Genomic DNA, 144,179 nt, shown 5'->3' on the forward strand with positions numbered 1-144,179 from the left:
TAGTGGAGTAAAGTCTGAAACTACACATTTTTCTATAGTCAGGCTTTATCTACCCAGTGCTGCAATGCATGCTGTGGGGGTGTGATTTCTAAAGTGCCTTAGCATGTTGCACATTAATTGGTCTGTGTAGACCCTGCTGGTGTGCCCTGCAAATTCCTACGCACTTTAACAAAGCAGTTTGAAACAGTACTACATTAAAGCACACTAGGGAATTTTTAGTGCAAACCAACAGGGTCTACACAGACCTCTTAATACACAACACATTAGCGTGGTTTAGAAACCACACTCCTGAAGTGCACATCACAGCACCATGTAGACATGCCCTCAGTTTCAAAGAAGAAAGGTAACTGGAGGGGGAAAAAATTCCCTTCTTCCTTTAAACCCAGCTTGATACCACATAACAATACTTGAGAAAATATATAATGTGTTAAATAGCCGAAAGAGGGCACTTGATACAGGGTACGTCTTCACTACCCGCCGTATCGGCGGGTAGCAATCGATTTATCCGGGATCGATATATCGCGTCTCGTTAAGACGCGATATATCGATCCCCGAACGCGCTCACCGTCGACTCCGGAACTCCACCAGAGTGAGCGGCGGTAGCACAGTCGACGGGGGAGCCGCGGCCGTCGATCCCGCGCCGTGTGGACCCCAGGTAATTCGATCTTAGATACTTCGACTGTTGCGTATCTTAGATCGATCCCCCCCCCAGTGTAGACCAGCCCACAGATAACTACTTTTGTGTCTTTTATTATAGTGGCTTGAGGGTGCCACTATAGTTGAGGTTGCATTATGACATCTGTTTAAAGGTTAACATTTAAGTCTTCTAAAATGGAGATGTTTATTTGGATTTCTTTGAAATTTGGTTTGCCTCAGGAGGGCACAGGATAGGGCTAGGGACCCAAATTTGGAGTCATTTGTGCCAGGAGTTCCAGAGAGAGAAGTCCTGAAATAATCGATTTTTTTTCAAGTTCCTAGGTGGTTTGTTTACTTGCCCAGAGATCATGCTATTGATGAGCTATGGATCAAAACGGTTTCAATCTGTTGAGTTTTTGCCAAGGTAGTGCACAGCACTCACTAAATTTTGGAGGACCCAAACTGAGAAAGGTATTCAAGAAAATGAACATTTTACATTGTGCATGAGCCAATACAGAAAAACGGCTAGTGGGTTTCCATTAGTCCCATTTTATATGCTTTAAAACTCAATTCTTGTAAGTGCTCTAAAATCTGAACAGTTATTTGGATTGCTTTGGAATTTGGTATACCTCATGGAAGTGCAGGGTAGCATTAATGAACCAAAGTTGGGAGGATTTGACCCAGGGGTTCCCAAGTACAAAAGCCCCCCCAAAACAGTTTCATTCTGCTGCCTTGTACTGTTAAACTGAGAGGTACTAATGACTGGATGAATCACAGACTTCTTGATGGCTGTGAACTCACCATTGAATTAACATATCTAAGGATAAATTAATCACAAGCCCCCACCTAAGACAAAAGGAGTTTTAGAATAAGTGGCTGGAAGTTGTTACAATTTGTGAGTCACTGATTGCAATTTTATTTTGGGGTAAATGTAATCAAAGTTTTTTTGGGGGAAAATTAGACTTGTAATTAGACTCTGCCAGTGCAACCCATCCATCCTGCACCCAACCCCCCTGTGATAGTCTGTACCCTTTTGTTTACCCTTTTTACAAGACTATGATAAGTTTTGCACAAAGTATGCCTTGTGAGGTATCATTTGAAAACTCAATATTTGCTAGTCATTGTCCTTGTAAAATATGAGTGGCAATATTGTATGTAAAATTATAAGATTCTACCATATGACTTTACTGAGACATGCTCCACATTTAGAAAAGCAGGCACTAGCCAGTTCCTCTGAGACAAAAGGCAAAGTGACGCTCAGCCAGGTGTCAACAAAATCAAATGAACCATCGCCTGGTTAAGCAGGCATTCTTTGGCAGGAAGAAGGGTGCGAGTCAGAAATTTACATTTTGGCAATGGAATACCTGCAAGTTCCCATGTAAACAGACTGGCTTTCACCTGAACCCCAGCTGGAGCTGATTCTCAAAGAGGAGGAAGAGATATAAAAATGAGGAACGGAGGCCTTAAATCACCTCTCCCCCATCATCTCCACTCATGGCATCAACAATGTTTGAAAGACAAAGGAAGCATCATTGAACTGTGGGAGGGTCCTGGCTGAAGGAATCCAGCCAGACTGCTATAAGCATGTGATGAGAGAAACCTTTTTGCTTTAAATTCACTTGCTTGTTAAGTTAGGTATTAGTTTGTGTTTTATATCTTTTATTTCTTGTAACCAATTCTGACTTATGCCAGATTACTTGTAATCACTTAAAATTCATCTTTCTATAGTTAATAAACTTGTTTTAGCTAAGCCAGTATGTTTGGATTGAAGTGTTTGGGAACCTCCATTTGAGATACTAGAAAATGATATGCAGAAATCTTGTTAATAACATGACAGCCTTTCTATAAACTTGAATTGTCCAGAAGGAAAGAGCTGGGCAGCAGGGCTGCCCAGAGGAGGGGGCAAGTGGGGCAATTTTCCCCAGGCCCCAGGCCCCGCAGGGGCCCCCACGAGAGTTTTTGGCGACAGGTCCTTCAGTGCCACCGAACACACCCGGAGCGTTTGAAGGACCCGCTGCCGAAGACCCGGAGCTTCTTCCGCTCTGGATCTTTGGCGGCAATTCGGCGGCGGGGGTCCTTCACATTCTCCAGGACCCGCCGCCGAACTGCCCCGAAGACCCGGAGCGGAAGGACCCCCACCGCCGAAGACCCCAGGCCCCCTGAATCCTCTGGGCAGCCCTGCTGGGCAGTACAAGATGCACTTTTCTGGAGACAAGTCTGGGACTGGGAATTTGATGGTGTCACTCTGCAATACAATTCAGGAGTGGCTGGCTAGAAACAACAATAATTCAGCTCGGAGTAATTTACATGCTAGAAGCAAGGTCAGGAGTGGTTGCTCTCAGAGCAAAGCAGTGTAAAGGCATCCCAGATTGGAGAATTGAGGGGATACAGCTGTTCAGCACTCCAGATTGTACCCTAGGTAATGCCACATGTTACCTGCTCTGCCAGTGGACCCCAACCCCTTTCTCCCCACAGCTCTGCCAGTGGGCCCCAACCACCCTGTTCCTCAACCCCCTGTACCTCCCAGTGCACCTCAGCCTCCCTAGTGCACCCAGCCCCCCACAGACTGCACCCCCAGTCCTGCCAGTGCACCCCAACTCTCCTGCACCCCCAGCATTGCCAGAGCACCCCAACCCCCCTGCACTTCAACCACCCTGCAGCCCCAATTCTGCAAGTTCACCCCAGAGCACTGACAGTGCATCCCAACTTTCTTATACCCCAAGCTCTTCCAGTGGCACCTCAACTTCCTGCACCCCACAATTCTGCTAGTGTACCTCGCCGCATGGGTGACCTTAATCCTGCATTTCCTGGTTTTCAAAAGTTTGAGTTTTGCTCAACTCAAGTTCTGCAAAGGGATGACATACCACCAAGCAACCTTAACTCTAGCTTAATGTATTTTTTGCCATTAAAGATCATTACAGGGAGGAAAATTATCTTTAAACATTCACTGCTACAAATGATACTTCTAACATAGAAGAAATAATATCAGCCCCTTAGAAAGGGTAAAAACAAAAATAATGAAAAAAAATCAATACTGGCTTCCCAAATATCCATCATTATGCTCTAAATGGGGATGTAATCCAGGTTCTCTCGCCTAAAAAAATGTCCTCAGGCCATGTCTCTAGGGCACCCCCTTGAGGTGCAGGTGGGTACCTCACTTGCCCCAGACATCCCACTATGGCTGTAGATGTTGCTGCAGTGCTAGTTTGGAGTGCTGGGTGAAGGCTCCCATCTGTACATCTTAAGGAGGTTCTCCCACCTACTGGGCATGAATGAAATCCAACACAAAGGAAAAGGCAAACAAAATAATCCTGCAGCCCACAAAACAGTCCAGGCTCATCCCACCATTCCTCACAAGGCAAAAGGTCATTTCTGTGAAGGGCTTGGTTCCTAATCCCGGAGTGTCTGAAGTTACACCTACACTGCAAAAAACACAAAACCCACAGCAATGAGTCTGGGTCAACGGACTAAAGTCTGTGTGACTCTGTAAGGGAACGGTACCCACTTCTCATGAGCACACACTTGTTTGGGCATGTGTCTGCACCTCTTTCAGTCTGGGGTAACCCCATCTGGCAGTTTCTAGTGACTCAGTCTTCCAGCCAAATCACACACAGTCTCTATGAAACATAACTCAAACCCCTTCCAGGGTACTAGTCCACCAAAATCTTTAAGCACACCTGGCCCTGGTAGGGGGCCATTCCCCCACGGCTTCCTCATGGGAGACTTTGTACCCACTTTTGTCTGTTCTGGCCCCAGCTGGGCCTCTTAACAGTTCTATGTTCAGGCCCAGCAGCTAGGCAGGAGCAATTTCTTGCTCCCTGCCAGAAATGAGCTGTTGATTCAGCCCTTCGGCCCACTAGACTCAGTGTTCACTCCTCAGGTTCCAAGCAGCAACTGATTTGGGGCTCCACTGCAGCTTTTTTTATACTAGCCTACAACCCTCTGATTGGCTAGCCCCTTGAAGCCTCCCCCTGATTGGCTGCTTCCCCCACAGCGTCTCTTGGCTGATTGGAGGACTCCTCTACTGCTCCTTTCCTGGGATGGGTGTGGCAGAACTTGAGGCCTTCAGCAGGGCCCTCTGTGCCTAGTCCATGCATCACAAGCTCACTCTACAAGGCTAAAAATAGAAGTGTAGATGTGCCTGCTTGGTCTGGGTCCCAGGCTCTGAGACCCTCCCATCTCACCAGGTTTCAAAGCCTAGGCCCCAACCCAAGCAGGAACATCTACACTGATACTTTTAACTCTGTAGCACAAGCCCCACAATCCCTTCTCAGTTGATCCAGGCTCTCAGACTAACTGATGCAGGGGTTTTGGTTTTTTTTGTGTGTGGGGGGGGGGGGTTGTTTTTGTTATGTAGATATAGCCTCAGAGGCCCAGGCTGAGTGTCCTTCTCTACTGAGAAGAAAAACAAAATAAAGACGGTCCCTCTACCTCTCCAGAGGGCCCAGGCTACAGAGCCTCTTCAAAAGCTTTTCTGGTAAGCAGCCCCTCCTCTCTGTTCTCTACCTCTACTTCCCTCTGAGTGCCACCCTGGACTGAACAAGAATCCTCCTTTTAAAGGGTTTGCCCAACTCCAGACTTGACATGCCTCACAGATGCCCCAGGCTGAGGCTAATTATGCCCGGAGAAGCTTTCCTGACTGGGGTGGGATCTTCCCCACCATAGGCCAGCAGAACTAATGTAGAGCCTGGCAACAATTTCAGGAGAGAAAAGAACCAACTTAATTAACCCCGTTAGGTCTGCCAAGTGGAGCCAGTAAGTGGCCAAACAACAGCCCCTATAACTGTGACTTTATTATGACACCCAGAAAATGATGGCAATATACTAGGTACATTTGCATCACAGTCATTAAGCAATTTTAGAAGAATAAACTAGTGATTAAAATTCAGGACTTGGAGTCTGGTTCTTCTACTGTGTGTGACTTTGGAAAAGTCACTGTTCCTTAGTTTCCCCATCTCTGAAATAAATTAATATGTAACCACCTATGCATAGTGCTTCCGATGAAAACTCCAGAGAAGTGCTATGTGTTATCATTATGACTGTGGGTCGAGTTTGAAATGTGCTATAGTATTTCAGATCACTGAAGAAATTATCTTATAGGTAAACTCCTCCCAAAAAACAAACAAAATATCTAAAAATAAACATTTAGGCCAAAATGTTCAACCTGGGTGCCTAAAGCTAAGCTACTACATCCATATTTATTCTCCTAAATAAAGTGGTCTGATTTTCAAGAGGTGGTGAGCTCCTACAGATCCCATGATCTGATGCTCCAGTCAAGTTCCACTGCAGAAGAAAACAAGAGCCTAAATTATTTATTTTTCACCTGCTCTGAAGTCTAGTAACTCACAAACAAAATATTATCAACCCTGATTATGATTCCAATTTTCTTCTTCCACAGAAAAAAAAATGTGAGAGGGGAAAAGTCCATAGAAGACCTTGGAGAGTTCCTGTTTCTTGTTCTCCTGTAAGGGAAGATGCCAGCAGATAGGCAACAAGCCCCTCAAATCATTAGGGACCCAAAGTGTGGTGGTTCCCTGCCATCTGGCAGCCTACTGCCTTCTCTCCTAATGCATGTGCAAAGCTACCCTAACCCTGAGGAGGTGCAGGTAAGAGAATAGGAGTTATTGCTGCTTGGAACAATGCTAACTTGGCCCAGGGCTACACACTTAGATCTGCAAAAAGAACAGGAGTACTTGTGGCACCTTAGCTTGGGCTTGAATAGAGACTGGCAGTGGTTAGGTCATTACACAAATTGAATCTATTTCCCCATGTTAAGTATCCTCACACCTTCTTGTCAACTGTCTGAAATGGGCCATTTTGATTATCACTACAAAAGTTTTTTCCCCCTGCTGATAATAGCTCATCTTGATTAATTAGCCTCTTAAAGTTGGTATGGCAACTTCCACCTTTTCATGTTCTCTGTATGTGTATATATATCTTCTTACTATATGTTCCATTCTATGCATCTGATGAAGTGGCTGTAGCCCACGAAAGCTTATGCTCAAATAAATTTGTTAGTCTCTAAGGTGCCACAAGTACTCCTGTTCTTTTTGCAGATACAGACTAACATGGCTGCTACTCTGAAACCTGACACTTAGATCTGTAGAAGTTCATGAGGTAAGCATGCTGAATAGGGCAGCTGCTCCCTTAGAACACACCATCAGAACACCTTCTCCTGGCTCCTCAAAGTATGGCTCGGGAACAGGGAGAAATGTGGAGTGGAGCTACTGCAATTCCACCACAACCCCATTCCAGTTCCACCTACTTCTGCTATCCACCAGCAGAGGAAATTGAGCACAGCATCAAGCTATATATGCCTGTCATGGAATCGCTTTGTTGTAAAGAGGCTTAATAAGATTACAAGGCTTCAATTTTCACCTAGTGACATTAATTTTTCTTAATGAAGCAGCATTACACTATTATCAGGCAACAGAGTAGATGAAAGTTAATGTCCACATTCTTGTCCAAGTGTACAAGGGCCACTATATCTACTTCAATAGCTCAGAATCAGATTAGACATTACACTGATCATAAACCAGGTGATGATTGTAGTTTTTCTGGAAAGTCTGGTTTATGGAGCTTGCCAAGCAGGATTTGGGGAAATGAAAAAATGATTGCAATCTCAGCTGCATAAATATGTTTCTCATACTGCCTTGTATATTTAGCACTTGAAGATGAATGGTGGTATGCGCCATGTCTAGGATGCTATGTACTTTTGTTATGTTTAGGCAGGGTCTGCAGTTGCTTCCTACTCTCTGTTTGCATTTTTGCTGCCAATTGCAACCACATGCTCCTCCACTGAACATCATTAAAGAATAAAATACAGATGATTGGTGAATCTAATGAATTATACAAAATATGATTTCTTACCAAATTTTCTTTTTCAAAAATGGACAAGATGTGCCATTGACTGAATTATTGGGTGTTAAGGACTAATAAAAACACCCAGTGTCCTGGCCGTGTGACAAAAGTACATACGTTCCTAGTAAATGATTACATTCATGTACTATAATATGTCACAATCTCACAACATACAGTAGGTAGATTGTATAAATCTGGGGAGGGGGAAATGCTCACAATTTTTTAAGTAATCCTATGACTGGAACTGGCCATGTGCCAGTCAGTTCTCCGGTTTGATTTTCAGGCACTGCCAAAGTGGGTTAGTGAGATTTATTAGATTTCTGTTCCATGGAATGAAGGAGTGCAGGTGAGGTGTTAAAAGTAGAAAAGAGTAGTAGTTTGGAAGCTTTCTTTAACCCCTTGCCTATGTCAAGTACAGCTTCAGAGAATAATCTTAATCTTTCTTTGGACACACACTGCAGCCAAATTTTCAAAATGGCCTCAACCTGCCCTCCAGCTTGTAATCATAATTCTTCTTAGGTACACTTTTGTGCACCCCAAAAACCCTTATAGCTGGGCATACAAATGGAATTTGCTCATGCAAATGTGAGTTTGGGGGTTGCCCAAAATTACTTATCCAAAAATGTTCTCTTAAATTTTTCAAAACTGAACAGTTTTGAAAAGTTGGTATTAGCTGTCCCTTTGATCTGTATTGTGTCAACGAAAATTACAAAACTAGAAAAAAGGCCCAATCCTGTACCCATTGTACAATCTAAGCAAACAGGCTCTGGAGTAAGGAAGTCCCAGTGGCTGGAGGCAAAGCATACATCCATTCAGACCAAAAACAGACAGTGGAGCTACTACATGCTGCTATTACAAGTCAAGATACTGCCCCACTGTAGTTATAGATCCATCAGGCTACCCCCAAATCTCTTTCCATATTGGGGCCTTGGGAATTCACATGGACCTGTGTTCTGCAGCATGCTACAAGGCTGCTGTCCTCTACTCCGTGCACTGGAATCAATTGTGTCTTCTGTGTTCAGGCTTTCTGCACCAACGGAAGGTACAGCAGGATTTGCCCCTAAATGAGAAGATACTGAGAAACCATAAAGTTGCAGACTTCTAAGGGTTAAAATCACCACCTTCCCATGTGGATTCTACTTTGTGCTCAGCATAGTACCCATGCTCCCCAGCACTGTAGAAGTCATAGTACAATAGAACCTCAGAGTTACAAACACCTCGGGAATGGAGGTTGTTCATAACTAACTCTGAAATGTTTGTAACTTTGAACAAAACGTATGGTTGTTCTTTCAAAGGTTAACAATTGAACATTGACTTAATACAGATTTTAAACTTTACTATGCAGTAGAAAAATGTTGCTTTTAATCATCTTAATTTAAATGAAACAAGCACAGAAACAGTTTCCTTACCTTGTCAAATATTTTTTTTAAAGTTCCCTTTATTTTTTTTTGTAGTTCAGATTTAACACCGTACTGTACTGTATTGGGGGAGAGATTTTTTTGTTTGTTGTTTGTTCGTTTTTTGGTCTCTGCTGCTGCCTGATTGTGTACTTCTAGTTGTAAAGGAAGTGTGTAATTGACAGGTCAGTTCGTAACTCTGAGGTACTACTGTACATGTCTCAGGCTGAATAACTAAAGATTTTCCACTGGGGTGGTGCTGCCCAACCCGTCACCAACCCTGTTACAGCTCTGTGTCTTAAAGAGCATTTAGGAATTCAAATAAATGTCAGTGAAGAATAGAATATTTGTAAAAACTAGCGTTATGTTTTACTACATTTACAGACATCTCTTTGTAGTAGCCTTAACTTTATTTTAAACCCAGTAAAGTTACTATTAATATAGCACCTTAAAAAGGAAGGTGACATCATGTACCTTTTTTTTTTAAATCTAATATAGCTGATTTTACTATCAGTACAGTCTGTGTTATAACAATATACTAAGGGTATGTCTACACTACAGGATTAATTCGAATTTATATAATTCGAATTTAGGAAACCGATTTTATAAATTCGAATGTATTCGGCCACACTAGGCACCATTAATTCGGTGGTTTGCGTCCAAGCTACCATAGTAGCATCGATTTCCAGAGCGTTGCATTGTGGGTAGCTTTTACATAGCTATCCCATAGTTCCCGCAGTCTCCACCCCCCTTGGAATTCTGGGTTGAGACCCCAGTGCATGATGGGGCAAAAAACATTGTCGCAGGTAGTTCTGGGTACAGCCTCCCCCTCCCTCCCTGAAAGCAACGGCAGACAACCATTTCGCGCCTTTTTTCCTGAGTGAACTCTGCAGACTCCATTCTGCATCAAGCATGGATCCCGTTGTGCTCCAGAACGCAGTCTTGAACATTATAAACACCTCGCGCTTTCTCGTGGAGTTTATGCTTACACAGGACCAGAAAAAAGAGGCGAGGAGGAGGAGGCGGCGATTGCAGCGCAGCGACCAGCGTGATGAGGACATGGACACGGACACAGAATTCTCTGAGACCGCGGGCCCCGGTGCTTTGGAGATTATGATGTTAATGGGCCAGGTTATAGGCTTGGAACGCCGATTCTGGGCCCGGGAAACAAGCACAGACTGGTGGGACCGCATAGTGTTGCAGGTGTGGGACGATTCCCAGTGGCTGAGAAACTTTCGCATGCGTAAGGGCACTTTCATGGAACTTTGTGACTTGCTTTCCCCTGCCCTGAAGCGCCAGAATACCAAGATGAGAGCAGCCCTCACAGTTGAGAAGCGAGTGGCGATAGCCCTGTGGAAGCTTGCAACGCCAGACAGCTACCGGTCAGTCGGGAATCAATTTGGAGTGGGCAAATCTACTGTGGGGGCTGCTGTGATGCAAGTAGCCAAAGCAATCACGGAGGTGCTGCTACGAAAGGTAGTGACTCTGGGAAATGTGCAGGTCATAGTGGATGGCTTTGCTGCAATGGGATTCCCTAACTGTGGTGGGGCGATAGATGGAACCCATATTCCTATCTTGGCACCGGAGCACCAGGGTACCCAGTACATAAACCGCAAGGGGTACTTCTCAATGGTGCTGCAAGCACTTGTGGATCACAAGGGACGTTTCACCAACATCCATGTGGGCTGGCCGGGAAGGGTTCATGACGCTCGCGTCTTCAGGAACACCAATCTGTTTAAACGGCTGCAGCAAGGGACTTACTTTCCGGACCAGAAAATAACCGTGGGGGATGTTGAAATGCCAATTGTTATTCTTGGGGACCCAGCCTACCCCTTAATGCCATGGCTCATGAAGCCATACACAGGCAGCCTGGACAGGAGTCAGGAGTTGTTCAACTACAGGCTGAGCAAGTGCAGAATGGTGGTAGAATGTGCATTTGGCTGTTTAAAAGGTCGCTGGCGATCCTTATTGACTCGCTCAGACCTCAGCCAAACCAATATCCCCATTGTTATTACTGCTTGCTGTGTGCTTCACAATCTCTGTGAGAGCAAGGGGGAGACCTTTATGGCAGGGTGGGAGGCTGAGGCAAATCGCCTGGCTGCTGATTACTCGCAGCCAGACACCAGGGCGATTAGAAGAGCACACGATGAAGCGCTGCGCATTAGGGAAGCTTTGAAAACCAGTTTCATGACTGGCCAGGCTACAGTGTGAAATTTATGTTTGTTTATCCTTCCTGAAAACCCGCCCCCTTTATTGACTCATTCTCTGTAAGGAACCCACCCTCCCCCTTCCCCCAGCTTGCTTTCAAAGGAAATAAAGTCACCATTGTTTAAAAATCATTTATTCTTTATTAATTGATTATAAAAAGAGGGAGAGAACCTGAGTGGGGTTTGGGAGGAGGATCAGCGGGAAGGAAAAGCCCAGTAAAAAAAGGTAAAGAAAATGGCAGCCTTTTGCTTGGGCTGTCCACTGGGGTGGAATGGGAGGGTGTACGGAGCCTCCCCCCCGTGTTCTTACACATCTGGGTGTGGAGGCTATGGAACATGGTGAGGAGGTAGGGGGGTTATACAGGGGCTGTAGCGGCACAGAACCTGAGTGGGGTTTGGGAGGAGGATCTGCGGGAAGGAAAAGCCCAGTAAAAAAAGGTTAAAAAAATGGCAGCCTTTTGCTTGGGCTGTCCACTGGGGTGGAATGGGAGGGTGTACGGAGCCTCCCCCCCCGTGTTCTTACACGTCTGGGTGTGGAGGCTATGGGACATGGTGAGGAGGTAGGGGGGTTATACAGGGGCTGTAGCGGCACTCTGTTCTCCAGCAGCCGTTCCTGAAGCTCCACCAGACGCCGGAGCATGTCTGTTTGCTCACGCAGCAGCCCCAGCATTGCTTCCCGACTCCTCTGATCTTCCTGCCGCCACCTCTCATCTCGAGCGTCTCTCCTCTCCTCACGTTGGTCCCTTCTGTCCTCACGTTGGTCCCTCATGTCCTCACGTTGGTCCCTCCTGTCCTCACGGTCACTGGCTTCTTTCCTATACTTGCAAACCGTCTCCTTCCACTCATTCAGATGAGCTCTTTCATTCCTGGTGGATTGCATGATTTCGGAAAACATCTCTTCTCTCGTCTTTTTTTTACGACGCCTTATCTGGGATAGCCTTCGGGAAGGAGGAGGGAGGCTTGAAACATTTGCACCTGCTGGAGGGAGTGAAAAAAGGAGAGAATTTTTTTAAAAGATACATTTTTCAGAACAATGCTTATACTCTTTCACGGTGTATACTATTCACATTACATAGCACATGTGATTTCTGTGCAAGGTCGCATTTTGCCTCTTAATATTGAGTGCCTGTGGCTTTGCTGCTAGAGATCACAGACGCAGGTCGGGGCAACAGAATTCACCTTGCATGCTGCCATGGTAAGCCACTGTCTTTAGGCTTCTGCGCCCTGCTTTCCCACATACCAAGCAAAGCCCGTTGTGCTGCAGTTTTCCTGTTAGCTTGTTTTCTGCTGCTGAAGGTTAACACCCCCCCCCCATCCAATTCTCTGGGATGAGTGCTTTCTCCCTCCCCCCACCGCGTGGCTGGTATCAGGGAAGATCCCTGCAGGAACCAAACTAACACCCCCCCCCCACCCGCCATGAATTCTCTGGGATGAGTGCTTTCTCCCTCCCCCCACCGCCTGGCTGGTATCAGGGAAGATCCCTGCAGGAACCAAACTAACAACACCCCCCCCAAACCCGCCATGAATTCTCTGGGATGAGTGCTTTCTCCCTCCCCCCACCGCCTGGCTGGTATCAGGGAAGATCCCTGCAGGAACCAAACTAACAACCCCCCCCCCACCCGCCATGAATTCTCTGGGATGAGTGCTTTCTCCCTCCCCCCACCGCGTGGCTGGTATCAGGGAAGATCCCTGCAGGAACCAAACTAACACCCCCCCCCCACCCGCCATGAATTCTCTGGGATGAGTGCTTTCTCCCTCCCCCCACCGCGTGGCTGGTATCAGGGAAGATCCCTGCAGGAACCAAACTAACACCCCCCCCCCCCCCACCCGCCATGAATTCTCTGGGATGAGTGCTTTCTCCCTCCCCCCACCGCGTGGCTGGTATCAGGGAAGATCCCTGCAGGAACCAAACTAACACCCCCCCCCCCCACCCGCCATGAATTCTCTGGGATGAGTGCTTTCTCCCTCCCCCCACCGCCTGGCTGGTATCAGGGAAGATCCCTGCTAGCAAAACGCGAAAAGCTCTGGGCCAATCCTCCCCCCCCCCTTTGCACTTGGCTAAATGCAGGGAAGGATTTCTTTTCAGCCACAGGCAAACAGCCCAGTAGGAACGGCCACCTCAGTCCCCTTAATTAAATTCCCTTATTTCAACCAGGTTACCCTAAGCGATATCACTCTCCTGAGGATTACACAGCAAGATAAAGAACGGATGTTGCTTGAATGCCAGCAAACACCGGGACCATACGCTGCCAGGCTCTGTCAGGCAATGATACCAGATTACTTGCTACTAGCATGGCGTGGTCAAGTGTCCTACCATGGAGGACGGAATAAGGCTGCACTGCCCAGAAACCTTGTGGCAAGGCTTTTGGAGTACCTCCAGGAGAGCTTCATGGAGATGTCCCTGGAGGATTTCCGCTCCATCCCCAGACATGTTAACAGACTTTTCCAGTAGCTGTACTGGCTGCGAATGCATCCCAAGTGCTCAGGGCAAATTAATCATTAAAAATGCTTGCTTTTAAACCATGTTTTCTATTTTAAAAGGTAAACTCACCTGAGGTCCCTTCCATGGGGTCATGGTCTTGGGTGCTGGCTTGGGAGGCTTGGGAGGGTACTTCAGTCAGGGTGAGAAACAGTTCCTGGCTGTTGGGGAGAACGGAGAGCTGGGTGCTCTCTGCCAGCTCGTCCTCCTCCTCCTCCTCTTCCCCTTCCACGGAATCATCAGGTGTACCTGATGAGATTATCCCCAGCTCGGAATCCACAGTCAGAGGTGGGGTAGTGGTGGCGGCCCCCCCTAGAAATGCATTTAGCTCAGCGTAGAAGCGGCATGTCCGCGGCTCTGACCCGGAGCGACCGTTTGCCTCCTTTGCTTTTTGATAGGCTTGTCTGAGCTCCTTGACTTTCACGCGGCACTGATCTGTGTCCCTATTGTGGCCTCTCTCCATCATGCCCTTGGAAATTTTTTCATAAGTTTTGGCATTTCGTCTTTTCGAACGCAGTTCAGCTAGCACTGAATCCTCTCCCCATATAGAGATCAAATCCAGTACCTCCTGTACGGTCCATGCTGGTGCTCTTTTTCGATTATCAGCCTGCATGGTTACCTGTGCTGATGAGCTCTCTGTGGTCACCTGTGCTCTCCACGCTGTGCAAACAGGAAATGAAATTCAAATGTTCCCGGGGCTTTTCCTGTCCACCTGGCCAGTGCATGCGAGTTCAGATTGCTGGCCAGAGCGGTCACAATGGTGCACTGTGGGATAGCTCCTGGAGGCCAATAACATCGAATTGCGGCCACACTAACGCTAATTCGAATTGACAAATTCGATTTTGGCGCTACTCCGCTCGTCGGGGTGGAGTACAGAAATCGAATTAAAGGGCCCTTTAATTCGAATTAAATGGCTTCGTTGTGTGGACGGGTCAAGCGTTAATTCGAATTAAGGCAGCTAAATCCGAATTAAAGTCGTAGTGTAGACCAGGCCTAAGAGCCAAAATAAGAGGCAAAGCATGAGACAAAAAATAGTGTATCATATCAACACAAAATAAAAACACTCAAACACTTATAGAAAGATGTCTTTTGGCATTTTTTAAAAGTTCTACTCCAATTTTTCATGTTGGTCATGATTAATAAAATTTTATTTTAAACTGCATATTCTCTACTCAAATGTGTTTTGATGAAAAGAAAAGAAAAGAAAAGAAAAGAAAAGAAAAGAAAAGAAAAGAAAAGACTGATTGTCTGCTAAATTTTCACTGTAAAAGTTGCCAGATTTTTTGCTACTGTATGAACACCACATAATGTGCCTGGAATTCTCATTCACATATATCATTAAGGCTTATTTGATTTATTGTATGAATCAACCATTGCAGGGCAGCTATTGGAACTCTTCAGCAACTCCTGCCAAAGAATATCCTAACCCAACCAATATTAATAAACTCCATGAAAATGAGTGGGGGAAATGTTTTGGTTCCAATCTACTTGATGCAAATGAACTGTATAGCCCTGTTTGCTGTGTATTACTTCATGGTGGTGGTATTTATTAATTAGATTCAAATTAACCTCATTTGAAAAACAGGACTTTCAGTTCCAATTTTCTCATCACTTTCTCTTAGTGGCACTGTTTTGATAAAAAAGAATCATCAGAGCAAAATGGTGCAACATTTAACCAATAAGGATTAATTCCCTTCATTAAAAACAAGCAGCATATGTGACTTGAAGCAAAACATTTAATGAGCATTTTGCTTCAGCTAAAAGTTATAAAGAGTATTGTCAGCCAAAACACAGATATTTTTGATGTTACATCTTCACCTACCTGTGGATCACGTCGATTGATTTTTATTTTTAACATTTCAAATGAAATTCTAACAATGAATCCAATAAGCTCTGATTTAGTAGGATTAGATTCAATATCTTTTTAGGCAGTCCTTGGGGGGAAAAAAGATATATAAGACACATAAAATAGAAGCTTTGGGTCATGTGCTTGCCGTCATGCTACAATCCTATAAATAAAGCCACTAGCTCTATTTGGAAGAGAAACAAATGACTTTAAAATGAAGTGACACTCCATCTTTGTAAGGAGGCAGTATGCATTCCTCATCTGATTTCTTTGATTTTATGTTGAGAAAATTCTACTGCCAGAAATCTGATTTTTTTTGTCTCAGATTATTATTGAAATGATAAATTATTCACTTGAGGTAAAACTTGAACATTTTTTAATTGGGTGTTAAGCTTTTGCTTTTCTTAACAATATTCTTGTAAAGCTACCCTTGCTCAACTCTATTAATAAAGGGTATTTTATAGGATATTTTATGGGCTACAGCTCATCAGCCACAAAGGCTAACAATAGGGTACAAGTATAAAATTTAGTTGCAAGACTTCAGTGTTTGTCTGTGTATAAATGCAATTTTCATAGTTCACAATAAATTGATAGAAATGCACTGAATATCCAGAAAAAAGCTTGGATTGTCACTTAAAGAAATTAAGGCCAATTTTCTCTCTCTTTTTTTCATTGTATTTATTTTTTTATTTTTTTATTTTGGGTGTTTAACTTAAGACATTTAGAGACTCTTAAATTGGGCACTCAAAAACTGAGACCCCCAAAACAATAGCCTATATTTGACTGTAGGCTTTTATGGCTTTGGACTATAATATACATTGGTTTTCAGGGTGACTTACAAAGAGAAGTTCATCTTCACACAAATGTAACCTAATCTGTAGTTCTTAAATTACCTTGAAGGCATGGTTCCCAAATTTAACTAGAATTTAGTGGTCTGAGAGGGTTTCGTCCCCAGACTAGCTACAGTGAAAAGGTCATCATTGGAATGAAGACCTTGGGGCGCACAGGTGAAAAAACACACCACTTTACATACTGTCTTTATACACTAACTTTATTTCCAAGTCAAACCAAAGTACACTCAATGCAATCTGGCAAAGGAGAGAGAAGTAATACAGAACATCCAGCATTTGCATTACTCACATAATCCTTTGCAAGGTCCCCCAAAGAAGGTGAGATTGGGTGGTCATCATCCTAGCATCTCCTGAGACACTTATGTCCGGAAACATTCATTATACTAATGCCCACTTTATCTCATGAATATTCATGGTGATTCCAACCCCCTTTCCTTCTCTGAACTGCCACCCCCACTTATTTTGGGGTCCCCAATTCTGATAGGAGAATTAATAATTTATTCCATAATCATTAGCATGTACATCAACTAGTTGCTATGGCATTACAGTGGTTAACACTTTTGACTTTCAGTTGTACATATTCCTTAAAATACCCTAAAATATCAGTAACCCATGTTTGTGGCTTCTCACTTCATACCAGTAAAAACTGACTTATTACACATTTATTACTATACATAATCTTATGTCTTAAAGTCACTAGCTTGTCACACTATAACCTAGGCCTTGATTAGTTATGCTAAGCTAGCTATCTTACAGCCGTGGATGTGATGGTCCTTTACTTGCATTATGGTATCAATCAATAGTTACACTTTTCCTATATAGGTTTCAGAGTAGCAGCCGTGTTAGTCTGTATCCGCAAAAAGAACAGGAGTACTTGTGGCACCTTAGAGACTAACAAATTTATTAGAGCATAAGCTTTCGTGGGCTACACGAAGAAGTGGGTTGTAGCCCACGAAAGCTTATGCTCTAATAAATTTGTTAGTCTCTAAGGTGCCACAAGTACTCCTGTTCTTTTTCCTATATAAGCCACACAAACATAAAATCACTCAGATTTGGCCAGATCTCACTGTAATGCAAAAAATGTGCTACATTTATTTGGAACTGCTTGTATTAAGTGGCAGAAAGGCTGAAGAAGCATACCCACCTCACAGGCTTTCAAAAGAGTTTGTTTCACCTCTTCAATACCTGTTTCATCCCTAAAATGCTAATGGAGTCTCTATTCTCTGTTTAGTCACTGGCTAGTTGCTTCCTGTGAGATCTGACCTTTCAGCAAGCCATGAAAGAGTCTGTTTGTTCTATGCAACTGCATTTGCCCCAAACTTTTGTGTGCCATGATCTTGCTTTAATCAAGCATTCACAGGAATACAGTCTAAATGATACAGTAAGATATTTTCCTTCTCTAACTTCTGTGACTTACAATGTGGGAGGTTATTCTCTCAGTGGAGGACAGCATAATAAGCCATACAGCCTGAAGCCCTAGAGGGTAGGAAACATTCTACTGTTGATGCACACAAACTCCATAGGGGAAGGAGCTCTCTGCCATCATCTGTTGGTGAACAGGGAAAATGTGGCTACGGAGAGTGTTTATTTGCATAAGCTTTCTACCCAGACAATTGGGGAGTCATCAGACCTGCATACAAACTCCAAATTGGTGGGGTAGTGGAACTGAACTGAAAGAAGGGGGAAAGGATTCCTATTTTGTGGCAAGGACTCAGCTGAACAATCCTATATGTCACTGCTTCCCCCCCGCCCCCCGCACTGAAGACTTTGCAAAGAGAACATGTAGAGATGACTTTGTGGTGAGAGGTGGTGCAAAGGCAGCAGCAAGGCAGATCTTCATAAAGTCACAGAGGGCAGCAACAGAGCTGAATGACCACTGATAAGGGCTCCCCCTAGTCAGCACCAATTAAGCTAAAATCACTATAGAGGTATGAAATGGTAATGGAGCCTCAGGTTTGAATCAGACAGGGACTGGAGACACTTTGGGACTATGCTAACTATGGATACCAAACCATGAGTGGGGTATAGTGGAGAGAGGGAGTGGGAAAGTGTTGTGTTAAAGGGACATTCATCCACCTATTGAACATTTACAATAGTTAAAAGACTACTGCCAAAGACACTGTGGGGATGAGTAACATAAGAATGGCCATACTGGGTCAGATCAATGGTCTATCCAGCTCAGTATCCTGTCTTCTGACTGTGGCTACTGTCAGATGCTTCAACAGGAATTAAACAGAACAGAGCAATGTATCGAGTGATCCATCTCATGTCATCCAGTCCCATCTTCTGGCAGTTGGAGGTGTAGGGACACCCAGAGCCTATCATTGCATCCCTAACTATCTTAGCTAACAACCACTGATGGACCTATCCTCCATGAACTAATCTAATTCTTTTTTGTTTTAAATCCAGTTATACTTTTGGCCTTCACAACATCCCCTGTCAACAAGTTCCATAGGTTGACTGTGTGTTGTGTGAAGAAGTACTGCCTTTTGTTTGTTTTTAAACCTGCTGACTATTAATTTAATTGGGTGACCCCTTCTTCTTGTGTTATGTGAAGAGGTACATACATTTCTTTATTCACTTTCTCCGCACCATTCATGATTTTATAGACCTCTATCAGATCTCCCTTTGCTAAATTGAACAATCCCAATCATTTTAATCTCTCCTCATATGGAAGTTGTTCCATACCCTTGATAATGTTGTTGCTCTTTTCCGTACTTTTTCCTATTCTATCTAATATATCATTTCTGAGATGGGGGGAACAGAACTGCACACCATATTCAAGGTGTGGGCACACCATGGATTTATATAGTAGCAATATGATATTTTCTGCCTTATTATCTGACCCTTTCCCAATGATTCCCAATATTGTTAGCTTTTTTGACTGCCACTGCACATTGAGTGTTTTCAGAGAACTATCCACAATAACTCCAAGATCTCTTTCTTAAGTGGTAACAGCTAATTTAGTCCCCATCATTTTGTATGTACAGTTGGGATTATGTTTTCCAGTGTACATTACTTTGCAACACTGAATTTCATCTGCTAATTTTTGTTGCCCAATCACCCAGTTTTGTGAGATGCCTTTGTAACTCTTTGCAGTCAACTTTGAACTTGAGTAACTTTGTACCATCTGCAAACTTTGCCTCCTCACCTTTTTCCAGATCATTTATTAAGATGTTGAACACCACTGGTCCCATTACAGATCCTTGTGGGGCTGAACTAGTTACTTCTCCCACTGTGAAAACAGACCATTTATTCCTACCCTTTATTTCCTATATTTTAACCAGTTAATGATCCATAAGACCACCTTCCCTCATATCTCGTGACTGCCTACTTTTCTTAAGAGCTTTTCGTGAGGGACCATGTCAAAGGCTTTCTGAAAATCCAAGTACACTGTATCAACTGGATCACCCTCTTCCACATGTTTGTTGACTCCTCCCCTTCAAAGAATTCTAATAGAGCAGTGAGGCATGATTTCCCTTTACAAAAGCTGTGTTGACTGTTCCCCAACACATCATGGCCATCTATCTGGCTGATAATTCTGTTCTTTACTATAGTTTCAACCAATTTGCCTGGTACTGAAGCTAGGCTTTCCAGCCTGTAATTCCCAGCATGGCTTCTAGAGCCTCTTTTAAAAATCTGCCTTACATTAGCTATCCACTAGTCATCTGGCACAGAGGCTGATTTAAATGATAGGTTACATACCAAGGTTAGTAGTTTTATAATTTCATATTTGAGTTTCTTCAGAATTCGTGGGTGAATATCATCTGATCCTGGTGACTTATTACTGTTTAATTTATCAGTTTGTTCCAAAACTTGCTCTACTGATACCTCAGTCAGGGATATTTGCTACCTAAAAATAATGGCTGAGGTGTGGGAATCCTCTGCAGTAAAGACCAATGCAAAGAATTGATTTAGCTGCTCCTTAATGGCCTTGTTTTCCTTGAGTGCTCCTTTAGTACCACAATCATCCAGTAGTCATACAGATTGTTTGGCAGGCGTCCTGCTTCTGATTAACTTAAAAAAAATTGCTGGTAGTGTTTGTGTCTTTTACTAGTTGCTCTTCACATTCTTTTTTGGTCTGCTTAATTATACTTTTACACTCGACTTGCTAGAAGAACAGTTTAATATTCCTTTTTATTTTCCTCAGTAAGACTTGACTTCCAATTTTTAAAAGATGTCTCTCTCTCTCTAACTGCATCTTTTACTGTTATTTAGATATGGAAGCTTTTTTTGGTCCTCTTACTGTTTTTTTTATGTGGGGCATACATATATAGTTTGAGCCTCTATTATGGTGTTTTTAAAAAGTTTCCCTTCAACTTGCAGGCATTTTACTCATGACTAAACCTTTTAATTTCCGTTTGTTTTACTTATTATACAATTGCTGTTTTTTGCCAAGTTGATGTTGTTTCCTTCTCCCCTACTAGTCTTTCCTTGTTTATATGCATATGCGGAGCTGCAATTGGGGAAGTATTGCCTGTTAAGGTAACCCAGAGAAGATATTTAGTTTTTCCCAGGTTTCTAGATGAGGGTTTGACCCTGTAGTGTTAGTTAACTTTAAGAGGACTCAACCATTTGAACCCAGCCCTTGTTGCTACTGACAGCTCCTGACAGAAGGGTTATACAAGTTGTATCTACTTAGAAGCATATTTGGATGTCTCTACAGTATTCTAGTTATCCTTATTCTGGATTCTCCCTCATGCCTTTTCTTATAGATATTATTCAGTCTTCCTTTTTCTTCTTTTTCTTCAAAATGGAAATCAAAATAAGAAAATTCTGTTTTAAGGCTGATTGCAAATAAATCAACTGGGGGAATTGATTACTATGAAATCCATCTTTCTCAACCTGGCAACCTTCCTATAGGAGGCAGCTTAAGAATTTACCCAAAATGTCAGGTTCTGTACATCAGCAAATGGTTCTTTTGGCCATTAAATGTTTCAGAATAATTTGCACAACCTTTCCACAGATTATCACAGTATGGGAGACAGCAGAATGTATTGGATAAGTAAGTCATTGTATTTCGATTTTAGTTTTCATGTGACAATTACTGGTTGTATGTGCTATTGGCTTTTGTATAAACCATTATTATCTCTACCATTTCTATGTTTGTGCTTTATAAGGGTTTTTTTCTCTTGAATGGAAATACATTGGTTTGGTGTTTAAGACAGGCAAAGAAAAAAATTGTGGAGTTAATATTTTTATGCAAAGCCTCTATCGAGATAAATCTACAAATTAATTTCTCCCTTAGAAATTGATCAAAAGTTTATTTCTTGGTTTGAAGTCATGAAAATCCTTTGAAACCATTCAGGAAACAACATACATTAAAACAGGAAAGAAACAGGAGAGTTTTAATATAAACCAATAAAAGGGAAAAAAATAATTACTAACTGGAAACTTACCTGATCTTGGCTGAGAAAAGAAGGGCTAGTGATATTGGGGTCTACTGCCCAAAGAATAGTATCCTACACAGAGTAAGATTTGGGGTGGAATTTTCAAAGGAGCGTAACTGGCTTTGACACACAAATCCCATTGAAATAATGATAATACCTACCTCTTATATAGAGCTTTTCTTCAGTAGATCTCAAAGCACTTTACAAAGACGGTCAGTATCATTATCTCCATTTTACAGATGGTGTAACTGAGGTACAAAGAGTTTAAGAGACATAACCATGGTCACCAGCAGGCCACTGGCAGAGTTAAGAATAGCACCCACATCTCCCAACTCCCAATCTAATACTCTGTCCACTAGACTATCTGTCTTCCATGCTGTTTTGAAAATCTAATCCTTCCTTTCTATAATGGAAAAGAGAGGACTATAAAACCCAAGGATTATATACATGCACTGGGTTATACAAATAGGAGAAACAGTTTTAGGCTGAAAGAACAAGAGAAAGTGGATTTATCTGCAAATGCAGGATTCATGTAACTTTTTAAAATTCCATTATTAAGTTTCTTGCCATTTTAGTGATGCTTTCCATAGTATACATGCAGGTGTGTTTAGTCTTTTAAACGACTGTATCTTTTAACTGACTGCTTTTTTCTATGTCTGTAAATTTGCTAATAAAAATATAATTGTTTAAAGCAAATGGAACTGGACAGTTATTAGGAGCAATTGCTAGTTCATGCATCCAAAAGGCAAAAGTCCTGTAGCTTAAAGAAGGACAGGGAAAAAAATAAGAATACCTGAGCATGGGGAGAACTAAACCACTTGAAGGCACTGTTATAGTTATGACCAGATCCCTCCTTCTTCCTGAATTTCTCTTCTATTCCTTTAATTTGCAAAAAAGAAAAAAAAGACTAATATAAACAATGTTAGCATTTCTAAAAAGCTCAGCAAGTAATGAATCACAAGCCTCCTTATACATTACTACATTTGTCTGCTCCTTAAACAATACTTAAATTGTACTATTATTTGTTCTTGCCTATAAAATTTGTCTTCTCAGAACATTACTGTGATAGAGGTCAATATCTAGACATCTGATTCTTAATATACTTTCTGTTCAAATAACATATGCTATTGTTTTTGCCAAGTACTTCTAAAACAGGAACAAGCTTAGACATATTCTAACAGATGAGGATGATTTCTAAAGTCTTATTTATCTACCCCGGTGACCATGGAGAGGTGATCAGAGTCAAATATCCTGCTCGCCCTATCCAAATTGAATCTTTCTTCTTTTTCTTAGGAGCAGCTAACACCATGGAAAGAGGCTGTATAAGCAATATTGCCAACTCTCTCAATTTCATTATAAGTCTTCTAATATTTGGTGGTTCTCTTTTGAGTGACCTTTGCATAGTCCCACTCATGGAATGCTCCGAACAGCGCAGCCTGAATGGTAGAATTCTGGCTACTAGTAGTCAATGGAGTACTCATACGCCTCCCCCACCTCTCCCGTCAGTGAACATTGAGCTTCCCTGGATGAAAGTATTAAAGGGGCATCATGCTCCAGCCACCTCAGTTCTGTCAACAGTGACCAGTGGGTCAGTTTAGAAAGTTGCTACAGGATTCTTCCAGATCTGTGTTAAGTAGTTAGTTAGGAGCATCAATTACAGAAGTTAATTAAGATAGCAGAACCAAAAAAATCTGGATTAAAGAGATGCATCTTATCTGGCATCATTCCCAGCATTGGATGCACATGCTAGATGCCTGGCATGTTTAGGAGAAGGGCACTCTCCCTCCAAAAGCTCTATTTGCTCAACTTTTATTATGTGACTGAAGAACGAAAGACAGAATAGACTCCAGACAATTTTACTGCATGAGGCCCTGTCAGTGACACCATCCAGAACAGAAAGATCATACAGCTTGGCCAGATCTGAGAGGCCTGTTTTAACTCCAAATGATTCAGCCAGGAAGAAGGACATATTCTCCTTGTTGCCCAGTACTACAGGATCCAAGAAAGTAAGGATGGGAAGAAGATGATCATGGCATCAGCCTCTGTTTCCAACCCAATTCATGCTCAGGACCCTAGCTGTATCCTTCTGAATGTCTGGTCATTGTCGATGTCGGCCTGGTTGCAAAGACTCAGTCCACAAGAGAAAGTCTCATCTAGATTGTTCCCTAGCAGCTCTATTTTTGGGGGAACCAGGGCACAGTACCCAGCCTGACTCATGAAAGATGCAGAGAAAACAGCAGTACTTTGTGTATCCAGTCTGCAGACCAAGCAAGAGAGCAACAACCTTCAAATCGCCACAAAGCTGCCACTGATGTTGGTCATAGTTTATGCACCTCAAAAGTTGTTTCATGTTGTCATAGGTTTCCTTCATATGGACTGCATGACCAACTGGAATTGATGGCAAAACGTTGCCATTATGCAGTAAAACAGCTTTAAGACTCATCTTCGATCAATCAATGAACAGTCTCCACTCATCTGGATCGTGAACGATGTTGAGGGCTGCCATCACACCATCGATGTTGTTGCAGGCTACAAGATCACCTTCCATGAAGAAGAATGGGACAAGATCCTTTTGACGGTCACGGAACATGGAAACCCTAACATCACCTGCCAGGAGATTCCACTGCTGTAGTCTGGAGCCCAACAGCTCTGCCTTACTCTTGGCTAGTTCCAAATCCCTGACAAGGTCATTCAGTTCACCTTGTGTTATGAGGTGTGGTTCAGAGGAGGAGGATGGGAGAAAATGTGGGTCCTGTGACATTGATGGTTCAGGACCAGAAGTTTCATCCTCTTCCTCTTCCTCATCTGACTGAAGTGAGAATGATTCTGGTGCATCAGGAACCGGCAGTCCTTCTCCGTGGGGTACTAGGCGTATAGCTGATGGAATGTTTGGATAATGCACAGTCCACTTTTTCTTCTTTGACACACCTTTCCCAACTGGAGGCACCATGCAGAAGTAACAATTGCTGGTATGATCTGTTGGCTCTCTCCAAATCATTGGCACTGCAAAAGGCATAGATTTCCTTTTCCTGTTCAACCACTGGCGAAGATTTGTTGCACAAGTGTTGCAGCATATGTGTGGGGCCCACCTCTTGTCCTGATCTCCAATTTTGCAGCCAAAATAAAGGTGATAGGCTTTCTTAACCATAGTGGTTAGACTGCGCTTTTGTGATGCAAAAGTCACTTCACCACAAACATAGCAGAAGTTATCTGCACTGTTCACACAAGTACGAGGCATCTCTGCTCACTTTGGCTAAACAGAAATGTGTCCCTTTGCAAAATCAAACACTGACAAATAAGAGAGCACGACACTGTATGATTTCTAGAGCTGATATAGGGCAATTTGTTCAGCAGAGTGATGTAAGCTTCGTTGTGATTGCATCATCCATGACTTCTAGGAATAACATGATGCAATTCATATCATCTATGACGCAATACCAGCTTCAGATTGCATCATTCATTGTTTTGCCTAAAAAGCAAGTACTGTCCAAACCCAGTCATAGATTTATTCATAGATCCAGTCAAAGATGTATTTTAGTCATTTCTGGTTTAAATTGAGATCCCTTCCCTTTATAACTCACTTATCCTCCGCCATTCCCAAGTCAAGGGTCGTATATACTGACCCAATCGCATATCTTGAAAACTAGAGCCAATCAACAATTTTAAGCATCATTTTCGTTCTCAGTGACCCAGAATTAGTAAAGTTTGACTACATTTATTTCAGAAGCATTTTGGCTGTAGAGCAGTGTAATTAAACAATCAATTTGCAAACATCTAGAAGATAATAAGGTGATAAGTAACAATAAGCATGGATTTGTCAAGAACAAATTGTGTCAAACCAACCTGATAGCTTTCTTTGACAGCTTTCTTCTGTAACAAGCCTTGTGGATGGTGGGAAGTGGTAGACGTGGTATACCTTGACTTTAGTAAAGCTTTTGATACCATCTCACATAACCTTCTCATAAACAAACTAGGGAAAAGCAAACTAGGTGGAGCTACTATAAGCTACTATAAGGATGGGTGCAAAACTAGATAATATTTTTTACTTCAAGGTCCCAGAGACACAGACAAGGTTTTCATCTCGAGGCCAAAAGACCAAAAACATCAAGACACTTGATCACGGCCTTGGATAGGCCAAGAGACTATTGACACTTGATCTTAGCTCATAGAGAGCCGAGAGGCTACTATACTATAAAGCTAAACTATACTATACTATGTATACTATATTATACTATAAGCTACTATAAACTAATATAAGCTACTATAAGGTGGATGCAAAACCATTCCCAGAGAGTAGTTATCAGTGGTTCACAGTCATGCTGGAAGGACATAACAAGTGGGGTCCCACAGGGATCAGTTCTGGGTCTGGTTCTGTTCAATACCTTCATCATGATTTAGATAATGGCATAGAGAGTACACTTATAAAGTTTGTGGACGATACCAAGCTGGGAGGAGAATAGGATTAAAATTCAAAATGATCTGGACAAACTGGAGAAATAATCTGAAGTAAATAGGATGAAATTCAATAAGGATAAATGCAAAGTACTCCATTTAGGAAGGAACAATCAGTTGCACACATACAAAATGGGAAATGACTGCCTAGGAAGGAGTACTGCGGAAAGGGATCTGTGGGTCACAGTGGACCACAAGCTAAATATGAGTCAACAGTGTAACGCTGTTGCAAAAAAAGTGAACATCATTCTGGGATGTTTTAGCAGGAGTGTTGTAAGCAAGACACTAGAGCGGAAGAATTACTTCTCCTCTGCACTGATTAGACCTCAACTGGAGTATTGTGTCCAGTTCTGGGCAACACATTTCAGAAAGGATGTGGACAAATTGGAGAGAGTCCAGAGAAGAGCAACAAAAATGATTAAAGGTCTAGACCAGTGCTTCTCAAAGCAGGTCCGCCGCTTGTTCAGGGAAAGCCCCTGGCGGTCCGAGCCAGTTTGTTTACCTGCCGCATCCGCAGGTTCGGCCGATCGTGGCTCCCACTGGCCGCGGTTCACCACTCCAGGCCAATGGGGGCTGCAGGAAGCGACGTGGGCCGAGGGATGTACTGGCCGCCCTTCCCACAGCCCCCATTGGCCTGGGACGGCCAGTGGGAGCCGCAATCGGACAAACCTGCGAACACGGCAGGTAAACAAACCGGCCTGGACCGCCAGGGGCTTTCCCTGAACAAGTGGTGGCCCAACTTTGAGAAACAATGGTCTAGACAACATGACCTATGAGGGAAGATTGAAAAAATTGGGTTTGTTTAGTCTGGAAAAGAGAAGACAGAGGGGACATGATAACAGTTTTCAAGTATGTAAAAGGTTGTTACAAGAAGAAGGGAGAAAAATTGTTTTTCTTAACCTCTGAGGATATGACAAGAAGCAATGGGCTTAAATTGCAGCAAGGAGGGTTTAGGTTGGACATTAGGAAAAACTTTGTAATTGTCGGGGTGGTTAAGCACTGGAATAAATTGCCTAGGGAGGTTGTGGAATCTCCATCATTGAGATTTTTAAGAGCAGGTTAGACAAACACCTGTCAGAAATGGTCTACATAATATTTAGTCCTGCCATGAATGCAGGAGACTGGACTAGATAACCTCTCTAAGGTCCCTTCCAGTCCTATGATTCTATGATCAGATCCAGAGAAAGAATATTATAGACAATCTCATACATACCTGCTGGATCCATATGCAAAAGTTATTTCCAACCAGATCCATCTATGGGCTTTTGGCCTCAAGGGCAAGTATCCCCTGGGTTAAATGACTCACTGGCCATTTCCTGCACCTGTACAGGAATAGACCTTCACCAATTTTCTGCCAAGAGGACATTTGATTGTTGGATCCAAAGGATGTGGATCCGTCAATGCAACTAATTCTGGATAAGTTACCTACAGAAGTAAGGGAGCTATTGTCTGAGGAAGAAGAATTATTGGAGTTCAAAAAGTCTGATCCAGGTTCTGCGGATATGTCTTCTCCAGATGAAAATGTGGGGGACACTTCAGCATCATCGCCTTCACAGGATGCTGTATATTCCCTCAGTTTTTTATAAGGAATTGTCCCATTCTCTTTTTGACATTTTTGTGGGCAGCCACATAGGCATAGAGTTACACTTCCTTTGTTGGAAGGGTTGTTTCAACCAACAAAAACAATCTGGAATACTCTGTCATCTGCTCAGTCTTTATCAAGAAAAGCAGACAAATTATATCAATTCTCTCAGGAAGGGCTTGCTATTTTTCATACTCATCCATCTCCTTATTCATGATTGGGGCGTCACTTCAAAGACTGAGAAGTACCCAAATCTATCTCCATCTGATAAAGAGGGGGAAAGATCAGATGTATTTGGCAGAAAAATAATTTCTTCAGCTACATTAGTCGTGGCTAGATACCAGTCTTATCTGTGGCGAAAAGTGTCTTAGTTTCTTAATGCCCTACCAGAGAAACATAAAAGGGTAGAAAATGCTATTTTGATGGAGACAGAGACTGTTGCTAAACAGCAGCTGAATGTGGCATTTGACTCTTCAGATGTTTCAGCTGGGGCAACAACACTGGCTATTTAGCAATCGGTTTATCGGGGATCGACTTACCGCGTCTAGTGAAGACGCGGTAAAATCGATCCCTGATCGCTCTGCCGTCGACTCCGGAAATCCACCTCGGCAGGAGGCGGCAGCGGAGTCGGCGGCAGCGCGGCAGCGGTCGACTTTCCCGCGTCCTCACCGCCAGGTAAGCCGACCTAAAATACGCAACTTCAGCTACGGTATTCACGTAGCTGAAGTTGCGTATCTTAGGTCGGACCCCCGCTGCAGTGTAGACCTAGCCTAAGACAGGGGTCTCAAACACGCAGCCCTCGGAGCTATTTCCTGTGGCCCGCATAGGCGCCAACTCCATGGGTGCTCTGGGGCTGGAGCACCCATGGGGAAAAATTAGTGGGTGCTCTGCACCCACCGGCAGCCAAGCTCACCGCCTCCACCCACCCCACCTCCTCCTCCCCCCCTGAGCACGCCACGTCCCTGCTCCTCTGCCTACCTCCCAGTGCTTCCTGCCCAGCCACTGCCAAACAGCTGTTTGCATGCTCCGGGAGGGGGTAGAGGGGGAGCGGGAACATGGCACGCTCAGGGAAGGAGGTGGGGAAGAGGTGGGGCCGGGGTGGGGATTTGGGGAAGGGGTTGGACTAGGGGCAGGGAGGGGGCGTTTTGTCGTTTGAGTTAGGTGGTTTGCCATTCTGCTTTGGCTGCTGTCTGACAAAGGTGGAAGGTTTGCAGCGCTGCGGGATAAGCGATTTGGGTGGGAAGTTCTCTTCAGGGTGGGGGTTGGATGGTTTTGTTTACTTGAATCAGATCAATGTGCCTCTATCCCCCATGCTCTCAGGACAGCACCTCCTGCCTCCTGTTACAAGACATGTACTCACACACTGCACATGCTCCCTGCCTACAAACTGCAGCTGGCTGCTGCCTGCCCCTTTAGCATTTTCATTCTTTTGTGTACATGAACTAGGAAGCTCTTCCCCCACAGTGTCCTCTTTGCCTTTAACCCCAGCCCAGGTGCTCAGAGCTGGGGGAGTCTCAAGGACTGCATCCTGCACATGTTGCCATACCTCTGGCCCCAGAGCCCTAGACTAGCTTTAAATCAACAGACAGGAGTCATAAAAGACTTGACCACCCGAGCCTAAGCTGAGACCAGCAAACTCATATCATGTAACATCAGTTTGGCTTTAAATCCTAGACTCAGGAGGTGAGAGCCAAGTGTCTTGCCCAGGCTCTCTATTTTCCCTTTCTGATCAAATCCCTCTTGGTACCTCCAAAGTAGCTGATGGGGCAGGCGAGCCATGATATGTTCAGCAGGGCCCCACAGGTCTCACTTAGCTGTAGTTGTTCATTTTTTTCATTTTTTACTATACTTTTGTATCGTTGTATGAAAAGGTTTCAGTGATGCAGCCCTCGGGCCAATGTACTAGTCCTCATGTGGCCCTCATGGTAATTTGAGTTTGAGATCCCTGTACTAAGATGACATGCATGGTTAAGATCAGTGGGACTTTCACATGAGACAAAGATGATGATAGATGATCTTCCTTTCGAAAGAGAGGGTCTGTTTAGTGAACTTATGAGGTGCAGGAGAAAATGAAAAATGTAAGATCTACAGCTAGATCTTTAGGTTTTTTAATACAGTAAAGAGATCGTATTCAGCTCCACTATTTAGATACCAAAGACAATACCCCACTTTCTTCTTCATCAATTCCTTATCGTTATCAAAAAAGGACCTATCATTACCAGCCTCAACATCATGCCCCCAATATCAACAACAGAGAAAGAGATCATTTAAACCTGGTAATAATAGAAGGAAAGCTTCCACTTCATTTTCTCCAATTCCTGCAAGATCTCAGATTTGACATGAGGACATAGAGCTACAAAACAGTGCAGTTGGACATTTTTACCCACAGTTTGGGGACTACTTGTTCTGTTTTTATAAGCAATGGGAGTTAATAACATCAAACAGGTGAATCCTGGAAGTTATTGCATGGAGGTACACGATTCAGTTCAGTATTCTTCCCTCTCTTCTCCCATCAACACCCACGCTCCCCGCCCCTCTTAAATCCCTGGTCATTGTTAAGGAAAGAGGTTCAATTTCTACTGCTGTCAGGAGCAATAGACATGGCGCTGCGAGCTCAGAGAGGGAGGCGTTTTACTCCTATTATTTTCTAATTTGAAAAAAAATGGTGGCCTTTGCCCTATTTTGGATTTAAGGAAATTAAACACAAATAAAGAAATTTTGTTTCTGCGTGTTATCTTTAACTTCTGTAATCCCTTCTCTTTCCCTTCAGGATTGCTTCTCTGTTTAAAAGATGCACATTTTAGATTTCAATAAGACCATGTCATTGGGAATAGCTACATTTCATATTAGGAGATGAGCATCTTCAGTACAAGGTTTTCTCTTTTGGGTTGTCCATAGCACCCAGGTTGTTTACAAAATGCCTGTCTATAGTGGCAGCGTACCTAAGAGGCAAGAGATGTATGTATACCTGCACCTAGATGACTGGTTAATAAAAGTATCATCCAGAGGAGACATCTTATTACATGTCAAATAAATATGTTCTTTATTTGCCAGTCTGGATTACAAATAAATTAGGAAAAGTCATTCCTAAACTCAACTCAGAGGATCCTGTTTATAGGGGCCATATTCAATTCAACTGCGGCCAGAGGTTTTCTCCCAATAAAAGCGTCTATATATCTCCTTCTTCAATCCCCACAACAACCAGTTCACTTTTTTCTCCTCCCACTGTGTCTTTTGGCATCAACCACATCAGTGACACCACATGCTTGTCTTCAGATGAAAGATCTTCAACACTGGTTAGCAATACATTACAAACCAGGTTTAGTCAGCATGCATCGCAAAATAGTAATTCCACAGCAAGTATTAACATCACTAACAAGGTGAACAAACACTCAGTGTAATGAGGGATACACTTTTCAATTCCCCTCTGCAATCAGTAATACTTTTCTCCTCTGCATCTACACAGAACAACAATTTGTTCGTCACAACTCATTGGTCACCAAAAGAAAAGAACCAACATATCAATACATTAGAGCCGAGAGCAATCAGACTGGCTCTAAAGTCATTTCTACCTCAGGTCAAACACAGAGCAGTTCACGTGGTAACAGACAATATGACAGCATTATATTATCAGAACAAGTAATGGGGGCTGATTCCCTGAAATTATGCATGGAGACAAAGAGCCTTTTGAACTGGTGTACAGACACAATATTCACCCAATAGTAATCTATGTAGCCAAGGAATAAAACACCCTTGCAGATCATCTGAAAAAATCAAAATATCAGATGCATGAGTAGTTTTTGAAGGACAAAGTAGTAACATACCTCTTCAGTTTATGGGGGAATCAAATAATAGATCTTTTTGCATCCATCAACAACAGTAAGTGTCACAAATTTTGCTTGAGAGAAGGCAGAAGCAGGGACTCAGTATCGGATACCTTTCTAATATTCTGGGGTCAGGGCTCAATGTATGTATTTCCCCCATTTCCCCCCATTCAGAGAGTGATAAACGAGGTAAGACAGGACAAAGCCAGGGTAATTTTAATAGTACCAGCATGGCCCAGACAACAATGCTATACGGACTTAATGCACCTGTCAAGAGAACTAATGGAGCCTCTGCCACCGGTACCAGACTTCTTGTTGCAAAAACACAGGATGGTTTATCATTCAGATCTTCAGTTTCTTCATTTAACAGCATGGGAAATAGGATTCCAGAACATCTAAAAAACAAAGTTGTTCGTTAGAGGTGCAGAATGTACTGTTACATTCCTGGAAAGAGTCCACAAGAAAATGTTATAGTCATATATGGAAAAGGTTTATATTGTGGATTTCTGTGTATGGTATAGATCCATATACAACATCAATTGCTTATACATTGGAATATTTATCGTATCTTGAGAAAGCAACCATATCAGCATACCATGTACCTATGGAGGGCAAATCAATTTTTACTAATGACGTAGTTTTGAGGGTTTTAAAAGGCATTAAATAACTTATACCCCCTCCCCCAATAAAATGCCCTATGCCATCTGAATTTAGTGTTATCACAATTGATGAAACCTCCTTTTGAATGTTTGGGGAATTGTTCATCTGTCTATAAAGATGTATTTTTATAATGATCACTTCTGCAAGGTGTATAAGCGAAATATATGCATTAATGGCAGATCCACCATTTACTGTTTTTCACAAAGACAAAGTTCTTTGTACACACCCTAAGTTTTTACCAAAATTAGTCTCCAATTTTCACATAAACCAGTCTATAATTTTGCTCCAAACCTCTTACTCAGGAGGGAGAGGCTAAATTACATACTGGATATTAGAAAAACTTTAGCCTTTTATTTAGACAAGACTAAGCAATTTAGACAGTCCCAAAAATTGTTCATTGCTTGTGAAAAGAAGAGAAAAGCTATTTATGTGTAAATGCTTTCAAGATGTATTAGATTATGTATTAATGAGACTTATACATTAAAAGGGTTGTCCCTTCCTCAAGGAATTAGAACATATTCTACTAGATAGAAGGTGGCTTCTATGGCTTTTTTTTAGGCACATTCCTCTAAGAGAGAGATGTTGAAGCAGCCATATGGATTTCTAATCACACTTTTAGTAAACACTATACCTTAGATTTAGAATCTAGATCTGGTTCAAGATTTGGCAGAGCTTTCCTCCAGTCCTTATTTAATTAGAGAGGAACTCCAGGGGTCCCACTATCCTGGATTAGAGTACTATTTATTAATCTATCCCATGAGTGGGAATATGCAGAGGATGCTTGAAGGAGAAATGATGGTTACTGACCTGTAACCAAAATTCTATGAGATGCATTCTGCATATACAAACTCCCTGCCCGCCTTTCCGCACTACCACAGGGCTTCAGGTTGCAGGGGAAGGAACTGAGATGGCTGGAGTATACCCTTCTATACCCTCCTCTGGAATGCTCAATGTTTACTGACGGGAAGGGCATGGGAGGAGCATACTACTTGCTAGAATTTTACCCATTCTGGCTGTACAGGCCAGAGCATCCCATGAGAGCATCTCAAAGAACCTCAGAGTCCATCTCAACAAACCTCAGTTATAGGTAAGTAACCTTAATTTTTCTTTAAGCCCCAGCACCTGGAGTCAAGTGACTTTGTAATAATCCAGACTTTTTTTTATTAAGTGTTCAGTCTTCATGGTGGTCGAGAAAAGCCTTAATATGTGAAGCAAGTATGGTATATCCTAAAAGCTTAAACGCCAGAACACACATTAAAAAGCCCCAACATTTATTTATAAAAGTCTTCGGATTATTAAGTCCATATTATGATTTTGTGGAGCCTGCTTTATGATTTTAGATTGTTTGGAGTTGGCAATACTGTACAAGAAACTTTTCAGAAGGGGAATCCTGATAATCTCCTTGATTACAGATCCAGTTTTCCTTCCCAGAAGTGCATGCACAATGCTGCTGATTATGGAGGTGGAGAAAGGGAGATGGACAGATTTTTTTTCCACAAAATGTCTGAAATAATCAGTGAGAGACACAACACAGAAGGAAGTATGAAAGGATTAGATCATTGCTATATAGCACAAGTTTTTAAAAACTATATGTTATTGAACGAGTCCCTTGTAGATTGTATGAGGAGCCCACTGTAGATGGTACATTCAGCACTGTCATGTTGGGACAGATGTTAAAATCACTCAGAGCCTTACATTTGTCTCAATCTTATATTAGTTACCAAATCAGGACTCCTCCTACAGCATCTGAACATTTTCCTAAATGATTGCTATGTCAATTCTCTCCGATTATTGTTGCTGTCTCTTTCTCTCCCTGGGCTGATTTCTTCAACAGCAATATAGGGTATGATCATGGATATTTTCACTGTTAACTATTAGAAATTTGCTTTTCACATTATAAATTCAAGGTAAACCTGATGTGTTCTTATTCTTTACCAATTCATTTCAAAGATAAATAAGCACCTATATTGAAGGATACAATTTTCAGTATGACCCATTAGCTTTGACCTAGGTTACAGATTATAAATCAACTTTAATTTACAGTAACCTGTTATCAGTTCTCTTTGATTTCATGAGTTAGCTTGGAGCCACAAGTCTTTACCTCACAACACTAAATCTTTCACAAATGCTGACAGGTATTCTTTAAAATATATATGTTTTCATATGACCTTTATGCCTTAATGTAGTTAGTAAATCATGCTTCTCAGTTGGTACTATGGTAGAAACCACAGCACCACCAGAGTTAATGTCTGTCAATGATTCCCTCTTTAACCTCTCTGTTTATGAGGTTATAAATAAAACAACACTATTCACTCTGAGCAGAATCTTTGCTTTCAGTGGATGCCCTTAAGAGCCTGCCAAGGTTACTTCAATATTTCCTACTTATTCCCTGTGGTGAATATAGTAACTTTATCTAGGTAAGTAAGACATGAGTGGCTAGTTTTAACCATCAAACAATAGCATAGATTAGATAGATAGCTCTGCAGCCTTTGGCCTTCTATAGATTTGTAGATTTTAAGGACCAAAAGAACCTTTTAGGATAACCTAGGTTGACCTCTTGGTCATATAACTTCACATAGCAATTCCTGTAACAATTACTTGTGGCTGAATTACAATATATCATTTAGATTTATGGACTCCAAGTGACAGAAAATGTAGCACATCTCATAGTAAGCTGTTCCAATGGTTAATTGCCCTCTGCGTTAATAATTTATTTTTTATTTCCAGTTTAATTGTTTTTAGGGTTAACATCCAACCATTGGATTTTATCTTCTTCTGCCAGATTAAAGAGCCCTTGAGTGTCCATACTTGTGTGGATTGTCTCCCTGTATAGGTACTTCTAGATCATGATTAAATCATATTTTAACCTTCTCTTTGATAAGCTAAACAGATTTGAGCTTCTTAGCTCTCTTCTTTAATATAAATCATTCCTGTAGATGGTTTTTGTTGTTGTTGTTGTTTTTAAACACTTTCCAATTTTGCAGCATCCTTTTTAATTGGTGGACACCATTACATTAATTGTCTCCCCAGAACAGTATGCAGAGTTAATATCACTTCCAACTCCTGCTCAACATGCCCGTTAATACATTCAAGGATTGTGTGCCAGTCTCTACTATTATGGTCACCACTTTTACAAAATTATGATAAATCTTGTGAAAAGTATGCCTTGTGAGGTATCGCTGGAAAAGTAATAATCTGTTGACCATTACAGTCCTGTAGAAATGTATCCAGGGCTTTGGAGCTGTGCTCCGGCTCCGCTCCAGCTCCAGGCAAAAACCTGCAGCTCCACTGCTCCGGAGCTGCTCAGCGCTCCAGCTCCGGGCTCCACTCCAAAGCCCTGAATGCATCATCATTGTATATGTAGTTATGAGATTTTGCTATATGTTTGTCACTGAAACATATTGTGAATCTAGGAAATGCCCACAGACTAGCCTTTCAGAGAGGACAAAGAAACTGTAAACACAGAGGCCTTACATGCCAAATCTCACGTAGACAAAACGCGCAAGAAACAATTTGCAATTCATATGAAGGATGGCTGGCTGGCTGGGCAGATAGGCAATGGAACTGCCTAACCCCATGACACAGCAAAGATTGTTCCAGCACCTGGAATAGAGTATAAAATAAGGGACAGTGACATCGTAAGTCCACCTCTTCTTCCCCACCTACACTGACGGCCACAAGATCACTTAGAAGACAAAGACAAAGAAACATTTGAACTGGGGGGAGTGATCCCAACTGGAAAAGCTTTTCAGTTAGCACAGACTGCTGTAGGTTTGGGGGTAAGATAAACCTTTTTACTTCACATTTGACTTAGCTTGATAAAGTTTAGGACTTGCACTGCAATTTTATCTTTTATTTCCTTTTTGTAACGAATTCTGATCTTCTATGCCAATACCACTTAATCTCTTTAAAATCTATCTTTCTGTAGTTGATAAATCTTTTTTATGTTTAATCTAAACTAGCGTATTTTTGGCTGAAGTGCTTGGGGAATCTATTCTGGTTAACAAGGGCTGGTGCATATCCATTTCTCTTTGATAGAATGGTGAACTAATTAATGAGCTTACTCTGATCAAGGCAGTCTTGAGCAGTATAAGACGCATATTTCTGGGGTGCAAGGCTGGGGGAATTTGCAGGTGTCTCCCTGTTTACAGTTCATGAATGGCTGTATTTAACTTTGCTGGGTGTGCCTCTACACAATGATGGCTGAGTGAACAGAGCCTGGAGGGGTTTGCTGTTCACTAGCATAGTCGTGTAAGAGACAGCCTGGACTTCAGAGTTAAAGGGGTCTCAGTGGTTCCACAGTCCAGATTGCTTTAGCTCTTTGAGCCACTGCATCACACAAGGAGCTCAAGTTTATGATCCCTAAGTCTTTTTTTCTGAGTAATTGCTTTCCAGATACAGTCCCCTATCCGCTAAATATGGGCTGTATTTTTCTTCCTAGACACATGATTGTCAGTCACTATTGGGTCTCAAACCCAAACTTGTTGGGCAGGTGCCTTACCCTTTGCACCAGCAAGCTTATTTGTGGCTCTTTATCTTTTTCAACTGATATGTGAAACTATGAAATCTGCCATGTGAAGTCTGCTATCCCTCTCTGTGATTTATAGGGGGGCTGATTAGTGCAACCCATAAATACAAATGAAATTCTATTCTGCACTTCAGACCTCAGTGAAAGTAAGAAAATTAAACATTTTATTTTGTGAGATTCAATCACTGTTTAAATACAGTAGATGCTCCTTAGTAGCAGCATATCGGTGCCCTTTTGCTATATTGCTCCTAAGCGGCTGTTGCTGTTATGGAGAGTGTTGTCTGACCAACACATTCAAAGAGTTAAGAGTGTTTCGGAAGGGGTGGGGAAGTCACATTGTGCAGGGGAAGCTGGGAGGGGACCCCAAGTTTGGGAGGTATGGGACTGGGGAACCCTGGGTTTGGCAGGGGAGCCCTCAGTCAGCAAAATGGCTGAGCAAGCCTGGCTGCCGGGGACAGGCTGAGGATGCTCCCACTGGCAGCTTCATGCTCCACTGTGGCGAGGGATGGATGGCTGGGGAGAGCACCACGCACAGCTTGCAATGGAAGGGTGGTTGGTTCCTAGCACAGAGACCAGAGACGGGGCGGGGGGGAAGGGGATGGGTCAGTGCCCTGGGGAGGGAGCTTCCTCAACCCACCCCCCATTGAAAAACAGCACACCCACACCCCACCGCCAGCAACCAAGATGGAGAGAACAGCTCAATGTGCGGTTTCCCCAATAGTCTACACTGCAAAATAGCAACCCTCCACCCCCTGCTGTCTGCAAGCCAGACGCTGAGGAACAGAGGAGGAAACCTTCCAGCCAAGCCTCTGCTGCTCCCCCAACCCCAGCCTCCCCCCCAAAAAAATCCCTTTCTTCCAGACCCTCCCCGCAAACTCCCCCCTACACATGCTCTCCACTCTGGCTCTGTCAGACAGGGCAAGTGGATGGAGTTGTATGCCCTGGAGCTGAAGGGCCAGGGTCAGGAGGGGAGTAGAAAGATTCAGTTTGGGGGGGGCAACACTCCTACATATCCCCCAATCTCCACCCCAGATGTGACGTCACACCGTCACAAATGTTGCTCTTATGTGGCGGTTATGTTGCTGTTACCGAGTGGACAATTCACAGTAGGGACAGTGTTCCTAGGGGAAATGTTGCTCATAAGGGGTGGTTGCTTTAATTAGGTGTTGCTGAAAACAAGCGCATACTGTACCACCACAAGCAAAATGGTTTACTTCCTACTATCTCTGTTTCACGATTGTTTCCTGGAAAGACTACAACAAAGAGTAACTTCTTATTAGCACATTTGAAATACATATAGTTCACTGCTGTACATGTTCCAAATTCAAATGGAGTTCATGTTCAGTTTGTCCAGTGGGACAAAGCAACTGAAATCAAGCAACCAAAAAGAAAGACCAATAAAAAACAAACAAAAAAACCAACTCTGAATAAAGCAATCTCTTAATTTCCTTAAAAGATCTAAGGGCTTTAGTTCTTGAAAAACAAGGACATAGTAAGAACAAGATGTCGTACATATCTATTTAATTAATGTGTCATTGCTCTGAGGGATTTAAAAAAAAATGAAGAAAAATCCCAACTGGCAAAGAACAAACAAACAAACAAACCGTGATCCATTTCTTTGTAAGAAAACAGTTATTTCCAATCACAGCAATACCTACAATAGTATTTGTCTTGTGACGGGAAAAAAGATCTCTCTGGGATTTAACTTTAGAAAAGCAATCAGATCCTGCTGGGTCGCTAAATGAGTCAACCTGTCTAACACTTTTTTTTTTTTTTTTTACTAGAAATATATCTGCATTCCAGCACCTTGAAACTATTGTAAAAACAACAAACACAAAAAGTAAAATTAATCCGCAGGGGACTGTAATGGTTGTTGTTAATAATACTCCTCCGAACTTAAGACCTCAAGTGTTGAATGTCTGTCAAATAAAGGAGAGAGACAGGCAGCAAGGAAAGGAAGCAGGCCAGGCACAAAACAAGGGGAGCATTTTCAGCTTCAACGGGTACAAATTGTAAATGAGAAATGGGTTGTTAGCAAAATAAATTATATCCTGCCCTCCTCTAATTTTTCACAATCTGTGTGGTACAGCCTTCACCATTGATATTGCTGACATAGTCTTTGCATCTGTATTCATTTACCAAGACCTAGTGGGTAAACCAATCCTGTTTTCCCTAATAATTTAATGCCAGAAGCACTCTATACAATGCAAAACACCTCCCACTTTCCCACATGTACCTCCAATTAGAGAGAAAAAGAAAAGCAGTCGGGGTAATGTTTTACTAAACAAGGTGGTTATGTGGTGAACAAACCTTTATGAAACTCTTTCTTGTTTCGAAACCTCTGGTTAACTTAACACCAAACCCAACTCGAAAGTAATCCTCTACAAATATTTTCAGGAAATGTAATTTCTCCTTAGCATTTCATAATTCCTTCAGTAAAATTATATTCAACAGTTAGTCCCTTCACTGCTGCAGCATTATACTGTTCTGGAAATATTGAGATATACAAAGTATAAACTGAATAAGCAACTTTCACACCAGACATGCTATTAGCCCTGATGACTGGATTCAAAATACACTGTTTCTATCACTAGCTGTAAGTTTTATATGGAATGGGACAGTGACACAGTGGGCGGAATCCCCAAAATGTCTTTCGGGATCCCTGACAAATATACGCAAGTAAGCAAGCCAGTCAAGGATTTGACCACACCCTTCATAGCTAGCTAGGACTGTGCATGAATGCACATGCAGTTATTGTCTGAACTACTGTGATGATGACAGAAAGCTACACATTAGTCAATGAAATGTACTTGGTATATTACATGGAATGGGAAACTGCTTGTTAACACAGCAGGGGAACGGGATTCTCAAAATCCTTCACCAGAGCCCTGGCACAGAGCCGATTAATTGAGCCAGAGAACGAAGCCTAACATCTCTTTTGCAAGAAGGGTCATGCATGTACCAGTAATTCAAGCCTCGGGAAAACAAAAAGCATAAGTCAGATCCCCAAAAAATCATGAATATTTTTTTAGATTATATTGGAGGGGGGGTTGGTGCTCTATTGATTTTTTAACTCTCTGTGCCGTGTGTGTGTGTGTGTGTGTGTGTGTGTGTGTGTGTGTGTGTGTGTGTGTGAGAGAGAGAGAGAGAGAGAGAGAGAGAGAGAGAGGGTTAGTATTCCCCATTCTCCCAAATTTACTGGGTATGGTGATTTTGGCCTTTGTTGCAGGATCTCTCACCCCACCTCTGCCCACCCCCTGCCAGCAATTTAATTCTGCCTTCCCTCCCCCATCTCCAAATCAATCCAGTCCCCTTGAGTCCCCAGTCAGTTCTGTCCATCCTCAACCTGCCACCAGCCTCTGCCTCATGTCAGTTCAGTTCTGCCATCAATTCTCCCAGCATCACCTTTGCGCTCCTTCTAAGGTTATTCACACACACTCCTTCAAGGCCTGCATGAGGGCTCCCTCTCCTCCTTTCCCAGACCAATTGCTGTACGGAGGGAGAGGTGAGAGAGATGAGCAAAGGAGTCGTCCCTATTGATCACAGGTGTGGGGAGGAAGAAGCGGAGTTGCCCTGGGCCTGCTCCCTCCCCTCCTGGTACCAGTCGCTGACGGGAGAGGGAGAGAGAGCTCTTCCTGCAGGAGGTGGACAAGTGGAGCAGGCAGCCAGTTAGAGGGTGTTTTCCCCTAGGCAGGGATCAAATTTGCATGAGGACTGAAGCGTTTCACCTCATTGCAGACTGGGCTCCAGCTCCAGCCCCAGCCCAAATCCCTTCACTCATGAAAAAAAATCACAAGTGCTGGCAACGCTGATGTACATGCAACTATTTTGAGTAATGAGCAAAACTAAATTTAAACTCTGCACTCAGAGTAGTTTATATGTGCCTTAGAGCAGAGACTGTCTCTTATATGTTCATGTCTCGTGTCACTGAGTAGCCTAGCAAACAAGGCCTTAAACATGACAGACTTCTGGGCATTGGTGCAGTGTGAATGAATGATAAATTCATAAAATAATAAAATAACAATAAATAAGCTAATAATTCTTAGAGTGAAATGACTGGGCAAGGCCTGCATGATTTAGAAAAGAATATATATATCACTCTGCCCCGGAAGCAGAATAGGGATTAAATTGTGACTCTCTTGCTCCCATGGGAATATAATTTATGCTAACAATTTACCAGGCCCATATTGCTTCCCCTCCATACCAGCTCATCTGCAACTGTCATGGATTGGAGGGAGGAGGAATTAAGGCTCTGCCCACTGCCACCTGCACAGGAGTAGCAGCAGCAGAAGCTTCTCTTCCCTGCAATGTTCTGACCTATGATATGAGTACTCAATATAGGGGAGACAGGTGGGCACCTTATACACTGTTACTCCTCTGCATAGGTGTAGCGGGCAAGTTACAATCTTCTTTAAGGTTGTACAATTACCCAGAGATGAAGAGCACAGATGGCGGATGACAAAGTTACTACCAAAAACAGGGAAGATCAATATATTCCACCAGTGAGTTTTCATGCATTTGGATGGAAAAATCAACAAAAATTTTTACAGCAGATCCCCAAATGATAACACCATAATCCTTTATGTTTTCAATTTCCTGTATGTCAATGGACCATGTAGACAGTCAGTCCAGTGTAGAAATTTGAACAATTTAAAAATAATAATAATTATTATTGTTATTTCTGAAACATCTCAGAAGCCCCTCAGGCAATCACATTTTTGCATAAGCACACAAAAGCCATTCCCCACTGATACAGTTGTCAGCTTCCCTTTAAAAAAAAAAAAAGCAGGAACATGGAATGTGGTCGGTTTTTATTGTAAAACCTGAAGATAATAAACAAACGTTAGTCATACCAAAGGTGGGATATAGACGGTATAACTGACCAAGAATATGATTAATATAAAACTTAACAAGCAGCTCATCTCCACTAAAATTAGAAGGAAACACTGGACATATTGGGGGCATATTCCAGATGCCAACACACAGGCTCCCACATGAAGCTGTCAAGTAGAAACCAACTGGTGTGAGGAAACAAAGGCACCCAAGAGCAACCTTATACAGAATCCTTAGCAGGGAGGGCAGGAACAGTCTATCTTAACGCCGCAGAGCCCATGGAAGCAGCAACTAATGACACAGAGGAACTGAAGAGACCAGTTTCCACCCTGTGCACCAAGATTGGCCCAGGAAGCATGTAATAATAATAATCTTAAATTGCATTCCATAAGAAAATATATTGAGCAACCAGAAATTCTCCATCATTCTACATTCCATGAGTATTATTGGATGTGTATTTTTTTACCACAAAGTGTGAATGCACATATACCTTATCCTTATTTCAAGTTTTTAAATTAACAAAAATGTAGTTATTAAAAAGAAATAGAAAACAACAATTTAGGTTTTTTTCTATCAATTCAATAATCATTTTATTCCAGACAAAAGGCTGCAGAATATTGGGAAATTTGGATCAATGATATACTCTAAGATGCTAAGTATGTTAGGCAGGAAAAAGCCAGCCTTGTTACCTTTCTGGATGTAATTAAAGCTGTCATGGTCTGAATGAGCATATCTTGAGCAAAGCTTAGCAAAACAACACTACTTCTTTTAACCATGAAAAAATAGACATATTATGAAATACAGAAAGACGTGGACAAAAAGATGCCCAATGAGATGAAAATAGATTATTTTATGAAGACTAATTTTAGTTTATTTTTCCAATAGGTTAGGTCAACCACTGGAAATCTACAGAAGCTGCCTTTTTTATATTTGGCGTGCACAAAATGATTTAGTAAACAAGCAATAGAGAGGCTGACCAATCTTCAGAAAAGAAAAATATGTATATCAAATGCAGATTTTAACAAGCAAAGGAGGGAAGCAAGATTTTATGTAGATCACTGAAGGATTAGGCACCTTTTCACAAAATCCATTTCAGTCAGAACCTGATCCAAAGTTAATTGAAGTCCACGCAAAGACTCCTGCAGATCACAATGGACTTCAATGATGGCTTTTCTGAGTAAAATGTGCAACAGACCCCACATACACACACCCTCCAGAGGATTTGGCAGTAGAAATTTCAGATCTTTCATTTTCTATCAATATTTTCACATATATAGCAAAATTCCCCTCTCTAAGTAACACTTCAGCACTCTGTTATATATCTTACAAACTACTAAAGCTGTACAGAAGCAGCAAGAGAGAGACCCTATCGAAAAGAGAGAAGTTTGCCTTTACTGGTTTCTATCTCAAGTGAAAATTTCAATTCCATGATGTCAGAGTTTCTTATATTGGGACCATTTTTACCTCTATATTTGTAGAGTGCTTAGCAGAATGGGGCCTTATCTGGACTAGGGCCTCTGAATATTACTGTAATATAAATATAAGCAACAATAATAAACATTAAGTTACTCATTTGTTATGCTGATCTAAACTTCTAAGAAGTGTGGAACCAGAAATCAGCGAACCAAAACTGATGTTTCGGAGACACCAGTTTCCTTATCTGGTCTGAGAAATGGAATTCCTTCAGTTTACATTTGACTTTGTTGATTCTTGCGCACAAATTCATTGCTTGCCCAGCTTTGGAAACCACCTGGTTCGGAAACCAGACCTAATTGGCGAACAAAATAATGAAGATTAGGCTATTCCACCCACCACTCTCCTTTGGGGTCCTTAAAGAGAGGGACTTGAGGAGGAATATGGGCTACTGGAGAAAGCTTCACCATCGTGGCTGACACCCCCACCATCTCCTGGCACCCCAGGCCTTCATCATCTGGATCCTGAGAGATGTTCTAACCAGATCAGGCCAGATGACATTGCTGCCTGTACTGGCTCCAGCTAAATCCCAAATACTATCTGGGATGAAACAGGATCGGACTCTAACACCACCAGCAAGAGCTCCATCCCATCTCAACTAACCTCTTTTCATCAGATGAACATTTATTACCATCTTTGATACCATCTATGAGACTATCAAACAAGATTTTTTGTTCCTTCGGGGGGGAGGGGGAGAGTTCTTCTAAAAACTCCTCCAGCGAAAGAGAAAGTGAACAAGGGATATTGTTAAAATGAAAGCCTTTAAAATCCAAAAGCTTTAACTGCTTTTCCTTTTTTCTGTATCTTTAATAAAAGGTTAAAACGGGATTTTTAATGGTGTGTTTGCCCTATTAGTAGGTAGGCTGAAGTCTCTGTATACCAAACTTCAAACCTTGTTTAACATTGTTTAATGCTCGACAGTGAATGGGTTATGTTAACATCTTTGGGCCCCTATATTCCATCTAAATTAATACAACACTACCACTTAGCCAATTATTCTGCATTTTGTAGTTTTGCATTTGATTTTTCCTTCCTAAGTGTAGTACTTTGCATTTGTCTTTGAATTTCATCTTGTTGATTTCAAACCAATTCTCTAATTTGTCACGGTTGTTTTGAATTTTACTCCTGTCTTCTAAAGTGCTTGCAACCCCACATAGCTTGGGGTCATCTGCAAATTTTATAAGCATATTCTCCACTCCATGATTCAAGTCATTCATAAAAATAATAAATAGTACCAGACCCAGGACTGACCCCTGTGGGACCCCACTAGATATATCCTCCCAGTTTGATAGCAAACCATTGATAACTACTTCCTGAGTAGTCTTTTAACCAGGTGTGCACCCACCTTATAGTAATTTACTCTAGACCAAATTTTCCATTTTACTTGTGAGACTGCCATGTAGGACTGTGTCAAAAGCCTTAGTAAAATCAAGATACATCATGTCTACCCCTTGTCCCTTATCCACTAAGCTAGTAGCCCTGTCAAAGAAGGAAATTTGGTTGGTTTGGCATTATTCATTCTTGACAAATCCATGCGGGCTATTCCGTATAAACCTGTTATCCTCTAGGTGCTTACAAACTGAATGTTTAATAATTTGTTCCAGTATCTTTCCAGATATTGATCTTAAGATGACTGGTCTATAATTCCCTGGAGAAAGATAGGTACTATATTTGCCATTCTCCAGTCCTCTGGCTTCCCCCTCCCCCTCCCCCAGCCCCATCTCCACCTGGCATCCTCCATGAGTTCTTAAATATAATTGCTAATGGTCCCAAGATTGCTTTAGCTAGTTCCATAAGTACCCTAGGATAAATTCCATCCAGCCCTACCAACTTGATTATATCTAACTATGATGAAAAACATTTTGAAAATTAAAAATGTCAAAATTGGAACAAAATGTTTCAACTGACCAAAAACATTTGGGGAGGGGCAGATTAGGAACCAATGAACAAGCCTCAGTTTGTCTGGAGTTTGTGTTTGGACCAAAAAAAAGCCCCACCATACATACATAAAACAAATACTGGGTGATTATTTGCATTACTGAAACCTTCTAGGGCCTCAGTTATTATTAATTTTTCTTCTTAATTATTAAGCACCAACAGTGTGCTCAGTGTGATACACAAAGGAAGTCATGATACTTGATAATTCCATTTACAGTCCAAACCTTCCCCGGAAAATAATCCACCAAATAAACATCCTCTCTCTGGGGGAGGCCAAGTAGACTTCTAAGCCCCTTTGATATTCACTGCAGGTGACCAGATACCTCTCTGACTTTCTTGGGGTGGCTGGTTGGCCCATAGCCCCGGTCTTGTCTTTATAGGGAACCAGCTGGTAGGCCTCTAAAAATTCCCAGTAAAGCATGTGAAACAGGCAGGGTTTTCAGTATATGGCAGTGCATGCTGTAGCATATCAACCCACAACTACTTTAAATTCTAAAAAAGCTGGAAGCACCAGCTGCTGTGGGATGCTGAAGGGGACAGAACACTAATACGCCTCTGCTCAAGAAGGTCTGCTACAGTGTTTAAAATTAGATTAGGGAGGAGGAATGAGAGGAAATGTTTCGCTCTTCCTCTTGGAATTTTATCTAAATCAAAGAACAGATTTGATTTGGTTCAGACTGAAATGTTGTCTGAAGTTCAGCGTAGGAGAGACAGTCTTATTTTATCCAAACTGGTTCATCCATTCCTAAACAGGATTGCGATTTGATGTATGCACTTTTATTTGTGCATGATTTATCTACAGAAACAGATTAATGTGTTGGCAGCACAGCACCCACCAACAAAAACTACAAGAATCCTCAGCAACATACCAGCCTCTGGCACAACTGGGCAAATCATGAATTTGTGTGCAAGAGTCAAATGTACATTGAAGGAATTCCATTTCTCAGACCAGATAAGGAAACTGACATTACCCACAGTTATTTTTATTAACTAGAAGTAAGGGTAGGTCAGTGTGTAGTAGACATGAACAATTTGGTTTCATGGAAAATCATAAGAGTTACATTGATGCAGCCACTCTAAAGGCTGATACTCTGATTACCCCCACAAGTTTTTAATCTCCTCAGATTCTATAGTTAATTTCATTTAGGAGTTATAGCTCCTTCCTGAGCTCTCTGAATACAACACGTAACCTGGTTTTCTGTACTATGAAAAGAATGCACTGGGACAGTGGGCACATTATGGATTTTCACACGTAAGGATGACAAATATTATTTCTCCTTCTCAAAGACCAGAACCACTACCACCGGTACAGAGGCTTAGTAAGGGCTAATAGTTGCTCCATGACATGAAGACTCGAAAGGAGATTAAATAAAAACAGCAAACAGGGATTGACTTGAAATTCTGTGCTCCTTTCATTTCTGGTAAGGCCCTGTAACCACAGTTGCTCATCTGCTTATTAATTAGCGGTACTTATGAAAATGCTTCTTGGTACAATGTAGTGGCTGCCAGAGGGTTCACTGATTTCCTGCCATTACTGCTCGGAAGCTCCCGCATTGGACTGTGGACAGGAACATTATATACTCTGGGTCACTGGAGCAGCTGCCCCAGCGAGGATCTTTGGTCTTGAAAAGCTATTCCCTAAATTAACAGCTGTGACTGGCACCTAAAATTGGAAGGAAGTTATTTTATTTTGATTTTATTTTTTCAATGGTATTGTCTCTCCACTGACTGTAAGCTAATTTACTAAGAACACAATGAAACTCTAATTTGGAGACTTTTTTTCATTAACGTATTAAATTTATTTTTAAGGCTACAATTGGTGAAACAATAAAACCTACATGGCAGTGTTAAAAGTTAGTGAGCTTATGACTGATTGGGAAGTTTGCTCACAAGAAAGTAAGTCTCACCTAAAACATTGCTCCAGTATGGCTGACACAGGCTGATTGGTTGTTGATTCATTACAGTTCTCACCTTCTCCTTGTTCTCCCGACTTCTTTTGAACTAGCAGCCCCCTGATCCTGTGTTACACCTTCAATGACAAGGCTTTAGTTTTTGAAGGATAATTTTATTATCTAATTTCTGACCTCTTTAGGGAGCTTCCTGTAGGCTGAGTCTTCCCAATTCCCATGCTGCATGGAGCTCCCAACATAGCAACACACACTTCTCACAGCCCCCTGCAAGGGCCACCTCCAAGTGGTCCTACCCTATTAACAAAAGTACAAATATTCAACCAACACTCCAAATTTTCAAAATGATTACTAAATGTAAAGATTGAAATCCCCTTTCTAGAACTATAACCATCAGGGCTGGCCAGAAAACAATAATTCCATTTCACATTGAAGTTTCAACAGTTGCTTCCATGCCAATGTGTAACAAAACAGGCCTTTCAAAAATGTTTGCAAAAGAACACAAGAGTGAGAGACCCACAACAGAATAGCCCAGCAGTTAGGGCACTTAAGTGGGATGCAGGAGACCCAAGGTTCAAGTAAGTCACTGCTTCGAATCAGACAGAACACCCCTTTTTAAAACCTCCTATTAGTTTGACGTTTCATTTTTAGGTTTTTCAGGTCTAGGATGGAATTTCTAGTCAAAGCCACAATGTCAGTGACCAGGACATGAGCTGCTGTGCCAAGTAGTCAGAGCAGGAGTCAGGCCTAGTGGGCAGAACACAAGAAGGTAGCCAGGAATTGGAGCCCAGGGGTCAGAGCCTGTAGAGATGTAAGGCAGGAGCAGAAATGATCACAGCCCTGGAAAAATGCTTTGAGCAGCCACTGAACTACTACTGGGCTCCAGGAGCTGATCTGCTGACCCTTCCAACCACTGAGGCAGTGTAGCCAATCAGACAGCCTACTACAGACACCTATGCTCATTGGGTTGCCCAGAAACTGGGTCTCCTGCAGGCCTACCATCCTGACACAGGAAGACCCTCTGCCTCATTCAGAATAGGAATTTGAACCTGGGTCTCCCACATCTCAGCTCAATGCCCTAACTCCTGGGCTACTGGCTATCCTAGGATAGACTATTTCCTTCTAGGACCTGAAATTCCACCCTGGGCCTTTCATTGAAACTGGTATATTTCTGTGAGAGACTGGAGAATCAATAAATTGATATTTTCTGATGAAAAACATTTAATCAAAAAGTATCCCAGGATCCTCCCACTTTTCCCAACTGTATGCTTGTAAGGCAATTGTGTGGCAATTTTGCAGCACATAAACTCTATTAACAGTTGCATAGAATTCTGAGAAGTCTCCTCATTTGCAACCCTTCTGAGCAATTTACTCAAAAATCCCTGTCCAGAGATTTCAGTAAATTGATCCCTTGTATTTTTTAATCCTGTGAAGATTAGAATCATGTTGGCACAAATGTGTGCACCATATTCATAGACTGCAATAGTATGAAAAGAAGAAACCCTAGACAGATATCCAGAGATTTGTGATACAATGAGGAGGTATTATTGTGAGGGTAGTCGCTTAATCTATGATTGATTATTATTTTATTTTAATACATGTTCACTGCTGCTCTATCATCTACTAGACTTGCTGTTCTCCAGGAGACTATCCAACACAACATAGCCCTGCTTTCTAATGATTAAAAACTTTAAAGTACTATAGTAAATACCTAAATAAATAAGCCTGAGAAATGGTAAATCCTTGGTGCAAAGTCCAGTATAGTACCTGTGAGTTTAGAAAATTATCCTAATGCTTCTGAGAAGCAGCAGTAATTGTGGAAAGAAAACATAAATTAACCCATGTCTAGTCCGATCCTGTTCCCTTTGAAATCAGTTGTGAAAGTCCCACTTATTCAATGGAAGCAGGATCCTTCTTGGCTCTTCACAGTTTAAGTGGGTGATATGATGTTTTAAAAGCTATCATTTCTCACTTTTTGGGACTGGCTTTAGGAAACAGCCTCTAATTCTGTGTTCATATTTTTGCACCCACAAATATTTGTGGGAGCATGTTATAGCATTTATACATCTAACTACCTCATTTGTGAGTCCAGTCCAGTAGGCCAATCTGTTTGAATGCCATAAAATGAACTAGCAAGGGGAAGACTGGTCTCGGCTATTTGGAATGTGAAAGTGACATCCTAACCTGTCTTCAGATCAGCCTGTCTGCCTTAAAAGGTACCTAATCTTATTTTTAACATGGAGCAGGCATGCAGAGATAGTATTGCCAACCTCAAGCATTCAAAAATCAGGAGTCAGGCCCCTCAAAATCATGACAGTGGCTTAAAAAAATCATGAAATTATAAATATATATGAATGTGGGGTTCTCTTTATTTGTAATCTAGTTTTAGTACCTTTAGGGCTTACTCCGATAATAATTTCAACCTTTTCTTCTCAACCACAAGGGCTGGAAAAGCAGGTGGGGAATGTTTAAATGAGACTCTCACATAATCACATGACACTGGGAGCTGAGGCTTTCGGGACAACAAATATTGTGAGAGTTGTGATAAAATCTTGACTATTGGTGATATTGTAATAGGCATTTTACCTCTGCAGCTGTGGGGAGTGGATCTGCAATCAGTGAGGCAGATAGTAGATACTTGAAAATTTGTGATGAGATTTCATCATTAGTCCTATGTGACTGTTCCATAAATGGGATCTCAACAGTTTTGAGTACCTTTTTCCACTTTACTGACCATATACAAACTTTGTATGTTCAAAATATCAGGTTTTTGAATGAGGAAATAATTTAAACAAACATACTTAGCTTCTTCACAGGACTGTCGAGGTATGATATTTTTTGTTTTGATTTTTTGATTCCACAATTGTTTGATTCCACAGATACAGGGAAAATCTATAAAGAAAAGGGGAAGTAGAAGCAGGTTCCAATCTCAACAATTTTAGAATTTGAGGCGTGGACATTGTGAACATGTTTATGAATGTATAGATATTTTGCTCTTAGATCCCAGATACCTAAAATACCAACATAGCTTAATTCATGGGAACGTGTAGCTGTATTTATAAGTCTTCAACAAAGAACAACCAAAGAAAAAATTCCCCATCATGAAAAATGTAACTGCTAACATAATATATAACAGAATATTAGCTGCTATAAATCTTGCCCTTTGCACTAATTGCAGAATGATCAAGGGTAGCAGGTCAAAGGTTTATTCCAAAATCATTTGTTGTAATTTAAGGTAATTGAGATTTTTATGATGGTTGCTATAAAGAAGAATATATTACTTTGATGTAATGTATTCTATGCAACAGTTTTATCAATTACATTTCCAGCATAAGTGTATATGCCACTCCTGTTAATTTATAGCAACACATTTGTTCCACAATCATAGGTCCACATAACAAATGCACAAAGGAAAACAAAAATATCCTCTGGCTAATTTGGGGGATATAGTGTAAAAGTTCAGCACCATTTTAATAAACTGTACTTTTCAACTATATATATCAACCAAGAATGTAACAGCCCTCTGAAGTCATTCTGATTATGTTAGGCATGCTGAGTTGCCAACTTGCTTGGAATGCCCACTGTCAAATAAAAGTCTTAAAACACTGAAGAATGTTAATTAGTATAGAAAAAAAGAAAAAATACACTATTAATAATTAGGCAGAATATGAATGCTGTAACAAATGTTCACTAGGGTCACCTACTCATCAATGACACATTTATTGCAGGTATAGCTTGTCAGAAAGCTGCCTTCTTAATATGAATCATATTTGGTGTCAAAAGGCCTCTTCAAAAATGAAGGGTGTAGAACCATTTTATATCTCCTCTTTCTAGTGGCCCCACTGAGTTTTTGCCACTGTAATTAGACACTGGCTTTTAGTGAAATGCACTGTATGAATGCAATTACATTTTTTTCTTCTTGATTTACTGCTTTAATATAAGTGGACAGAAAACCAATTATCTTTCAGAATCTTGCTCTTGCACTGCATTGACAAGTTTTCGGTATGTTTGACAACAACCTCTAAAGACATGGTACTTCCTTTGTGTGTGGTAATGGAAGAAATTATAACTAATGAAAAAGTCCTTGAAACCAGCTGCCTAAGTGCAGTGGATTCTGATGCTGAACTGAAATACATGGAAATAACATTAGAACAAGGAAAGAGTGGGAGGAGAAAGAGGAAGAGATGAGAGGAAGAGTGGAATCAGTTTCAAACTACATGTGTTGCTTTTAATATCCTCATCCTCACAGTGAGATTAAAAGAATGTTAGTTTTTAAGGAACTTGCAAGTCCTGTGCTCAAGGGTTTCTGCATTGATGTAGCTGTTGATGACACACAGGGAAAGAGGATGGAATCTAAATGTTGAGACATGCAGCTTAGAAAAATAGAGGCATAAGTGAATTCATAGAATCAAATTCCAAGGCCGGTAGGGACCATCTACTCCAATCTCCTGTATAACACAGGTCACAGAACTTCCCAAAATTATTCTTAGAGCATATTTTTCAGAAAAACATCCAATCTTGATTTTAAAATGGTCAGTGATGAAGAATCCACCACAACCCTTGGTAAGTGGCTTCATTAATTACTCTCACTGTTAAAAACGTATGCCTTGGGTCCAGTCTGAATTTGTCCCAGCTTGATCTTCCAGCCATAGGATTGTTAAACCTTTCTCTGGAGACTGAAGAGCCCATTATTAAATATTTGTTCCCAATGTAGATAATTATAGACTGTGATCAAGTCACCCTTTAACTTTCTCTTTGTTAAGAATAATAGAGCTTTTTGAATCTATCACTATAAAGTACGTTGTCTAATCCTTCAATAAGTCTCATGGCTCTTCCCTGAACTCTCTCCAATTTATCAACATTCTTCTTGAATCGTGGACACCAGACCTGGATGCAATATTCAGCTGCGGTCACACCAATGCCAAATATAGAGGCAAAATAATCTTTCTACTCCTAATCAAGATTCCCATTTCAGTATCCCAGGATTGCATTAGCTCTTTTGGCCACAGTATCTCATTGGGAGCTTGAAGCCTGCTGTTTACCCACTATGACCCCAAAATCTTTTTCAAAGTCACAGCTAGCCAAGATAGAGTCCCCCATCATGTAAGTATGGCCTACATTGTTTGTTCCTAGGTGTATACATTTACAATTAGTGATATTAAAATGCATATTTTTTCCTTGCACCCAGATCATCAAGTGATCCAGATCACTCTGAAACAGTGACCAGTCCCCCTTCATTATTTACCGCTCCCCCAATATTTGGGTAATCTACACCAGAAAGGGGTATAAGAATCCCATAGTATGCAGATGTGGGAGAATAGGTCTCATCCTGATCTCTAATATATTGGTTTAAGCCTTGAAGCACAAGGTTTAGAACATAAGAATGGCATACTGGGTCAGACCAAAGGTCCATCTAAGCCCAGTATCCTGTCTTCCAACAGTGGCCAATGCCAGGTGCTTCAGAGGGAATGAACAGAACAGGTAATCAAATGATCCATCCGCTGTCACCCATTCCCAGCTTCTAGCAAACAGGGACACCATCCCTGTCCATCCTAGCTAATAGCTCCTGACGGACCTATCCTCCATGAATTTATCTAGTTTAATATCCCTTCCAAAAATTCATTAATTATGATAACCCTCGATATTCCTGTTATCCATATAAATATTCACTCCCTTTTAAAATCTTGTTAAGTGTTTGGCCTCTACTACTTCCTGTGGCAATAAATTCCACAGATTAATTACGCAATGTGTGGGAAAATATTTCTTTTATCTGTTTTGAATTTGCTACCTTTTAATTTCATTGAATAGTCCCTTCTTCTTGTGTTATGAGACAGGGAAAACTGAAATTTCCAGTCTACGTTCTCTAAATCATTCATTACTGTATATATTTATATCATGCCCCCTCTTATTCAGCTCCTTTCTAATGTAAAAATCCCAATTATTTCAACCTTGTTGCTAGTCTTTGAAAACATTTCCCTTCCCTCCATTTCCTATCTCTGTCATTAGGTGTGGCTGAAGAATCAGAACATTTCAGAGGTTCCATTTGAATGGGATATTGTAATTTATTCCAGGGTCAAATTACAACAGTTCCTTCTTGTGCCTGTAAAGTGGGAGAGGGAGAAGAGTCTTTTTACAGGGGCAGCCAAAATATGTCTGCAGAACACTTGGGAGCATAGACTGTGGAGTTGGCTGGCTCTGTCGACAATTCCAGTATGTCCAGATGGTGCATATCTTAGCAAGGTGAGGCCCAGCCCCCTCCAGGCTAACAGAGCTGTGCTTGTGGAAGCACTGAATGCACTTTTTAAAAAATGCTGCTTTCAAGTGCACTCCCCACTCCTAGTGACAGTTAAGTCTTCTAGAAGAATGTTTCAAGGCACCACTGTCTGAATGACGTACCTTCTCTCCTCTTGCCCACTGTAGCACTGTCTTTTAGGAAGTTTCCTTTTTGCCCCAATTCTGTTTGGTGTCACAAGAACACAGTCTCTCTTTTACTCTTCTTCTTTGAAGGATAATCATCTCCTGGCTGCTCCTCTAAGGACACGGAGTTTGTTAGATAAGGTAGCAAAGCGAAGTTAAAAGAGAAGTTAAAAAAAGATTAAATAATTTGAGAAACCAACAACCTCTCGCAAGTGGAATTGATTTTTTTTTTTTTTTGAAAATGCAAAGAAGGTTTAGTTATTAAAAAGAAATCAACAAATGAAGGATTTCATTATCTCATCAAGAAAACACCAACATGCTGGGAATAAACAAGCCCAGACAGACTGTTAATACTAAATGGTGCCTCCTTTTGGAGGATCTCATTTATTAACAGAAAGATCAACAATTTTGTCTGTTTCATCTCAGTCCACTCCTTGCCTCTGTCCAGGACCTCTACCAACAGGGTCTTTTTTACTCAGATCTTTGTCCCTGCAGCCATCTCTCTTGTGACTACACAAGTGGAGTCCTTCTTCAGAGTCAGGGGTCCATGGAGAGCTAGCAACCGCTGCTCTTCCCGAGGACAGTACATACGCGCTTCCTGCCACCGTTCATGAGATTCCAGTGGAACTGCAAGAGAAGAGAACTTGAAGGTTGTTTTTGAGAAATGGAATAATTAGTGTGAAATTCTCTCTAGTGAGGTCTTCCAGGTCAAGATAATGAGTGCATCTGAGGAACAGCTAGTAACAGTGACCGCATTTTACTAAGACTGAAGATGCAGGGACATTTCTACAAGACAGGTAGACACCGAAGGCAGCAAGGTGTTTAAAGACTGTTTCATTGGATGACTGTGGGCCAGGGGCGGCTCTATGTATTTTGCTGCCCCAAGCACGGCAGTCAGGCAGCCTTCGGCAGCGCACCTGAGGGAGGTCCGCTGGTAACGCAGTTTCGGCGGCATGCCTGCGGGAGGTCCGCCGGTCCCGCGCCTTCGGCGTACCCACCGCCGAATTGCCACCGAAACCGCGGGACCGGCGGACCTCCCGCAGGCATGCCGCCGAAGGCAGCCTGACTGCCGCCCTCACGGCAACCGGCATGCCGCCCCCCGCGGCTTGCCGGCCCAGGCACACGCTTGGTGTGCTGGTGCCTGGAGCCACCCCTGCTGTGGGCTGATAGTGGTGGGTATTTACATGTTTGCTAAAGCATCAGAATTCCTGGTGTTCTTTCAGAGCTTTAATCAGAGGATTCAGGTTGTGGGTTGAATGAAGTAGTGACTGGGACCTGGTCCAGTAGTTTGTATAATCTACCGCAGGTATCTAGGTGCCAGCACAGGTTTTAAGAAATTCAGTCTCTGGGGAGGTCAATAGTGTTTGCACCATTGCCTTTTCCCCAGGCTTCATAAAAACCTTCACCAGAAGAGATTATGTGGTTTCCACATCGACCATGCCCATTCCGTGACCAGGGTTACCCACTTTTAGGGTAAGCATTGGATTTCTATCTGGGCTGTGGTAGAGTGTAGGCGGCAGGTATTTTGCACCATTGACTACTCTCTGGCTGGAATTTCAGCCACCAGGGGACCAATATCTAGGGTCTGCCATCAAAACTGGGCCTGATAAATGTTAATTTTTAAGCATTTCGTTTTACAATGTAGCAACAAAGAACGTGGCCCCCTCCGAACGGTGGCCCCCTCCGAACATATGTCCGGGCGGGGCCCCTTACAATGCAGAAACTGGAATGCGGTATTTATTTTGCCACTTTTAGGGGCCCCCTTCCTTGCGGGGCCCCCTCCGGTCAGAGGCGCTCGCTATGCCTCTGTACAAATGTTTGTGATTTCGATGGAAGATCTATCATGTGGTACATGTGCTAAAATTACAGTGAAAGATGCTGTGAAGAAATAAGCCAGTATACCAGTATATTAAAAATATACCAGTATCTTCCACTCACTGTTTTGATCCCCAGGCAAAATAGCTGCTTTTAATAAATGTTAAATAACTATTCTTTCAAAAAGTGATATTGACATAAAATTAGTTTTGTATTACACTGGGGACGGCACATTATCTTTTTACCTCAATAAAAAGTTTTGCCAGGACTGCAAAAATGCACAAAACTAATAATGCAATAATATAAAAAGTTTATATAAAATCTTAAGGGTGGATAGACGACTCTCCAAATTAGTCAGCTTGGTTTAGCAGAGTTTAAGCGGCACAATGAGAATACGAAGATTTAAACAACTTAAGTATGTTAGTTTACTAATTTTTGCTTAACAGAAATTTGGCCCTAAATTTTCAGAAATGCCTTCCACTATTTCCAGAACAAGGCTGCACCAACTACATGCCTAATGATCTGATTGGAAAGTGCAGCTAATCAGTACGAGTCCCCACAATATTGGAGACCAGTTTGAGGCTTGGATAAAAATCAAGACCTCAATATTTTATAATAATTTTTAAAGACTAATAAACACAGTAAAATACATAGGTTTTAAAAATGTACTGTTTTTCCAATCCAGCATATCACCTCTAATGATACCCTCACATAGCAGATCACACAGGAAAACTATTGTCACCTTACACTGCCACAAAAAAAAGGATTTTATAATAGTCTTTAAAGTATCACTGAGCCTTCTTGCCCTCCTTATATAGCACTCTATGGAAATCACTGTACAAAGTAGATAATTTTCTGTTAACAAATTTACAAGATTCTTTTGACAGAGTATTAGAATTCATTCAGGAAATGCCGCACACAAACACACACAGCCCTCTCAAACTGACTCAGACTACTGAATCATGGGAACCAAGTTTCATCTGAGCCTGTGTGTAAAAAGGTGATGACCGATGGAGACTTCCATGCCACAGCTGGCTTCCAATCACACAGAACCTCTATAGAAAGAGACACCTTTAACTAACAATCAAGGAGCTGTTACAAAATGCAGCATTCACAGGAAGGCATCAATCTGCATTTTTTGCCAAGATAGCACAATATCCTTCTTGAGGGCTTCTCTAACAGGACAGAGAAAGCATTTGGAACATAGAAACGTGTTCTACATCTACTCCTCCTCCACTCCCCTTTCCCTGTTCACTACAGAAGCTTAATGGTTTACAAGAAAGAAAAGGATAAAGCAAAAGCCTAGTTAATTTTGAAAAGCTTGCAGCCAAGATGGAAGGGGGATGCCACAAAGCAACTGACTGAGAGCCCACAGCATCATCAAACAAACTAGTCAGGAAAAAGAAAGGTTCACTCTGGATAGGAGTCAGGCTACTCTGAAAAGAAATTTGCAAGTTGAGTAATGTACTCAGATAATGCAAGTTTCCATGTCTTGCATATTTATTTTAACCCCATATGAGTCACAATATATAATGCACCTACTGTTTGTTCACCTAAGTTAAGACTGCAGAGATCAGTTTTTCTGGGTTTAAAAAGCAGCTGTTCATGAATCACTGACACAGGGATAGATCCTGCCCCTCCCTCTGAGGGGAAAACCCAAAGGGCAGAGGAACCAAAGTGCTGTGCTCAGTAGTAAGATATGGAGAAGCAGAGGGAGTCCAATACTCCTGTGCCTTGCAGAGCTGTGCACTATATAGGCTCCAGTCATAGGAATGCAGAACGTGATTACAGGTAGCAGGGATGCAGCCATTGACTCCCCAGTTATAAGATTCTGTCCTGCACCCAACTGCTACAAAAACCGCAGCAACAACACCCATTTACTCCAGCTCTGCACAGAAGTAAGGACTTAGGCCAAAAGGAAATGGTATCAAAATATCCAGGAATCATGATCCTTACATGAGTTAAGACTCACATTTACCCCATCTGTATACTGAGGATAATGATAATTACCTCCTTTGCTTGGACTGCTTAGAGAGCAAATGGATGAAGAGAGCTGTAACAGCTAAATATTATTAATTATTATTACTGACACCTCATTTTTCTTATTTCATAAGCATGCCATACATGACTTTAAGGAATAGCAGTACTTCTATCAGGTGGCAAATATCTTTAAAATAATTGAAATTGTAAAGGAAAAGCAGAGGTTATTTTAAAATGTATTTCTAAGTTTAGCTTTATCTCAGTACTAAGAAAATGTTAGGTATAATTAAATGCCTAGCTACATTGCACCATTCTTTCTGCTCCTCCCTTCTCTTCATTCCTCTTTTTCTCAGGAAGAGAAAGGTCTGATGCTCCAGTGAGATCTGAACACAAAGAAAAATTTGTTGGCATTAATGCCTGTCTTGTCAAAGTCCCACTGACCCGCTCATTTTACAAGGTTTTTTTAATCAAATGTATAATTCCCAGGGTAACTGCATAATGCACATATATGTGTTCAGAGATATTACTAAGACTTGGGTGCTGGAAATGCCTTGTATCCATTATTTCATAGTATGTCTTCCAAGACAGATGACAGTTTTCATCATCTCTTATTACATGCACTGAATCTAATTGCATATCCTGTCTATTATGCTATAACCTGATCTTCTCTATTTTTGTAATATACTGAACTGAACCATCAGGATACTCATATCACCTTTATTTTTTAATAATGCCAAATCATGAACAAAGGAGAAAAACTTGAAGAAAGGACTCCTAAGACCCAGTGGTTGTTTCAGAACCTGTATAGTCCTCATACAGTCAGTACTGAGGATATGGAGAAGTCTAGAGGAGACTTTTCTACTCCTATGTAGAATGTATGTGAACTTATGGGCCACATCCCCAACATGCTTACTACTCTCCCAGCCCTGTTGTGTGGAGGGTGTCACCATAAAAAACGTCCTATACAACTAGTCAGAAGTGTGTTTTGTGACTCTCCACTACAGTGAGCTCTGTAGAATGTTTCATTTCCTAATGATGATGGCTGCATTCTTGTACATGGGAAAAGAACCACCTTCTTCCGAATTAGGTCAGGCATTTGATAAAGATGCATTGCAGACCTAGAACTCTTCAGTGGCATCATAGACTACCATACTTGATCGGACACTAAGTAAATGCATTTTAGGCATACGCCTTGATGATAAGAACCTCACCAACACTGATTTTGCTGACGGTATAGCACTAATTGTTGAATCAATGGACAAGCTAGTTGAGGCACTTAAAGCCCTGGAAAGCTCCATGGCAAAAGTTGGCCTGAAAATTAATTGGGGTAAAAACAAAGTTCTTCTAGTCAGTAATTTTAAGCACGCTGTGGACTTCAGCATCTTGGTGGGTGACCACCCAGTTGAAATTATTGGGGACTTCACCTATCTCTACACTGTTAATAACATGGGTGGCATCAAGAAAGAACTTGAATCCCGCACTGCAAAAGCATCATCAGTAATGGGGCACCTCATCAAGAACATCTTTTGAAAACCAGACACCTTAATAGGTCAAGAGGTGAAGCTAAAGATATATAAAGCTTTGGTGGTCAGTGTTCTGACCTATGGGACTGAAACATGTCACCTCACTGTCAACTCTAAAAAAAGTTGGACACCAATCAGATGAAGCATCTCTGACTGATTAAAATCATCAAATGGGACAAAGTAAAATCAAATAAAGAGATCCATCTTCTAACTAAACAGGTCCCACTCTCTCAAATGATCATCCAACACTCTCTGAAGTGGTGTAGTCATCTGCGCCAAATGCCTACCATCTTGGACTTTGATGCAGGATTTAAAAGATCCTCTGGAAGACCTAAACTTGATAGCACAACAGATGTCAACAGACGTCTATCCCTCACAGGCATCCTATTCTGTAACGCACCAGATTTGGCTCAGCAGATTCAAGATTAAAGATAATTTAGGAATGGCCCAACACCTAAATTAGTACATCAATGCAAGGAGCCAGGGTAACAAAATGGAGGAAGTAAAACTACTTGTGCAGGAAGTGAAACCAGATATTATAGGGATAACAGAAACATGGTGGAATAGTACTCAAAACTAGAGTGCAGGTATTGAAGTGTATGTGCTGTTCAGGAAAGGCAGAAATAAAGGCAAAGGTGGCAGAGTAGCATTGTAAATTAATGATGAGATAGACTGAAAAGAAATTAGAGGTGGTGGAATGGATAAGAGAGTCTGTTTGGGTCAAAATCACTCTGGGAGAAGAAAGCTAATAAAGGTTCCCCTGATATAGTGCTTAGGTTATGCTACAGACCACTAGGATCAGATTTGAATATGGATAGAGACCTCTTTAATGTTTTATTGAAATAAATACTACTGGGAATTGTATGATTATAGGAGACTAACTTCCCAGATATAGATTGGAAGACAAGTACTACTTATAATAGTAGGGCCCAGATTTTCCTGGATGTGATAGCTGATAGATTTTCTTCACCAAATAGTTGCTGAATCAACAAGAGGTGATGCCATTTTAGATTTGATCCTGGTGAGTAGTGGGGACCTCATAGAACAGGGGTGGGCAAACTACGGCCCACAGGCCACATCCAGCCCGCAGGACCATCCTGCCCGGCCCCTGAGCTCCTGGCCTGGGAGGCTTGCCCCCGGCCCCTCCCCTGCTGTCTCCCCTCCCCCGCAGCCTCAGCTCGCTAGCTCCTCCACCAGCACAATGCTCTGGGCGACGAGCTCCTGGGGCAGCACAGCTGCAGAGCCCGGTCTGACCTGCTCTCTGTGCTGCATGGTGGCAGTGGTGGTGTGGCCCAGCTCCAGCCGGGCGGCGCGGCTGTAGCACCACCAGCCACCACCAACCACCAGGCAGCGTGGTAAGGGGGCACAGAGCGGGGGGGGGTGGATAGAGGGCAGGGGAGTTCAGGATGGTGGTCAGGGGGCGGGGGTGAGAATAGGGGTTGGGGTGGTCAGGGGGGAAATAGGAGGTTGAATGCGGGCAGGGGTTCCGGGGGCAGTCAGGGGACAGGGAGAAGGGGTGGTTGGATGGGGCAGGGGTCCCGGGGGGGGGCCATCAGGAATGAGAGGAGGGGTTGGATGGGACTGTGGGGGTCCGGGAGCAGTCAGGGGACAGTGAGTGGGGGTGTGTGGATGGGGCAGAGGATGGGGGCCGTCAGGGAACGGGGGGGGGGGGGAGTTGGATGGGGCAGGGTTCCCAGGGGGGGCAGATAGGAGGTGGAGGCAGGGCCACGACCTCCTCCCCTAACCGGCCCTCCATACAATTTCCGAAACCTGATGCGGCCCTCAGGCCAAAAAGTTTGCCCGCCCCTGTCATAGAAGAACTGGTTGTAGAGACAACCTTGGTTCGAGGGAATTAGTTAGGGAAGTGGACTGGACTGAAGAACCCAAGGGGTATGAATGTGGAGGAGGCTTGGAATTACTTTAAGTCAAATTTGAAGAAGCTATCTGAAGCCGGCAACCCAAGCAAAGGAAAAAAATTCATAGGAAAGGGTTGCAGACCAAGCTGGATGACCAAGCATCTCAAACAGAAAGCCTACAGGGATCAACAAGGAAAGCTACCTCTTGGAGGTCATAAAGTGTAGGGATAAAGTGAGAACTGCCAAAAGCCAAGCAGAGTTGGACCTTGCAAAGGGAATTAAAACCAATAGTAACAAGTTCTCTGGACATATAAATAAGAAAAAAACAAGGAAAGAAGAAGTGAGACTGCTAAGCAGTGAGGATGGGGAGAAGATTAAAGATTATCTAGGCATGGCTGAACACCTAAACAAATACTTTGCCTCAATTTTTAATGAAGTTAATGAAAATATAAGGGGTAGTGGCAGAGTGGCTAATGGCAACAAGGAAATGGAGGTGGAAATTACCACAGCCGAGTTAGAAGTCAAACTCAAACAGCTTAATGGGACTAAATTGTGAGGCCTGGATAATCTCCATCCAAGAATATTAAAGGAACTGGCACGTGAAATTATGGGACAAATTTTGAAAGAGAAAGTAGTTAAGGACATAGAGGTGAACGGTAATTGTGATAAAATACAACATGGTAGATTATGCCAGACCAATCTGATCTCCTTCTTTGAAAAGATAACTGATTCTTTACACAAAGGAAATGTAGTAGAACTAATCTACCTGGATTTCAGTAAGGTATTTGATACAATTCCACATGGGAAATTATTAAATTTAATTATTTAATAAAGTTAAATTGGAGAGGATGGGGATTAATATGAGAATCGAAAGGTGAATAAGGAACTAGACAAAATGGACACTACAATGGGTCAGACCTAAAGGTGAACTGTCAGGCTGGTGGGAGGTTACTAGTGGAGTTCCTCAGGGATTGGTCTTGGGACCAGTCTTATTTAACATTTTTATTTACTGATCTTGGCACAAAAAGTGGGAGTGTGCTAATAAAATTTGCAGATGACATAAAGTTGGGAGGTGTTGCCAATACGGAGGATGAACAAAATATCATACAAGAAAATCTGGGTGACCTTGTAAACTAGAGTAACAGAAATGGGATGAAATTTAATAGGGCAAAGTGCAAGGCCATGCATTTAGGAACTAACAAGAATTTTTGCTATAAGCTGGGGACTTCTCAGTTGGAAGCAACAGAGGAGGAGAAAGACCTGGGTGTATAACACACAACTGGGAGGTACTTCCAATATGGAGGAGGACCAGAGTACTGTACAAGAAGATTTGGATGACCTTGAAAACTGGAGTAATAGATATGGGATTAAATTTAATAGTGCAAAGTCATACACTACTAACAACAAGAGTTTTTATTATAAACTGGTGAGATACCCATTAGAAGCAACAGAGGAAGAGGAAGGCCTGGGTATATTGGCTGACCACAGGACGACTATGAGCCCCCAATGTGATGAGCTAATGCAATCCTAGGATGCATCAGATGAAGTATTTCCAGTAGAGATAGGGAAGTGTTATTACCATTGTTCAAGGCATTGGTGAGATCTCATCTGGAATATTGTGTGCAATTTTGGTGTCCCACATTTAAAAAAGATGAATACAAACGAGAACAAATGCAAAGAAGAGCTACCAGGATGATCAAAGGAATCGACAACCTACCTTAGGAGAGGAGACTTAATGAGCTGGACTTTTTTAGCCTAATAAAATGAAGGCTGAGAGGAAATATGATTGCTGTCTATAAATACATCAGAGGGATAAACACAATGGAAGAAGAGGAGTTATTTCAGTTAAAGACCAATGTTGGCACAAGAACAAATGGATATAAATTGGTCATCAACAAATTTAGGCTTGAAATTAGATGATTGTTTCTAACCATCAGAGAAGTGAAATTCTGGAACAGCCTTCCAGGGGAGAAGTGGAGGCAAAAATCCTAACTTGTTTCAAGACTGAGATTGGTAAATTTATGCTGAGGTTGCCTACACTATCATATGGCCCAACTATATCTGCTATCATCAAGTATCTCCAATGGCTGGAGATGGGACACTAGATGGGGAGGGCTCTGAGGTACTACAAACAATTCTTTCTCAGGTGTCTGGCTGGTGGGTCTCGCCCACATTCTCAGGGTCTAACTGATGGTCAGATTTGGGGTCAGGAAGGAATTTTCCCCCCCAATTCAGACTGACAGAGACCCTGGGGATGTTGTTTTTTTTGTTGTTGTTGTGGGGTTTGTTTGGGGTTTTTTTGCCTTCCTATACAGCATGGGGCACAGGTCCCTTGCTTGTTTGAAGCAGAGTAAATGGTGGATTCTCTGTAACCTGAAGTCTTTAAATCAAGATAAAGGTTATGGGTCTTATCAAGGCTCCTTCCCCACTCTGAACTTTAGGGTACAGATGTGGGGGCCTGCATGAAAACTTCTAAGCTTAACTACCAGCTTAGATCTGGTCCGCTGCCACCACTCCCAATGTGCTAATTCCCTTCCCTGGGTAGCCTTGAGAGACTCTTCACCAATTCCCTGGTGAATACAGATCCAAACCCCTTGGATCTTAAAACAAGGAGAAATTAACCATCCCCCCTCCTCTCTCCCACCAACTCCTTGTGGATCAAGATCCAACACCCTTGGATCTAAAAAACAGGGAAAATCAATCAGGTTCTTAAAAAGAAGGCTTTTAATTAAAGAAAAAGGTAAAAATCATCTCTGTAAAATCAGGGTGGAAAATAACTTTACAGGGTAATCAAACTTAAAGAGCCCAGACGACCCCCCTCTAGCCTTAGGTTCAAAGTTACAGCAAACAGAGGTAAACACCCTAGTAAAAGGTATATTTACAAGCTGAGAAAACAAAGATAAAACTACCACGCCTTGCCTGGCTGTACTTACAAGTTTGAAATATGAGAGACTTGTTCAGAAAAGATTTGGAGAGCCTGGATTGATGTCTGGTCCCTCTTAGTCCCAAGCGCGAACTCTCCCAAAACAAAGGGCACAAACAAAAGCCTTCCCCCCACCAAGATTTGAAAGTATCTTGTCCCCTTATTGGTCCTTTGGGTCAGGTGTCCGCCAGGTTACCTGAGCTTCTTAACCCTTTTCAGGTAAAAGGATTTTGGAGTCTCTGGCCAGGAGGGATTTTATAGTATTGTACACAGGAGGGCTGTTACCCTTCCCTTTATAGTTATGACAGGCCTATTGCCGTAGTGGATGAGGTCCTGTGGCCTGTGATGTGTAAGAAGTCAGACTAGATGATGATGGTCTCATCTTGTCTTGAAGCCTATGAGTATATAACATGTTTGATGGCCTCTATGCTGTCCCAGAGACATTATGACAGCTAACCAACAGCAATGAGTGAGAATATGACGATTCTACCTTACAGGAGTGTGAAAGTCTGTTCATCATTTGACCCACTGAGTTAGTGCCAGGGCAGAATAAGAATTATACTGTCAGCACCAATTTTAAACACTCTGGGTAGATATAATAGGCATAAAAATATTTACCAATATGCAAATCGCCCAGGAGACATAGATGGTATTCTACCACTTATATAATGCCAGCTATCGCCTTAAAGACATTCCAGAGAAGTATTAGCCTTGTTCAGATTGTACAATACTGCAATTAAAATAGGAGCACTGTCTTCAGCTATGTCTTCACTATCGCTACTAATGCATTGGGTCATTAACTTTAATAATTTGAATGTGTTACAGTAGCCCATTCAGTGTAATTAGTGTACACGATCATATTTCAGTGCACACTATGCACAGTAGCTACTTGTAGATAAAGGATCTTATAAAAAATAAAAGAACAATTGCATTACTCACTGTGAAGGCTTTAAGGAAAAAAAGCTACTTAAACCCACCGCCGGAAAATCATACACACCAAGACTACGATGTGTATGGCTTCCACGTGGGACTAAATAACCTTAGATTTAGGTGAAGTATTCTTTGAGGAAATAATGAGTGCACCAAATGGAGTTTTGCCATTTTTAAGTCCTAAAAGCAATCTTTTATGGTCAATCGGTTTAAAAAATAACAGGAAGGGTGTATCAATATTACTTATATTTTCTCAAACTATTGCTGGATACCACACTGCATAAATCCAGAACATAACACAATATTTAGTTTTTCTTCATTATACACCACAAGCCAAAGCAATATTCTTTCTCCTAGCTGACCTACTAAATGCCCTGTTCTTATACAGCTTTTGTAGCAATTCCACACAAAATTAAATTTAATCATAGGATTTGCTGTATCAAATTAGACCATTCATCCATCAAGTCTAGTATCTTGCCTCCAGCACTGGCCACTATTTAGTGATTCAGAGGGAAGTTGGGAGAAGACAAAATAAATACTGCTCGTAAGCAATTGTGAAGGCCTGTACATGGGAGAAGTGTTTCCTGACTTTCGCAGTGATCAGTTTCTTCCTAGGGCTATGTAAATAGATTCTTATAAAATCCTCACCCAAAACTGGGGCATATTTATGGTGCTACTTCCTTTGTTAAACTCAGATAAAGGGAAAACTTCCAGACTTGGGCTGATGCTCTTCACACAACTCTAAATCCCCTGCACAGGAAACCTTTGCCAGCATTCTCTAGCCCCTAGTCCCGGAACCTCCCTATTTAATTTTATTACCGTCAAAGAGACCCATTGGCCCAGCCTCCTCCTCCTGAGCCAGGATGTTCTCTTTTCCCACACAGAAGGCTCTTGGGGAGATAGTTTGTTATGTGCCACTGCCTCCAAGTCCCTAAGGATCTTCTGGGAAGAGCCAGGATGCATCTACTCCCCGCTCATATAACAGCAGAAGAAATTAAACACTTACTCTCCCATGACCAGTGATTCCCATTCAGATAAGGGATGTGGTTGCTCTATAATCTCATGCTTTTAGATAGCAATTTTTTAGCATCTCAATGGTAGGGAAGAGCAGCTGCACAGTTCCTAGTGTGCAAATGCTAAGGAACCCAAGAAATGACCTATTGTTGTGCTAAATATTATGATTTCATTCAGTCCTTATTAAAGCAAACCTCATATTGCCTTCAATGGGATTTTTGCCTGAAGTAAAACTAAATAATGACCTCAGAATTGAAAGTTAACTTTGTCAATTAAAATGACTTAGATTGATCCATTTCTTTTTTTTTTTCCTAGATGACAATTGGTTCTCTGTCTTATAAGTTACTGCTTGTCTCCTTTGTTTTCTTGCTGAGGAACACTAAGGAGCAGCCATATATGACAACATTAATTACTCCAGACCTGTAATTGATGGATCTTTTGACATTTCAAAAAATTGTCTCCAGTGCTTTGATAGAATTAGTGATGTGCCTTCAGCTGGCAGAAATAAATGTAGTAAAACACTTTTCCCCCTCTTTGTGTGCTGCATGCTAAGTTATAATTCTGTATAAACCTCACCTATATTTCATTGACTCATATTTATATGTTATAAAAAAAAGGACTCATGGTAGCAAGCCCCTTCTGTAACTATAGCTTATTGCTGACACTATTATTGTAACTTTGTGACAGGGTGCTGTTAACAGCTATAAACTGATCCCTTTGGAAGCCAGCACCCTGGTCACTTTCAACACCCAGTGTACTGGATATAGTTAGAGTACGAGGGTCTTAGGTAGTTTGGGTTTGGAAACATAGAAGGGATCAGTTGCACCTGTAGGGAGCCTGGTGAGCTAATAAGATAATAAGCTCATCAGCTGGGCACCGCTGAGAAGAAAGCAAGTTATATAAAAGACTGAGCCAGGGAGCAGGACAGGGGCAGTTGGAGGTTAGGAACATACAGAGCATGAGGTAGTGTCCCTGACTATCTTGGCTAATAGCCACGGATAAACCTAAAGAACTTATCTTTTTTTAATCCAGTTATAGTTTTGGCCTTCACAACATCCCATGGCAACAAGTTCCACAGGCAGACTGTGCATTGTGGGAAGAAGTACTTCCTTATGTTTGTTTTAAACCTGCTGCCTATTAATTTTATCAGGTGACCCCTTGATCTTGTGTTATATGATGGGGTAAATAACACTTCCCTATTTACTTCCTCCATACCATTTGTGATTTTATAGTCCTCTATCACATTCCCCTTTAGTTGTCACTTTTCTAAACTGAACCATCCCTGTCCTTTTAATCTCTCCTTGTATGGAAGCTGTTCCATACCCCTAATCATTTTTGTTGCCCTTCTTCTCTTTTTCCAATTCTAATATATCATATATTTTTATATGAGGCAACCAGAAGTGCATGCAGTATTCAAGGAGTAGATGTACCATGGATTTATATAGTGGCATTATATTTTCTGTCCTATTATCTCGCCCATTCCTAATGGTTCTTAACACTCTGTTAGCATGGTGACTCCCTCAAATAATTGTAAATGATTGGTGAGGTATGATTTTCCTTTACAAAAGCTGTGTTGACTTTTCCCCAACCTATCGTGTTTATCTATGTGTCTGATAATTTTTAATAGGGCCATAAGCTGGAAATCCCACCCATTCATATATTAACAACAATATGGTGGCAGAAACTTACGAAGCTCCAGCTCCAGCATTTGCTTTGTTGATGGTTCTGCAGCCATCTGCTCCCTGGGGCCGTCCCCAAATAGGGTCTGTACCTGCTCAGTAGCATAGCCTCTTTGGTTACCAGACTCAGGGTCACTTCCCATCCTTCATCTGGCTCTCCTCCAGAATGCCATCCCTGCTCAGCAGATTGTCATGCGCCACTGTGGACTCAGTGCTCACTACAATTCCTGGTACCCAGAAAATTTTCTCATAAAATAGGCAGGAAGATGGGGCATCCCCATTAGATATTAGCATTCTTGACTTTGCAGTAGTCTGTCTTCAACCTCTTGATTTATTCTCTACATTGTTCTGCTGTGCGGTCAATTCCCTAGTGCTGCCAGCTGCTCAGATATAGTTTTGAAGACACAATTATTTCTTGTGCTCTTGCTGAAGTTTAATGTCTTGCTTACCTCACACCAGAGGTTAACCAGAATCTGGACAGCTAGCAGAGTGCTTCATGCAGGAGTTCTTTTTAGTACTGACCATGCTAATACCTAGGAGGGTTGATTCTGTTTCCAATTGAGCAGTCCATATGGAAATGAAGGGGTAAATGCCATGCAAATAGCTGGCGTTGAACCAGGAGGTTGATTCCAGTTTCTCAGAATTGCTTTGGAAGTTTGGGGATGGAAGGACTGGGAAGCACAGACCTAGAAGGGTGTGGGATAGTGTTAGTGGACTTTTCAGACCGGAGTCTGGCAACCCAGACTTGAGCTGCATCCACACTGCAAAATGCCTGGGCTTTGACCCACGTCACAGTGGGATTCATGCTCTGACCAGCCCCCTAGCAGGATCTGAGGGCCAAAATCCAGAGGGGCTCCTGGCTCAAGTCAGACTGATCTGTGTGTGTGGAGGGAAGGGTGGTTTAGGCTTAAACCTGAGTTAGAGCCCAGACTTAGTGTCCTGTGAGACATACCCAATGTGGTATGTTGCAATGACATTGCAAGTATTTCACTTGTGTTAGAAAATTGCTAGGAGACTACGTTATAAATATAGCTCCTTACTACTGTAAGCAAAATCCATTCTAAAGGCTATTAACTCCAAGAAAAATTATTTAAGGAGTCCACAAGTTCCCCAAGGTCTTTTCCTTCTATTGGGTAGTCAAAACTTTAACAAGTATAAATCAAAAGACTTACTTTCAAGAAACCTCTGATCTCAGTCCCTTAAGTAGTATGTTAAGCTGCTTTTCCATTAAGTGCATCAGCACGTTATATTATTAATAATTATTTGTATTACCGTGGTGCCTATGAGCTCCAGTCATGGATCAGGACCCCACTGTGCTAGGAGCAGTACAAAGATAGATTGTAAGCTCTTTGGGGAAGGACCATCTCTTTCGTTCTAAGTATAAGACAAGAGACAATAGATGGATACAGACCGGGGAGTAGAGGGAAACAATGAGACAGTATTAGTTAGCATGATAGGCAATGGTCTCAGTGCACCAGCAGCCAAACCACTGCCAAGTTTTTTTGTAGGCATCATGACAAAGGAGAGTTTTGAAGGCAGATAAATAGGTAGCTTTATGGATTTTTATGGGGAGCTCTTTCCTAGCATGAGGGGCAGCATGGGAGAAAGTACAAAGATTAGTGTTTGAAAATTTAACAAATGGGCAATGGAGGTTGGCATGATGGGCCAATTGTAGTTCAGCGTCAAACTCTCGATAGTGAATAAGAGATGATAGGCGGGTGGAGATAGGCCATGGCGTACCTTGAAAGTAAAGTCAAGTACACAGAATATACTTAATCCTGCCTCAGTGCAAGGCGACCTCTTGCAGATCCCTTTTAGCTCTACATTTCTATGATTTTACAGTTCTATCAGTAACTTATCTCTGATACAATCAAGAAGGGTGATCCAGTGGAGGGATGCAAAGAAAGGGGTGACATGGTCAAATGCTGGGCTAGATAAAACATCTTTTCATCAGCAATCTGAATGGATATAAGCATACAGATTGAATGAAGAGATGAGGACTTGGAAACATGCAGCTAAGGCATTGGAGGGTCATCAACATGGAAGCTGAAGTCACTGAGGATGAGTGAGGAAGATTCTGAGAAAAGGGAGAGAGAGAGAGGAGTTGAAATCAGAGAGTAAAGCTGATAGGGAGGAGCTGCATGGTAGATGACACAGCAAAAGTGAGGAGGCTAGGAGACGAGTCAGATGCAGTGCTGTTCAAAAGAGGTGAAAGAGCGGAGGAGGGATGGGTTGCAAGTGGCAGGAAAGGGAGAGGAGAAGCCCAACGTATATAGAACATTACAGCAAATACCTTACTTGTTGGCATTAAGTTGTTTGGTTCTGATATACTTTAGTAACCACTGCACACTTTCTGAATGAATACAGCCAACACAGCATTCTGAATGTTTAAAGTATTAGCCTTTAGTGGAGTGAGGGGAAGGATAGAGCAACATAGATGAATAAACACGCACCACATATTTTACTCTCATATGCTGAATGTTCCCAGACAGTTGATCATAGAATCATAGAATATTAGGGTTGGAAGAGACCTCAGGCGGTCATCTAGTCCAATCCCCTGCTCAAAGCAGGACCAACACCAACTAAATCAACCAGCACCGACTAAATCAGATTTGTTATACTGCAGTTAAAGTTATAAGCACAAAGCCCCAAAGTTAATGGAACTCTGAGCAGCAGTAAGGGTCCATATTAGCAGATCCCAGTGCAAGATCAGGACCGAAAATGAATCCACATTTTAAGTGTTATGTAAGAGGAGCTTACATAGGAAAGATTTAAAACATATTTTCATAATCTGAAAACTAAGATATTCAAATATCTAAATCCCCAGCCCAGCCAGATCTCAAAGATTATCATTATTCTGCAGACTCTGCATGAAGATATCACAAGGCCCATATCAGACAACACAAACATCACTGACACAGTTCCAGTCAAGCTGCCCTTTGCTCACTTGCTAGCCTGGTGTGAGGGGATCCAGTTGCTGAATCCCCAACTAGTTTAAGCCTTGGAAGGCTGAGGAGGAGACATGTACTATCCTTATTTTGGGGCCTCTAGGCAAACTCTAAGGATACAGACCTTCTGTCCAGCACCACATCCCTGAGGACTGCAACCATGTGGCCCCACTGCCCAGATCCTAGGACCAGTGCCAAACACTCAGACTCACCCCATATCTTAAAAACGCCCTCTTCCACAACTCCACCTGTGCAGGAGTTCTGGGCCCACAGTTTCTCTCTTCAAGGAGCACATGAATAGTGTAATACATAATACACAGACAGATTTAGGACAGGATTTAAAAAAAAAAACAGAGCTCTCTACTTAATCACACAAGAAATATACAGATTCATATACAAATAATAAATCCTACATGCATTTCCCTGCCTCCATTTTCTCGCCACTTCACAGCATTCTTTGTGTTAGGGCAGAGTCCTCTGGAGCCACCCAGGATCCTTCAGCTGCCATGCATGGCTTGGGTTCTGAAACATGGAGCCTTCTCTCCCACCCGCTCACCTTCTCTGGTCTGTCCCCTTCCTCTCTCCTGCCCCACACTTCCTATTCCCGGCACAGTGAGTCTCAGCTGGTAACTTTCCACTCTCCCAAACCCTCAACCCCTTTCAGACAGGCTGGAGGAAATGGCTTCTCCCAACTTCAGCCAGCCTCCTTAGCATATCTGGACTTGCAAAAAGCCTTTAACAAGATCCTACACCAAAAGCTCTTATGCAAAACAAGCAATCATGGGATAAGAGGGAAGATCCTCTCATGGACCAGTAACTGGTTAAAAGATAGGAAACAAAGGGTAGGAATGAAACGTCAGTTTTCACAGTGGAGAGTGGTAAATTGGATCTATACTGGGACCAGCACTGTACTATACATACAAAATGATGGAATCTAAATTAGCTGTTAACAATCAAGAAAGATATTGGAGTCATCGTGGATAGTTCTCTGAAAACATCTGCTCAATGGTCAACATCAGTGAAAAAAAGCCATCAGAAAGTTAGGAAAGGGATAGATAAGAAGACAGAAATATCATAATTCCATTATACAAATCCATGATATACCCACACCTTGAATGCTGCATGCAGTTCTGACTTCTGAAACTCAAAAAGGACATACCGTATAAGAATTGGAAAAGGTGTAGAGAAGGGCAACGAAAATTATTAGGGGTAGGGAACAGCTTCATGTGAGAAGACATTAAAAAGAGTGGGACTGTTCAGAACCAGGGGTCACCCAATGAAATTATTAGGCAGCAAGTTTAAAATAAATATAAGGAAAAACTTCATCACACAATGCACAGTCAACCTGTGGAACTCAGTGCCAGGGAACATTGTGAAGGCCAAAAGTATAACTGGGTTAAAAAAAGAATTAGGTCTAGCAGAGGCTAATTGGCAAGATGGTCAGAGGAACATCCCTATGCTCTGGGTGTCTCTAAGACTCTGACTGCCAGAAATTGGGACTGGATGATAGGGGTGGCTCACTTGATAGTTGCCATGTTCTGCTCATTCCCCTTGAAGCATCTGGTACTGACCACTGTCAGAAGACATGATACTGGGCTAGAGGGCCATAGATCTGACCCACTATGGCCATTCTTATGTTCTTATGGTGAGTCAGAGTATAGTTATTAAAGTTAAGTACTCTCTGCTGTCCCTAGTCTGGTATGTACATGCTACAGATCTGTCAGCCCATGTTGGATACAGGCATTCCATGATACAGCAGTTTTTATAATGTCAGCCAGAATTCATAAATTATAGAGACAAATTACCCAAATCGTTACAATTATAAATGTATCATGAAACATTCATAGACCTCTAAGATTCTCCATAACCAGAACTAATCATTCAGTTTTTCCAAAATCAGTCTAAAGCAGCAGACATTGAGCTTCTAGACAAAGTAGTTGATTTTAATGTACAGTTCTACTCTAAAAAGTTACTCTAAAAATGGCATTATGGAATAACATGATTCATTTATCATGAGTTTCCATATCTAATGCGTTCATTTACAAATAAAGAGATAATTTTTTTAGCTCCTATCCTTGCAAACTGAAGCTGGGCTCTGGGAGTCAACTATGGATCTTACATTCTAAGGCATCATCACCAGTAATAAATATTCTGCAGGCCAAATTATACCCCATTTTCATCCCATTTTCCTCAAATTATATCCTCAGTGCTTCTGGTACAGCTGCATTGCCTCACTGTAACTGATTGGAATTTCTTAAACAACTCTCTTGGTGGTACACAGAAAAGAACATGATCCAGTTCAACCTTCTTACATGTGTTGTCTCTGGAGAATTAACACGAGTCAGAAGTAGCAAAACTTATGTTTCTCACTGAATTCAACAGATTTGATTTCTGAATACACACTGAAATCAAATCTGTTTAACACAAGGTGACACTTTTACACAGTCACTTTTTAGAGTACAAACACACTTTCACAACATGATGTTCCAAAAAAGATAACAGACAGGAGGTGAGAGCAGAATGTGCAAAAGTCATCATCCCAGGGAACCATCAGCACTGAAAACAGGAGAAACATGAGATCAGAAGGAATACATCTTCTAATTGGCTTGTGAGTTGCTTGTTGGCTAGTTTTTGTCTTGTAGTTTGTTGCTTCTTCTTTTTTTTTTTTAAATCGGCTCCTGGCAAGCAGGGGTAAGGGCGGGGGAGAAAGTCAGAGGTGCACAGCGGGCCCACCACAGTCCCAGGCTGCACGCCGGGGGGATCTAGTCACATAGAGTGTTGGGGTTCTTAGGGATTGGCTTGTTTTGGCCTTGTTTTGAAATGGGATTAGCTTGATTTTTGGCTTATTGTGAAAGTCGGGGTACTTATTTACCTCATCAAAGTTGGCAACTGTGTCTTCTAGGTACAGCACACCACTTAGCCACAATTCTTGGCATCAAAGGGACACTGTTAATTACATTTGTGCCAAGTCCCTGCCCAAACTGCAGCTAAAGCCTTATCGTATGACTCTAAACCACCATTTCTCCAGATTGCTGTATATTATCAAGAATGTAAAAATAGGTTAGATCCTCAGCTTTGGGTGAGATAAGCTTGGCATACCAGGGGGTGTGAGGGAGAGAGAAGATGGAAATATGAAGAAACTTATGTTACATCTTCCTACAAATGGCTGGCATCTGAAGGAATATCTGAGGTGATCCCATTTATACTGGCCAATGTTTATGTCCCAAACATACCAGTAAAACAATAATACTATGACTTTACAAAACTAGCTGGGTTTTCTCAACAAAGAGCTATACAGTAAGCAATTCTACACTTAAGCTGCTATATTGATGGAAAATTAGATGACATCTTTTTCAAATAAACCTCTCACTGCTAAAGCTACAGACCAATCAGGAAATTGGTAGTTTAATATTTGGAAGCAACATGCAACAGCAGAACCTACAAATTCTATTGAATCCTCACCCAAGATGATATCATATTCATCTTCTTAATACCTAGGAAGTTGCAGAAAATGCATGATGCATTACTGATATTGGGAACATTATTAATTCAGATCATGCACCACTCTATTTGGGACTAGATTTCATGGCAAAAGACTGGAGTGTGGGCCAAATCCTGAAGTTTTTACTACGTCAATACACAAAGAAAATTACAGATGCAGGCATAAATATACTGACTCGTGAATTTATGCCTGCATTTGTAATTTTCACTCCGTGCATCTGAAGAAGTGGGGTTTTTTTACCCACAAAAGCTTATGCCCAAATAAATCTGTTAGTTTTTAAAGGTGCCATCGGACTCCTCATTGTTTTTGTGGATACAGACTAACACGGCTACCCCTCTGATACTTAACACTTGAAATATTAATCCAGCTGCCTGCTACAAAACACTCAAAACTGTAAGAAGCTAGACAATCTCTCAGGGCCCAATCCAAAACCTATTCAAGTCAATGGAAATAAACTCTCAGCAAAATTATATTCCTTTAAAACAAACAAAATGATAACCCTACCCTTCAAAAGTAAAAAGCTGCAAAAAGCTAAACATGTTTTAGAAACATTATTGATGTCTACAAACTAATACAAGCTATTATCCACAAAATATAATCTTTTTATTGGACAATATTCATAAAAGCAAAAGTTGATTTAAAAAATTAAAATAATTTGAATTACATGCATCCAAGTGGGGGGGGGGGGGGAACCACACTCCATGTGTACAATCTAAACAGCTTCAATTTTAGATTGCATATTCATTATCAACCATTCACAAAGAAGTTACAAACCAAGAGATTATTCACCAGAATTATTCAGTGACTACTATAAACAACAACTCCTTATAAGAAAATTGTGAACTGCTGATGGACATTTTGTGAATGGGGGTAAAAAAAAAGTATCTTAACTGAATAAGTTATCCATTACAAATTGAGTAAATTATCCATTACAACCCAGCTCTAAAACATAGGAATTTTTAAAATGTCAAACTATGGGAAGATGACTGTTTCAGCAAAATGTAAACATTTTTTTGTTAGATCTGTTATGCCTATTGCCATCATTTGCTTGTTTTTGTTCCTTCAGAATCTTTATGACTCTAGATACACAATATACATATGGTTCACATAAAATAGTATATAATAATAATAATTTGCATTTCTATAGCACTTACCATCATAAGATCTCAACAGACTTTAAAATAGTAAAGAATCAAGCATCACACTACCCCTGTGAAATACCTACCATGTGAGATAAACAAATATTAATATGCCATTTTACAAATGGAGAAATTAACTGAGGCACAATTAATAACTTGCCCAAGGTAGGGTTGCCAACCTTCCAGGATTGGCCTGGAGTCTCCAGGAATTAAAGATAATGTAATGTGATGAAATTTCCAGGAATATATCCAACGAAAATTGGCAACCCTAGCCCAAGGTCACACAGGAAGTCCGTGGCAGAGCTTAGAATAGGAGCCAAATCACCTGTTCTTCACTTCTAGCCTTAACCTCAAGACCATCCTTCCTCTCTTATTCTATTATTCCACCATTAGGAAGCCAAATCAGGTTTCTTTATCAAAATAAGATATGAAAGCATTTGCAATTAAGGGAAAAAGTATGCCAGACACTGAGGCACTATGATGGTGGGGGAAAAGGTATTAATTGTATGGCAATGTGGGAATACCCATTCACTGAGATGGGACACCCTGTGTAAGAGTGATTACCTACTTTGAGGAAGTAAGAATTCCTTGGTAACAGCCTAAGCAGCCTTTCTTTTCTTCATATCATTAATCCTACTTTCTAACTACAAGAAATAGTTCTAATTTAATTTTCTGTTTTAGAGGAGTAAACAATTTCCATTTCCTATAAAATCTCCCCTAGATTATATAAATACAACGCAAGGATCTTCAATCTTTTAACGACTGTCGAAAGAGAGGTTAGTTGTTGGACCCAGGGGTATTGCTGATTTTTTTTTTTTAATCAGCCCTGGATTGATGTCACCACAGGAGAATCCAGCACTGTTGAGGGATTGCACTGAATATAAATGGTTTTATTTAAACTGTAATTCAAATCTGTTGGTAAGGCTGAGCCTTAAGGAAGTTTAGCGTGGCTGAAACATCAGTTCTGCTGATAAATGGAATAGTTTGTCTAAGGAAGTAAATAAATAAAATCCTTTAAGAAGTAATGCTCTGAGTTTTGCAAGGTTTTCTTAATTTTTCTTCACTATCCTGAGGTGGTAGTGCAGTAAATATTAAGTAGTACCTGGAAACTTAAAAAAAAAAAAAAAAAAAAAAAACCACGGAAAACTTTGGTCAACTTCTTAGACCAAACCTCTTAGAGGCGGTGGCGGCAGGTTTGTATAATTTTTGGTGGTGCCCAGAACAAGTCCAAGTCCCACTCCCCCCCCCCCACACACACACACACACACCTGCCTTGTAAGCCAATATACAGTAACTCTTCACTTAAAGTAGTCCTGGTTAACGTTGTTTTTTTGTTACGTTGCTAATCAATTAGAGCAGTGGCTCTCAAACTTTTTTTTCTGCGGACCACTTGAAAATTACCGAGGGTCTTGGAAAACCACTTAATGATGTTGTATGTACCGTTAGCTAACTATTGTAAAGCGCTTTGGATAAAAGTGCTATATAAAAAAACCCTAAATAATAATTAACTTTTTTTGTTCTATACATAAAAGCACAGAACTCATATTTTAATATCAGTAGTCTTAACCTTTCTAATGCGATGGATGTGCCCTCTCTCCCCTGCCGCAGCAGCCCCCAAGCTGGGACTGGGAAGAAGGGGGGTTCTCTCCCTCTCTCCCCCACCGCAGCAGCCCCTGAGCTCTGGCTGGAAAGGAGGGGGGTCTCTCCCCTGCCACAGCAGCCACAGAGCTGAAGCTGGGAAGGAAGGAGGTCTCTCCCCAGCAGCCGCAGCCCTGAGCCTCTTTCTCTGGCCGCCGTAGCCCTGCACGTCCCAAATTCCCCCCACCCCCTCTTCTCACACCACTGCCCCCTCCTACCTACTCCCTATTCCCCCCAAGGCCACCACCTCACCTTACATGTGCATCTTCTCCAGGGTCCACGCACCTAATTAGAGGCCACCCAGGAGTGCACCTTAGAGGGAACTATCCACGGACCACCTGAATGGAGCTCGCGGACCACTGGTAGTCCGTGGACCACAGTCTGAGAACCTCTGAATTAGAGAACATGCTTGTTTAAAGTTGCCCAATGCTCCCTTATAGTGTTGTTTGGCAGCTGCCTGCTTTGTCCACTGCTTGCAGAAAGAGCAGCCCATTGGAGCTATCTGGTGGGGGCTTGGAATCAGGGTAGGCCGACAGCCCACCTATCAGCTCCCCGCTCCCCTAAGTTCTCTGTGTGGCTGCCGCCCAGCAGGCTATCAATTGCTGGGCAGTTCAGGTATCCCTCCCACCCACTGCTGTGTGCTGTTCCTGCCCTCTGCCTTGAAGCTGCTCCGGGAGCCTCCTGCTTGCTGTGCAGGTAGGGTGACCAGATGTCCCAATTTTATAGGGACAGTCCTGATTTTTGGGTCTTTTTCATATATAGGCTCCTATTACCCTCCACCCCCGTCCTGATTTTTCACACTTGCTGTCTGGTCACCCTATGTGCAGGGTGGAAGGGGAAGAGGGATGCTGTTGTCAGGGTGTCCCCCTCCCCTATTCCTGCCCCCCCATCTCCACAGAGCAGGGGGGGACACGACAGGGCTCAGAATGGATGGAGCTTGCTGGCAGCAGCTGCTGTCTCAAAGTCTCTCTCATACAAACAGGGTGTATGTCTCTGTCTCTCTCTCTGCCATGCTGTCTTCCTCCCTCCCCACTCCATTCCTGCTGCCCTATAGAGTGTGAGGCTGCATTAACAACACTTGAGGGCTCAGCCGAGTGCTGGTTCATCATTTAGCAGTAAGGCATTTCCTGGGAAATATCCCACCCTCTGACTCCACCACCTCAACCAAGCTTCACAATCATCATATACTGTGTACAGTATTAAATTGTTTGTTTAAAACTTATACTGTGTATATATATAAAATATAGTCTTTTGTCTGGCAAAAAAAAAAAAATTCCCTGTAACCTAACCCCCCATTTACATTAATTCTTATTGGGAAATTGGATTCGCTTAACATTGTTTCAATTAAAGTCGCATTTTTCAGGAACATAACTACAATGTTAAATGAGGAGTTACTGTATAGTTTTTAAAATAATGTAAAAATGTGAGCGCTCTGGGGCGAGGGGGTTGGGGTGCCGGAGGGGGCTCAGAGCTAGGGCAGAGGGTTAGGGTACAGGGGGTGTGGGCTCTGGGGTGGGGCTGGGGATGAGGGGTTTGGGAGGGGCTCAGGGCTGGGGCAGAGGGTTGAGGTGCAGGAGCTGCGGGCTTTGGTGTGGGGCTGGGGATGAGGGGTTTGGGAGGGGCTCAGGGCTGGGGCAGAGGGTTGAGGTGCAGGGGGTGCGGGCTTTGGTGTGGGGCTGGGGATGAGGCATTTGGGAGGGGCTCAGGGCTGGAGCAGAGGGTTTGAGGTGCAGGGGGTGCGGGCTTTGGTGTGGGGCTGGGGATGAGGCATTTGGGAGGGACTCAGGGCTAGGGCAGAGGGTTGAGGTGCAGGGGCTGCGGGCTTTGGTGTGGGGCTGGGGATGAGGGGTTTGGGAGGGGCTCAGGGCTGGGGCAGAGGGTTGAGGTGCAGGGGATGCGGGCTTTGGTGTGGGGCTGGGGATGAGGGGTTTGGGAGGGGCTCAGGGCTGGGGCAGAGGGTTGAGGTGCAGGGGGTGCGGGCTCTGGGGTGGGGCTGGGGATGAGGGGTTTGGGAGGGGCTCAGGGCTAGAGCAGAGGGTTGAGGTGCAGGGGGTGTGGGCTCTGGGTTGAGGAGTTTGGGGTGAAGACAGGCTGCCCCAGGGCTGGGGCCAGAGAGGAGAATTCCCCCTCCCTGCAGGCAGCAGCGAGCTCCGGGGGAGGGCCTCCCACTTCCCCCCTGCACCACACTCACCTCACACCACTGTCACTGCACGTGCTCGTAGGGCCCCACTCAGGTCCAGGAAGTCCCCTCGTCTCCCCTGCAGTGGGTGCGGGGGGGGGGGGGCTGCCATCATATGTGTGCCTCCTCCCCTGCTGCTGCCCCTCACTGTAGCCTCACTGGGGGTGGGGGGTGGGGCTGCCCCTTGTCCAGCGTGGGTCAGGAGTGGCAACTGCAGGCGGGGGGGTCCGCTGTGCTTGTGGAGGGTCCCATTGGAAAATGAAAGGGTCTGAGGGGGAAGGGCAGGCTCAGGGTCAGCCTGCCCTGGCAGTAGTGGATGGGGGGGCGCTAGGACACTGCAGCGGCAGTTGATGCAGGGAGGCAGCATGGAGCTGCAGGAGAGAGACAGGGAGGCTCTGCTCCTGGGACCCGGGAAGGCAAGTGGGGGCAGCAAGTAGGGGCCGGCGGACACTCGGGGGAGGCGCGTGGGGGTGGCAGGCTGGGCGGCCCAGAACATTGGTGGAGCTGGGCCCCCGGGCCCTGAATATTGCTGGAGCCCAGGCACCATGAGCCCATATAACTCGCCAGCTATGCTTAGAGGTTTACACTTCTTTCTAGTCACAAGTCCCAGGTAAATAATATTGAGGTCGTCAAATGCAGTACGACAGACCAGTATCAGACTCCCATTCTGGTGTACCTGCAATAGAACAAACTCTACTAAGACAACACTCTGATGCCTCTGTTTCAGGATACCATGTGAGATCTGGACATCTGGAAGCATCAGCTGCCAGTATCAAATTAATACCTTCACTTGGCAGTGGCAATTAAATGAAAGCTTTCTAATGGACTGCCAACATTTTAAAAACTCAAGGCCAAGAGAGCAGCACAGAAGTCTGCAGCCTCACAGTTTGCTTTGACATTGTGTTGCCAGTGGCATTTTATGGCCATATCCTCAGCAGTATAAATCAATATAGCTCCATTAGTTTACACTGATTTAAGCCATCTGAGGATCAGATCCTTAAAGTTCAAGTTGGATGAGAGAAGCATGTATCATTCATGATATAGATGATTGATGTCAAGGAGTTTAGGGGAATTCTGCATTACTTACTATTAGGAAAAGAGACCCAAAAAGTAATGATTTCCTGTCTCCTGTTATGTTTAGCATAGCAACCTGACTGGAAACAGCCTTTTCTCAAAAGACTGTTTAATAGAAATCTATGATATCTTAGCATACAAGGGAATTTAAGCTCCATTATTGTCAACTACATTAAAATGTTTCTTTAAAGCATTTTTAAAAGTGCTTAATTCTAGGAATGGTAAGAATCCATTTCAAAACAATTCATACCTCCTAGTTTCAAGATCTCCTGATGGTATGAACCTTTTCAAGGTTTCAAATTCCATTTACGCACTGTATCTTTAAATGAGCTTAATATCAGAAAGTAGAAAGAATGGAGGGGGAAAAAAGGTAAAAAAACATCATGGCATCAGGCTAACACAGTCCAGCAATGGTTAAACAGCAAGTAGTATATCTAAGCAATGACAGCATTCGGGATCTAAATGTCCAATCCTTATTTACATCAGTGAGCCTTTACTCATGCAACACTGGCTTCTATAGGACTATTCATGTAAGAAAACACTAACGTAAGTGTTGGACATTCAGACCTACATTTAGTAGCAGCAACATTTTTTTAGTATCAAGAATATGCTCAAAAAGGAGACAGCAGCCAGGAGATGAAAAAGTGAACCATGGAAAAAAGAGAAAGTAGTAAAATTTGGAAGAGAGAGGACAGAAAGAAGAGATAGGGAGGATCTGGAAACAGACAGGGCGAGTAAATAGTTGATTATTTAAAAAAAAGAAAGAAATAGTGAGAGGCACAAATGTAAAACTCTTCTGGACCCTATTGAATCAACTGGAGTTTTGTCACTGACTTCAATGGGGCCAAGATTTCACCCTAAAAAAAAACTATGGTCAAAATGCACCATCCTGGGAGCTCCACTAAGCCAAGGAGGTGTTGAGTTTTAGAATGATTAAAAATGTAACTACCTAACTTAAAATGCAGTTGGCACCTCCTCCCACAAAGAGCATTTACCACCAGTTACCACATAGCGGTATCTGAGATACCACCATTTTTGCCTATGATAGAGGGAGGACTGAGGTGCATCAGATACCTAACTGTGATCAGTTGGTACATGTTGATTTTATGGTTTTTAAAAAATCATGTACTACCTTAGAGGGCAGTTTGAAAAAGTGTTTTCACTGCAACTTAAATTGCATTTCCCATTAAAACATATACGAAGCATTTCTAAACAAGGTCTGTGCTGTGTAACAGCTAAAACTTTCTGAACAGAAATTAAATTAAATATTGGAATCTTATTTATTCCTGTGTAACGGCACTGGGGTCCATGGAGTTACTTCTGATTTTCAATAGTGTAACTGTGAGAAAAAATAAGGCCCAGTATTAATCCTCTCTCATTAGCAAATAAAGTAAGGGCTTTTAGGCTGAGATTCTGTATGGCATCATTAAGAGGCACAGCACAGAACTTGCAGCTCAGGGAGATAGGTGAGTATGGTAGCTTTAAACCACCATTGCCCTCTGAATCTCTTGGGCTGTTCTAAGGTCTGGAGAGACCTCTGGTGCAATTTAGACAGCCTGGTTCCAGTCTGTTACAGAAGCCTCCCTGGACTGACCTATGGGCTGCATCACTGCCTGGCATCTCCTCAGTACTGTGCTGCCCCCACTATACCCCCTACACTAGGACATATGAGGGCGGTGTCAGGAGGCAGACTTACAGCTGTGTTCTGCCACACCTATGCCAACAGGAACCTCCCTGGCCAGATATCGGGCTTTCAGAGACCCTTTGGGGGAGGGAGGGTTGGGGAGGGGAGTCAAGGGGACTTCAACACCTACCCCTAAAGACCTGAGATGGAAGGAGAAGGTTGTTTAAAAGTTGTAAATCAGCTTTCAGTTTAACTGCCTTGAAGTTGCAGGAAAGATACTGTATAGCAAATAGATTAAAACTAATAAAATGAAAAATGAAGGGTAGAGAAACATGAATAGTAACAATTTCATCAGCCACACAGCTTAGTAGTACCAAGGGGGGAAATGAAATCAGCTAGTGTTTGAGCAGTGTTTTCTTGATAACATTAGCTCTATCGCTTATACAGCCTCCAAGGAGCTAGTTCTTGTTTTCCTTGCTTGTGTAATTCATTTATTAGTTAAAATGTACAGCTGTCAACATAGTTTAGGTTCACTGCTATAAATCTAACACAAATTCTTTACGTTTCAAGGGCATGCAGTTAAAAAACCTAACACAGTAAAATTTCCTCATCGGTTGCTAATAGATTTCTATTTCAGTGATATCATGGGGGAAAAAATTCCACTAGAAGAATATTCTTGTCAGTTCTTCAGAATTTTGTTCTACATGCTTTCTTTACCAGAAATATAATCGTGCTCTCTGTTAATAGCCTTAGTCAATATGCCATAGCAGAAACTTCTCTCAGTCTTCAGAAATGTTTGGTGAATTTAATCTCATTCCTTGCAGAAATATTCCAGGGATAGGTCACATATTTGTGTGGTTTTAGGTTGGTTTGTATGTATATTCTGGCAATTTGCTGTATTTTCATTTATTTTTAAAAATTGTGATGTGCATTAGCTTATGTAACAGCCGCCATCTTGGCTGACACACCAGTGATTGACCTGGGAACCTCCAGACCTGAAAACATCAACTGCTGCAGCTTGAGCTAAAGAGCCAATGCTTGTGGGAGGCTGTAACCAGGAGCAGCGCCTGGGTTTTTGGCGCCCTAGGCGGGGGTCCTCCCTCGCTCCCGGTCGTCATTGGCAATTCTGCGGCGGGGGGGTCCTTCTGTGCTCCCGGTCTTCGGGGCACTTCGGCAGCGGGTCCCGGAGTGAGTGAAGGACCCACCGCAGAATTGCCGCCGAAGACCCGGAGCGCGGAAGGACCCCCCGCCACCGAATTGCCACCGAGGCCAGCAAAATGCTGCCCCCCCAAATCCTGGTGTCCTAGGTGAGCGCCTAGGTCGCCTAAATGGAAGCGCTGGCCCTGGCTGTAACAACTCATACCCCCTGCAGATCAGTGTGAAGAGGGACTTGTAAGACCAGTGTGTTACTCTTGATCAGATATAGGCAGGTGTGACATTGCTACCCATCTTGAAGGACAAAATATTATATTAATGATTATTGTTATTTACTGCCATTTACATTGAGTAGCACTCAAAGAACCCAAACAGAACCAAAGTCCCATTGTGCTAGACACTGTGCAAACACATAAAATGCTATGGTCCCTGTCCCAAGGAGCTTATGAGCTAATTTAAGACAAAATGCATCGAGAGAGTGTTACAAAAAATAAGAAAGAAAGAGAGGGAGGATGAAAGGAGCAGTAATGAGAGCTCTGGAAGATTGAGGGTTTTCCTTATAAGTTAATAAACAAAAATCAGCAATCCTCAAAAATAGGATGGAGTTTTAGCTACATTCATCTCTTGGAGACAAAAGGGCACTTCATGATTTTAAGCAAGCAGATAGCAAGTCTCATAACTGCATGAAAGCTCTTGACTTAGCATAAGGGCTCAGATTTTTCCAGGTGTACAAGGGAGGGGAAGAGGTTCTCAGATGCTTTCCCAGCCAGCACATCTGCTTGTGCCATCTGAGCCAGTTCTCTGACTGGAGTACACAGTAACTGCTTCCTACTAGTAGCACCATAAACATTCATTTAAAAGAGGTGGGGGAAATGGTCAGGCACAGAGGGGAGCTCACCAGGGCCGGCTCCAGGCACCAGCCTGGCAAGCAGGTGCTTCGGGCGGCAGCACGTCCAGATATTCGGCGGCAATTCGGCGGACAGTCCCTCACTCCCGCTTGGAGCGAAGGACCTCCCGCCGAATTGTCGCCGCAGATCGCGATCGCGGCTTTTGGGGGGGGGGGGGGCTGCTTGGGGCGGCCAAAACCCTGGAGCTCACACTCCCTTTGAAAGGATGATGGTGTTTCCAAGCCAGCTTGAACTGCAGGGAACCCACGGGAGGTATTTTTTCTGAGTCAGCTACAATTCCTTCTGGAAGTTTCTGCTTTAGCATGGCCCTGCCAAACCCTTTCAAGTATAGACTGCTGCTTAAAGTTTCAATCTGGCTCTAAATATGTTCTTTTTGACGTCCAGAGAAACTTGGTCCACCTTGTGGCACAACGTGGCCCTTCGCTCCTGTCTTCCTGCAAAAATGGTTCTGACATGTCCAGTTTGTAACCACTGCTGTGCACTTTATTTGTGTTGTCAATCACCACCCTCTTAAAGTCCCATGCAGCAATTCTATTTACAGTGCCATACAGTCATCATCTTCCCCCTTTTTGCCAGAGAGAAGAGAGGGAAGAGATCTCTCAATGCAAAAATCTCCCCTTACTCCAGCCCTTTCTCGTTCTTCTCCCTTCCTTTCTAATGGAAGGCAGTTTCTTCCCCCTCACTTTCCCTCCATTACTGGAGGTTTTATTAAGACAGTGCCTCTCCTCTCCCTCTTTAATTCTCTCTTCAAAGTTCTTTTAAACTTTCCCATAAAGTACTTCTTGGCTACCAGGCTCATGCCAATATTTAGCATTAAATGGAGTTTACCACCCACTTTGCTGCAGTAGATGCTGCAATCTCTATTATTCTGCTCATGCCATCTTTTGCAGAAAGTCTGACAAAGTGCTATGTAAAATGGCAAAGCAAAGGGTCTGTAGCTATAGAGAGATTCAAATTGTATCTACTAATAAAAAGTATCGGGGGGTAGCCGTGTTAGTCTGTATCCACAAAAACAACAAGGAGTCTGGTGGCACCTTAAAGACTAACAGATTTATTTGGGCATAAGCTTTCATGGGTAAAAACCCCACTTCTTCAGATGCATAGAGCCCGTGCATCTGAAGAAGTGGTTTTTTTACCCACGAAAGCTTATGCCCGAATAAATCTGGTAGTCTTTAAGGTGCCACCAGACTCCTAGTTGTTTTTACTAATAAAAAGACATCAACAGTCTCCGTGGGAGGTTGATTATATCCCAAAATCCTAATGTAGGATGCTTGTCTGATCATTTATGCATCATTTGATTTGACCAGTATATGCCAACACCACTGTGCTCTTCCAAAATACAGCTGTTTCACAGCAGTGATTGTATCCTGAGCAATGAGGAGAAACCAAAAGGACTGTGCATATACCGAGTTCTTTTCTACAGGTTTTTTTTTTTTTTAAAGACATCCTGACACTGGTCACCCGGCTGTTTAATGGAAAAATCCTATCCCATAGTAAAATCCCACTTCCTCATGCACTTTGATCTGTCCATATTTCCACAAGAGAATGGACACAGGGAATAGAAGGGAAGAATATAAGTGAAGAATAGTAGGAAAGGAGAGGACAGAAGAGGAAGCAGGAAGAGAGGTCGAGTAAGGAAGGAAAAAAGGGAGAGCAAGAATTAGAAGTGAGGACTAGAGAGGAAGGAGGAATAGACAGAAGCAGCCTTGTCATTTGAGGATGATAGTCCCTACTGACAACTTTTCACTCATGCCAGATGCAGCAAACATTCTGGTCCAGGGGGAGTTGCCACCAAAACCTTTTCAATCTCCGGGAGGAGTCCCTTCCAACTTCATTCAGTTTGCCAGTTAAATTAGCTGCTGCTCTAAGGGCAACCATTAAAAGAATCTGTCCATATTTCTTTCTAAATAACCTTGTATTCCTGGGCTCGATCCTGCTTCCATTGAAGTAAATGACAAAACTTCTATTAATCTCAGTGTAGCCGGATCAGGCCCTGCATCTCATATTACATGCGGGATAGTAGCTGGAAGAGAACCAGTGTGTGAGTTCAACAGCAATCACTGGTAGTATTGGTCAGAGATGCTTGTGAAAGAGCTTGTTAGTCACAACTTAAGACAAGGGTCACTTTGCCTATCTACTCTCAATTTTCCTCCGAAAGGGAAGAATTTATTTTTCTCTTTCACCAGAATTGAGATGCCACCTCTCCTATATATTATGAACCTGGTGGCAGTGCCAGACCATTGCAGTAAAAAAAAAGTAATCGGGTTACACAGCACAATATGAAATTATAAATTATACTCAGTACCAAAAGAAAGCGTAAAATACTAGGATTAGTATTCAGTGACTATGTCATATGGAAAAAACACACAAATGATCTTGAAAACTAGTGAGAGGTTCCATTGCTTTCACTACAGCAGGCAAGTTACTACAACAGACTGCAGAGTAAACAAAACAGCATTTACGTTCATTCGAACAAACACTGGGTGGGTGATAATTTCCATGGTAGTTGGATCTAGTGTTAACTGAATGAACTGAACAAATCTAATTTAGTTTTCTGGTTAAGTACTCAAGAGACATTTTTTCCTACATATAAATATTTGCATTCAGTTTAGCCTAGAAAATACTTTACAAGGACAGCAAAAAATTACTTTCAGATAAGTCTGGCTGCTCAATTATGCAATGTTTTAATAGACTTTAGTGGAGTCTTGTGGTCACCTGGATCAAAGATCTGTGGTAGGGTGGATCAAATCTCAGGATTCTAAGTGGGAAATAGCCAGTCCAGAAACCAGACTGGACTAACTCTGGCCATTTTACTACCATTTTATTTGGCATCACCTTTCTGACAGTGCTGGTGTCATGTGTGCTAATGCTCGTACTAGTACACCTCTACCTCGATATAACGTGACCCGATAGAACACGAATTCGGATATAACGTGTAAAGCAGCGGGGAGCCCCCCCCTTTAAAGCGCCGCCTGAGCCCCGCTGCTTTACCGCATTATATCCGAATTCGTGTGGAGCCCCGGGCCCTTTAAATCCCCGCCCGAGCCCGGCTGCCGGAGCCCCGGCGATGATTTAAAGAGCCCGGGGCTCCCCGCAGCAGCTGGCGCACTGGGCCCTTTAAATCACCACCGGGCCAGTATGTCGTACCAGACCATACCCGATATAATGTGGTCTCACCTATAAGGCGGTGAGATTTTTTGGCTCCCAAGGACCGCGTTATATCAGGGTAGAGGTGTATCCCTCTGATGTTACTCTCTGTTATATTGTTGTGCTTCCCTGTTTCTGTTTATATTGACGCTCATCGAATATTATGGTTATTGGTTGCTTATTCGTGAAACATACACACTCTTTGGTTTTGGGGAGAAGAAGAGAAAAGAAGGAAAAAGTAGAAGGAAGGAAGGACAGAGGAGAGAAAGAGGAAGAAAAGATGGGTGGGAATAAAGGACAAAAAATAATTCGTAGTTTATAGTCCTATTTTTAAAAGCTTGCTAGCACATTTGAAGTTGTTCTTTTCAGTTCCCTTATAAAAGGTGTGTTCAGGGGCATTTTCAGTAATTGCCTTTAATTTCTTTTGCTTAACTTTTCATGGAATTTTCAATCAAATTTTCAGCCTCTGTGGGACTGGAAATTTGTGTGATCAAAGAAGCCTCCAGGTTCCTTTATCCAAAATAGGGTGACCAGACAGCAAATGTGAAAAATCGGGGCGGGGGTAGGGGGTAATAGGAGCCTATATAAGAAAAAGACCCAAAAATCGGGACTGTCCCTATAAAATCGGGACATCTGGTCACCCTAATCCAAAAATACTCCAGTCCCTTCATGCTGACTTCTGACCCTGTCAATTAATTTCACAGTAACACAGAGACAGAGAAACTCAGAAGTAGATAGATTAGATAGATAAAGTGTAGACCTATGACATGAAGATGAGATTTATTCACAAAAGGGGTGGAGAGGGGAAGGAAGGGACCCAGTCCCCTAATCCCGACAATAGCTTTCCAATCTGAATATATTTTTGAGGGATGTCCTTGGCCATGTTAAAACCATTTGGCCTTTCAGAAGAATGACACACAAACTTGTCAGGAATTTTCTTACAAGGACAAAGAAGAAAAAGCTTGATTTGAAATTTAAAGTCATAGAGGGTTTTTTATCACCTCTATTTTATCTCTCATACACACACAAATCCCCTGGGGCTCTGATGACTTGTATGCAAAGCAGGGAAGCTCTCAAGGTTTCTACAGATGCAGTAGCAGCACATTAACCTTACTCATATTTTATCTCATTCGATTTTAACAAGCAAGCACATGACTGTTCATTTTGGTGGTTGATGCCAAAAAAGCAGCTGATTTTCAGGGAAGCCTCACTTGGAAAACCTTTTCTTATTTTTATTTTTTGTAATGTTAAAAATGGTGAATCTCAATTCTAGTACTGTCAATATTCCAGAGTTAGTTTAATTTACAGTATTTTTAAAACACAAATAGAATCATTATTCCATGAAAAAGTAAGCATTCTTTCAATTGTTAACTTTGTGGAATAAAATGTCCAATGTCTTCTCTGCATAAATTTGAGATGGAGTATTTATTCATTAAGGCCAGTTTCTGCCACCATTACTTGTGCAGAGCAGTACCTTACTCTGTGAGTAGTTTTACTAATTTCACTGGAACTACTTGCTCAGTAAAGCCTCATTCCTGCAAATGACTCCAGATGGCAGGCCCCTGAGACCACAAAGAGCCTTGCTGAAGTCACAAGCTGCAGGGTTAGGGCCTTAGATACTATTCTTTGTGAGTAAGAGAGACACAATATGTCCCTGAGTCTGTGTCACAGGCTAGTCATATCATTCCTTTTTCTGAGAGTCATGAATTTTCAGGAAATATTTACATATATATATATATATACCCCCCCCCCCCCACACACACACACAGTTTCTCTGTCTCTGGAGCTCCCCACACGCCCTCCCCCTTCTCCACCTACCAGACTGGGAGGGAGGGAGCTCAGGGCTTCTGCCCAGTGGGGTAGGGGTCTAGCCCTGTGGGAGGCACTTGCTGGGGCTCAGGGCTTCAGCCCTGCTCTGGCTGAAGCTCCAAGTATCGGCAGGCGCCTCCCACAGGACTGAAGCTCCTAGCCCCAACAACATGCCTCAGGGCGGTGCGCCTGGCTCTTGAACGTCTGAAGATTATCATATGCGGCTCGGAGGATCAGTATGTTTGGCTCCCTGATATATATCAACATGTTCCCTTTCCAGTTTACTCCTTAGCTCACCTATCATGTGTCATGCTCTGCTAATTTCCATGTATTGCACCATTGCATTCTTTTCTGCACAATTTACTTTCCAGATGCTTAGAATCACAGACTACTAGGGTTGGAAGAGACTAGAAGGTCATCTAGTCCAACCCCCTGCTCAAAGCAGGACCAACACCAACTAAATCATCCCAGCCAGGGCTTTGTCAAGCCAGGCCTTAAAAACCTCTAAGGATGGAGATTCCACCACTTCCCTAGGTAACCCATTACAGTGCCTCCCCACCCTCCTAGTGAAATAGTGTTTCCTAATATCCAACCTAGACCTCTCCCACTGCAACTTGAGACCATCGCTCCTTGTTCTGTCATCTGCCACCACTGAGAACAGCTGAGTTCCATCCTCTTTGGAACCCCCTTCAGGTAGTTGACGGCTGCTATCAAATCGCCCGCCCCTCACTCTTCTCTTCTGCAGACTAAACAAGCCCAGTTCCCTCAGCCTCTCCTCGTAAATCATGTGTCCCAGCCCCCTGATCATTTTCGTTGCCCTCCACTGGACTCTCTCCAATTTGTCCACATCCCTTCTGTAGTGGGGGTCCCAAAACTGGACGCAATACTCGAGATGTGGCCTCACCAGTGCCGAATAGAAGGGAATAATCACTTCCCTCGATCTGCTGGCAATGCTCCTACTAATGCAGCCCAATAGGCTGTTCTTGGCAACAAGGGCACACTGCTGACTTATATCCAGCTTCTCATCCACTGTAATCCCCAGGTCACTTTCTGCAGAACTGCTGCTTAGCCAGTCGGTCCACAGCCTGTAGCAGTGCATGGGATTCTTCCATCCTAAGTGCAGGACTCTGTACTTGTCCTTGTTGAACCTCATCAGATTTCTTTTGGTCCAATCCTCTAATTTATCTAGGTCACTCTGGACCCAACCCTACCCTCCAGCATATCTACCTCTCCTCCCAGTTTAGTGTCATCTGCGAACTTGCTGAGGGTGCAATCCATCCCATTATCAGATCATTAATAAAGATGCTGAACAAAACCAGCCTCAGGACCGACCCCTGGGGCACTCCGCTTGATACCGGTGCTTGTTTTCTTGATACAGTGCTTGTTTTCTGTTTATATTATTTCACAATTTCCTTCTGCCCTATTGCTTACTTTTAGTTTCCCTTGTTTTCCTTTCAGCAGCCTCCATTTTGCCTCTCGTTTTATTTCTATGTATTTTTCTACCAGTTTTCTTTCTGAGATTCCTATCTCCCTCATCGTCAGTGAGTATTGTGCTAGTGACATCCTTCTCTTCTCCCCCTTAAACCCACATTACCTCTCTCCCTTTCCCTCACATTACCTTCTGCCCTCCATTCTGCTTCTACTTGTGCTGACTGCCCTCCCTCAAAGCTCCCATTTGCCTTCAGTTTCTGTCCTAGCCTATTAACTTACACTGATTCACAGCTTGGCTGCCTTGAGCTCTGCACCTGCTACTATACCTGAATAGTAAAACTCCTATGGACCCTCTGACAGAGCTTTAGAAGTATCAGTATAATATGCAGTACAGTGTTGATTCTTTGGGGCCAAATATTCAACTGTTGGTATTTCAGTTTTACCTACAAGTTGTGGGCATGCAATCAATGCCCTAAAATATGTGCATGCCCCAAACCTATATTTGCATATCCAAACATTTGTATACACAAAACAGGCCCATTCAGACCTATATGCATGTTTAATTGGCTGTTTTGCATGTGTGTATAAGCTCTGGACATGGTTTATTAATATTTATTTATTTAGACAGTGTCAAGAGAGTGCAAGCTGCTTCACTAAACACTTAAAAGACAAGGTTCTTGCCCCAAAGAGTTTTAAGCCTAACACATGCAAGCATGATTCCTGGGGCAGCAGTTCAAATGAAAGAAGGAATGGAGGCAATATAAGGCGGCTCTGGAAAAAAAAAAGTAGGATTTAAGGATCCATTTGATGAATGGCCTGGGGGGGTATAGGTTTTAGAGGCAGTGAGCCAGGAAAGAGATTCAAGAGAGGGGATGATAATCTCAGCTGAAGGGTTTTGGACACACTGTAAGGGACCAGCTGAGGTACAGGAAGGAAGGTCAGGAAGTGGGAGAGGATGGGATCAAGGGGGCACATGGAAGGGTAAGATGAGGAGAACAGGCGGTGAAGTTATAAAGATCCTATATCTAATTATTACCCAGCACTTACTAAGCAATATCTGTTTTCACCTTACCTTTGTGAATCTTTGTGAAAAATCCTGACTCCATTGAATTCAATGCTAAAACTCCTATTAACTTCAATGTGTCCAGGATTTCACCCTTTGTTTTTAGATCTTTCCTAGGATGAAATTGAATAAGCCCCACAGTAATAGTTAAGTCCCCAACCCAGGATCTAAGTAATGCAAGACACCCTGTGAGAGCCCTTGAGATATATATATGACACACATGTATATGAATGGAAGTCAGTATCAGTGCTCAATAAATTGGCCACATTTGGCCCATACTTATGCCTGTTCAACTCCACTGAAGGTTTATCTGAAGACCAAATTTGGTCCTATAACTTTAAAACATAGTATTGTAAGCCATCATCAATCATTAGAAACAATGCCTGAGTTATTTTTTCAATATTGGTACTAACTATATAATTATCAATGCAGATGGGGTTTGATCGCTTTAACAAAAATATAGCTGTGTTGTTGTGGGGCTGTCATTTGTTGCTCATTAATGATTTTTTTTAACAATTTCACAAGAACATCAGATTAAAAATAAATAATTCACTAATGGGCATGAAGGGATATTAATGAAGGAAACCGTTTTAAAATCTGCCCAGCACTTTTGCATTGTGATTGGTGTTAAATATGTATTATTGCCACTATGTTAGTGAAAAACCACTTTACAAGTAGTGCCAGGTTGGTTGAAAAAAGTAAAAGCACATTTAAAAAAAAATAAAAAATAAAAATCCAACTTTGGTGCTGTTAAGCATTGATTACATTTTATAACAGCAATTCTTTCCCCAAATAATTGCCTCTAGTATTGTCCAGTTTGTTAAAAGGTTGACTGAGCTGCAGGTATGAATCAATTTTCTGTAGATTGTCAATAATGAGCTATTTAAAAAACTTATAGCTATTGCTTCCTCCCTGCCCCCTATTGTTAAATATTGATTCCTTTCACAAATTGCACACTTAATTAGCGATGAGTCAGGGCTTTATTTTATTATCCAAACTTTACTTCTCCTTCTGCTACAGAATACTAGTAGGCTTCAGCAAGATTTTCCAGGGGATTCTGAATTTGCTCTATATTACAAAGTGCAGTTCACAAAGCAATCAAGGAAATATATTGAACTACTAGAAAACTAGATTCGGGGGCCTGAATAGCACAGGGAATTTGTAGTAGGATACACAGTCTTTTACCAGTTAGTCACTAGTACAAAATACAGTCTTTGATTCATGAATCACACAGACTTTGGGTCCTGCTGTATTTTCAGGACATAAATAGGCTGAAATTTAGTCTAAATTTGAATGCAATATTTCATTTAATTTTGCTCATTGTTTGAACTCTAGTATTTCTAAAAAAGACTAAAGAAAAATAACTTTCTCTAATGTGTTTTCTTATGTTCTAGTGGATACATAAGCAGTTATACTATTTTTTAAAATCACACGATATGTATTTAAACTTCAGATATCTATTTTTAAAAGTGGATTTTGACCCAATGGACCATGATGTCCATTATGGGGATTTTAGACAGCGCTATTAAAATAATCATATAGATAGGAATATTAATTCAGTCCATGGAACAAAGACAAGAGAGAGGTACAGAGAACAATACTTTAGAGTTATAGGACCACAAAAGACAACCAAAAAGAAAATATCAAGACATTCCTTACGTACATCACAGGTACATAGGAACCTCAAGCACATCATAAATGGAAAGCCTGCAGCAGAGTCAGTGGATTTACTAGACCATAAGGATTAAAAAATAATAGGTTGGAATTGGCTGGGAGGGAATGCAAAGAGATTAAGGGTGTAAAAAGAAAATACATTATTTATTTGCATTGATTTTCATCAGAGAGAACAGGGGAAATAACTACTCAGGGGTTACTCTTTGCACATAATAAAAATGAAGCAATGCTGGACATAGAGGTCTAAAAAAAGGGGGGGGGGAGATAGTGGAACTTGAGAAATTATATTAAATAGATTTCCCAGAGCAGATTCCATTTGTGCCAGATTTCTGAAGGAATTGCTGAACAAATTAGCTCAAAGCCAGACTGCCTGGGCCTTCTATGGGTGTGCACTGAGGGCCAAAGGACTTGAGGAGCTTCCCCCATTCCTCAAAGTCCACGTAAGAACCAGACAGATTTTTATTCCCTACAGAGGGCACAGGGAGCAGATGGGGATTGGCCCACAGGGCACATGGAGAACATGCTCTATCTCATAAAAGAGAGTAATAGCTGGCACATTGCCATTACATACCCATAGCTCTACGAGCCATTCAGCTCTGCACTGCTCTAAATGCAGGGCCAAGAAAATAGTTAAGCATTAAAACAGCAACTATACCAAATGGCTGTTCACAGTTTTAAGAAAGGTACAAAGGGTGACCCTAGAAATTATGGACCAATGAGTGTTATGTCAATATATTTAAAAAAAAAACTGTTGTGAAAATCATTAAAAATAAAGCACCTGACTACAGCCATTAGGTATAGCTGACAAAGCACTTAAGTGCACGTTTAACTTTAAGTCTCATTATTTCAATGGGACTAGTCACATACTTAGAGTTAAATATGTGCTTAAGTGCTTTGCTGGATAATGGCCAAATATATTAGGAAGAAACCAGCACCTCTTCTGTAAGAGTAAACCATGACTCTGTACCCCAATAGAATTCTTTGTAAAAGGTAACAAAATAGGGATAACGTAGCACTGACTGATAAAATATTAAGATTTCAAAGGCTTTTAAAAAGTCTCTCACAAAACACAATGAAGGAAACTTGATAAATGTAGTGTGGGAGGCAAAGTCTTTTATTGGATTAAAAACTAGACATGATAAAGGGTTCAAAAGAAGGATTAAATGACTGGTATTCAGCAGAGAAAGAGACTAACAGTACAGCTGGGTGAGCATTAGAAAAGTTTTTTCCATAAAGATTTATTTGAATTCTGAAATTAGTTCATTTCAGCATTGTTGGTGCCCCTCCTGTGTTCACTTTCTGTGACCATTCATGTGATTGAATTTTACTAGCATGAATTTTTTGAGAAGTGATTATTATTAAGCTTGTACTCTGATGCAAAAATACACTTTCTATGAACATTTTCACTAGAATACTCCTTCGAAGAATCAACCAACTATATTACAGAAACAATACCACGTGACTGATGTGAACTAATAAACAACACAACTCAAATTTCTGATTTCCAGTTTCAAACTGCAAACCATTCCTGTTTGCCCCTTCCCATAATACAAGAACAAGTCAGGTCTCAATAAAATCAAAAGACAACGGACCACGGCCAGTACAGCCAAGGAGTGGGAGGGTACAAAGCCTTTATCCCACCTTTGTGTTCTGCCAATCTCTGGAAAAATCAGAATATGATTCAGCTGTTGTCAGTTTAGAGCACCTGCAGGGCTGTTCTATGTTCCACAAGCAGCAATGACTCCCCCACCCCAATGAGCCATTGCATATGTAGGGGATTGCCAGAGCTCAAGGGTGCTCTGATTGGGCCCCTGACATGGAGTGCTGTGTGCCAGCTTCTCTGCCTGGAGAGTTCCCTCATCTAGGTGAATCCCCACATAGTGGGATCCACCAGCTAGTTTCTTTGCACTGCCAGAATGGTGTAAAAAAGCCAGAGTAGGAAGATGACTCTAGTCTGAGGGCAGGTCTACACTACCCGCCTGAATCGGCGGGTAGAAATCGATCTCTCGGGGATCGAATTATCGCGTCTCGTCGGGACGCGACAATCGATCCCCGAATTGACGCTTCTACTCCACCAGCGGAGGTAGGAGTAAGCGCCGTCGACGGGGGAGCCACGGAGGTCGATTTGCCGCCGTCCTCACAGCGGGGTAAGTCGGCTCCGATACGTCGAATTCAGCTACGCTATTCGCGTAGCTGAATTTGCGTATCTTAAATCGACCCCCCCCCATGGTGAGGACGTAGCCTGAGAGAGGAGTAATTTGTATGCAATGATTAACTTGTGAAACTCACTGCTGCATGATATTATAGAGGCAAAGAATTTAGTAACATTCAGCAAAGAATTAGACATTTATATGAATTAAAGGAGCATCTGTGGTCACACAGCTAGGATAAATTATCAAGGCTCTCAAATATTATGTTTCAGGACATAAACCAGCTAAGATAAAGGGAAAAAATTTACCTTCTCTGCAAAAAGATTGCTATCCAGCAGTATATCTTCAATGACCATGGATAGAGACAGAGTACTGCAACAAATGGACAATAACTACATTTTGACATGGCAATTCCTACATTCATATTCTCTTTAAAAGGAGTACAATCATATATAAATTAAAAAATCAGGAGAAACTCTGGGGTGCGACATGGCTGCTTTGCTTGCACAGGGTGCTTGCTGTGAATTCTGCCTGTAACCAGCACCCTCGTGTAGGGGAGTCTTCTCATGGCACATATGGTGCAAAGAGAGCAAAGGAGACATGACCAAGAATTCCCTATATCTGCCATTTTGACCCCTGGGGCAGCTACAACTTATGCCAGGGACCCAGCTTAATTCACAACAGGTTCAAGACTGAGGAGCATAAAGCATGAATTAATGCTTTCTTTGTACCCCTATTGCCAAACTTGCACTCCCTGCAGTTCAGCCAAGCTCAGGATATGCCCATTATCTTTGAACTCTTCTCCTCTAGTGTACATGAAAGCTTAGTTTCAGCAAGAAGACAGTTTACAAGAAAGAGGGCTTGTAACAGTGATGCTGGCATACCCTTAATTAAAGGAGGGCAAAAGGGTGCTACAATAATTTGTAGATTTTATATATCCAAAAGTATTGATAAAGGGAGTCTTTCCACAGAACATCATTAATAGCTGTTCACGTTAAATCAAGCTGTTCACGTTAGTTTGATGCAGCTCTTTTAGTACCAGAATTATTACAGCCCTCATCATCATTCCTGCAGTTCATGATTTTAGTGCAATAACAGCCCTTTGAGCCTGCCTTAGGTTAGTAATTACCAAATCAGCCTTTATCTACTGGTAACAACTGGTTTGGAGACATTACTCTACACATATTAATGTCACCATGGTAATAAACTTTCTTGTTATAAAATGTGAAAACATATTAGCCTGTCTAATACAGTATAATATGCATCTATTTCTTTCCTGGAAAATGATGATCCACCAACATTTCACATTAATATCAAAAGGGATACAAATAAAGCATAGTAATAAGCCATAATATGTAGAGAACATGATAATATAACAAAACTGCAATGAAATTATTTTGAGTAATGTCATTATTGCTAAGCAGATTTGCATTATATTATTATCTAGTTAGTATAACAGACCATGCCAAAATGTTAATTTATAAATAATGCTGAATATTCCATCATGTGCTACACTTGCTTGCTCGGATCTCCTGTGCTACATTAAGTGACACTTAACAAGTCTGACCAGACGCCTCCAGTTGTCATTCACCACCTAGCACCACTGCAGTTAAAGGTCTGCATTGTAATTACAGGTCACTTCTATGAAACTCCCATTATAAACTCCTATTTTCATAGAATTATAACTTTGTTATAAACATTCTTTCTGGACTGACTGAACCAAGAAGTTCCTAGCTGTGGAACAATTTTTATGTTCAAATTAAAATATATACTTTGTTTACCCTTTTGAAAAAGGTAAGTGAGAACCAAAGCAGAGAGCAATTTTCTGTACATTTTGCTCTCATTTTATATGACCATAACTTTAAAAAGTTTACTACTGAAACTTGGCAGGCTGTTGGGTATTTGTTCTGGCACGTGAATGTGGAGGCAAACCTATTGGAGATACTGTGGAATGGGAGCCTTTTCTAGAACAGTGCAAATGGAAAAATCATAAGCACAAGCCATTTTACTCCTTCCTCATAGCTTGTGTCCTGTGGAAGCCACGGATTATGGCCACTGTGTTCTTCCTATTTGTAACCACTAAGACCCCACATACATTAGAAAATGGCCCATTGCTGACAACATCTCCTCTGCTCCTCCCTCAGCTACTTTTGAAAATGATTTCGCTGCTGGTGTAGCCTGAATAAAACCATAGGGATTTGGTTTTGTCTTTTGTATCATCTTTGTATGTTTTTTTTTCCCTAAAAAAAGAACTAAAACATATCAGGGAATAAGTAAAGAATATACACCTCTACCCCAATATAACGCGACCCGATATAACACGAATTCGGATATAACGCGGTAAAGCAGTGCTCCGGGAGGGCGGGGCTGCGCACTCTGGCGGATCAAAGCAAGTTCGATATAACACGGTTTCACCTATAACTTGGTAAGATTTTTTGGCTCCCGAGGACAGCGTTATATCGAGGTAGAGGTGTACAAGTTAATTGCCATTGCTAATTGCTGCTTAGTAATAGTTGCACTTTACAACCTACACAGGGCATACAGACAGGTGTTGCAACCTGGCACACAGGGTCGCAGCGCCATTCAGGTTTGCTCCAGGTCACAATACCACTCACTCAAATTTGTCCCAGCCTCCCCTCCATCATGACCCCACACAATCTCCTGTCCTGCATTAACTCAGGCCATAGACTTTTATTCTCTGATGCCTGCATCAAACCCAATTACTTGTGGTTGAAATAGAAAAACATCCAAACTGGTATAAATTGGCTTCAGTGGCGATACAGTGATTTGCACCAGCTGTGGATCTGGCCCATAGTATGCTGGTGTCATGTTGTAGAGTGTTTTTATATTTGTTACCCATGTATATAAGTGAATATTGGATATTCCTGGTTCTCTGGAGCAAGTATTTAATCCAGTCTAGTCCGTAACATTGACATAGTCTGCACAACTAATAATATTACATACATTTTGCAGTGTCCTTGTAGGCAGTAGGTAAGCTTATTAATTAAATGGTTCACATTTCCAGGTGTCAAACATGGATTTTGCATTTATCATTTGTGTTTATCACATGTAGGTCAAGTTATTTCCACTACCAATATGGTCATATTGGTAACATTAATTTTTCAGCCAGAGTATTATAATTGATTATGCCAGACAAACAGAGCTGGAGTGAAAATGAATGACGTACCTGCCATTTTTACTACCTAAACTCAAAAATTTTAAATAATGTAGCACTCTACAAACAATGAAATATGGCTAGCTTGAATGAAATTATTTTCGACAGTTTGATGTTCTAGCCATATTTTATTTGGAATTATGCATTTTAAATATTATTACAGAAAATGTTAGTGACATCTAGTGTAGATTTCAAAACCAGTTCTTAAATCTCATACATTTCCTTCCTTTCCTCAAAGTAGATATATTCCTAGTAGTTGTCACAGATGGGTGAATGTTGTGAAAAAATATTTTGTGAATAGTCACAAGAATTTTCTATGGAACTTGCTTTCCTTTGGCTTTGTCAGCACCTTTTCTGTTCACTTTCTGTAACTATTCTAACCACAGACTTTTACTGCCATGAATACTCATAAAAAATGAATATTAAGATTGATTGTTTCAATATTTACTACAATTGAATGTTCAAATTGCATAATTAATATAAGAATGTGCAATTTAATATTCAAATAGTAGCTGGTTAGTTACATAAGTCACCCAATGAGGGAACAGAAAAATACCATGTGACTCAAATTTTCCAAAACAGTGAACAATTTGAATATTTACAATCAATTGCTTATGAAGAATCTGAAGATTAAAAATTGTGTGAAGAAATTCACAAATAATTACAAACACTAGATATATTTTAAAAAATTTCAATTAACAATTTTACTTAGTTGTTCGTTACAAATTATTTGCTCATTTCTACTAGTAAGACTTGTGTATCACATGCCATACTTCCCCAAAGGGAACTCTGTATGAAACCAATTTGTAGTTTAAAAAAAAAAAAAGTCCTTCTGCATATTTTTTCCATTTTTAAATTAATGTTCTATTTTTATTTTCAATATTTCATAATGAAAATGAAGGAGTCTCTAAGTCATGACTGCAGCGCTGGTCCATGGATTTGCCAGTTCCTATCTCCCTTTATGTCAGACTTAATGCAGATATCTATAGGACTACTGTTTCTTATATGATCTTGTAAGCAAAGGGTGACTGGAAACTTAACATAAATTTGGCTATTCAACTTTAGTTCTTTGCAACATAGGAATAAGTGAGTTGCTATACGGAAATTGCTCATTCTGTTGAATATGGAATTATATAAATGCTGTGCTCCAATAGATATAATTTATGCACAGTGCACACCAGTATGCTTGTATAACCCCAATTTTCACACATTGGGGGATTTGATTTTCATGCCTAAATCAGCTGCATGCAAAGGCTCACTCACTCTTTGACAGGGCACTCCTGGCAAATGTGTGCTATATTGCTTCACTTTGTCCAGAAGAAATATCTTAATATTTCTATCCATGCATTATTTCTGAATGGAGAAAGACTCTGTACTAAAAGCCTATTATCATTTAATTTCCAAAGGTCAGATCTACAGGGACTTTTGGGCCAAAGAAAGTTCACTGACCATTTTGTCATTAAAATAGTCATGTACATAGTACAGCTCAAATTTTGGAAATAAACACTCTAGGGCATTCTTTGAAGACCAAGACGACTTTGGTAGGGGCATAGCATGGCAAAGGTGTCTTTTTCTTGAAGCTAAAATGTAAATGTACAGGAGCTGTAATGTTCTTTTGTTAAAATGATTCTAATCTGTCAGTGCTTCTTCAGTGCTCCAGGTTAGAACAACTGCAGCATCCTATTCATCAGACCCTTCTTCTCCAGACTACAATATAAGAGAATCATATCTATATTTTAATGGTTCTTTCCTCTTCACTGATGCTGAGGACATCTTCAGAGCAGCCCCTAGAGTTTTCAGAGCCCTGTAAAAAGACAGGCATGTGGGGTCTCAAACAGACATTGGTAATCTGCAGAGGACATTTTGGGCAGAACGGTTTGGCCAGGGCCGGCTCTACTGTTTTTGCCGCCCAAGCAGCGCGCCGAATTGCCGCCGCGGACGGCGGGGGCAGTCCATGTGCCATTAAGGCGGCACGCGCGTTTCCGCGGCGGTGGCAATTCAGCAGCAGCTTCTGTCTTCAGCCGGAAGACAGAAGCCGCCAAATTGCCGCCGCGGGCAGCTGAACATAGAAGCTGCCGCCGAATTGCCGCCGCCGTGGAAACGTGCGTGCTGCCCTAACGGCACACGGACTGCCCCCACCGTCCACGGTGGCAATTCGGCGCGCTGCTTGGGGGGGCAAAAACACACGGAGTGCCGCCCCTTGCAGATTGCCGCCCCAAGCACCTGCTTGGAATGCTGGTGCCTGGAGCTGGCCCTGGGTTTGGCACCCCGACAAATTGGAGTGATTTTAGTAAGGGGAATTTGCATCACTTTGTCTAATTGGAAAGGTATGACAGCATTTCTCAACTGATCGTGTAACTTGGAAGATTTGGGCGGATGAATTGACAGCAAGGTATTTGGATTGGGGTGCTAGAGATGGTCAGATATGTGGCAGATATGGGAACCCTACAACTATGCAGATCCATCAGCCAACCCTCCGCTCAAGTAGAGGGCTGGGCACAAAGTCCGTCAGACAAGACTACTGCAGCCTTGATGCTTCAATAGCTGCCCCAAAGAATCTCTGAAACAACTTTACACCTAGAGGGGAGATGGAGCATCTGCTCCCCCATCTCTATAGAGCTCTCCTGTGCACAGGTGCTGTACTGAAGTTGTTCACAAGACCCAGGATCTGACTCACTGAAGCTGAAGTCCATTGATTTGCGTGAAAGCATGTACATGAATGAGTGCCACTCAAATTCAGGGTTCCCAAATCTGGCCATAACTGTAATTGTTTGCATCTCTTTACTCCTCTTTAGTCTATCATTACCAAACTAAACTACATTATCGTGAAGGAAGGGTAGAATGACAATTTCACCAAGAGGAGCAACAGCAGCACTGAGTGAAAGGTTCTTTATACAGTCTTACACATACAATTAAGACCATCGAAGGACAAGTGTATTTTTAAACCCAAGGTTATTTTGACTTTGATAACTATATTACTCACAGTGTGACCATAAACAACTAGAGTACTACCTGAATTACAGCACACTTTGTCCTTCAATTCTGGAAAGATGATTGGACCTCCCTGACTGTAAATTTTCTTACACTTGACAGTCACAGTGTAAGCAGTGAAATGATGCATAATAAGCACCACAATGCATCTTGTGGTATCACCTAAACTTGGGCATGCTGAAGTTTGGGAAAGAAGTGCACTACTAGGGTGAAGTTACAAAAAGGAGAAGAGGGACATTTTGAACTAGACAAAATTCAACAAAATCTACACATATTTTCCTCTCACTGCCATTCAACTATACCCTTGGTATGGAAACATTTTCTGATAATATGAACCTTCTCACTATCCTATTTTTGTTGACCTCAGGAAACTCAAGGAAGAGCAAGGAACATAGGCTTTCATCTCTCCAGGAAAAAGAAAACTGATAGAGGCTTTTTGTACAGGATGGAACAATAATGTTGATGAAAGCAAAGAAACACCCTGTCCAATTCATTTTTTCCAAAGGCATGAAAACGGTGTGAACCACTTACAGTCATTGTAGAATATTACAGAGATCTAAAAACGCAGCTTAGAAACATATCTTCTTACTTTAAATTGAACCTGAACATTATTGCCTAATTAAAATGTTGGCTACAGAAAAAAAATCACTCTGCTAAAATGATTGAGATCTCTTATATGAACTTGTGGTGCTCAATATTTGAAGAAAAAAATCTTAGCACTGACACTGTATAGCTTTTTGAAATGCAGCAGCTGGTGTGTATACATGCCTCTGATGGCAGATTCATTATTCACTTTCATTCAGAATGAAAAGCTTGTGTTTTACTCTTCTAAAGAAATTCAACAATGGCAAATCAATGGCGATCAAGGGTGATATGCTATATGGGGATTACCTATAATGTCACACTCTCAGATGGAAAATGCTGACAAAGTACTGTGCCATACCACTGTAGTTACAAAGAAGGAAAGACAGATTAATCATCATATATTAGATTCAAACACAGTCTAGGTATTTAGCGACACCGTCTATTTTTAATCTCCAATTACCAGAAAGTGAAAAGAACCAAACATATTAAAATAAAAATACATGATCCTACAATCTACCCTATGTAAACTAATTAGAAGGTATACAAACCTGGCAATTAGACCTGAGAATAATTATTTACAAATAATTTAGTCAAATTGTTTTAGTTCCCAAAATGTTCATGAGCCGTATATGAATATCTTACATTTATTTATGATTTCAGAATTATATGCAAATTTATTAATGGTACTTTCCCTCTCAAATAGATCATATCCAAGAGACTGAGATAAGTTAGATATTACTTCTACAACCCCCTCATATAGGCAATAGCCCATGATTACAGTAAGAGCAACATGGAAAATTGGCTATCCTTCTGGCTAGTTCTTACTGTTCTGATAGGATGAAATTCAGCCCTGTGCAAAAAGCCAACCTATGCCCCACTTACAACCTCAGTCAAAGGGTTATGTGGACCATAAACTCTGTTCTAGCCATCTTCACAAATTTTAATTTCACTAATCAAAAGACCTCTGGCTGTTCAACACACACCAGATGTGAACCTTAGGTGCACTTGTTTAGTATGTAGGCACATGATCAGACAAAAGCTTTTAGTTTCCAGAATAGCTGTTGTTTTCAAGGTACTTTGTTTAACCATAGAATTGCTCTTCTTTTCCATGTCATCTTCCAAAAAGAACATTAGAATGGGAGACCTATAAGAAGAAAACTTTCCAAAAGTTATTCTCAGGCAAGGCTGTCAACATATATTTTAAAGATGATTGGTGTTCTTTTTATTAAAAAGAAAAACAGACATACCTCAGAGACAATCTGAATTTGGAGATAATAGGGAGAATGGTTCAGCAAGGCTGGCAGAACATTCGACAGGTAGAGCGAGCTCTTGACAGTAATAAGTCAGGAGGCAGACAGGCACAAAAAGAACAGCAAGTTTTGCTAAAGCTGGCCACACAACTGCCCACTCAGTCACCAGTTAATAGTAAGGCTCCATGGAACTGTTGTCATGAAAGCGTTCTTCCATTGGTAACTTTGCCACAGCTTTTATTCTGCTGCAGAGCTTTATATTTCACCATGTTGTCTGTACATAAGACTCTGAGACTAATTGTAATATAAAGTAACCATACTGTACATTCTTTAGGTGACCTTTTATAACACACTCTTCAGATTAACTAAGAGGTCACACTGTATTGTTTAGACTCTATTCCTTTTATTTAGTGCAAATGATTGCTTCTGTCACTGCTGCTGTTTCTTTAGACCCTTTCTAAGATATATATACTTTTAAATACATGAGCTCAACATTTAATTGGCCATTCCATGGGGGAAGAATGAGGCATAAAGTAGAACACCAATTTTGCACTAATTTGTTTACTAGAAGATCATTTTACTCATCAATGTCTGAACCCTGCTAAAGTACAGTTTCAATTTCCTGTCTCAGCCATGGATAAAACAAAGTTGACAACACATATTTTTCTCTGTCAAAACAGTTCACTTATTTTTCAGTCTGCAGACAGTTTAAGAGTCATAACTTCTGCAAACATTACAGTAGCATTCTTCTTGTTATCCTAACACTGGAATGGTACGTGAGATAGATACATAACATAGGACCATGCCAGTTTAAAAATGTGCCACAGATAAACAGGGATTTTCCAAACAATAGTGTCAAATAGGCAAAGAGGAATACTCTGGCTGTTGATTAGATTTCAGAGAGGATTAGGATTCAATAACGTCTGCCATACCTAGCCTCTAGTGCTGTTACATTCTCTTCATAGTTTTCAGCTGGTTCAGGAGCCACTCCAGCATCTTATACACGTGTTTCAGTTGGCTAAAATGTCTTGCACAGGCTGACATCTGGGCAAATTATTTCCTCATCACAAATGAATAAGTCTATTTCTTGGCCTTCGCAAAGTGGCCAAAGCAGACAGAGTTTAGGTGGCATCCCCACATACGTACAGCTTTATGCTTTGCTTTATGTCATAGGCTTCAGTGGGTCCACCTACACTGCAAAAAAAAAAAAAAATCCTCCACAGCAGTGAGTCTGGCAGCCTGGGTCAAATGACTCAGGCTCATGTGACAGGGCTAAAAATAGTAGTGTAGCTGTTCCCAGGGTGGAGCTGGAGTCCAGGTTCTGAGACCTTCCCTCCTCACCAGGTTTCAAAGCCCAGGCTCCAGCCCAAGCAGGAAGATGTACACTGCTATTTTTAGCCCTGTAGCAAAAGCCCTGTGAGCCTGAGCCAGTTGACCAAGACTCTAAGACTTGCTTCCGTGTTTTGGTTTGGGTTTTTTTGCAGGGTAGGTGCACCCACACTCACTGACATTTTTTCAGAGCTCAATGGGTTGAGGATAAAATAAATAAATAAATACTGGGATAATTGCTTCTGGTTCCCACAGTGGCATGTTGATTGTAGTATAATCATCTTTATAATGCTTGCTGCTAAATGCTGACTATAGGAGAGAGAGCGAGAGAGAGAGAGAGAGAGAGAGAATGTCAATGGAATGGAATGTTGTGCTTGGATAACGGCCTTCTGCTGCCAGATAAATGCTGAAGCCAGGCCAGGCCAGGCCAGACCAAAGCATTTGCAGAAAACAAATACTGAGGTAAATCCAAGGTAATTATTTTCAAAGCAGAAAACCACTTACCAGTCACAAGGTTCCATGACATTATTTCTGAAAAACAAAATAAAATATTTGTAAATGTATAAAATAGATAAAAGCAACTCACCATACCAGTCAGGATACCTGCACTCTGAATTAATAAGGACACTTGCTGCTGTGCAAATGCACCAGAAGGTCCAGTGCACCAGGCCAATTTAAGGCATTAGGGCCAAACTCAGGAGCTCGGCGTACAGCCCAAGCAGGGGGCTGGGTATCTCCTTAAGGAGTGAAAGGTCAGGGTGAACAGAAAGAATCTTCCCTCTCTGGCCACAAAAGTAGCATTAGAGCTGTGGCACTGAGGCTAATTCATCCTAATGGCAAAAGTAGCCTTCTGTGGTGCTAACATTTCCCCATATCTCCCACCCCCACCAGGGGGCATAACCAGAGGATCTGCACAGTTGTGAATCCTATCCTTGTGCACCCCTGCCCCACCTCCACCTACCTGTGAGCTCCATCCTCCTAGACCTGTCTGTTGCCCAGCAGAATGGTACTTTCTTAAACCTTGTTCATGTGGCAATAAGGAGTGCATAAAATGCATGCAAGTGTGTAACCTGTGTACTGTACTGGTCATGCACTATTCCTGAACACGTCCAGAAACAATGCAGAGTTGCGGAGCTGCTTAGGCAGCTTGTTGCAAATAAAATTCCACCTCTTTGAGTAGAGATAAAGCCCACATTGGACCATGAGTCTATTCACCAATAATAGACTCTGATAGTGTTGAATGTTTAGATATTAGAGATGAGAAATACCTACTGATAGCTGCGTTCGTTAATATAGATTATCTGTTCTATCTACTGCTACCTTTATTCCCATAGACTACCTATATATAAATACATTAGCGGGGGCTGGAATAATTTATGCCATTTTACACACACATTTTCTAAATAAAGTTGGCACCAAGATCTAAATGATTACCTCTTTATTACAGATTTTTCTTCACTTCCCATCCTGATCTATTGTATATATTTCTGTGTGCCTTTAAATAGAAGCCACGTTTCACCCCCAGAGGCATCTGCATTTCAGTAGTGGATGAAGCAATCCCATTCCTTTGGATCAAATAATGTTACAAGGATTTAAATTCTTATTTTTCATATATTCGTTTCTAAAAATCATTGTAACTGTTAAACACAGGCCTAGTCAGTGAGATGCAGAGTCTTCCTTTTCTCTTCTGGCACCCATGTGGAAAAAAATTACTTCTTCTCTATAGATTGTTTTACCCAGACCACATTGACACATGAGTATTATGATGTGTGAAATTAATCTGAATTTTACTCATTGTGAAACTTCATGGATTAATGTCTGCTTGTCTACATCTGCCATATCCCTAGCTTTTATTGTAAAAACATGCTCTAAATCGTCAGTTTTCCTAATGGACCTGCTGGATCTTTAAACCTGCCCCATCCCCCCTGTCTGTTTACCCTCCTAGTGATTGCAGTGTTGTTGCAGCATGTTGGTCTCAGGCTATTAGAGAGACAAGATGGGTGACCAACTTCTCTTGGTGAAAGAAACGAGCTTTTGAGCTACACAGAGCTCTTCTTCAGGTCCTGCACAGAAAAGTTGATCCAATAAAAGATATTACCTCACCCACCTTGCCATCTTAGTGTAATTGTAAGAATGAAATTTTCAACCTGAAGCTCCAAGGGCAGAGTGTGAAAGCAGCACAAGTGATGTTGTTAAAAGAGAAAAAAAAGATCCAAATGTGTTTCATGGGAGTCATTTCCTGAAGATTTAATTTTCCTGCCTTTACAGTTCTGTTTGCTCTTAACTTCAAAGAAAATTTTGATTGGACTAGATCATCTAATTTGCTTTTTCTTTTATTTTGGGCAACTGTTTATTTGTAGTGTTAAATAACAACTAGCATTTAGCTTAGGTAAACACCCAAAAGTGGGTTTAACCAAACTATCCAGATTTTCTGGGTCTTCAAATTAAGTTGCAGATCTGCTCTCTCGCAAGATTTCCCATTCCTCCTACTTGCGATCAAGCAGAAAATAATAGCTATTCAAGAATAGTTTTTCACATGGTGTCCTGCCTATTCTCCTTCAGGCCCCAGCATGAACCATGAAAGTTAAAAGGCATGAAAATTAAAACTACTTTTAAAGGTTTTTTCAATTTGAATTTCGGCTAATTTTTGCTTTAGTGCCTATTTTTCCTATTGGGTGGATCCATTCCTAAATATCTTCTTCTTCATTGCTCTGTTCCAAAAATGTTGGTGAACTTTGCCACATCTTCCTTCTTTTTGCTTTCTTCCTCAACTCAGTCATGCTGTCTTCCTCTAGTATGTGACCCTATTTTTTTAAAGTGTATTTGAGCTCCCAGTTCATTCTTCTGATGCATTTTATTGAGCATAGAACTGTGTGAGTGACTCTGTTTTTGGATCGTTGGCCAAATCGGAAAAAAAAATTAAAAATCATTTCAGGTCAAATGAAACAGCCTGTTTGACCTGAAACAAAACATTGTTTCATTCTGAGGGTTTTTAAAAAAAACTTTAAAACAAAACAAAAAAATCAAATTTGAAATGAAAATTCATTTTGAATTAAAAAAAATCAAAATGTTTCATTTCAAAAATATGAAAACAAAATATTTTGATTTTGTGGTGGTGGTTTTCACAGAAAAAAATTAGCAACCAAAACTGATTTTTCTTTCTTTTAAACTGATATTTTCCAGTTTTCAATTTCTGAGAACAAAAATTGCCTACAAAATTTTGATTTTCACATTTTCTGTTCTTAGATAAAACCCCCAAAAAGTTGAAGAAAAATTTGTATGACAATAAAAAAAATGAAAAAATATAATAGGAAAAATATTTTTCCTGAGCCGCTCTAGCTTGAACCCTGATCTGGAGAAACCAACCACCTTCAAGAGCAAGATAGTTGTTCAATTCATACCCATTCACTTCCCTGCAAGAGTCTTAAGTTCAGTTTACAGTTCCAGGCTTTGACTCTAAATTCTGTCCAATTTTACACCATTACAATCCAACTTACTTCAATGGATTTACTCTCAGAGTCTCTCACTCCTTGGGACTGTATGAGGCAGGAGTTATGTGTGGGCCATATTCTCAGCCACTGCAAGGAGGAAGCACCTGATGTTACTGTAAGAAAGGCAATGCTGGGTTCCAAATGGGATTTAATGCCAGAAGAATGCAGACTTCAAAGCCTGAGCCCAAACGTCTACACAGCTATTTTTAACTCCGTAGCAAAAGCTCTGCAAGCCCCAGTTTGTAGCCCTGCCTCTGAGACTCACTGCTGCAGGCTGACTGTCACTGCATAGACATACCCAAAATGAGGTCCAGGTCATGTCAAATACACAAAGCTAGTACCAGAGATGATCTAAAAAGCCTTAAAAGCAAAAGGTTCAAGATGTACTGATTGCCTTGTCTCCTTTTTTCAGTTGTATCTTTCCATAATTGTAATGCAGGAATTTTTAAAAATAATCATTCTCTTTCTGAAAATTGATTGTTACAGTTATTCTTATTATTAGTAATACACTCCTGGGTATATATTAATGGACCATTAATGCACATCTTGGGTGGTTAAAGTCTCTTGGCCTTCAGCCTCATGCACACACTGTACCTGAGGCATGTATTTATAGCCTATTAATGTACCCCCCTGTCATGTCTTATTGCTTTATTATTTTACTTGATGCAAATTTGGAACCAGTCCCTTAGCAATATTAATCTAAAATGACTAATGTGGGGAGAGGGGGTGGAAAATAAAGCTGTGAATTTCTGCTGTGGACTAAACAGCTAAAATACAATTTAAATTTATTATAAAATTATATGTACTACAGTATATATACTACGCCTCATAATTCTCATTTGTGTTATGTAGTGTTATGGAGCAGAAACAACATGAGTTATATAATTGTAAGGATCACTCCCTGTGAGCCAAGCTCTGCTCAGTTACGTCAATGTAAATTCAAAGTAACTCCAAAAGTCAGAGAGCCAGAGAATAGAATTTGTTCCTATCTGCCTTACTCAGAGTAGTATGGTCCCAGAATTTTTTTCTTGAGCTACTTTGAAATCTTAACCTACACCCATTTTCCCTGAGCAAACAATAATCACCACCTCAACCAATAATAAGAGGTATCAAATAGTCTCCATATACACAGCTGGTATCTTCAAAGCAGAGGACAATGCCTTGTTCTGCTTATCTTTTTGGGCATTTTCCACATCCCCCTAGATGCCAGTCCTAGGCATCTATTTTGTTTGATGCATGCCGTCTAACAGTCCTGCAAATTGGCTGTTTTTAAATCAGCCATCCTCCATTTTTCTACTAGTGGGAACTCATCTCTCAGTAATGAAAGTGGAAGTTACCTATGTGTATAAGGGCAAGAAGAAACAATGCCCCTAAAGTGCTTTCTTGTAAGCACCAACAAGAGGGTTAATACTGCACTTGCAACTTTAGAATTAAGTATTAATGTAGGGCCTTACTCATGCAAGTCTTCTCATTGAATTGAATTGCCATGAGTGGGATTTTCAAAAGCACTCAGCATTACCATCTCTCTGCTCCCTGGGAAATAAATGGGTCCACCCAATAGTTCCTGTTAATCATGGCATTATTGCCATGCTACACTAGGACACTCAGGAAGTTAAGGTGAATCAACTAAAGGTGTGAAGTCAGTGCACATAAATTAAAGCATGTTAAATTCCCATGTGCATGCTCTCATTCAGGAGTAAAGTGGCTTTAGTGCATTGTAAATAAGGGCTGTACCTACACTGCCATACAGTTCAGACTACAGGGGTATGAACAGCAGTGCGCCCCAGTAGTCCGAATTGCAAGCCACTTTACTCTTGGATGAGAATATCCACCTGTGGGTGGGAGGGGTTAATTCACTTTAGTTTATCTACATCGACTTCACACCTTTAGCTGATTTGCTTTAATTTTCCTGAATGTCTCTGTGTAGACAGACCCTCAGGTATTACAGGAGGAAAATGCTGCCTGTTACTGTATCACACTGCAATTCATAGCATACAGAGTTCTACTGCTAATTAAGTAGCCTTTTTTCCTCCCCTAAAATTATGGTGGCAGAGATCTTTAAAGTGTGCTCCTGACCTGAATACATTAGTAAAAGCATTCACAAAACGAAACAATTTGGAATGAATTGTATTTTGGAAAAAATGGCCAAATTTTTCAAAAATGACTTGTGGTTTAGGGTGCCTCACTTTCAGAGTGTGCACCCTAAAAAGACACTTGCAAGACATCTAAGAGGGGCCTGATTTTCAGGAAGTGACTGCAGTCTCTCTGATAAACTGTCAGAGCCAGTGCTAGGCATGAGCAGACTAAGCAACTGCTTAGGGCTCCCAGCAGCTCTAGGGGGCCCCCTATTTGCTTTTTATTATAAGAACTTGCTGGTTTTAGCATGGGGGGGGGTGCCAAAAATATTCCTGCTTAGGATCCCTGCTGGGCTATCACAGGCTCTGATTATCTTCTTACTTACACCACCAAAAAACAGGCATACTTTTATTGAAGACAATGGAGTTGCCCTGTATAAAACCAGCATAGGTGAAAACAGGCCCTAGATGGCTACCACATTCGCAATATTTGTTTCTTGATTAAAAATAGCCACTTGTTTAAAGGTATGTCAGTTGTCTTACTTAGTGTTCCACAGATATGAGCTTTACTTCTACTTAGTTAACTCCTATGGTCCTCTAGTCTGAACAGCCTAAGGTTCTTAGTATTTAAAAAATTGCATTTCCAGCTCAATCCAGTAAAAAGTTAAAATCTGTTCAACTCACATTCTTTGCTGCTTTTCCAATGTATTCTTCTAACAGTAATTTTTTTTCACCAAGCTTTGTTGAACTATATTAAAGGCAGACCATTCTGGCTCACAATTCCATACCTACCGATCCGTGGTTCAGTATAATTCAGAAATAACACACAAAATCATTTTTTTAAAATTCTTCTAACATAGTGATTTATCCAGTCTCAAGATTAATAGGATTTAGGGCTTGTCTATATGCTTCAGTGTGCACTATGGGGTGTAATTTCTAAAGCACACTTTGGCCTGGTCTACACTAGGAGTTTATGTCGAATTTAGCACCGTTACATCGAATTAACTCTGCACCCGTCCACACCACGAAGCTATTTAGTTCGACATAGAGGTCTCTTAAATTCGACTTCTGTACTCCTCCCCAACGAGGGGAGTAGCGCTAAATTCGACATGGCCATGTCAAATTAGGCTAGATGTGGATGGAAATCGACGGTAATAGCTCCGGGAGCTATCCCACAGTGCACCACTCTGTTGATGCTCTGGACAGCAGTCCGAGCTCGGATGCTCTGACCAGCCACACAGGAAAAGCCCCGGGAAAATTTGAATTCCTTTTCCTGTCTGGGCAGTTTGAATCTCATTTCCTGTTTGGACATCGTGGCGAGCTCAGCAGCACTGGCAACGATGCAGAGCTCTCCAGCAGAGATGGCCATGCTATCTCAGAATAGAAAGAGGGCCCCAGCATGGACTGATCGGGAAGTCTTGGATCTGATCGCTGTGTGGGGCGATGAGTCCGTGCTTTCCGAGCTGCGATCGAAAAGACGGAATGCAAAGATCTACGAGAAGCTCTCTAAAGCCATGGCAGAGAGAGGATACAGCCGGGATGCAACGCAGTGCCGCGTGAAAATCAAGGAGCTGAGACAAGGCTACCAGAAGACCAAAGAGGCAAACGGACGCTCCGGATCCCAGCCCCAGACATCCCGTTTCTACGAGGCACTGCATTCCATCCTAGGTGCGGCCGCCACCACTACCCCACCACTGACCGTGGACTCTGAGGATGGGATATTGTCGACGGCCGGTTCCTCGGAGATGTTAGCGGACGAGGAAGATGAGGAAGGAGATGAGGAGGACGAGGCAGTCGAAAGCGCTTACAACGCTGATTTCCCCGACAGCCAGGATCTCTTCATCACCCTTACAGCGATCCCCTACCAACCGTCCCCAGGCGTTAACCCGGACACAGAATCAGGGGAAGGATCAGTTGGTAAGTGTTTTAAACATGTAAACATTTATTTTTAACAGAACAGGAATATTAACAATATTAACAATGGGTTTTTCATGATTAGTTTGCCCTAGGCGCTTAACGTTTCAGTCCTTGGCAGTGCAACTACTGAAAAAAAATCTAACAATGTCCAGTTTAGCATGATTGTTTTGCCCTAGGCGCTCTACTGTTTAGTCCCTGCCAGTGCAGCTACAGTAAAATCCGGTCTATATGTCCGGGGATAGAGCAGAAATCCTCCTGGGACATCTCCACGAAGCTCTCCTGGAGGTAATTGGAAAGCCTTTGCATCAGGTTCCTGGGGAGAGCGGCCTTATTGGGTCCTCCGTGGTAGGAAACGTTTCCGCGCCAGGAGACAATCAAGTACTCGGGTATCATTGCCTTGCAGAGCATGGCGGCATACGGCCCTGGTCTTTGCAAGCTTTCCCGAAGCATCCTTTCTTTCTCCGTCTCTGAAATCCTCATCAGAGTGATGTCGCTCATGGTGACCTGCTTTGAATTAGGTAGAGGAATGTTAGTATTGGGACTGCTTGCCTGTTCCTTTACAGAACTGTAACCGGCGGTTTACAGCCACGCGGTGGAGGCGGGAGAGGAGCAGCATACAGGGATCTTTCCCTGGGACAGCCGTGAGGGGGTGGAACAGGGGCAGAGTTCATGCTTGCCGGATTGCTGGCAGCAGGGACTGGCATTGCTTTGAAAGTGAAAGGAGGCCAGTGCTATTATTAAAGTTTTAAGCAGCCACAAGTCTACGGCTTACCATGTCAGCCTGTTACCCAAATTCCGCTGTCCTGCCCCGCTTGTCTGATCTGCACTGCAAGACCCCAGGCACTGAATGCGAAGGCCGAAAATTCGACCTTGTCCTGAGTGCGCATGTGATAGGTGCTGTGCATGGTCTTGTTCACAGAGAAAGACTATGTTCTTTGTTCACAAAAAAATTTATCTTTCTGAGGAATTCACTCCCTTTTTCCCATCCCACAGCTGCGACTGTCTCCCGACCTACCCTGGCATCACACTCCCAGAGACTAGCGCAGATTAGGCGTAGGAAGAAGAGGACACGGGAGGACCTGTTCTCGGAACTTATGGGCTGCTCCCGAGCCCAGGCAGCCCAGCAGACCCAGTGGAGGGAGAACTTGTCCCAAATCCACCGATCACACATGGAACGGGAGGAGAGGTGGCGGCAGGAAGACCAGCAGGCGACTCAAACGCTGCTTGGACTAATGAGGGAGCAAACGGACACGCTCCGGCGCCTTGTGGATGTTCTGCAGGACCGGAGGCAGGAGGACAGAGCCCCGCTGCAGTCTATCTCTAACCGCCCTCCCCCGCCACAAAGTCCCATACCCCACTCACCCAAAGTCCCAAGAAGGAGGGGCGGCAGAGTCCGTGAAAACTCTCACTCCACCCCTGCAGACTGCTCAAGTACCAGAAGGCTCTCATTCCCCAAAATTTGATAAGTCCTTTCCTTCCCGCCTCACCCAAGCCCCCGTCCCAGTTTCATGTGTAGTTGCTAATAAAAAATAAGTTTCTGTTATTTACTTTTTCCATCATGTTCTTTTAGAGGAGAGTCTGTCTCAAGGGGGGGAAGGGGCTTGGTAATTGGACAGGACAGTCACCTTTACCAGGGTACAGAGGCGGGGGCAGGTTCAGCAGCAGGGCACACACACATTGCAGTCACTAGTTACCCTGGTCAGTCTGGGAGGTGGTTTTCATGTTCTGGGGGGGGGGGGCATGTGACTTTTTGGCGGGGGAGGGCGGTTAGAGATCTTATGCAGCGGTCCTTATCCTGGATCACAGAGCCACGCAGCAGGGGATCTGTAACCGTCCTCCCCCTGCCACAAAGTCACATAGCCCCCACCCACAGAGTCCCGAACAGCAGGGGTGGCAGGCTCCGTTGAAACAACCAGTCCACCAGTGCGGAGCCTGTCATTCCTCGAGTTTAGAAGCATCCTTTGCATCACTACACTACACCCGCTCCCCACCACAGTCTGCGTCCCAGGTTCAACACTTTCCCGCGAAAACAGTAATAAAGAAAACGGTGTTCATTAACAAATTTCAAGTGATTTTATTTTTAAACGTGTGTTGGAAGGGGGGGAACGGGGTGAACGGGGTATGTAACTGGAGAGGATAGTGAACATTTACTGGGTAAAGAAACGGGGGCAGGTTCAGCTTCTCTGTAAACAAACGTAATAGTCACAGGTTACCCTGCTCACTCAGGAACCTAGCTTTCAAAGCCTCCCGGATGCACAGCGCGTCCCGCTGGGCTCTTCTAATCGCCCGGCTGTCTGGCTGGGCGTAATCAGCAGCCAGGCTATTTGCCTCAACCTCCCACCCCGCCATAAAGGTCTCCCCCTTGCTCTCACACAGATTGTGGAGCACACAGCAAGCTGCTATAACAATGGGGATATTGGTTTCGCTGAGATCAGAGCGAGTCAGTAAGGTTCTCCATCTCCCCTTGAGACGTCCAAAAGCACACTCCACCACCATTCTGCACTTGCTCAGCCGGTAGTTGAAGAGTTCTTTTTCAGTGTCCAGGGCGCCTGTATAGGGCTTCATGAGCCAGGGCATTAGCGGGTAGGCTGGGTCCCCGAGGATCACTATAGGCATCTCCACATCCCCAAGAGTTATTTTGTGGTCCGGGAAGTAAATACCTTCCTGCAGCCGTCTAAACAGACCAGAGTTCCTGAAAACGCGAGCATCATGAACCTTGCCCGGCCATCCGACGTTGATGTTGGTAAAACATCCCCTATGGTCCACCAGTGCTTGCAGCACCATTGAAAAGTAGCCCTTTCGGTTAATGTACTGGCTGGCCTGGTGGTCCGGTCCCAGGATAGGGATGTGAGTTCCATCTATAGCCCCACCGCAGTTTGGGAATCCCATCGCGGCGAAGCCATCTATGATGACCTCCACGTTTCCCAGGGTCACAACCTTTGAGAGCAGTAGCTCAACGATTGCGTTGGCTACTTGCATCACAACAACCCCCACGGTAGATTTGCCCACGCCAAAGTGGTTCGCGACTGACCGGTAGCTGTCCGGCGTTGCAAGCTTCCAGAGGGCTATGGCCACTCGCTTCTGGACAGTCAGGGCTGCTCGCATCCGGGTGTCCTTGCGCTTCAGGGCAGGGGACAGCAACTCACAAAGTTCCAGGAAAGTCCCCTTCCGCATGCGAAAGTTTCGCAGCCACTGTGATTCATCCCAGACCTGCAGCACAATGCGGTCCCACCAGTCCGTGCTTGTTTCCCGGGCCCAGAATCGCCGTTCCACAACATCAACATGACCCATTGCCACCATGATGTCCTCGGCGCGGGGTCCCGTGCTTTGTGACAGGTCTGTGCCACTCTCAGACTTCAGGTCCTCACCGCGCTGCCGTAGCCTCCTCGCCCGATTTCTCAGCATCTGCCTCTGGGAAAGGTGGATGATAAGGTGCGAGGTGTTGACAACGGCCATAACTGCAGCGATGGTCGCAGCGGGCTCCATGCTTGCAGTGCTGTGGCGTCCGCGCTGTCACTGACCAGAAAAGTGCGCGAACTGATTTCCCGCCGGCGCTTTCAAGGAGGGAGGGCGGGAGTGACGGTTAGATGACGACAGTTACCCAAAACCACCCTCGACACATTTTTTTCCCCAGAAGGCATTGTGGGCTCGACCCAGAATTCCAATAGGCAGCGTGGACTGCGGGAACTGTGGGATAGCTGCCCACAGTGCACCGCTTCCAATGTCGACGCTTGCCCCGTTAGTGTGGACTCACAAAGTCGAATTACTGTCCTTAGTGTGGACACACACGTTCGACTTTGTAATATCGATTCCACATATTCGATTTAAGTAAAATCGAACTACTCTCGTAGTGTAGACATACCCTAAGATATTGAGCACTAATTGGTCAGGGTAGACTTCTAGTGTGCACTAAAAGTTTCATAATTCATTTTAATGTAGTGTCTACAAATAAAGTCTAAAACCATGTACCACAAGTAGTATAATATTCTGTCCCAAGTTCTGCTGAACTGTAAGGATACACTATTGCCATCTGCCCTGGCCACAGCAGGGGCCAAACTCAGTGGTGACATAAACAGCGGTGTAAGTCACACATCATCCATAAATTGGGCAGAAAATGAGTGTAAGTGTGATAAGTGAAGTGTAACTTTCATTGATTTGCCACTCGCAGTCACTGCACTGGGGACAAAATCAAGTGTAATTTAAACACCAAGGACCACTTTGGCTTTCAATTCCATTCGTGTAAATCTGGAAGGACTGCGCTGAAATCAGTGGAATTACCAATTTTATGTCAGTTTAATTCAACGGGGAGTCTGATCTCATGGGGAAGAAAAGTGGGTGTAACAGGAAAAGCAACTGCCAGGAGGTTGAAAATAAAGGGATGGATTCCCCAGTCTGATCCAGCCCCTTTGCACCACTCACTATACATGGTAGCATACAAGGTATCAGGAACTAGTCACAAGTCTCCAGCAGAAAATCCCTCTGTTGAAGGGGAACTCCCTGCTGGCAAGTGTGCTGAGATGCAAGCCCTGCTGTGGCACAGCTCCTGTAAACTCCATTAAGGCCTATGGTGCAACTTACCGCTGTCTGGTAGGAGCACAAAGTGATGTAGAGACTAGGGCTGACTCTTGGAATCAGGAAGCCAGAACTAAGGCCAAAGATACACTTGGGAGCCTTCACCTCACTCCTTGCCTGTGGAAAAACCAGGAAGCAATGGTTCCAAGTCTATGTATTCCTTAATCTTCTGCAGAACTGATGCAAAAATAAACCTGGCTATTTATTCTGAAAGATACTAATGAAAATCAGCAGCCTTTCATTTTAATAAAAGAGCCATTGAAAAAAACTCTTATCATTTATTTAAAAATGCAGCCCTGAATAAAAGTATGGGCCTGATTCTGAACTCACTCTGTTGCAAATCACTAGTAACCACATGAAGACAAAAATAGTGTAAGTCAGATCAAAATCTGGCCCATTGCCTCTAAAGGATTGAACTTCATGGGGATATTGATAATCTAGAATATTGTCTCAACTCCACCAAATATTTGAAATGTTATTTTCTGTATTTTGCACATATCTAATCAGGCCATCATTACTGCCTATATAAAAGAAAACCCAGTTTGAAATGTGCTGTTGATGGAGCACTTTTTGTCTAAAATGTGCACTCAGTAGCCTAGCAGAGGTGTCTTTCTTATATGGTAGAGGTAGAGAGCCCTAATTCACAACCAGATTCAGCCCCCACCTTCACAACTTCAGAACTGAAAACTTCAGGAATAGGGCATAGAATTGCTTTACTTTCAGATATGTTTTTTATCTCTTCTTTCTCTATGATTCAAACTATTTCACATGCAAAACACATCTAAATTTCACATTCAAGTTAAAATATCTGAGTAAATGGTCAAGGTAGTCTGCCCAACATTAACTTCCACCTCTTATCTAAATCCAGAGTTCTCACATGAAGGACTGCATTAGCCCTTATTGGTATTAACTTGACTTGAGCATTTAAATGGTTAGCCATTTTCCAAGATGGCTGATCTAATAAATACCAGGGGCCTGAATCGGCTCTCACTTACATGTGTTTTGCACAAGTGCAATTCTATTGATGACAATGAGGTTATTTCTGATTTACCCAAGTGAGAGAGTGGATTCTGGCCCAGTATCTTTATAACTGACATAGCCGAAATGTAATCTCTAGCTACATTGCTTCATATTTTGCAGCTTTGGATCACATTGAGATCTACATATATATAGGTATCCTCTTAATAATAAAAGGGACATAAATGGCAATATGAAGAGGTTCTTTAACTACATTAGGAACATTCTTTGACAGGGTTACTAGACTAATGGACAGGGGAAAGTAGTAGACATGACACATCTAAGGCTTTTGACACGGTCCCACCTGACATTCTCATAGGCAAACTAGGGAAATGTGGCCTAGACGGAATTACTATAAGGTGGGTGCACAACTGGTTGAAAGACCATACTCAGAGTAGTTATCAATGGTTTGCTGTCAAACTGAGAGGATGTATTTAGTGGGGTCCTGTAGGGGTCAGGCCTGGGTCTGGAACTATTTAATATTTTCACTAATGAATCAGATAATGCTTATAAAGAGAGTATGCTTATAAAGAGAGTATGCTTATAAAAATTGCAGATGACCCCATGCTGGGAAAAGTTGCAAGCTCTTTGGAGGACAGGGTTAGAATTCAAAATAACCTTAAACAGACATAGGCCTAGTCTACACTGGGGGGGGGGGGGGAGATGTTGATGTAAGATATGCAACTTCAGCTACGGGAATACCGTAGCTGAAGTCGACGTATCTTATTCTGACTTACCTCCCATCCTCATGGCGCGGGATCGATGGCCGTGGCTCCCCTGTCGACTCCGCTACCGCCGCTTGCTCCGGTGGAGTTCCGGAGTCGACGGGGAGTGCGTTCGGGGATCGATATATCGCGTCTCGACGGGACACGATATATTGATCCCCGATAAATCGATCGCTACCCGCCGATACGGCGGGTAGTCTGGACATACCCATAGGAACACTGAGCTCAGGAAGCAGGAACCAGGAAACAAAACAGGAACAAGGAGCAGGAAGGCAACACACACACCAGTTTTCACAGTAGTTAAGGTCTGAAATAGGCTTCTAAAGGAGATTGTGGAATCCCCATCATTGAAGGTTTTTAAGAACGGGTTGGACAAATGCCTGTCAGGGATGGTCAGGGTATAATCACTGCTCTACAGCCAAAATGCTTCTGAAATAAATGTAGTCAAACTTTACTAATTCTGTGTCACTGAGAACGAAAATGATGCTTAAAATTGTTGATTGGCTCTAGTTTTCAAGATATGCTATTGGGTCAATATATACGACCCTTGACTTGGGAATGGCAGAGGATAAGTGAGTTATAAAGGGAAGGGATCTCAATTTAAACCAGAAATGACTAAAATACATCTTTGACTGGATCTATGAATAAATCTATGACTGGGTTTGGACAGTACTTGCTTTTTAGGCAAAACAATGAATGATGCAATCTGAAGCTGGTATTGCGTCATACATGATATGAATTGCATCATGTTATTCTTAGAAGTCATGGATGATGCAATCATAACGAAGCTTACAGCACTCTGCTGAACAAATTGCCCTATATCAGCTCTAGAAATCATACAGTGTCATGCTCTCTTATTTGTCAGTGTTTGATTTTGCAAAGGGACACATTTCTGTTTAGCCAAAGTGAGCAGAGATGCCTCGTACTTGTGTGAACAGTGCAGATAACTTCTGCTATGTTTGTGGTGAAGTGACTTTTGCATCACAAAAGCGCAGTATAACCACTATGGTTAAGAAAGCCTATCACCTTTATTTTGGCTGCAAAATTGGAGATCAGGACACGAGGTGGGCCCCACACATATGCTGCAACACTTGTGCAACAAATCTTCGCCAGTGGTTGAACAGGAAAAGGAAATCTATGCCTTTTGCAGTGCCAATGATTTGGAGAGAGCCAACAGATCATACCAGCAATTGTTACTTCTGCATGGTGCCTCCAGTTGGGAAAGGTGTGTCAAAGAAGAAAAAGTGGACTGTGCATTATCCAAACATTCCGTCAGCTATACGCCCAGTACCCCACGGAGAAGGACTGCCGGTTCCTGATGCACCAGAATCATTCTCACTTGAGTCAGACTAGGAAGAGGAAGAGGATGAAACTTCTGGTCCTGAACCATCAATGTCACAGGACCCACATTTTCTCCCATCCTCCTCCTCTGAACCACACCTCATAACACAAGGTGAACTGAATGACCTTATCAGGGATTTGGAACTACCCAAGAGTAAGGCAGAGCTGTTGGGCTCCAGACTACAGCAGTGGAATCTCCTGGCAGGTGATGTTAGGGTTTCCATGTTCCGTGACCGTCAAAAGGATCTTGTCCCATTCTTCTTCATGGAAGGTGATCTTGTAGCCTGCAACAACATCGATGGTGTGATGGCAGCCCTCAACATCGTTCATGATCCAGATGAGTGGAGACTGTTCATTGATTCATCGAAGACGAGTCATAAAGCTGTTTTACTGCATAATGGCAATGTTTTGCCATCAATTCCAGTTGGTCATGCAGTCCATATGAAGGAAACCTATGACAACATGAAACAACTTTTGAGGTGCATAAACTATGACCAACATCAGTGGCAGCTTTGTGGCGATTTGAAGGTTGTTGCTCTCTTGCTTGGTCTACAGACTGGATACACAAAGTACTGCTGTTTTCTCTGCAAATGGGATAGTCGTGCAAGAGATTCCCACTACATCAAGAAAGATTGGCCACTCCGACAGTCATTGGAGCCTGGGAGGAAAAGTGTTCAGCATCCACCACTTGTTGAATCAAGGAAGATTTTGTTACCACCCTTACACATCAAGCTGGGTCTGATGAAGAACTTTGTCAAGGCCATTGACAAAACACAAGCAGCTTTCAAGTACCTCTGTGGAAAATTTCCAAGGTTAAGTGAAGCTAAGATAAAGGAAGGTGTCTTTGTTGGTCCTCAGATTCGTGAACTTCTTCGAGATGATGCATTTGACCATGCACTGCGTAGCAAGGAAAAGACGGCATGGAAAGCCTACCAGTTAGTGGCAATACATTTTCTCGGAAACAACAAGGCAGACAACTACAGGTTGTTGGTGGAAAACCTCCTCAAGGCATACAAAAGCCTTGGTTGCAACATGTCACTAAAGATACATTTTTTGCACTCTCATCTAGATTTTTTTTCCACCGAACTGCGGAGCAGTGAGCGACGAGCACGGTGAGCGATTTCACCAGGACATTGCAACAGTGGAGAAATGCTATCAGGGCAAATGGAGCCCATCAGTGCTTGCAGACTATTGCTGGACAGTGACAAGAGATGCTCCATTTAATGAATACAAGAGACAAGCCAAGAAGCGCCAAGTAGACACTGAATGGGACTAAACTATGTACAGAATAGTTTTTTGCCTTTTGTTTCATAATACATTTTATTTATATAACCCTTTTGCTGATTTTTAAAGTGTTACATAAACAGGACAGGTGAAATATTATCATGTAAAGCAACCATAAACACATGAAAAGACCTAGGTTTACAATTTATGATTAAAACTCTACTATCTACACAATATACATAGACATAAAATATAAAAACTTAAATATCTTAGAAACAGTAGCCAATCAGTTGTTTTAATTGTCATATCTGAATTCAGCACATGAAAATACATAATAAATAGCACATTTTATCTCTGAAGCAGACGACTTCTCAAAAATTGTAGACCAGTGTAATTGGTCATGTCTCAGTGCCAGGGGCTGGACTTGATGACTTTGAGGTCCCTTCCAGAGCTACTTTTCTATGATTCTATGATAAAATATTAAAATATTTTTCATGCATTTTTTCCTGTGTTAACATGTAAGCAAGCACATATTCACAGAACCTCAGAGTTATGAACTGACCAGTCAACCACACACCTCAGTTGGAAGTACACAATCAGGCAGCAGCAGAGACGGAAAGAAAAAAAGAAAATACAATACAGTACTATGTTAAATATAAACTACTAAAAAAAATAAAGGGAAAGCAGCATTTTTCTTCTGCATAGTAAAGTTTCAAAGCTGTATTAAGTCAATATTCAGCTGTAAAATTTGAATGAACAATCATAACATTTTGTTCAGAGTTATGAACATTTCAGAGTTACAAACAACCTCCATTTCAGAGGTATTCATAATTCTGAGGTTCTACTGTGTACAGTATGTTATATCTACTCTACCGCTCCCCCACCACCACCACCAAACCCAATAGTAACTTTCCTGAAAATAAAGGCCCTTATTAACATTAGCTGGTGTATTATTGCAGTGCTTGCTGAAGAAGGAGCAGGAGCTACTGGTGCTCAAACACTTCCCCTGATTTACCATGAGTAATAGGTCTTTGCATTATTATAGTGGAAGAGGTAGAGCAGTAGGAAAGAATTACAGTGTGTGTAATGTTTTGCTTCAGAGAATGCTTCGGTTCATTTTCTTGCTGCCTATGTATGCTGCAAATGAGAAAGTACCCAGCTGGCAACTTTGCTTCTGATTTATAGGAAAGGTCAGTTAATCCCAAGGAGGCATTTTGCTAAATATCAAGATATCGCCCCATGTGTTTTCTCTGTTTAGCTCAAAAGAAGTTGGAAGCTGAAGCATTAGCAAGGCTAATCACTATCACTCAAAGTAATTTTGGTTCACAGAGTTGAATAATTTGTGGATTGTAATTAAGATTATAAATTTATATGGTTTCCCTATTTGTCTCGGTACCCCACAGTTTGACAGAATGAGCATGCAATCTTTATTTACAGTGTGACTGCTACACTGCCAGGAAGATGGCATTAGGACAGGTGAAGTACATTACAATACCAATCCTATAGTTCCTATTCACACAAAACTCCAATTGAAGTCAATGGGAGAGTTGTGTGAGTAAGGACCCCATGTGGGAAATGCAAGTCCTTTTCAGTTATGTCTACTACTGCTAAAATAGCATAGCTTTCGTTCAATTCCTCATTTTGGGGCTTTAGAAACTTCAAACAAGTTGATTTTAAATTCAAGCAACAGGCACAGTTTCTTCCATAACTATTCAGATACTTAAAGGAGACACGGTAGGCAAGGTAATATCTTATATTGGTCCAGTTTTTGTTGGTAAAAGGGACAAGCTTCCAAGCTTCACAGAGCTCTTCTTCAGGTCTGGAGACAGTAACCAGAGTGTCTGAGCTAAATACAAGTTGAAAAGGTTGTTGAGTATAAGGTGTTCACACATGCTGTAGGAGACCACTTCAAATGAAGTGGGCAATTAAGGGATAGCAGGCAATAGGGGTGTGTGGCAAATTGTTGTAATGAGCTGTAAAACTATGGTTTCTGTTTAGTGCAAAGTTTTTAGTGGTCTAGCAGAATCATGAATTAAGTTCCCAAGCTTGTCTTTTGAAGGTGTTGTGCAGGTTTCCTTTGAGAGTGAGGACTCAGAAGTTAGATATAGAGTGATCACTTTGTGAAAAGTGTTCACCCACAGGTGACAGGGTGTTTTTGTCTTATCATTTTTCTGTACAAGTTCATTCAAGAGCATAGTGATTATCTGTGGAGTGTGTACGCTTGTCCCTTCTACCAATGGATTATGGTCCAATAAAAGATATTACCTCACATACCATATCTTTCTTATATCCTGGGACCAATACAGCTACAACAACCCTTCAAAAAATACTTAAAACCACAACCTGAAATCACAGGCTGCATGCAAAAGAGGCAAATAACTAAATTAACATCAGCACATAAGGAAACCTGCATGTAACCTCCAATGCTATGAAATAAATGGACCAGAAGTATCACATTTACATTTGTTTAAGTAAATATGCTTCAACAGGAAGGCAGAGTATAAATAAAAGCAGATAAAAGCTTTGTAAAAATAAGCTTTGAAAAAACTGCTGAAGTGTCCAGAACCTAACACTCCATAACACTTCCTATATTAAAATAGTATATCACCCCTAGCAAGAGACCAAAGTGAAAGAGACAAGGTCATTGGAGATCTTTTTCATTTGGTTTGGTTTTTTGCCAGAGAGAAAAATTACCTGTGACATGTAGGTAACTCTTCCTGCAGAAAACTGGATCCTGAAAGGTGTACAGTGGTGAAGTGAGGTCCAAGGTGTGACACTGTATGGATTCTGGGGGACACTTGAGGATATGATGAATATTCATATTGTAAAACTGCAATGAGTTATGCCAGATATGCCGTGTAAGATATCTGCAAAAATGTTATAATTTGCCAGATATGATAATCTCATTTATGTGATTGTATCACCTTTGTGTTTTTGGTTATATGTATGTCTGTCTGTATTTCAAACATAGGCTATGCTTCTGGGTGACACTCCCAGACAGTTTGGCATCAGCACTGCCTAGCCTGCTCGATGACCCATTAAGGACCATCAGCTATACAACTGACCCATTGAGAGAAGGCAGATACACCTTATGACTCAACAAGGCATGCAGCGGCATGACTCTGGACAGGACTCTAAGGCTTTCAAGCCATGTGCTGGGCAGCTTGATTTGAAACAAAGGAGGCACAGGCTGCATGGCAAAAGACTATAAACGGCAGCTGCATCTTCTCCATTTTGTCTTCAATCCTGCTTCTTACCTCTGGAGGAACTTTGCTACAAACTGAAGCTCTGAACAAAGGACTGAATGACCCATCCAAGCTGTGGATGTATTCCAGAGGGACTTTCAAGCCAGCGAACTCACCAATACTGCTAGGAACCTGAATATATGGACTTTGGAGTCTTTGTATGTATGTGACTGCTTTACCATTTAACATCTCTCTTCTTGTTTTTTTCTTGTTTCTTTACAATAAACCTTTAATTTTAGATACTAGAGCAGAGGTTCTCAAACTGTGATCCATGGACCACCATTGGTCCGCGAGTTCCATTCAGGTGGTCCGCGGATAGTTCCCTCTAAGGTCTGCACCTGGACGGCCGCACACCAAAAGAATGAAGGGCCACTCACCTAATTAGTGGAGTCGCGCAGGTGTGGCTCCACTAATTAGGTGCCTGGACCCTGGAGAAGATGCATATGGTAAGGTGAGGTGGTGGTCCTGGGGGGGAATAGGAGGTAGGTGGGAGGGGGCAGTGGGGTGAGAAGAGGGGGTGGGGGGAATTTGGGATGTGCAGGGCTGCGGTGGCCAGAGAAAGAGGCGACTTTCCTCAGCCTCAGCTCTGTGGCTGTTGTGGTGGGGGAGAGACCCCCCCCTCCTTCCCAGCCTCAGCTCTGTGGCTGTTGTGGTGGGGGAGAGACCCCCCCCCTCCTTCCCAGCCTCAGCTCTGTGGCTGCTGTGGTGGGGGAGAGACCCCACCCTCCTTCCCAGCACCAGCGCAGGGGCTGCCGCAGCGGGTAAAGAGAAGGCACATCCATCGCATTAGAAAGGTAAGACTACTGATATTAAAATATGAGTGGTGTGCTTTTATTTGTAGAACAAAAAAACGTTAATTATTGGGTTTTTTTATATAGTGCTTTTATCCAAAGTGCTATTGTAAACAGTACAAACAACATTTGGAAAGATCATTAAGTGGTCCACCGAGCCCCTCAGCAATTTTCAAGTGGCCCGTGGAAAAAAAAAAAGTTTGAGAACCACTGTACTAGAGGATCGGCTGGCAGCATGGTATTTTGGGTAAGATCCAACCTATAATGACCTGGTAATGTGGCTGACCCTTTGAGGTCAGAAGAACATTTTTGTATATGTGAGCAGAGTTTAAAATAACTTCTCACTGTACTGGACCTAGGTGCTGATTGGGAGCCAGATAACTGGAATGCAATAAAAGGGGGCTGTGTAATTTCTTATTTGCTTCTTGATAACCAGTGGGGGGGATCAGAAGCACAGTTTGTGACTGGTGGGGGAGTTTAACTTCAGTGTTTCCACCAGTCTTGGGAGTATCTTCTCTCCCTTTTGCAGCCTGCCCTGACCTTGGCATTTCCAGTGAGGGCTGCCCCAGGCACACCGGGTCACACAAAGGAACCAGGTATTTCTCACGAAAGCCATATATGAAAAATAAAATCTTACAGCGTTGGAGCCTAGCTAAATCTTTTCACAGGACTTCTTTTTAAACTTAAAAGCTAGAAGTCTATCTCAGAGCTCTAGTAACAGTATAACTGTCATAACACATACTGCCACGTGATTGGCCAGAGCTTGTATCCTAAGTTCACAGGACAGCGGGCACTAGGGCTATTTGTAAGCAGTTTGTTCAGTATCTCCCCATCACATCTTAGGCTAAATGGCGTTGACTCATTGCAAACAGCCACAGACAGCTCTACTCTATTGAAGAGAGGGTAATAGCAACATAGGTACACAAGGAGGGAAGGGGACTTAAGATGGGCTAGGTGGATCCTGAGATGGAGGGTGGGCAGGGGAATGGAAAATAGAAAGAAAAGCAAAGGGGCCAGATGTTGACTGCACCCACAGAGAGGCACAAAGGAAGCCTATCTCCCAATGTGGTAGAATCCCTGGATAACTATGCCACACCCTCTCAGAGCCTCTGGCATAGGAGTGTATATTAGGCATATCTAGGGGGAAAAGGCGTGGCTAGAGAGTTGCTGTACTCTGGTGATCTCCAGCTGGTGTAACGGCACCTAGCAAACCATTACCGGCCAGCATAGTTTAGAGCATGCTGAGGCTTCTCTAATCCAGGGGCCTAACTGGCCACCAGCTGCCTCCAGGATTAGAGTAGTGCAATGTGGCTTAAAGCCACTTTTGCCTCCATCTCTGGGACCCTGCACTAAGCATTAGTGTTATTCCAGCTACTTGCTTCCACAATTACTTACTGGTCTATACTGAAAATGTACATCAGCATAGCTATCTCAGTCAGGGATGTGAAAAAAACCCACCTTCTAGTGACATAGCTATGATGACAAAAACTCCAGTATCGACACCGCTATGCAAACATGTTGTCACATCTAATGTCATTTGGAGAGGTGGTCTTCCTAGACCAGCAGAACGAATCCCTCTGTCAAAGTACACTGCGTCCACATGAAGGGCACAGTTGCTAACTTTCACACGGTAAATAAGCACCCCAACTTTCACAATAAGCAAAAAAATCAAGCTAATCCCATTTCAAAACAAGGCTAAAACAAGCCAATCCCTAAGAATCCAAACACTTTATGTGACTAGATCCCCCCAGCGTGCAGTCTCGGACTGTGGTGGGCCCGCTGTGCACCCCTGACTCTCTCCCCACCTTGCCCCTGCTTGCCAGGAGCCAATCAAAAAAAAAGAAGCAACAAGCAGCAAGCTACAAGCCAAACAAGCTTGTAAAAAAACTAGCCAATAAGCAACTCACAAGCCAATTAACCCCAAAATAAGCCCAATTTCTGCGTTGTTTTTTTTTTCCACACGGGTTTGGCATGTCTGACGAGGGGGCTATGCCAGCATAGGCTCTGTAGTGTAAATGTAGCCTTGGTGAGAAGACACTACATCACTTTAACCTCATCTACTAAAATCTCAGTAGCCTTACCCATTTCTAGGTATTATCTTGAGTGTTTAAACAGATGGAGGGCTAAATAAAACTGGGAGGCAAAGAAATTCTAAGGACAATACACCAGATATATATTAAAGTTTCCTTTCTGTTTTTCTCTTTAAAGGAAAACCCAAAAAGAAATGCCTCTAAAGCTGCTATGTCTAAAAATTATATGACCATGTCATCCAGTCAGTTCCAAAAATGAGATCACAAAAAAATGCTCATCCTAAGTCAAACAAGTAAACAAACACCCATCTTATGTACGTGTGGATAGATCTCTCCATGTTCTGAACTATCCAATGTTTTCTACACAGGGTAAACCAAGCTTGGTTCAGCATCCTTCAGTCTATGCTTTTGTTATCAAGTCAGTGGACATTTTGCCAAGTATTTTGAAGCCTGGTAAAACATTCAAAAATTATTTAACCAAAAAACGTTGCACCTCCCTATCACGGGGCACATTTAGTATCAGCATATTGGGTCTAAAAAGATGCTTGCCCTCCTGCTTTTATTAAAATCTCTTCCCCTGAATCCTCACTCCAGACATAGCCATGGAATGTGGCTCATTTAGAGCCAATTTCCTTATCTTAATGCCACTCCCCTCCCACAAAAAAGAAACCATTTCAATAAATTTGACAGGTAGCAGAATTCTTACTATCCTCTACTTGAATTGTAACAGTGCAAAATCAGAATACAAATCCAAAAAAAGAAGTCTCAGAAATGCAGCAAAGATATTGTTTCATTTGCAGTGGCTTTTCTTTTGCATCTTGAGATATCAGAACTGGCTCACCATCTGAGATATGATGGCCATTACCATCATAGGTAGCAAAGCATCCAGGCAGTTGCATCTGAACTGTATGCCCATGCCCCTTCCCACTTCCCCACCTTTATTTTTCTGCTATCCAAATTAACAGCAGGTACTCATGATGAGACATCTCTGACCAGAAATCTGCAGACATAAAATCACCATGTCATGCATTTAAGAACAAATGTCACTTGTCCCCTGACTGAGTTATGAGACCTGGCAGAGTTGCATTTTACAGTGTTTGATGGTTTCCATAATCTTCAAGCATCAGACTCTTTTTAAGTTAATTCAAACTGGCCAGCTGTAAATTTGCCGTGAGTAACTTTCAGCATTATGTAGTTCTCAGGGAAAAAAGATGAAGAGAAAGGTTCAGTTTGAGGTAACCCTCAGAGCATATTTCAGTTGAGTGTCTGAACAACTATGAGAGATTCCAGCACAAAACTATTCTCAGGCCCTGATTTTTTCAGAGCTCCTTCAAAAAGTTTGAGGCACGTCAACCCGGGCCACTATAAATCCCAGCTTATTTAAAACAACAGTTCATACAGTGGATATGGAAGAGCATTCTAAAAGTGTGCATCTCTGCTTAGCCTGTACTATGGTTACACCCAATCCACTAATTAAGTGAAAAATTTTGGTCAGGGGTTCACTGCCCAAGTTAATTGGCTTGCTGACAAAAGGTCTTATTCATGAATCAAATAATAATTGTTGCCATGAATAAATGAAAAAGCCTAGAACAGAGATGTTTGCAATAATGTTTCCCAGCAGTTTCATCAACCCTTTCCCTCTCTGACACTCCCAGGCTCACACACAGAGTAACATATTACTTCTCATCTGTAACTTTTACACCACAGTGGAGCAAAACTCCACGGCAAAACTACAACTAAAAGTTGTATACCTCCCTATGTCTGAACTAAAAAAAACCCCAAAATTACAAAACATTCTGGTCCAAAGTAAGGGGATTTAACCAAAGTAAGTCCCAAAGCAGCAGTTCCCAGGCAGAGTGTTAATTTGGATGGCAACTTTAAAAGCAATAAGCCAGCAATAGGCATTAATGTAAAGAAAGCTGCATGGAACTGGAAGGCTAATAATGGGCCCCAAAGATTCATTATTCCTTAGGGAAGCTGGTCTCCCTTCATGGAATGTGGTTATATTGTGCCGATTATTACGTGCCAAGGACCTGTCTCTTTGCTTTCTGAAGGCAGCAGATCAGTAGATTTGAAAGTTTGCTACAGCACCATCGGTTGAGTTATGAGACCTGGCAGAGTTAGATTTTTCTCAACTGTATTCCCTGTGCAAGACATGGAAGACAGAAAGGATGTGCCCAGCATCAGCAGGAGTCCGCCTAGCAGAGTAGGAGTTAACAAAAGCAGAAACCTTAGCAGAGGGAAGAGGGAGAAATGAGGGTGTGTTTTAACACAGGATCAAGTTACTTGGAGTTAACATAGTTACAAATTCCCTAAACAGCATCCCAGCTTTATAAAATGTTCCCCACTTACTGCCCAAGAAACTGACCACCATACAAAAATGTGGAATTTAGCAGTTACTAATGTTATAGCCTGTCAGCAGTTAGGTTTTGAGAACCATAAAATTGTACCACAGTCTCTCTCTCTCGGGAAATATGTAGGTAATAAGATACATGTATGGATCCCTACCAACCCAGGTATCCACACACTACACATGACATTTTTAGCATATATGCAGTAGGATCACACTTAGATGTGGGATGCTTATAGAGTGTCACAGTACCTGCAAAGCAGCATTTCCAGTGTCATGATGCCATTGCCAGTAGTACCATCTTCCAGAGATGATGCTCTGGGAATGATGGTGGGAAACATGGTACCAGACAGGTAAATCAAGGGTTGTCACAAAGCCATATTCTCTGTGTCACAGAATGGTTAGTGCCCTGTTTGGGGAATTACTCAAAACTTGTTTATAGTCCCAACCAGCTTTGTTAAGATTCATTTTAAGGGAGACGATAGGTTTGATATATCTATCATTGGATTGATTTTTCAGACTGTGGTAAAGCTACTATAGCACAAAATATGTTGTTCAAGGTAAATATGACACTTGATGGTGATATGGGAAAGAAATAGCAAATTTCACAAATGACTGTCATTCAATTACCAGGTTAAAAGATCTGTCCCTTGTCATACAGATTTACAATCATTTATTCTGTAAAGTGTACAAGACATTAGCCAACTCCAATATTTGTTTAATTCCTTAAAAAAAAAAAAAACTTCTTTGCACTTCCACAAATTGCACTAGCTCTTGCTCAGTAAGGTTACGTCTACACTTGGAGCTGAAGGTGTAACTCCTGGCTCAAGGAGACATACTCGTGGTAGTTCTCATCAAGTTAGCACACTAAAAATAGTTGGGTAGCCACAGTAGCTCTGGCAGCGGCAAGTGGAGACTCAAGTTGCTCGCTCCAAGTATAGGTTTGTATTCAATGCAGCTAGCCCATGCTGCTGCTCACCCCTGCCCATGCTACCGTGGCTGTACTATTATTTTGAGCTCACTAGCTCGATGACAGCTAGTACAAGTATGTCTAGCCAGGATGGAAATCATACCCCTAGCTTCAAGCATAGACATAGCCTAACTCTGTAATTTTATTGATGTTACCCTGTCCTACTTCTCCAAATCCCTCCTACTGTCTTTTTATCTGCTACTTATATCACATCTGATATTTCCAGTATTTCCATGATCTTGTCCTTTTATTTGTATTGCTGTGACCTAGCACATTTATGGAAGCTATGAGACATACATTAATAAGTCTAATGCTTCTACATAGGAACTCCACCCATTTGCCTCTGGCCAAGGACCCTGTTTTCTGGGTGGTAGTGGTCAGGCTTCCAACGGGAGACCTGTGTTCATTGGTATTCTGTGTGGGCTCGCCAGAAGAAAAGGCCAGTTCCAGATTAAATAATGTGTGATGTTTCCACACCCCAAATGCAGTCGTTGGTCACCCCAGCAATGTTTACAAATTAAAGGAATCAATGAACACGTGGCAATTCTTCAACAAAAAACACTTCAAAAACAGACTCCAACAAGAAACTGCAGAACTGGAATTAATTTGCAAACTGGACACCATCAAATTAGGCCTGAATAAAGACTGGGAGTGGATGGGTCACTACAAAAAACTAATTTCCCCCTACTGTTACTCACACCTTCTTGTCAACTGTTTGAAATGGGCCACCCTGATTACATTGGCCTCATTACCACTACAAAAGTGATTTTCCTCCCTTGGTATTCTACTTTGAGAATAGCCCACTTCCACCTTAATTGAATTGTCTCGTTAGCACTGACCCCCCCCCCACTTGGTAAGGCAACTCCCATCTTTTCATGTACTGTGTATTTATACCTGCCTACTGTATTTTCCACTCCATGCATCTGATGAAGTGGGTTTTAGCCCACAAAAGCTTATGCCCAAATAAATTTGTTAGTATCTAAGGTGCCACAAGTACTCCTCATTGTTTTTGCTGATACAGACTAACACAGCTACCACTCAACGTACACCAGTGGTTCTCAACCTATTTACCACTGTGGGACACATAGGCAGATCTCTATGTGTTATGTGGGCCGCATCCACACAATACATATACTACCTGTATGGCCCTGAGAATGTCACATGGGCCACTGCTGTGTGCTGATTGGGCCGCAAGTGGCCCATGGGCTGAGAACCACTGATGTACAAAATGGACAGAAGGCAGGCAGGTGACCTGAGTGGCTTTATTTAAACTAAGAAGGGGATAGAAAGGTGAAAATAGAGAATTGCAAGTAGACTAATACAATAAAAAAACCCAACACACAAATGAATCCACATATTTTCCCCTCTCTGTTCCCCCAAATGGATCCCATTTTTGCAAGGTCCAATTTCTAACACACATTAAGGGTGATGAGAAGTCATTGAAACAATCTGTCTGAAGTGCACAACTGTTGGCCAATATAAAGACAGTTCGAGCCATTCCCAAAAATAAGGAGTTCAAGTGATGGGGCATGCCAATATGCAGAGATGGAAGGCATGAAAAATTGGTAGATCAGAGCCCTTACAACCACTGTGTCTATGTGCACATGTGTGGTTGTGGACTCTGGTTTAGTTAAATTGTTATCAACCCTTAACTAGTTCACTCAGTGTTTCCTAGTTGTAATGAAGGCGCATTGCCAGGCCGTCCTGATGAGGGCAAGGCCAGGCAGTCCCTCACTTCTGAGGAGGGTCTCTCTGCTTCAGGTTGTGCATCTGGATCAGGGAGATACTTTGCCCTGGAGTTTTGCCTGTTGTCCTTACTGGCACCACCAGACAGGATTTGGCCCTTAATTTCTTGAGCAACTTATGAAGCACAATTGTCAATCATGGGTGCTTAAAGTCAGGCACCTAAAGCCCCATTTAGGCACCAAAGTGTTTTGGTCTAAGGTGCTAATACCCACTGCTCCCACAGGCTGCAAAAGCAGGGCATGTTCTTACCAGAGATGCCTAAAAATCTGGATTTAATTGCCTGACCTCAGGCACCCAATTCAACAATTTTGGTGAAAACATCAAACCAAACATCTGAAATGGCCAGTTGAGGGAAGTCTATCCCTTGCTTTAAGAAACCATTATTTTAAGGAACTTTACTTTTTTCCATATCTGACCTTTGGCCCAGATAAATGTTGATATGCAAATATTTACTGCCCCTCTCCTCATTCCCACCCAGTCCCTGATATCTTTGTCTTTCTCCTCACTACCACCTCTAGTTTATCTGTGTTTTAGAAAAAAGATGCCATTTCTCTATTCTTCTGTCAGCTTCTTCCTTGTACTTCTCCCACAGGCAATCACACCAAGGTTCCCTTGAAACTGAGGATGGAGGAACAAAGGAGCCACTGGAGGCTGCCTCTTCCTCCTGCAACAGTAATGGGTTGTTGCAGGCCTTCAGCAGCACTAAGGGGGATGCATACAACCCATTCTTGTAAAATGCAACTTTTTATAAACATGTTTCTGAATATGCAATGGGGAGTGAGTTTCCATAGTGATGTTGTGTGAGAGAGCAAAGGGAATAAGGGAGCTGCCTGCAGAAGACTTGAAGCCTGGGGCAGGCTTAGTAAATGAGATAACTAGACACTCCTGGCATAGGAAGGGAACCTCAAGCAGCTAGAGTCTTATATGACAGCTAAAGCAGTTGTTGGACAGGGCTGATTCTGGGAAGTCTACAAGGGAGTCAGCTCTAAGCAGGACAGCTGCAAGCCAAACCTCAGGCCAGCCCCCTAAGAACTGAACAAAAAGGACTCTGAAGGAACCCTTTCACTCACCCAGGCTCTGAGGTAAAAACCAGGCCTTGGGACAGATTTTTGGGACTAAGTTTTATTTTTCAGTTATTTGTCTGAATAAACCCAGACCCCAATAATGGTGGTTGGTGACTGGATGAGCAAGTGTGTGGAGTTTCTGTAAAAGGGCCTGGAAGAGGGAGAATAAAGAGCAGAGCAGTGCAGTGGTACCCCAACCCCAAGATAGCACATGGGGGGCAGACAACTTGTTTACATGTTGTCATGGGGTCAATGGGTTCTCTTCTGTATCTGGGGAAAACAAGGGAAATGAATAGGAAAGCAAACACAAACTCTATTCCAGCTTATTTGATCCTACCTGGAACACTGCAAGGACTTGCCTACTATCTTCTTATTGGCACAACCCAAGACATTCTTCCAGCTTGCATCTTTCAATACTATGCATGCCTCAAACATTCCCTGTGGGCACAGCACACATTTCCAATGCCCATCCACCTGTAAAACAAAGTCTATTCAGAGCCTCAAGGCACAAGTGCACTTAGAAGAATAGAGCTATCACTTGCCTTCAAGGAAAAAGAGAGAGGAGTATCCATAGGGAATCTTTTTTTTCCCTCTAGCCTGATTTGAAAAGAGAGAATTATAAAAGAGATATAGGTCCAGGAGTGACCTTAGCATTCCTGCTACCCATGCTGGTGGAGTTCCAGCGAGCTGCAGAAACAATGTTTTTAGGACACAGTTCTACAATGTGCTGAGGAATTCACATGACAGCTCCCAATGACTCCCATTAGCTAGTGTTAAGAGGATCTTACAGGTATCATTCTTGCCAATGCAAAAATGTGATCAGGACTACTCAGAGTTTCCCATATCAACCTCAATTTTCACTTTGCTAGATCAGGCTCTTAATGTCCCAACTGCAATAATTCACTCCCTGAGTGAATACCCCGTCAACCACTCAGCACTCAAAAATTTCAGAGCAGGACCTAGGCCAGAAAGGTCAAAGAAGAAAAGTGACATCCATTATGAAGAGAGGTTCCAGATAAGGAGCTATAAAGGGGAAAAAAGGTGGTCACATAATAAATAGACAAAAGCCATACTCAGATTCTAGGGTGGATGTGAATCTGCCAGAAGGAAAAAAAAAAAATGACCCGGGGGGGGGGGTTAGGGGGAATCTAAAAGTAGACACTAAAATAAAGTGAAATGAGCAATTAATATCTCATCTTCATTCTGAGACATGTCATCTAGACTGACAGGAAATTCTGAGTTAGCTTAATCACTTTTTTTGCATAGGTAAGAATTATATTTGCACAATTCCTTTGCCTCTCTTACACTCATGGAACTTGAGGTGGCTACAGCCAACTGACTTGCAAAGATGTGCTTGCAAATTTGATATGGTGTTGTGTCAGTGTTACTTTATGTGACTGAGCATCATATTGTGAAGGTTGATTAAGGTGGAATAGAGACAAATGGATGACAATTATGTTGGGCAGCAAGCAAAGCTCTACTGACAATAATGAAAAACAATTACTTTGATATCATTTTTTAAAACAATAGTGTCCTGAAGCATACAAATTCCTACTGATTTCTTTACTAAGCTTCTCACTGTGATGGAAACAAAATTGTCCCAATAGGGGAACTACACATAGAATTTCAAAAATTAATGTACAGATTAAAAGAGATAGTTATGCAACCTGTTTTAATAGTGAGTAAATTAAGATTGACAATAGTCTTTCCTTGAATCACAAGCTTGTTACAGCATTATGTCATGATAACTGAGTCCATAATATAGATTCACATGTTCATAGATTATAAACACAGGCCATAAGATTTCCCTAAATTAATTTTTGTTTGAACTAAAGCATATTTTTTACTAAAATGCCCAATCTTGATTTTAAAATTACCAGTGATGGAGAATCCACTTTGTCCCTTGGCAAATTGTTCCAATGGTTAATTACCTCTACTGTTAAAAATTTATACTTTATTTCCAGTCTGAATTTATCTAGCTTCAATCTCCAGCCATTAGATCTTGTTATACCCTTTCCTCCTAGATTACCACATTTTTCTTCCCCATGTAGGTAGTAACAGATTGTTTCCAAGTCACCCCTCAACCTCTCTTTGTTAAGCTAAATAGATTGAGGTCTTTGAGTCTCTCATTATAAGGCAAGTTTTTGGGTTATTTAATCATTCTCATGACTCCTCTCTGAAGCCTCTCCAATTTATCAACATCCTTCTTGAATTGTGGGCATCAGAACTGAACACAGTATTCCAGCAATGGTCACACCAGTACCAAATACAGAAGTAATATAACCTCGCTACTCCTACTCTAGATTCCCATTTATACATCCAAAGATTGCTTTTGGCCACAGCATCACATTGGAAGTTTCTATTCAGCCGATTACCCCCAATGAACCCCACATCTTTTTCAGCGTCACTACTTCCCAGGACAGAATCTCCCATCCTGTAAGTATGGCCTACATTCTTTGTTCATTGATATATAATTTTACATTTGCACGTGTTAAAATGTATATTGTTTGCTTGCTCCCTGCTTACCAAGAGATCCAGATGATTCTGCGTCAGTGACATAGGTGAACAATTTTTATAGATTATGGGGTTGAAAACACTCATTGACTGCAGTGGCAACAAAATTAGGCACAGAGAGTAACATTTTCTAAATTATGTAAGTGATTTAGAAGCATAAACCCTATTTTCACGAGTGACTTAAGATCCTAAGACTTAATGAAATCCAATGGGATCCCACTGATGTTCAGTTGTGTTGAAACTGGGGCTTACCTAAATCATTTAGGTGCTTTGATAACTGTACAGTATATGAATTACTTAATCCATGTTGGATTTAAAATTGTACAGTAAGTTAATTTGAATAGTATTGTAGTAATTTTAACATTTGCATACATTCACCATGTTCTTGGGTCTTTTACTGATAATTACCAGTCAATACACCCACTCAGAGGTAGTGGACACAGCTCCATTAGGGCATTAAGAGTTTGTGATATGCAGGTAATGCTCAATAATATAATTTCACTCTATTTGTCCTTTGAGTGACAGGTCTACCAATAAAGCAATTTATAACAAATATTGTATTTCATGAATTTAACTTTTTTCTGTTTGCAGATTGTCCTCTAGCAATTTTCTCAAATTTATTCTTTATTCAATTAAATGTTTAGCATATTTCATTTAGTCTATGACTTGCTCTTTGAAAACTGAAATTTAAATTATGCTGTTTCACTGTAATGGACATTAGTCAAATGATACTGTTTCTGATTCCTGATCAAATCAATGAAACTCTTATAAAAAAAATTCTGGTGTAAATATTCACAGAGAGCAAATTTAAATTTCACATTTTGCAAGTATTCAAACATGTAAGCTTAAAATTCACTTTGCACAAGCTTTTGTGGTAGTAAAACGCAATCACAAACATTCAGACAGCAAACAATAAAAGGGCATACACACAGTTACTATGGTGATGAGAGCCATTATAAGAACCTGAATTGAATAGAACACAGCTAAACTGAACTCATTTTAAAATTCACATGAATATTCACATAATATTTTTGCAGTGTTCACTCAGCATCCTCAGCTGGTGTATCTTGGCTTAGCTTCATTGACTTCAGTGGAGCTGTGCCAATTTACACAGGATGAGGGGCTGACCCATCAAGTTTTAGAAAGTAACTGAATTTCCATCTAATTATTTCAAACTCCAGAATAATTTTATTTTCATGACCATCCCACTCATTTTACTAGATTGCACTCACTGAACATTGGGGCCAACAGAAAACTGCTGGCTGTCAACCAAAACTGTTGTGAACAAATGTCCAGGACAAAAGAGTGAGGACAAATACCTGCTCACATCTAGGTCCTTTAAACTGCCTGCTAACCAAACATAAAAGGGCTAAAATGGGATCTTATCTGCTCGGTTATCATTTACATCCAAAAGATAGAGTTTGCATTATAATAATGTCCCGTCTCGATGGAAAAGAACGTGCCTACGTCTCTGAACAACATACACATAGTATTCTTCTATTCAAGATACTCGGTTGTAGAGTAATGAGATTCAGAGTCAGAAGTTCAGTTTTTCCAAAGCAAGAAAGCAGCGGTAGCCTGAGCAGTTTTTCATAATCCATGACAAAAAATGTGATCTAGTTACAGAAATCATAAACCCAAACCCAAAGCCATCCAGAAGTGAAAAAATGTCTACACTTCTTCGGACTATATTTTCCTTTGCACAGACTAAGCAATTCAGGATAGTTTGGTTCATCCAATCAAACTTTTTCACATATTCAGAAGAAAATAAAGTGCCATTTGTATAAAGCCGAAAAACTAATAATCATTTGCAGAATGCCTATTGACTACAGACAGATATGTAACCAAATGACAGTCTGCCATCCAATGACATTTATGATGAGAAAAATATTGATTTAAATATGAACACTTGACATTAGAAGCATTAATAGGTTCTTAAAATGGATTAATTTTTGCTCTTCTATAATCTGACTAACCACTGTAAAAAACATCAATCATTAATATTTGATTCAGGTCTCCAAACTATCCTATTACAGTTACATGCGTGCATGCCAACTACTCATCAAATCCTCCAGCAGTATTTAATATAAAGTGCAAGGCAGTCACTAAATTCACTATAATGAAGGAAAAGATATAGAGTTTATTTACCACTCCCCACTCAGAGTTTTAATTTGGTTTGTAAACCGCAGCCCAGATATGGGGAATCAAAAGTGCACCACCACAGGAGAAGCTTCTGGAATCTAATCAGTAGGACTGGTCAAAACTTTTTTTTAAATAGAAAATAAGGTTTTTGAAAAAAATTGAAATTTTTCTGTGAGAAAAGTATCTGCTTTCCATGGAAATTTTTGACTTTTCATAAAAAAATGAAAATTAAAACTGTCAATTCAGAAATGTTGTAACATTTAGTTTTGACTATTTTTGACATTCCTGAATATGGGAGAGGTCTTGACTTGTACTTGCAAAACTTGTGCTTGCATATGTTCACCCACACTTGTTCATGTAAATCTGTTAATTTTGAAAACAACAGGGTATTTAGGGATGCAAATATCATGGGAGATATACAATTACCAAATTACATATATTTATGTATTTTTATACATTGTATATTTTTGCAGGCACCAGAAGCCCTCTATCTTCTGACACACTGACCATAAAGACAGCACACAGATTTTAAGAATGTAACGACCAAGTTCCATGCAGACCTACGTTATTGAAAATGCACACGAGTCAGCTGATTGCATATAAAAAGGGTTCTCGGTGCCTAAATATCCATATGCTCGTGATGTGGCCTAATTTGCATGCATAATCACTATCATTGCATACACAATTGCACAGATATATTTGTATGTGTGGACTTTGACCTTCAAATTTTAAAATGTGGCCCTATATGTACACCATCATCTGTGCTGTCTTCTTAAACCATGTTTAATTAAGACAGAACAAATAAGTATGATTTTGAAGGAGTGCATGTGCCAAGCAAAGTATTTTTGAAATAAATAGTTTATGAAGCCTATATATTGTGCATAGCATATAGTTTGACTGTTATCAGTTAGAACTCTGGCAGCACTGAAAATTTCTCACTGTTCCATTCTATTCTTTATTAATTCTTATACTACCCTCATCCATCATCAGATTATCTTCCAGAAGTGCATTAAGTCATATGACTAGGATTTGTCCCACGTGGAACTCTTTGTCCCTTTGCTTCTCCAGGGTGGAAATTGTGAATTTTAAAATTTGTTTGAATTTTTTAAAGTTACTTATCTATATTGTTCTATGTGTGTGAATGTATTAAAGGTGAGGCCACAGAAACGCATGGAATGGTGAGTGATGCCAGTTGAGGTGATTCTTGTACGCTATGGGATTTTGTTCCACAACCTCAGCTGAACCTTGAGAAAGCTCAGACTCTTGAAGTCACACTTTACCTTTGCAGCTCCATTGTGCCTGAGGTGCAGAGTAGTCAGTCATGGCCCTCATCCTGGAGCCCAGGGTAGTGGGCATTTGGAAGGACAGAGTTGCTGAATTTGTCTGGATATTCTATAGGAAGTTGATGTAGAGAGTGGACAACAGGTCTGATGAATTTACAGTGAATCTGTGTTGCTGAGTAGACTTGCTCACTGGCTTTCAGTGGTCATATATGCTTTACCCATGTCCATATTCCACGGGCATGACTCTTTTTCCTCCTTTTGTTCATTCCCATTTTGTAACAGCAAAATTTACTGCCTGTAATACACAACAGACTGTGTATTTCTAGATTATTGTCCTTCTTGGCCTTATGCCTCAGCCCACACCCAAAGCATGCAATAATCCTTTAGAAATGCACTGCTGGTTGTGTTTTATAGTCTGAAAGGAGCATCTGCATTCTCATATTTACAATCCCCCATGTAAATTTCATGCATGCCTAAATTCCACACACAGCCTGTTACAACTCTCTTAAACATGCATTTTTCTTTTCAAGACACAGATGAAATGTGCATCCCAATATTCACAATTTACTTTTTTTATTGATAGAGTTATTACCTCTCATCTGTAAAGTTACTTGGAAAAAGTCATGATCCTATATATATATATATATATATATATATATATATATGTGTGTGTGTGTGTGTGTGTGTGTGTGTGTGTGTGTGTGTGTGTGTGTGTGTGTGTGTGTAATTTGCGATAAACATGTATTATGGAAAAATTTTATCTGCCCACCATATATCTTTCAAAGTCTATTAATTGTAACATTTTAAAAGAATACTGAACTATGATTTTATAGACTTCATGTACTAGTACAGTAGCTAAACACTTCCTGAACAGATAGCATTTTTAGCCTCTCCCATTATAATTTCTCAGTCTTTAATCTAAGATCAAGTGTAGTCAGTTTAACGTCTGTCTTCTATGTATGATCAATATCCTGCAAGGGGCATGGACAAGGCAATCTAATATGCCTTTACCTCTAACGTCTACATTTTAAAGTGGTCTGGGGGGAAAGTGAGGGGGTAAAGGGGGTTGCTACATTTTAATGATAAGCCAGCAGTCAATTACCTGACACATACTTATGTCCAATATATATATGGGAAGCTAGCCAAAGAGCCAGTCAATCATAAAAATCAGCATTTCTGAGCCACCCTTATCATTTCTTGAAATATAGGAACAGTATACCTTAAATAAGGTATTCACAAAAATAGTATAATTCCCAATGCACCTAAATAAGATAATAGCAACTGGGTAACCGCAAAAGATTTGTCTCAGATTCACATCAGTGTGGATGCTCTTAATCTCTTTAGAGCCTAAAGCTAATACTAGTTTTAGTAAAGTCCATACCTCCGCCTTTAGAGCCTGCTCCTAATCCCAGTCAATAAGCACCTAGCCCATAGCCAACTGACTTCAATGGAAAGACTCTCATTGACTTCACTGGGCTTTGGAGCAGGTCCTAAATGCAGACGTGTGGAACTATTTGGCCCCATTGAAGGCAATGGGAGTGCTGTCACGAACTTTAGTGGAGTCGGGATTTCACACTTTAAAAACAAACTGCACACTGATTGCTTTGGAAACTCTGCAAAGATTCTAATTTCAGTTCTGGCCACAAGTGTAGATTGTGTAGATTTCTGGGGGAAGGAGGGGTCGGAACCAGCACTACCTGAAATAACAGCTTCAACAATGGACTAAATATCCCCATATGGAGACTGAGAAAGCATGGCCCAGACAATAGCTCAGGGTACTGCACAACCAGTCTGGGGATTAATAATTTATAAGAAGGTCTTCCAGTTTGTTTGGAATATAAATGAACATAGCCTTGTCATATTTAAGGCAATTTCTCTCACTTGCAATAAAATAATGGGAGCCCATCTTTCTTGTTTAGGCTACTACCTATGGTAATATAGTCATGCAAAGTTCTTGGTGAGTCAATCCCTTTTCAGCTATCAATCATCCAAAATAATTTTCTATCATATTAAATCAAAGGGCTAAAGCAGATTCCTTCTATTTGAGAGATAGCATCAGTCAATAAAGGAGTCCACTCTGCATATGAGATTTATAGCTGTCATGCTTTTCATACCATCTACTTCAAGTTTCCAAATGCAATATTCATGTTGGTATCAAGCATTCAACAGCCACCTGTAGCAACATCTAATGGGATTTTCTGATCATAACAAAGGTCTGAATCCTGTCCAGGTGTCTGTTAATTGACCTAGAGAGGAAGCATTTCATTGTGTGCAGCCAGCTGGCCTTGTTTAGATAAATCAATGCAGAAGAGTGAGTTTGGGGGGTTTAAATAGAGATCAGGGTTAATCTGCAAATGTGTTTTAGTCTTTGAAGGATTTATATTAATCCAGTTTTGTCTCTGATGCCATTGATTTGAAGCAATCATTATAACAAAGCTTTTTTTGTGTGCAACACAGTTCAAGCCATTTAATAGCATATTATTTATGATCTATAAAACTGTGGGAATATTTCCAAATGCAAATAATGCCAAAAATCTTTTAACAACAAAGTGGTTTTGTTGTGGGGGGTTGATGAGGAAGGTGACATTTAATAATATAACCCTATTTCCTTTTTCCTTTTTTAATTTCTGCTTGTAATCTTGCCTACTACGCCCCAGAAAAAAAAAAGATGCATTAATAGAAGGATATAGACAGGGAACACCATCCACAAAAGAAATTCAAAACCACCTTCAAATCTTCCAGATTAAGACAAAAATTAGGTTTACCTCCAAACTCTCAGATATTATGGAGATGATGGGATTATAGTTTCAAGGTAAACTCTACAAAGAATTCCATTTTATGAAACATTAGGGACAAACTCACACAAGTCCACCTACCCCAAAAGTTAGGCTCAAAGGACCAATATTCTGGAGACAACTCAGAGATTTTGGCTTCTGATCCTTGGGTGTGCTAACACACTTTTGTAGTCTTCCAGTGACATTGTCCATCCTAAACCAGTGTAGGTAGACATGGCAGGTGTTAGGAGAGTTGTGTGCATTCTTAATAGGAGGACGACCCCAACCTAGGGCAATCCTTAGCTGATATACAGCTAGAGTGATGGTGTGACTGGGGAAAATGGCACGGCCAGTGGTCTCCTGTTCTCTGATGTGCCTCAACTACCTGGGAACCATAGGCAGCCTTTAGGCTGCTCTAACTTGCCACGGGATATGGCCAGCACAGAGCACACAGTGTTTTGGGTTAAAGCAGCCCCAAGGATTAGGGAAACAGATAGGTGGTTTAATGCCATCTTAACTCACCCATCTCCCCACCCATCAGCAGCAGCAAACATAAATTGAGCATTTTAGGGTGTAGCTCGTGTTTAAATGGCATGTTAATCTCATGTCATTAACTCATTTATTTTTCATTGAATATGCTTTAACATAGTAAACTGAGGCACCATGAAATCTTCTTGAAGAGTGTTCCACAAGCTCACATGGTTTTCAGATATCTATGTAAGATGAAACACATCTTCCCGGTGTAATGATTTTTAACACACCTCTTATCTTTTGTAAGATATTGTAGTATATATCGAAACTGTGTGCATGCAAGGCTGGATGCATGTACAATTCAACAATCTCAGTCTGCCATGGTCTCTGATACTCATGCCTCCTGTCAGTTGATATGAATGCACTCATTATGGCACTTACATTGTCCATTACATTTGGACAGTCTTTTGTCGCTTTCTAGTACTATAGCATGTAAATGAATTGTCCTTCAAAGGACCTTGATTTGAGCCTAGGTTATACTGACTTCCTCTGCTGTAAAATCCAGGCACAGAATCTCTGTCAGTGCTTGATATGAGGTTGCACTGGTGGAGGTCAACATGGGGGTGGGGGGAGGCTTGCAATCAGGCAGAACAGCCCCAAAGCAGGCCCCAACCATACTTTAAAGCTGCCCTGCCTCAGCAGATTCCCTAAAGCAGGACACTCCATTGAAAACACTCATTCAGGCACAGCAATCCTGCTATCATAGAGAATAATAATTTGGACCACTCCGCAAGAGTGGGATAAATTAAGCTCACTATCTGATAGCAATCAAACACCACAGTCCAGCTGATATCATTTGCTGTATTAGAACAGCAGATAAAACTGGCCCCATATTATCTAGGGTGTTATGTACAAAACAAGTGGGGGTTTCAAAAGTGCTTTACCATTGACCTTGATAGGACCAGAGTTAGGGCACTGCTGAGTGCCTCTAGAAATTTCACTCAAGGTATAGAAGTATAGAAGACTAACGGATACTGTATTTTAATTATAAGCATTTCAGATTAGTATGAACTCCTACAGTGAGTTCCATTAAAATGTTTGGTGTTTACCATACTGCAGTATTACTTGTACCTTTGTATTTCTGGCATTTTGTGACAGGGTAGGACTCACCACTGTGGCGCCTCCTGCTGGCTGGGTCCCAGGGATTAGCTCTGTTTGCGAGTGCTCCCTCTTCTGGTGGTGCCTCGCCACCATCACTTCTCCTCCTGAACCCATGTCACTCCAAGGACCATAACATCCTCTGGCTGTGTCACACTCAGTTCTCCCTCCTTCCGGGGGAACTGCAGTCCACTGTCCGGCCACTTCCTTCAGTGGCAACCACAGTTTACTGTTTAGCCACTTCCCCAGTGGCGAGGAGTGGGGGAGGAGGAAGAAGGACCCGGGCCCACCCACTACTCCATGTCCTGGCCCAGGGACCCTGTTGATAGCAGCCACTTGCTGTGTCCCCTCCAATCGCTCAATCTATTTCCCTAGGCCACTTTCCCGTGGCCCTAGAACCTTCTTCACCCTTGCCTCAAGGCTTCAGCCAGCCAGGAGCTCACTCTCACTCCCCTGATCCTGCCCAGCACTACTTTGTCCAGGTGCTAGATTTCTTCTGCATGGAAGGCAGCCAGTCCACCTCCCTTCTCAAGCTCCAGGGAGTGACTGAAGCTGCTCTGTTCTGCAGCCCTGCTTATATGGGCCAGCACAGCCCTGATTGGCTGCTCCTCGCAGCCCCTCTCCGATTGGTGCCTCCTGCACAGCCTCCCTAGGGCTGCTTTTAACCCCTTTTCTGCCAGTGTAGGGCAGCTGCCCCATCACACATTCTCTGCATTTAAAAGGGGAAATGCATCGGTACATTGGTAGTTAGTCTGGATAGTAAGTGTCAAGGTTGCAGTGGTGCCCACAGTGGTTCTTCAACACAAAAAGTTTACACAATAATATTCCAAAGTTTGGAGGAGGCTGTACATGCCCATCCAACCACATTATTTGCTGGAGCTTGGCTTGTGTACCATCTGTGTCCCTTTCATATACTTTTCTTTAGCATGGTAACAATTTCATTTTTATTTCTCCTTTAGCTAGTCTGTTCCAAAATAGAACTACCCTCATTGTAAAGAAACATCTCCTAGAGAGGCTGATCCTTTCTGAGTTTCAGTTCATGCTTTCTTGTTGTTGAGCTTCACACACACTCAAGCAAACAATTTGAATGCAGCCATACATATCTTCAATTATCTCCCTTCATATTGTAAACCTCTTTTAAAAAAGAACCAGGTATTTTAAACTCCTGAAATCCTTTATCATTCCCCTTGGCCCCTTTGTACTTCATCTATTATATTATTTTGTAGCACCCAATCAGGATTGGGGCTGAATTGTACTGCACTCTGCACAAACACAGATGAGGAGATGGTCCCTGCCCCGGATAGTTTAGATGTTTACTATTTTCTTCAGTAGCCTTCCTGCAGTATAGCTTCCAAAATTAGGCATGGTACTCCAAATGCCATCTTATCAATAGCACTGGGTAACATTTTTGTTTTTCACTGTGGACATTTTTCACAGTGAAACAGTTTGAGATATTTTCCATCAGCCATTTTTGTGGTGCCATTTTAGGATAATTTCTGAGCTCTGA

The sequence above is a fragment of the Emys orbicularis genome, chromosome 6 (genome assembly GCF_028017835.1).
Source record: "Emys orbicularis isolate rEmyOrb1 chromosome 6, rEmyOrb1.hap1, whole genome shotgun sequence".
Taxonomy (NCBI): domain Eukaryota; kingdom Metazoa; phylum Chordata; order Testudines; family Emydidae; genus Emys; species Emys orbicularis.